Source organism: Zingiber officinale, chromosome 9A, assembly GCF_018446385.1.
Source record: "Zingiber officinale cultivar Zhangliang chromosome 9A, Zo_v1.1, whole genome shotgun sequence".
In the NCBI taxonomy this organism is placed as follows: Eukaryota; Viridiplantae; Streptophyta; class Magnoliopsida; order Zingiberales; family Zingiberaceae; genus Zingiber; species Zingiber officinale.
In genome coordinates, this window is record NC_056002.1 from 96,600,694 (window position 1) to 96,744,872 (window position 144,179).

A 144,179-nucleotide genomic window follows, 5' to 3' on the forward strand; every position below is an offset into this window, starting at 1 on the left:
CGAATAAAGCTCCGACACTACGCTCCTTTCTTGTCTTTATTGTCGGTATTTGCCTTTCATTTTCATTAGCATTCATTGTACTGTTTTTTATTGTCGGTATTTGCCCAACGAAAGTACTCACGGAGTACAGGCCTTCGAGTAGGAGTCGTCACAGGCTCCGAACGAAGTAAAAAACACTGTGTCTACTTTACTTTTCCGCTGCGCTTATACTCGATATTTTCGAATCGATATTCACCCCCCCCCTCTATCGAATCTAACGGTCCTACACTAGAAAGTGATCATTGGCCATTTGAGTATTGCGAACTTTCGACCCCCTTCCATGTCTTCCTCTTCCTCTCTCTCGAGATGTTACAGCTGGTTGAGAAACCCTAGATCCGATCCTGAAGGGGATGCATCTGCAAAAGAAGGTATGTGAAGTTTACTTTGCTCATCTCTACATGTAGATCGACCTCTATGTTCTGTGTTGTACGAAGGAACTCGAATTGTACTTTGAAATGGATGTATCATATCAAAAAAACTTGTCTATCATATGCTCTCGCATATGTGGATACATCCCATCTAATATCTCAACAACGTAGGATGCCCTGTTGGGTCGTGCTCCCTCGTTATTAAACCAATGTATGTGCATAGACAATCTCCTCCAATGAGTGTTAATACTCTGTAGCAGAATTAGAATGGAAAAGCAATAGTAATGTGTAAAATCGTGCTCGTATGACAATTCGTATACAATTTTGATAGAACAGTTGCATCTGCCAGCTAACTGGTGAGATGCTTCCTCAATGTATTTTAGCTGACCAGAAATCAACTCCATTGTCTCTAATAAAATCTGACACCGTATTTGACTGAAAATGTCATCATGTAAATATTGATGGCATGGAATGTTGAGAGATCTCTCGAACAACTTAATATCCCCAAATTGAATTCTTAATATCTTATATATTTTTTTCAAAAGATGTTTGTAGGGATCACATGATATCTCTCAAATATAACTTCAATCTTGCATGTGCAAACTCTGCCCTATATTAAAAAAATGCATTGTGTTTTAATAATAAAAAGAATTGAAATACTACAATAATGAACAAAATTGAAATAATAAAACTATAAAGTTGTTGGTACGATTAACACTAACGGTCTAACTTAGGTTTTGATGAACGACAAAGTAAATTAAGTTAAGTTCATTGTAATCTAACAATTTGATTGAGTGTGCAGGAGAAATCCAGATAGGTCAACGGGCCGACCGGATAGCTGGCACGAAGTCTAGCTAGGTCGACGGGTCGACCGGATAACTGGCACGAAGTCTAGCTAGGTCGACAGGCCGACCGGATAGCTGGCACGAAGTCCAGCTAGGTCGACGGGCTAATCGGATAGCTGGTACGAAGTCTAGCTAGGTCGACAAGCCGATCGGATCGATGACATGAAATCTAGAATGGTCGACGGGCTGACTAGATGTCTGGCAAAAGGTAAGTAAAGGTAAGTCACTGGAGGAGAGTGACTGTGAGGACGCGTCCAGTTGAGGGACAGTAGACGTCAGCCCAGTTTAGGTCCATTTGGAATCCCTAAACTGAGACCTTGACTAGTTCCTGGTCCTGGGAGAATAGGAACTAATTACTTTATTTATTATAATTGTACTAACACTTGTCTTGCAGGATATTTGGACTAACACATTTGTTGTAGGGTAAGAAAGTAAGCAAAGAAGTAAAGCTGCCTTCGGATGAATAGTACCTGAAGGCGCCTTCCATGGTTATAGAAGGTGCCTCAGTACTGTTCATAGAAGCCGCTTTCCAAGGCTCCTCGATACTGTTCATAGAAGGCGCCTTTCATGGCTATGGAAGACGCCCTTACCAGGATGATTTTTGGAATTGGTCGCAGATAAGTGCCAAAATGCTTAGGGTAGATTTTGCCTCATTGGAGGCATCTTCCATACTTGTGGAAGGCGCCCTCTAAGCCCTTTATAAGGTAGTCTCGAGTAGGCACTTACACAACAACTACATACGAGCTACTGCGCGCACATTTGAGCCTCCGACTGCTCTCGGTTCTGACTACGACTCTACTGCGAAGCTGCTGGGTCCGACGACTACTCCGAGGAGTTTCGATCGCGTCCGATAGATAGACATCAACACAAGTGCCTCATTATAATTCCTAAAAGTGTTGGTAATATTTGTATTTTTTTCTTAAATACTAAAAAGGACAAGTGTAGTGTGTTGCACTTGACCTAACTTCTTTTGTACTTGATTCTCTCTTCCGGGGGTACTAGAAGGTTTTTAGTGGATTACCCATCGATAGGTCCGCGGGACCTGGGCCTTGGAGTAGAAGTCGCCGAAGGCTCCGAACCAAGTAAAAAACCACTCGTATTTTTCTGGTGCTTTCTTTCAATTACTTTCCGCTGCGTGCTCGAGTTTTAAAAACCGAAAAAGAAGTATTTTTAAAAACCACGTCATTCACCCCCCCTCTCACATGCGTCATGATCCAACAAGTTGTATTAGAGCCGGTACCGCTCTGATTTGGTACAACCACCAATCAGGCAAAGGGGGTATTTTTTTTTTCATTTTTGAGCTTTTCGACTGAATCCAAATTGGTATAATTACCCCTTTGGAAAATTCTTTTACGTAGCAAATTAATCTGAATTGGTGCAACACCAATTCAGTCATAATGTTTTTTTTCCTTTCTCCCACACTACTAATCCAAGACTAAGTCTTGGGACCCTCTCTCTCTTCTCTCATTGCGTGTAGGATTCATGGCCCAGACCGAGGGTTACAGCACCATCCGACCTCCCCTATTCAATGGTGACGACTTCCCATACTGGAAGAAGCGAATGGAAGTTTATCTGAAAACAGACTTCTATCAGTAGTTCAGCATCATCAGAGGCTACAAGACTCCTATCGAAAACTCCAGAAATCTGATGGACCCTGAACAGTGGAATCCGGAGATGAAGAAGAAAGCCCAGACAGACTTCAAAGACCATAACACACTACAATGTGTGCTAACAAAGGAGGAGCTGAACCAAGTAGGCCCACACGAAAATGCGAAGGAACTGTAGGACAAGCTCATCGAGTTGCATGAAGGAACCAGTGACGCTAAGGTAACTAAAATAGATCTTTATTTAAATAAGTTATTTAATATAAAAATGTAGGAAGGAGAATCGGCGAGTTAACTCCACGCGAGGATAAAAGATATCCTCAACGGGCTTCACACCATTGGCCACCCAATGGAGAACCGCAACCTAATAAGGTATGCTTTAAACACATTTTCTTGGAATGCATTGTGGGCATCCATCATGGTGGATGCTTACAAAATTCCGAAAAATCTTTCAAAATTAAAGTTAGACGAATTATTTTGTGAACTTGAGCTACACGAACAAACTAACGCCAGAATCGAGAAAGGTGTTGCTCTTTTTACAGGTTCCTCCAAGGAAAAGTCAAGAACCAAGTCTGAATCTGAAGGTGAGTCTGACCAAGATTCAGAAGATGAAGAACACCTGGTGAACTTGGTAAGAAAAATGTTCACTAGGAGAAAGAAGAAGTTCAGCAGAAATGACCTGCAGAAGATCAACTCCACTACCGAACCAAAGAATGTAACCTGCTTCGGATGCAACAATAAGGGTCACTACAAGAACAAGTGACCAAAGCTGAAGAATGAAAAATCCAAGACAACCAAAAGGAAGGCACTCAAAGCAACGTGGGACGAATCGTCTTCAGAGGAATTGGAAGCCGAAGAGCAGAAGCACTGAAGCTACCTCGTGCTGATGGCCCGTGAATCAAAATCGGAGGATGAATCGAAAGACGTGTCCAAACCCGAATCGAGCCACGAGTTTGTACTTGTTTTCGAAGGTTCCGTTGAGGTATGCTTTAATTTAAGCAAAAAAGTTTTTTAAAGTTATTTCATACTTAAATAGAAAATTAATTGAACAAGAAAATCAAGATAAGATGCTTTTTGAGGAAAACCAACACCTCAAGGAACAAATTGAAAATCTAATCCAAATCAAGTCGTAAAACTTGAGGAGGAAAATTCAACACTAAAAATTGAAATTAGCAAACTTAAAGGTTGTTAAAAAATTTTACAACTAGATCTAAAAATTTGGATCTAATATTAAATAATCAAAAATCAGTATATAACAAATCTGAACTTGGATACAAGTCTAGCCCAACAAATAAATCATTTATGTCACTTATAACTCAAAACAAAACACAAACTAAAGCTTGAGTTCCAAAAGCGTGTCTAACCATGCAAGTAGGAATTAACCAATATTATATACCTAAAAATAAAATATATGATGTAAAATCAAATAACCCAATTCAAAATCCTAAACATAAAACTAAATCAACTAAACCAAAGATAAATCATAAAAACAACTATAGAACAAGCTCAAACTCAAACTATCATTAAGTATATTATAATTATAAAAGTAATCGACATAAACTCAAAACTAAAATTTAATCTAATCAATAATTTAGGAGGAGGCTCCAAACTATTTGGCACCTCCAAAAGTAACATACCCGGTAGGGTAAATAGGATTAGAGTAAAAAGGGATAAAAGTTTAACTTGACCTATGGTACTGGTGAAATTTGGATGATACTAGGTTAGGGAAGCTCTGTCTATGCATGTTTAGGAAGATATAACTTCAACCTGACGCATTTGACTTAGTGGAACTAACTGCGCACCTCCAAAAGTAACCTACCCGGTAGGGTAATTAGGATTAGAGTAAAAAGGGATAAAAGTTTAACTTGACCTATGGTACTGGTGAAATTTGGATGATACTAGGTTAGGGAAGCTCTGTCTATGCATGTTTAGGAAGATATAGCTTCAACCTGACGCATTTGACTTAGTGGAACTAACTGAATCTACCTCTTACGGATCCTAACTAGTTAGACCAATATTTTGTATTAAGTTTAGTGGATAAGACTATTTGAAAAATCTCGAAGACATGGTTACTCTAATGATATCCAGGTAACTCACCATAGCCTAAAAGTTTATCCAATGAATTTCTGTTTGTTGAGCCAAAAGATAAACCTAAATCTAACACAAAGATAAACCAAATCCTGAAATTGAACTTAACTCAACTCACAAAATTATAGGATTCCATGATAGAAAACATAGATCGGGTGAAATAACTAAGGATATAAATTAAATTAAGTAAAATTAAAATAAAATAAAATAAAATAAATTAACTTAAAATAAAATAAATTAAATTAAAATAAAATAAACTAAAGTAAATAAAATTAAATTAATTAAATTAAGCTAAATTATATTAAAATTAAATAAAATAAAAATAAATTCAAATAAATAAATTAAAATAAATTAAATTAAATTAAATTAAACAAAAATAAATTAAACTAAATTAAACTAATAAATTAAATTAAACTAAAATAAATTCAATTAAATTAAATAAATTAAACTAAATTAAATTAAATAACATAAATTTAATTAATTTAAATATGTAAAATTAAATTAAATTAAATTAAATTAAGTAAATTAAATTAAATTAAATCACAATAAATTAAATTAAATTGAAATAAATTATATTAATTAAATTAAATTAAAACAAATTAAATTAAATTAAATTAAATTAAATTAAATTAAAACAAATTAACATAAGCTAACTTAAATAAATTAATTAATTAAATTAAACAAAATTAAATTAAAATAAATTAAAATAAATTAAATTAAAATATATTAAAATAAATTTAATTAATTAAACTAAACTAAATAAATTAAATTAAACTAAATTAATTAAATTAAATTAATTTAAATTAAATCATATTAATTATATTAAAATAAAAAAATTAAATTAAATTTAAATAAAATAAAATAACTTAAAATTAATTAAATTAACTTACAATTTTCAATTGACCTAAAATTTAAATTAACAAAAAAAATTAAATTAACATAAAAATTAAATTGACTTAAAAGATTACCTTAAATTTTTTTTAAAAAAATTTAACTTAAAATTAAATTAAATTAAATCTTAAATTAACTTAAAAATGAAACTTAAATTAAATTAAGTCTTAAATTAACTTAAAAATAAAAATTAAATTAACTTAAAAGTTAAATTTAAAAAATTAAAATTTAAACTTAAACTAACTTAAAATTAAAATTAAAATTAAAATTAAAATTAAACTTTAAAATTAAAATTTAAAATAACACATGAACTTATAATTAAAATTAAACATAAAACTTTAAACTTAAAATTAAACTTTTAAACTTAAAATTTAAACTTTAAATTAAAATTTAAAATTAAAATTTAAAATAAAACTTAAACTTATAATTAAAATTAAACATAAAACTTAAAACTTAAAACTTAAAATTAAACTTTTAAACTTAAAATTTAAACTTTAAATTAAAATTAAAATTAATTCTAATTTATATTACTTAACTTAAATTTAAACTTAATTTAACAACTTGAAATTAACAACTTATTAAATTTAAATCTACTTAATTCCTAACCTTAATTAAAAAAAATTAACTAACCTAATTATCTTCTAACTTATTTAACAGATTAATTAATCTATTAATTAATCTATTAATACTCTCAATCAAAATCCTATTAAAAATTCTCTTTAAATTTTTTTTTTAAAAAAAATCTTTTAAAAATTATTTTAAAATCCTTTTAAATATTTTAAAATCTTTAAAAATTATTTTAAAAATCTTTTAAAAGTTATTTTAAAAATCCTTTATAAATTATTTTAAAAAGCTTTTTAAATCCTTTTAAAAATTATTTTAAAAAATCTTTTAAAATAAATTATTTTTTTAAATACCCTTTAAAAATCATTTTAAAAACTCTTTTAAAAATTTTCTTAAAAATTATTTTAAAAATCTTAAAAAAAAAATCTTTTAAAAATCATTTTAAAAACTCTTTTAAAAATGATTTAAAATTTATTTTAAATCATTTTAAATTCTTTTAAGATTTTTTTAAAATCCTTTTGGAAATTATTTTAAAAGATTATTTCAAAATCATTTTAAAATTTAGACACTTAACTTAAAACTTAATTAAATTAATTAAAATTCATTTAAATTAAACTTTAAACTTAATAATTAATAAGTAAATAATTAAAAATTAATTGTTTTTTAAGAACTTTGGTTGACTTGATAAGTACCTTAATTTAACATAATTAAAATATTAACTTTACAATAAGTTATTTCTAAATCAAACTTGACTTTACATTAAAATTTTAACTAATTTAATTAAATCATAATTATAGATTGACTTAAACTGAATTACTTAACTTTTTTTAATAACTTTAATAAATTTAATTTTGAATTAATACTAACTTTAAACTTTATTAGTCCTACTTAAAAGGAAGTAAATGAAAAGTTAAATTATAATTAATACTTTCATTAATCAACTTAATTAATTAATACGAAATTTAAATTATTTTAATCAAATAGTATTAAATTATTGTATTAAGTAAAAGTTAATCAATAAACTATTGATAATGATTAACGGTTATTGAATTAGTAACAAATTATTTTATTTTACCTTAAACTAAAGTTTAATACACCTAAATCTAAAGTTAATTATTTTTAGAATAATTGATTAATGATTAATCAAACTTAAATTAACAATTATACCAAGTATATAGAGATAATTATGTAAATAATAAACTTTATAAACATAAGTGTTACTAACCCTAAATCCCCTAAAACACTTAGGTAGAAAAATGTGCTAAGGCTTTGAAATTTAACATACTCAAACCTTAGTGTTAATTTAAGGAGGAGAGATAAATTCAAAGGGAGTAATAAATTCAGGGGAAGTAAAAAATTCAAGGGAGTATCACATTCAGAGGGGGTATCAAATTCAAGAAGAGGATCAATTTTTTTTAAAAAAGATTTACTTAGAAAATTATTTCCTGAAGTTTTTTTATTAATAATTCCTTAGAATTTTTTTTTATCAAATTTCTCTTTAAAATCTCTTTTGAAAATCCTACCTCAATTTAAAAAAAAATACTTTGAAAATCTTACTTTAAATATTTTTTTTGAAAAATATTTTTAAAAGCTTTATTTTAAAATACTGTCGGGTTCAGGAGAAATATTAATATTTTATATTTTGCAAATTGCTTGCATTTTTCTTTAAATATTTTACAAAATTATTTTTGGAAACTGCTTCAAATTTTAAAGGCTTACTAAACTACTATCTTTAAATTTTTTTGTTCACTTTTTTAACCTAAAAAGTTTTAAAGATAAGTTTTAAAAAATCAGTGTGACAAATGTCTAAATTTTTTAAAACGTCTCGACATAGTCTTCAAAAGGTTTTCTTACTTAAAATTTTATCATCTTATGTTTGAAAACCTTAAATTTTTGAAAAGATATTTTTAAAAACATCCCTTAGATCTTTTTCAAAATTCAATTTTCAAAAGTGTTTTTCAAAATGTTTTGAAAGTTATATTAAAATGTTTTTAAAATTTAATTTTCAAAATATTTCCAAACTTTTTGAAAATGTTGCATCTTTAAATTCTAACTCTGGTCTAGCATTTTCAAATTTTATATCTTTTGAAAATCTAATGAAAAATAGTAGATTTTGGAAATTATGCGAAGTTAGTAGACGCTGAAAATCATTTCAACTTTTTTTTTAAAAATTCTGACATGAAGATTTAAGACATATTTAAAAATCCTTTTAAAACTTTTTTGTTGAAAATCTTTATTTTTGAACAACTTATTAACTTATTTTTGTAAGTTTAACTTCTCCCAGTAACCCTGAAATTTTTCTGATGTTAAAATTTTCCTTCCTTTAGCCAATTCTTCCTTTAGCCAATTCTCCCAAACTTGTCTATGCTTATTATTTTTTTATGAATGCCAAAGAGGGAAGGTTAGGTGGATTAAGTTAGAAAAATCAAACTCAGACTAAATCAAAATCATCTCATTGGTCTAGTTATTTTTGTATATTTTTTCACTAACTTAACTCAGGTTGTCATTGCATCAAAAAGAGAGAAATTATTTGTGCGATTAACATCTAACTCAGGTTTTGATGAATGACAAAATAAGTTAAGTTTGGTTCATTGTAATCTAACAATTTGATTAAGTGTGTAGGAGAAATCTAGCTAGGTCAATGGGTCGACCGGATAGCTGGTATGAAGTTCAACTAGGGCGATGAGCCGACTAGATATCTGGTACAAAGTCCAGCTAGGTCGACGGGCCGATCGAATAGCTGGCACGAAGTCCAGCTAGGTCGACGGGCTGACCGAATAGCTGGCATGAAGTCCAGCTAGGTCGACGGACCGACCAGATGGTTGGCACGAAGTCCAGCTATGTTGATGGGCTGACCGGATAGCTGGCACGAAATCTAGACTGGTCAATGGGCTGACCGGATGTCTGGCAAAAGGTAAGTAAAAGTAAATCACTGGAGGAGAGAGACTGTGAGGACGCGTCCCAGTTGAGAGACAATAGGTGTCGGTTCAGTTTAAGTCCATTTGGGATCCCTAAACTGAGACTTTAACTAGTTCCTTGTCCTGGGAGGACAGAAACTAATTACTCTATTTATTATATTTGTGCTGACACTTGTCTTGTAGGGTATTTGGACTAACACATTTGATGCAGAGTAAGAAAGCAAGCAAAGAAACAAAGCTGCCTTCGGGTGAAGAGTACCCGAAGGCACCTTCCATGGCTATAGAAGGCACCTCGGTACTGTTCATAGAATGCGCCTTCCATGGCTATAGAAGGTACCTCGATACTGTTCATAGAAAACATCTTCCATAGCTATAGAAGGCGTCTCGGTACTGTTCATAGAAGACATCTTCCATGGCTATGGAAGACGCCCTCAGCAGGATGATTTTTGGAATCGGTCGCAGATAAGTGCCAGAATGCTCGGGATAGATTTTGCCTAATTAGAGGCGCCCTCCAAGCCCTTTATAAGGTAGTCTCAAGTAGGCACTTACACAACAACTACATACGAGCTACTGCGCGCACATTTAAGCCTCCGATTACTCCCGGTTCCAACTACGACTCTACTGCGAAACTGCTGAGCCCGACGACTACTCTGAGGAGTTCTGATCGCGCCTAGAAGACAGACGTCAACACAAGAAGAGCTCTCATTTCAATCCATAAGAGTGTTGGTAACTTTGTCTTTGTACTTAATTACTATAAAAGGGCAAGTGCAATGTGTTGCACTTGACCTAATCTTTTTGTACTCGATTCTTTCTTTCGGGGGTACCAGAAGAGGTTTTTAGTGGATTTCCCATTGATAGGTCCGCAGGACCTGGGCCTTGGGGTAGGAGTCGCTGAAGGATCCGAACCAAGTAAAAATCGCTTGTGTTTTTCTCGTATTTTTCTACTTTCGAACTTCTTACGTTTCGCTGTGTACTCATGTTTTTTTTAAGAAAATAAGTTTTAAAAACCACGTAATTCACTCCCCCCCCCCCTTTATGTGCGTCACGATCCAACAAAAGTGACCATACCTTTGACTTGAATTGCTCTCGAGGTGTGTACATGTATCAACCCATGCTGAAACAAACCGCTCTTTATAAGGATGTAACCATGTCTCCCAAAGGTAATTTAGAACACCCTCAAATTGTTGATACTCCTCGCGCATAACATCCCACTTTTGCTGGTAAGACCACTGTGTCGATGAATTAATGAGTGAGTATCATGACGCACAAAAATGTTGTCACTTCAAACCAAGCATAAGGGTGCATTTCTTCATTACGCACTGGTTTATGTGCCAAATACATTGGATGTGACGTGCATTGGAAAAACATGTTTCAATGGCATTAATAAGCGTCAAATCCTGATTAAAACAAACATCAATGGCAACGATGCCTTCTTTTCAACCATCCACTTCTTTAAGGTATCGAATGCCCATGTCAATTACCCTGTCCTTTCATTACTAAAATATGCGAACATAAGTGAGTAAGTTCGCATTGTGGATGTGATACCCACAACCTTCAATAGTGGTATCCGATACTCATTGGTCTTGTATGTGACATCAATGATCAATACAAACGAAAAGTTAACAGATAACTCTAGACTTTTTGGACGAACCCAAAGAATATCTATGATTTCGTTGATGTTTGGATTTGTACAGTAATTATGGAGGTATTCTTTCTTGATTAATTGCTCTAAGATATACTGCATTGAATTTAGGCTGCCTCGTTTAGCGGATTTATTTGTGAAAATGGTATTGTAAATGCTTTTGATCCTTGTAGTGTTTGATGAGTCTCTTTCTTTCAAAATATTAAGAATTTCACGAGGTGTGGTATTGTTGGTCATCGTCTCTATTGGTTTTAACCTACACGGTTACTCATAACCATCAATATATTCTGTTAATTGATGATTATGAAAACCACAGACAACCCTTAAACCCCACATCACACCATTTGAAGGTATTGATATACCTTGTAGCTCAAATGAGCATTTACATTTTTTAGTCCCGGTATTTTTTTTAAGGATTGCCCCTCAACTATATATCATGACGATTTATACTTTCTACCTCTTTTACACATAAGATGACACTTTGACAGCTTGTCACCTTTTAAATTAACAGAATTTTTAATAACCACTATAATATCATTCTTCAGACCATCTGTCTTTGTCCAATTTATTATATATTTTCTAATTTCAAATATTAATATAAAAAATATAACAAAGATATATAAGTATATCATTATCAAATCTTAACATAATTTCTCTACTTATAAAATAAATAACGAATATGCATAAAACATCGATAATAATTAACCCGATATGTGATAAATTCGGCTGTATAATCAGGACTGTTGTTGGAGATACTTTCTCCGCTAGGAACATCATTCTCAATTAGCCAACTATCTGAAAATAAATCCAAATAGTCATCCATAATTTTCTTCTATGAATTACGAAAAGTAATGACTAAGAATATAACTATGTTCTAGAAACAGAGGAGAGGCTGAGAGGGAGCTAATAGTGGAGGGAGGTGTGACTGAAAATGAAGTATAAGAGGAGGTTTTAAAGGGGAGGTTCTGACATATGTCAAGAGTTGAAGCGTGAGTAATTTAAGGAGAGAGGAAGTTCTGAAATATGTCAAGGGTTGGAGGAGATAATTTACAGAGAGAGAGGTGTTTTGACATGTGTCAAGGATTGGAGGATGGATAATTTAAATAGAGTGAGAAGTTTTAACATGTGTTAAGGTTTGGAAGGGGGGTAATCTAAAGGAAGGAGAGGTTCTAACATATGTCAAGCGTTGGAGCGGGGTAGTTTAAAGGGAGAGGGGTGTTTTGACATGTGTCAAGGGTTAGAGGGGGTAGTTTAAATGGAGATTGATGTTTTGACATGTGTCAAGAGTTGGAGGGTGAGTAATTTAAAGGGAGAGGAGATTCTGACATATATTAAGGGTTAAAGAGGGGCAGTTTAAAGGGAGGGGGGTGTTTTGACATGTGTCAAGGATTAGAGGATGAATAATTTAAAGAGAGTGAGAAGTTTTTAACATGTGTTAAGGTTTGGAAGGGAGGTAATCTAAAGGAAAGAGAGGTTCTAACATATGTCAGGGGTTGGAGCGGGGTAGTTTAAAGGAAGAGGGGTATTTTGACACGTGTCAAGGGTTGGAGGGGGTAGTTTAAATGAAGATTGATGTTTTGACATGTGTCAAGAGTTGGAGGATGAGTAATTTAAAAGGAGAGGAGGTTCTGACATATGTTAAGGGTTAAAGAATGATAGTTTAAAGAGAGGGGGTGTTTTGACATGTGTTAAGAGTTGGAGGATGGATAATTTAAAGAAAGTGAGAGGTTCTAACATGTGTCATGTGTCAAGGGTTAGATGAGAGAGGTAATTTAAAGGAAAGGGATGTTCTAACATGTATCAAAGGTTGGATGGGGGTAATTTAAAAGGAGGGGAATATTTTGACATGTGTCAAGGGTTGGAGAGAGGGCAATTTAAAGGAAGTAAGAGATTCTGACATGTGTCATATATCAAGAGTTGAAGGGTGGGTAATTTAAAGGAAAGAGAGATTTTGATATGTGTCAAGAGTTGGATGGAGTAATTTAAAAGGAGGGGAAGGTTAGAGGATAATTTAAAGAGAGAAAAATTCTGATATATGTCAAGAGTTGTCAAGAATTTGAGGAGAGATAACTGAGAGGTTTTGACATGTGTCAAAAATTAAAAAAATAATAAAAAAATAATAAAAAAAATAACAAAAAAATTTATTTAAAAAACAAAACTAATAAAAAAATAAAACTAAATAAAAATTTTTAAAAAATAAAAAAAACAGATAAAAATTAAAAAATAAATACACTCAAAATATATATATATATATATATATATATATATATATATATATATATATATATATATATATATATATATATATATATATAAAAGTGAAGGTAATAAAAGAGAGATTCTAACCTATAACGTATGTTAAAAATTATATAAAATAAAAAATAAAAAAAATTAATAAAAAATAATAAATAAAATTGATTAAAATAAATAAAATTAAATAAAATTGAGAAAAAAATATGAGTAAAGAAGTGTAAAGAAGAAAGGATAAGAAGGTCATTTAAAAAAATATATAGAGGTGTGCTGGATGGGGAAGCAATTTGTCACATATAAATATATAATAACAATTTATTTATTTCATTTTCAGGAACCATTCACTCCCACTTCCTTTGTCAGTGTCCAGTCACATGGGAAGAATTTTGAGTGTCGACCTCTGCTTCTACCCTAATCGCTGCAGCCGGAACATTCGAACAATTTACAGTCAACCGTTCACAAGATCTGTTTTTTTTTCCCCTTTGTTTTGATCCCCATTTGCTCAATCTCGGGGAAAGTTTGGATCTTGCGGTGGTTTCTTTAGCGAAGTTGAGAATTTGGGCCACCGTTTGATCCAGTGGGAACAGGCTGCCCCGATTTGGCACGCTACGCGTTCTTCCCCCTCCAAAAAGTAGGATCTTGATGGGTTTGCCCGCTGGAAGTTGATCTTTTTGTTGTACGTGGCGCTGAGGAATCCAGTTCTGCAAATGGCGATGCGATGGGGAGTGTTTTCGGGAGTCTGTGATAGGAACGAGTAGCTTTGGGAGTTTGTGCTGCCGATTTGTTCTTCCCGGGAGCTGTGTAAGTTTGCATCGATTTAGGGTTGAATGATCTGAAATGTGGATGGATCGAGAAAGGAAGTAGCTTCAATGGCAGCTCAGAGGTTTGCCATGGTGATTTGAGGTTTGCAGGTTTGATCATCGACCATTTAAGCTTCATTGTAGTTGCAGAGGATGTCGTCTTCCCCTTCGCCTTCTTCTTCTGCGACTCCGCCGTCTTCTTCTTCTTCTTCTTCTTCTTCTTCTTCTTCTTCTGATTCACCGCCGCCGGCGGATTCGCTTTCGCCTCCTCCGATCACGAACCCAACACCAGCTTCTCCTCCTCCAGCGGTTTCTGGCACGCCTCCTCCTCTTACAGCCTCGCCTCCTCCCTCTTCACCACCGCCGGCCTCTCTGCCTCCTCCAGCTTCTCCGCCGCCGTCACCGCCACCAGCTCCGCCCCCCAGTTCTCCGCCGCCCGTTGCCGATTCGCCTCCATCATCTCCCCCGCCTCCACCATTGTCTCCTCCACCCACTTCTGCGGCCTTTCCTCCGCCGCCTGTGACACCTTCACCTCCACCTCCACCTCCACTACCGGCTGCAATCTCCACTCCCAGGGCCACAGATCCTCCTCCTCCTCCTCCACTGATTCCGGCCTCTCCTCCCCCGCCCAATGCAGCATCCCCTCCTCCTCCCATTCCAGACAACATTCCGCAGACTTCCGCACCTTCACCTCGTCGAACCCCCACTCCATCTCCCCCTTCTCCACGACCTCCAACTTTAGGCGGACCACCAACCAGCACCCCGCCACCATCACCAATCCTTGAGCAACCAAAGTCATCGCCTCCCAGCTCCCCTTCTCTTCCTTCTGCATCACCACCCACTGCCACACCCTCTTCTCTCATTAATTCTTCCAGTGCCATAGCTCCTTCCCCCGGTCAAATTCCTTCTCCCTTGACCCCTCCTCCCAGCATTCTGCCCGGCAATTCGACGAACTCAGTTGGCACAATTTCCGGCAACACTCAAGGGGGTGGTGGCACTAGAACAAGCACAACCATGGTACCCGTTGTTGTTGTAGTGGCACTCTTTCTACTTTCTTCTCTGGGGTTGGCTCTTTGGCTTGTAAGAAGGCGTAGGAAGTCGGCCAACGGATATGCTGCAGGGTTTGTTATGCCTTCTCCATTCACCTCGTCGGCAATGTCAGGTAATGCAGCAATTCATCTCGGTGAATCGAATGACTTTGATTTACAATTCTCGATACAGTTTCAGTATAGTATGCAGCAATTCACTAATGCTGTTCAACTTTGTCTGCTCTGATGATGATATCTTGTTTCCTCACTAGAATCACCCCATTTGACGTCCCCAACAGCTCCCCTTGTGTATCACCATAAGTCTGCTAGTGTTGCATCTGAAGCGGGGATTAGCAACGCTCAGTTAAGTTTCTCTTACCACGAGTTGTACGATATGACAAATGGCTTCTCGACCCAGAATCTCTTAGGCGAAGGAGGCTTTGGCTGTGTGTATAAAGGATGCTTACCTTACGGAAGAGAAATTGCTGTGAAACAATTAAAAGTTGGCAGTGGACAGGGCGAAAGGGAATTCAAAGCCGAAGTTGAGATAATCAGTCGTGTGCACCATCGGCATTTGGTTTCCCTTGTAGGGTACTGCATTTCAGATAGCCAAAGGTTGCTTGTTTACGATTTTGTGCCCAACGGTACACTTGATTCTCATCTTCATGGTATGGCTAACTTACTGGTTAATATGTAAGAAACAAACGTTTATATTGCATTATCAGTTTATCAGTTGTCTTGCGCTATTTCTGCATTAAATATCTCAGGGAAAGAAACCGCTGTCCTTGATTGGCCGACCAGGGTTAAGATTGCAGCTGGGGCAGCTCGTGGCATTGCCTACCTACACGAGGATTGTAATACTTCAACTAGTTACTAGTAATCTGTTTTGAAACTCTTTGGTTGGTAAACTAAGTACCACTGACTGCTCTTGGGGTTTTCACTAGGTTACCCAAGGATAATTCACAGAGATATCAAGTCGTCCAATATACTATTGGATAACAATTTTGAAGCACAGGTTATCCTCGATGTGACATTACTTTCTGAAGTCACCAGTTTACATTTTCTTTTGCCTTTATAGCTAATGTGCATGTATACATGGCATAGGTTTCTGATTTCGGGCTTGCAAGGTTAGCTATGGATGCTAAAACGCATGTAACCACACGAGTAGTAGGAACTTTTGGGTAGGTGAATCAATGAATTGCCTATTTCTTGTCCAATATGTGATATCACTTAACCTTGACAATTATGTTTTTCTTTTCCACTTAGCTATCTGGCTCCAGAATATGCTTCAAGCGGCAAGCTGACTGACCGATCTGATGTTTATTCTTTTGGGGTTGTTCTTTTGGAACTCATCACTGGACGAAAACCTGTAGACAACACTCAACCTATGGGTGAGGAGAGCCTTGTTGAGTGGGTAAGACTTAACATTTCTTTCTTTACATGTTTTTTGGAGAATTGTTGTAGTTGCTTGAACTAGGGGCTATTGTGTTAGTACATATGCATAGTGTTATTATAGTCTGGAGTAGTTTAACTATTTTAGTCTTTGAGGTATCTGCATTTCGACCAATTCACCTAATCCCTAGAAATAGGTTTTGACAAGAAATAGTTGGGATAAGGATGCTAGCTAGTGTTCAGAGCCACATGGATTTAGATGTTTTCATAAAGGTTAATCCACTGAAGCATGATTAAATAGAACAAGCTGAACTTCCTAATTCTCCAATTCATAAGCCACTTGGTTTTTGACTTTATCTTCTTTGTGCCAGTAAACATAAATCAGTTTATATGCAATTTTGTAGGCACGACCACGGCTGATCGATGCACTTGAAACTAGAGAGTTTGGAGAAATACCCGACCCAAGGCTCGGAAATGACTATAATGGAAACGAAATGTTTCGTTTGATTGAAGCAGCAGCAGCTTGCATTCGGCATTCAGCAACTATGAGACCTTCAACGGGAAAGGTATACACTGAATGATTCATCACCTACCCAGTGTTTTACTGCAAGCTGAAATCATCATGTAGTTATCACATTGAATGTTGACATAAACATAATTTGATTCAGGTTGTACGAGTTCTTGATGCCTTAGCTGATGTTGATATAAACAATGGTGTCAAACCAGGCCAAAGCGAAATCTTCAATGCCTTAGAGTCCGGCGATATCCGGCTATTGCAGCGGATAGCATTCGGTACCCAAGTTTTCAGTCCTGACCACAGCCAGTCAAGTTGGAGTAATCAATCAGAATTATGAAGGGTTTTTTAGGGCTTCTTCATTTTGACATCATCTGGCCATTCTTTAGCACAAAATGGATTAATCATATATGATTTATCCTCTCATCCTTTTGATCAGGATATTAGATATTAGTCTTCACTGTCTCTGATATGTTATATTTCTACTACAAACTAAAATCCTAATAAATTCTATGTTAATTGAAGAAATCTAAAGTGATCTCCTATAAGGATTAAATTGCCAATTCCATTATGTGAACACTTGTATACCTTAAGTGTCTATGCTGCCCTTATGGACAGTAAAGATACTCCAACATTCATCCTCCGCCATTAATGTTATAAACATTTAAATTCCAAGCAGCAAAGGCTCAAAGCATGAATAATTCAGATCGAGTACTATTGACTTTTAAGAATTTATGATAATTTTCTTTAGAGAAATAGAACTTACAAAAATCTAATCTTGCGTTTGATTAGCAATCGGCGTCTGCTTGTATCATTCTCTCAAGAACACGCGTGACATCATTAACCCCAATAGCAAATTGTTGCTGCATGTAACAAATTCCACAATAAAATTGATAAATCGATGATCATTAGCACCAAAGCTAAAAATAAAACAAACAAAGAACAAGAAGAAAAGATAACCTTGATCCGTATCTTCTCAGGTAGTTCTCCTTTAGGAAGTTAGCTGGTGAGTTGAAGGAGAAGATGGTTGAGGCGCTCTGCTTCGTAGCAATTTGAGCTCACTCTGGTCATAGATAAAACAAAGAATTGATCGACTGATAAAAATGAAAAGAATAGAAGAAGGAATATATCTACTCTGGCTGTGGAGCTCCTTTGGATTTCTTGGCAGACCTAAGGGGATTTCGCATCTTGGCCACGGGCGTCTCCGAGTTCCAATCACTTGAACAAAGGAGGCCGAAGAGAATTCCTTTCCGCACTCGATTCAAGGAACAGAGAAGAGGAACCTACCAATAACATGGTGTGATTTGTGGGAAGGGGAACAAAACCTCGTTACTGCTTCCGATGATGCAGCAAAGGCAGCGGGGGACGCGGATGTTGCGTGCGGGCGATGCGACAGCTACGGCTTCTGGATCGTCGGGACACGGCAACTGCTTCGGAGTCGCTAGGCGGCGCTGTGTTCGGACCCCACGGCGGTAACATAAAAGAGTAATAGCTACGGACAGAAAAGGTCTTTTTTTCACACTAAGATGGAATTGTCCTTATATTATTATATTAATTTTAAAATTTATTATTTTAAATATTATGTGTCACGATGAAAAATATTTGCACCGTTCAACTAACACCATTCGACGTTTGCACTCGACGTTGATGCCTATACTGATTTTAACATGACACCGACTTCAACCTAGACTTTGATGTTGATTTCGACGTTGACATCAACTCTTACGTCCACATCAATTTCTACGTCGATATCGACATCGATGTCGACTTTGACTTCAATGTCGATGTTAATTTTGATGCCGATTTAATAAATGAACTACAAATATTCGAATGCATAAATTTTAACCAATAAATATATGCAAAATAAATTAGGTTCTTGAACGCATAAATTTTTATATATTTAATCTTCATTATCTTTATTTTTCTCTCAAACACGATAACACATATTATGTTAAAGGAACCTTCCCTCATAAATAAAAAGAATATAAAAACTTAATGAACCTTTGCTCATCTCATCCAAACAAAATATTAATGTATATTTGATAGATAACCAAGTTGGTCTGAAAGGGATGTCATTGAATTGATTGTTTAAGTTATTTATATATATATATTTGTTTAAATATTATCTAATTCTTAATTTAAAATTATTTAATTATTTAAAATTTTTATAATTTTAAATTTATTTAATTGATTATTAACTTATAATATAAATTTATTTATTTTCTTTAAATTTTTATATATCCATAATGAATAATTCATAATTTTACAGTCTTATTTATTTTGTTGCTATTCATTATCTTATAACCTAACTAATCTTTGTAGACGGTCCAACTTTATATTCCTTTCACCAAATAAATTTTGAAAATACAGTGACTCCTCATGTTATGCCTATGTGTCTTATAATTATTAGAAAAATACACCTTACCTCTTACAACCACACTAAGCTTTGACATATAACAATTTCACAATCTTATTCATTGAGAAAAAATAAAACCGTCATCTTAACAGTCCCTCCAAGACAACCCTACACTCTTTAAAATAGTGTAAATCACAAGAATATTTACCTTAATACAATGACCTTTTATATTAGGGAGGTCAAACCCCCAATAAAATATTTAATATCGATTAAAAATCAACCTCAAAAATTATTAAAATAACCACTTATGTATCTACCGTAACAACCAGAGCAAATCACAATCTTATTCATGACTGATCCGGCGGTAAGAACAGGGACCCCCCTCTGAGGGAAGTCAACGTCACGTGGAAGTCAAAGGGCCGAACGGCCGACCGGAGAAGGGGAGACCGGTCGGCCGAACGGGGTTCCATCGGAGTCCAAGGCACCCGGCGAGGAGTCAGAGTTCCGACGCTCGTTGAACGGGATTGTACGGCCGAGCGGGTGGTCCACTCGGCCGAAGGCATAAGATAGCAATGCTGCGAACAGTCTCCACAGAGCACACTGCCGGGAATATCCTAAGTGGACCAGCACGTGTGACCGTCCGGACGCAAGGGGACTGCCGACCGGCCGGACACTCGTCATGGAGTAAGAAGAGAACATGACCAGGAATCATCCTCTAACAGCGGATATGGCCAACCAGCGAACCATACGCAGGATCTTATGACAGGGTTCCGCTGTCCCATCAGAGACGTGCTCGGACTGTAGCAGTAAGGGGTCAGGTAAGCTTCTCTGACAAGCCCATATTGAGGTATGGGCTGAGGACACGTATTCACCTCGATATGTGTGCGTGAGCCCCCTTCCAGCTCTATATAAGAGGCCTCACACATCACCGGAGGTACGCATTCTACGATTTTTGGAGCCACTGCTTTGTTGTTTGCTTGCCTGACTTGAGCGTCGGAGGGTCGTCGCCGGGAACCCCTTCCCGGCCCGACTTCTTTGCAGGTTCGCCGGAGCGTCGTACGACCGGTCGGAGATCTACGTCATCAACAAGCAGAGAGCCACGTGCCCAGCGTCCGTTGATTCAACGATTCGAACAGGATCAATTTGGCGCTGTCTGTGGGAACGCTCCTGCATCCGATCGGAAGCAATGGACGAAGCTGGACGACAGCACTCGGTGATGCTCTCGACAGAAGAACTAGACGCTCTGATTAAAACACGAGCAGCTAAGCTTGTAGAACAAAGGCAGAAGTCGCAGGCCGAGCGGATTGAGCAGCAAGCAACATCAGCATCAGGAGGCCGAGCGGAAGCACCGCAGGCCACAGTTCCATTTCATCGGGCCCTATTTCGCACTCCTCCTGAAGCCGCAACAGTTAATCGTGATTGAGGATCTTCGTCAGATGAAGTACCAAGACGAGACAACAGAAAAGGCAAGGCTCCCCGAGCGGACGCCTCACCCGAACGGATCAACCGTCAATTCTCAGAGGTCATCCTGCGGGACCCTCTGCCAAAGCACTATGTGCCTCCGGCGATCGGTGAATACAATAGAACCACCGACCCGGACGATCATTTGGGTAAGTTCGACAACACAGCTACTCTTCATCAATACACAGATGGAGTGAAGTGTCGAGTTTTTCTTACCACCCTCTCGGGATCGGCTCAACGGTGGTTTCGGAGGTTGCCGGACGGATCCATCACAAGTTTTAAAGACTTCCGAACGGCTTTTCTCCACCACTTCGCAAGCAGTCGGCGCTATCAGAAGACTAGTGTCAGTCTGTTTGCCATCAAACAAGAAGCCCACGAATCGCTCCGAGCCTATATACAATGGTTCAACAGGGTGGCCATGGATATCCCTACGGCCACCTCGGAGACCATGATGAATGCCTTCACACAAGGCCTCATGGATGGAGATTTCTTCCGATCGCTCATTCGGAAGCCGCCCCGAGACTACGACCATATGCTACACCGAGCCAACGAATACATCAACGTGCAGGAAGCCCAAGCGGCCCGAAGAAAGGAAACTCCAACCGAGCGGGCTCCTCCTGCCGAGCGGAAGCCACACACTGCTCATCAGCCGCCTAGAGGACCGAGGGCCGAAGCAATCCACTCCCCCCCATACTAGGTCCCATGTGCAAGAGGTAGCTGCAGAACGGACCAGACTGAAGAAAAAGGTGTGGACCCCTATGTTTTGCTCATTGCACCGGACGGGCAAGCACAACACAAGAGATTGTCGGAGTCTTCCCTTGATCGCTCATCCCGTTCCCCGGAGTGGCGACCGTCGATCGCCATCATCCGACAGGCGACAGAGAACTCATGAAGCCGATTGGACGATACCCGACCGCCGACAAAGACAGACTCCCGAGCAGCATCATACTCCCAGGCGTGAGAATCTCCGGATGTCTAGGGAGCGGCCGCGACCGTCCGCTCGGGAAGAAGAAAATAGAAGTAACACCTCCCGAGGAGAAATCAACATTATAGCTGGCGGGCCGACCGGAGGCGACTCTAACCGAGCAAGGAAGGCGAGTGTCCAGCAACTCCAGATCCATGCGGTCGGTTGTAGCCAGGAACGGGCGAGCGGACCCGAGATCAGTTTCGGGCCCAAGGATTTGGAGGGAGTCGAAGTGCCACACGACGACGCTCTTCTCATCAAAGCGGTAATAGCCAATTACACTATTCACCGCGTTTTTATTGACACAGGAAGCTCGGTCAATATCATATTCAAAAAGGCCTTCGATCAACTACAAATTGATCGAGCCGAGCTACTACCCATGACCACCCCCCTCTACGAGTTTACCGGCAATGAAGTTCAGCCCGTCGGACAGATCCGGCTGGCCATTTCGCTGGGAGAGGAGCCGCTCAGAAGGACGCGGACTGTAAACTTCGTTGTGGTGGACTCTCCGTCGGAGTACAATGTCATATTAGGAGTCTTGGGACGACCGGCTCTCAGTGAATTCCGAGCGGCCGTCTCCACCTTCCACCAGAAAATCAAGTTCCCGGTTGAAGACAAAGTGGGAGAAGTACGAGGAGATCAACTAGCGGCTCGGCGATGCTACGTCGAGATGGTCCGAGCAGAAGCCAATTCCGCTCGGAAGACACCACGGATCGAGGTGAACACTATAACTGAAAAACCTCCCTCTTTGGTTTATGAAGAAAAAGAGGAAGTGCAGATTCACCTGACCCGATTGGAGGCCACAACGTTCATTGCGGCCGATCTGGAGGCAAGCCAGAAGGAGGAAGTGATCAAGTGCCTACAGAGAAACCGTGATGTCTTCGTCTGGTCAACGCATGAGCTGCACGGAATCTCACCGAGTATAGCGCAGCATGAGCTCCACGTCCGACCGGACGCTCGGCCGGTGAAGCAGAGAAAGAGGGACTTCAGCGCCGAACAAAATGCAAACATCCGAGCAAAAGTCGAGAAACTCCTGGAGGCCGGCCACATACGCGAGGTCCAGTTCCCCAACTGGTTGGCAAACGTGGTACTAGTCTCCAAGCCAGGCAACAAATGGAGAGTGTGCATCGATTTCCGAGATCTTAACAAGGCGTGCCCAAAAGATTTTTATTCTCTGCCCCGGATCGATCAACTGGTGGACTCTACGGCCGGCTACGAGTTGATATGCATGCTCGACGCATATCAAGGCTACCATCAAGTGCCGCTCGCCCGAGAAGATCAAGAAAAAGTCAGCTTCGTTACAGCCGACGGCACCTATTGCTATAATGTGATGCCGTTTGGACTGAAGAACGCGGGAGCCACTTATCAGCGCTTGATGAACAAAGTGTTCAAGGAGCAGATCGGTCGAAATCTGGAAGTATACGTGGACGACATTCTCATTAAGTCCGTCCGAGCGGCCGATCTCTTTGAAGACATGGAAGAGACTTTCCGAACACTGCGGAAATATGGAGTTAAGCAGAACCCTCAAAAGTGCCTATTCGGAGCAAAAGGCGGGCGTTTCTTGGGATACATAGTGACCGAGCGGGGCATCGAGGTAAATCCCAGCAAAGTGAAAGCATTACAAGATATGTCGCCCCCAAGAAATCTGAGGGAAGTGCAGGTCAAGTCCATATTCATCTCCAAGACCGTCGACCAGAGCCTACCTTTTTTCAAAATCTTGCGCAAGGCCACTAAGTTTCACTGGGATGAAGAATGCGATCGGGCGTTCGAAGATCTGAAGACGTACTTGAACTCTCTACCTGTGCTAGCCAAGCCGACTGTGGGTGAGCCACTTTGTATCTATTTATCTTCAACTGAGCAAGCAGTCGGCTCGGCACTAGTAATGGCGAGCGGAGAAGAACCTGTATATTTTCTAAGTCATATTTTAAAAGATGCTGAATCTCACTACACTGGGCTCGAGAAACTGGCTTTCGCTCTGGTCCTCGCCGCTCGGCGTCTCCGTCCATATTTCTTGGCGCACACTATCATCGTCCGGACAAATAGCCCATTGGGGAGAGTGCTGTTGAATCCAGAAGCGTCCGGACGGCTCATCAAATGGACAACGGAGTTGAGCGAATTTGATATTCAGTATCAACCCCAATCGGCGATAAAGGTGCAGTCCTTGGCAGATTTTATCACAGAAATGCAAAGGGCAGAGCCCGAAGCTATGTGGAAGATATTTGTGGATGGATCATCTACTCGGCTTGACAGCGGAATTGGGGTATTGTTGCTCTCTCCACAAGAAGAATGCATGCATCTGTCCGTTCGGCTGGATTACAGAGCCACAAACAACGAAGCGGAGTATGAGGCTCTCATAGCCGGGTTGCAGGTCGCCCGGCATGTGGGGGTCGGACGGGTAACGCTGCATTCAGACTCTCAGTTGGCCGCTTAGCAGCTCTCTGGTACTTTTGAGATTAACAACGCTCGGCTCAAACTCTACGCTAAAGCCTTCGAAAAGCTCAAAGCCAATTTCAGAGAAGTCATTATCCATAAGATACCCCGAGCGAAAAATCAAGCGGCAGATGAGTTAGCCAAACTAGCAAGTTCAATAACGTCGGTCGTCATCCAACGGCCAATTGAACAAGTATCTTTGGTGGCACATGTCGATCGGATGGAGGGTCTCGCGTTTCCGAGCGACTGGAGGACAGTCATCATAGAGTTTCTGCGCTCGGGCGCGACACCGTCCAATCGGGAGGCTGCCCACCTATTAAGAAGGAGAGTCGGTCGGTTCACACTCATTGGAGACCAACTCTACAAGAAGGCTTTCTCTCGCCCGCTGTTGAAATGCGTAAGCTCGGAAGACGCGGCGTACATCCTTCAAGAAGTACATCAAGGATCGTGCGGAGGACATCCGGGCGGACGATCGTTGGCTAAGAAGATCCTGCTGGCCGGATACTTCTGGCCAACCTTGCAAGTAGATGCCGCTAGGACTTTCGCAACGTGCCTTTCCTGCCAGAAGTATCATAACTTCTATCACCGACCGGCGGAGGAAATGAAGGCAGCTACCGTATCATGTCCGTTCGACCAGTGGGGAATGGATATCGTGGGTCCATTTCCTATGGCGACCGATCAGCGGAAGTTTTTGCTGGTGGCTGTCGACTATTTTTCCAAATGAGTGGAGGCTGAGCCACTGGCCAGGATCACCGAGCAGATGGTTAAAAAGTTTATATGACACCACATCATCTACCGGTTTGGCATCCCTCGTTGACTTGTTTCCGATAACGGGTGGCAGTTCGCGGGAAAGTTGCTCGAAGATTGGTGCAAAAGCTACGACATCGAGCAACACTTCACGTCTATGGCGTATCCCCAAAGCAATGGTCAAGCCGAAGTAGCCAACCGGGAAATTCTTCGCATTCTGCGCGCTCGGCTCGACCATTTGGGAGGAAGCTGGATGGATGAAGTGTCTGGCGTCTTATGGGCCATCCGCACGACCCCAAAGGAAGGAACGAGCATCACGCCTTTCCATCTGGTGTACGACAGCGAAGTGGTTATTCCTTTCGAAGTCGGCGTCGAGTCCGTCCGGATCCAGAACTATGATGATGGCAACGTCGAGCGGAGGAACATGGAGCTGGATTTGGTCGACGAGGAGCGAGCCAAGGCGTCCGTCCGGCTGATGGTTTACCGGCAACGGATGAAGCAAAACTACAATCGGCGCGTAATCCCCAGAGCATTCCAGGTTGGCGACCTTGTCTGGAAGAAAGTAAAACCGGTCGGCGACGTGGGCAAACTGGAGGCTCCTTGGGCGGGCCCCTTCAAAGTCATCAAAAAGCTCCGCTCGAGTGCTTATTATTTGGAGGATGAAGACGGGCGACAGCTGAATCGACCATGGAGCGCGAATCATCTCCAGTCGTACCGAGCTGGGTAAGAGGTGCGCTGATGTAATTTTGCATATGTTTTGGTCGTCTATGTACTTGTAATGCAGGCTGCAAAAATGATAAAAGGATGACAAATAACTTCGCCGAACGGCAGTGTTAAAGTTAGCCTTAAAGGCCGTCGATCTCCGACGTTAAAAATCGAGAGACGAGCCGGTGTCTATAAATCTTCCGAGCGGAAGACCGTCGAGCTCCGACGTTAAAAATCGAGAGACGAGCCGGCGTCTATAAATCTTCCGAGCGGAAGACCGTCGAGCTCCGACGTTAAAAATCGAGAGACGAGCCGGCGTCTATAAATCTTCCGAGCGGAAGACCGTCGAGCTCCGACGTTAAAAATCGAGAGACGAGCCGGCGTCTATAAATCTTCCGAGCGGAAGACCGTCGAGCTCCGACGTTAAAAATCGAGAGACGAGCCGGCGTCTATAAATCTTCCGAGCGGAAGACCGTCGAGCTCCGACGTTAAAAATCGAGAGACGAGCCGGCGTCTATAAATCTTCCGAGCGGAAGACCGTCGAGCTCCGACGTTAAAAATCGAGAGACGAGCCGGCGTCTATAAATCTTCCGAGCGGAAGACCGTCGAGCTCCGACGTTAAAAATCGAGAGACGAGCCGGCGTCCATAAATCTTCCGAGCGGAAGACTGTCGAGCTCCGACGTTAAAAATCGAGAGACGAGCCGGCGTCTATAAACCCTCCGAGCGGAAAAAGGCGATCAAAAGGACTTGTAATCGCTATTAATATCGTTTGACCAACTATGCGTTCCGCTCGGCCCAGTACCCAACGGTACTTCATCAATATCCAGTGAATAATCTCTTGTCGAATCAGAATATATTCGTCCGAGCGAAAATGGTACGCAAAGTACTTCGTAAAAATACCTTTCGAGCACGAGAGGTGTGATAAGAGGCGAGCGGACAACACACATATTAACTAGCAAAAGGACAACAAGTGAAATGATAGCATATTAAAAAGACTGGCCGAGTGGCCAAACTACAAAAAAAAAAGGAGTGTCTTTGGCCGAGCGGCCAAATTACATGTAAAACTTCTACTCTAGGTAATCATAGAGGTCCTTGGGGATGTTGTTGAGAAGAGTCACTTAATCTGCGGCCGGGATGACGGCGGACTCGGGAAGGTGCCCCTTGGACTTCAAATATGTCATCGTGGCGCTCATAGCAAGGTCAAATGCAGTATACATCTGCTCGCAAACCTTCTCCGAAAATTCAGGCGAGCAGATGTAATTCTGTCTCGGGGCGGCGACCCGGCTCGGCTCGGCCTCCTGATATTCTGTGAAGACCGCTTGGGAGGCAGCGAGGGATTCCTGCAGAGTTTCCAACTCGTCGTTATGCTTGATTGCGTCGGCCGAGCGGCCCACCTTCTTTTTATCAAGCTGCTCCATTAACTCCTTGACTTTCTGCTCTAATCCCGGAGCCTCGACATTCTTTTTCTCCAGATCGGAGATGGCTGTGTTTTTTCGAGTGGTGGCCAGGGTTATTTTCTGGTCGAGCGACTTGACTTGCCGCTCAGACTCGGACAAGGCGTGGGCTTGATCGGCCGTTTTCTTCTGCTCGGTCGCCAGCAAATCCTGAGTCTTTTTGAGCTCCTTCTGAAGCTCGACATACGAAGGGCCTTGGGGGGAGCGCCGCCCGAGCTCCGTAGTCTTTTAAGCTCCTCATCCACCATGGCAAGCCGATTGGAAACGACGATCTCCTCCACCCATCTCTGACAAGAAAATTTATTATAAGCCGATCGGAAAGAATGTGCGAGGGAGTTGTGAGAAAATACACCTACCCCGGTGGCCTATTGCATGTGACTATCGGCCAAGTTGCGGAGCGGAATCAGTGCCACACGCGCCCGAGCGTCGGCCCACATTTCAGCTAAGGGCCCCTTCATCGTGATCATGTGCTCGGGCGCTGTGGGTCAGTCAGCCTCGGGCAATAGTTTTTCGGTCGGGAGGTGGAGGGAGACTTGGATGGTGCGGCGCCGACCGGGGGTCGCCTGGGCGGAAGCCGGAGATGGAGCGGAAGCCGGCGTAGAAAACTGGGACAAAATTGTGGAACGATGGACCTGGCGGGGAGCGGGCGGAAGGACGCTGACTGGAACTGCCTTGAGAGGGTCCGCGGACGTGTCAAGTTGGGAGGGAGTCCGATCGGACGAAATCGCCTCGATCTCTGGAGCTTTACCTCGAGAAGCGGCGGTAACCCGCTCGGATGGATATATAGCTGAAGCAGCCGAGCGGAGTGGCGTTTCCTCCCGGCGTCTTTTTTGTCGGAGGGGGCACTCTTCCTGTTGGGTCGAGCCCTCTTCCTGAGCGGAAGACTCTCGACTAGCAGTTGCGCCAGTCACTTGCTCTGGAAGATAAGCTTGAGCAGCCGACCCCCAGCATGGGTCCCGCTCTCCCCTTCATGCGATCCGACCGGCTGGATGCCGAGCGCTTCCATCTCCTTTGCTGCCGCGGCTTCGAGCGCCGCCGCCCTTTTCTTCAAGATGTCAGCCATCACTGACTCCATGACGGTGTTCGCTGCAAAGGAAAACAGAGAAAATCAGTTAGCAATTAAAATGAATTTACCAAGTTAAATTCTTACCGAAGCCGTTCAGTATTGGGGTTCTGATCGGACTCAAGCCGAAGATGTACATAACCCCTTCTGGAAGGAACTTGTTGATGTCAAGCCGCAGACCGGATAGCATGTTGGCGGCGTGGAGATAATCCGGTCGGGTCTTGAATCTTTTGAGTTCTGGGGAGAGTGGATTTCCGACCTGCCATTGGGTTCGGAAGGGAGCCCGCTCGGGAAGGCGAATATAAAAATAGAATTCTTTCCAATGCTTATTGGAAGAAGGAAGTTTATTGAAGAAAACCAAGCCAGGCCGAGCCTGGAACATGTAAGTGCCCGGCTCGGACTGTTTTGGGTAATAGAAGTAGTAGAAGACCTCCAGTCAGAGGGGAATGTTATGGATTTTAAAGAGGACGACTACACCGCATAAGAGGCGGAAAGTATTGGGGACTAGGCTTCCGAGCGGAATGCCGAAAAAGTTGCAAATTTCTACAAAGAAGGGATGAATGGGGAGTCGCAGACCGGCCGTGAACTGGTCACGGAAAACACAAAATGCTCCGCGCGGCGGTTTGTTTGGCTGAGCGGAATCTGTGGGTAAGATGATTTCAAGGTTGGAGGGGATCTCAAAAGTATTAATTAGAAGGTCGGCGTCACGCCGATCGAAGCGCGACTCCATGGTAGTGTACCATGGGCCGAGAGTTTGGTCTTTGGGTTGAGAAGATTGGGCCATTATCCGAGCGGACGAAACCAAAAAAGACGAAGGCAGAAGATAAAAGTAAGATGGCAACGGAACAGTATCTCGAAGATGGAAACTTGGGAAAGAAATGCAAAGAAAACACCGGAAGCAAAGAGGGAAAGAAAGAGAACCTTGCAACGAAGAGGAGGATCGAAGAAAGAGCACCGGAGATCGCCGAAACCAGAGGAAGGAGATCGCCGGAAAGCTGGAACGCGAGAAGTTGGGAGGCACGCAAGAGCAAGAGTGCGGCGAAGGGAGAAAACGGAGCTTTTTATAGGGTAAAGCCTGAGCGGCCTCCACCGTTGGATCCAGGTCGCGAGAATCGGAGCACTCATCGCGCCGTTCATTTCGAACCGCCTCGATCCCATCAGAACACCACGCTGCCGCCGTACGATGACGGCAGCGGCGCCACGTGGCATTCAACCACTGGAACGCATTTAATGAGTGCGTGCTAGACCTTAATGATGGAGATTGGCAGAAAATTCGAAGAGATGCTGAGTAACGGTGGCGTTGACTGGCGTTTTGGCTGCCCCAGGTTTCCGGGCGGATGGTGGTTTCAGCACGCCGCTCGGCCCAACTGATGGTCCAGTCAGTCGGACTAATCGCCTCCTTCGACTAGACTTGAAGGGGAGGCAAGTGATCCGGCGGTAAGAACAGGGACCCCCCCCCTCTGAGGGAAGTCAACGCCACGTGGAAGTCAAAGGGTCGAACGGCCGACCGGAGAAGGGGAGACCGGTCGGCCGAACGGGGTTCCATCGGAGTCCAAGGCACCCGGCGAGGAGTTAGGGTTCCGACGCTCGTTGAACAGGATTGTACGACCGAGCGGGTGGCCCACTCGGCCGAAGGCATAAGATAGCAATGCTGCGAACAGTCTCCACAGAGCACACTTCCGGGAATATCCTAAGTGGACCAGCACGTGTGACCGTCCGGACACAAGGGGACTGCCGACCGGCCGGACACTCGGCATGGAGTAAGAAGAGAACAGGACCAGGAAACATTCTCTGACGGCGGATATGGCCAACAAGCGAACCATACACAGGATCTTATGACAGGGTTCCGCTGTCCCATCAAAGACGTGCTCGGACTGTAACAGTAAGGGGTCAGGCAAGCTTATCTGACAAGCTCATATTGAGGTATGGGCTGAGGACACGTATTCACCTCGATATGTGTGCGTGAGCCCCTTTCCAGCTCTATATAAGAGGCCTCACACATCACCGGAGGTACGCATTCTACGATTTTTGGAGCCACTGCTTTGTTGTTTGCTTGCCTGACTTGAGCGTCGGAGGATCGTCGCCGGGAACCCCTTCCCGGCCCGACTTCTTTGCAGGTTCGCCGAAGTGCCGTACGACCGGTCGAAGATCTACGTCATCAACAAGGAGAGAGTCACGTGCCCAGCGTCCGTTGATTCAGCGATTCGAACAGGATCAATAACTATTAATCAACTGAACGGAACACATATGTTCATTCGTGAATAATTCATATATATATAAAGTCGACATAAATAAATTCTTATCGAACAGTATTCATTTATGATTAATTCATAAGTTTATTCATAAACAAATATTTTTATATGTAAATAAATTCTATCGAACAGAAAACCAAATTCTCTGTCATGAACGTTCGAAAGCAACGGCTCTGAATTGAGCACGACATAAGCCTGTTTCGAATGAGACAATCCCCCAATTGCAACCCTATTAAAAGAGGCAATTTTTCCCCCCTTTTTTAAACGACGTTGCAACAGATCTAACATTTTGTAAATGCTTCCATTTGTGTACTTTAAAGATCCTTTTGGTGGGAGCTTAAGGATCGTCGATTAAGTTATTTCCAGGACTGCAATGCTCAACATACATTCGACTTGAAGTTCAATTTGCATGGGTCTGGAAGTCACCGTCTAAATATCACACCACAATTGACAATCATTTTAAGAGTTCAATTCGCATGTCCTTAATTTTAAGGATAAGTAAGACATCCCGCCAGAGAAGTCGAAAGCTCACTTGGGGAGTTGAACAGCAGCAATGTTTTGAGGTTCACATTCTGGACTAAAGAGCCGAACAAGCAGAGCAGACGAGGAACTCACCGCTATTGCACCACATGAAGCCCACCGAAGAGTCCGTGGGATGGTTATCCGTGGACCTGCATAGGCACAACAAAGTTCAAGATGTATTACAGTATGATCTTTATTATCTAAATAACACGCAGGAAAAAAAAAGATCAACAGGAAGTCTTATGAGAATCGCTATCGTGAGTTATCAAGCTTATTTGCTTATGCTTATAGGAAAAGCACACAGCAGATGCTTTGTGTTCTACAATATAGAAATAAAGAACAAGCTGAAGTAGTTAATTGCATGCTATGTACTTGAAAGGTAATACTTTGAAGATCATCATGGTTCATGATTAAATTTGTAAGGTGAAGGATATGAGTGGGAAAAAAATCATATACTTTGATATCAATGAAAACATAAAATAAAATGGGCAAAAATAAAAAGGGCGCTCTTTTTTCCGAATGATCAAATGGGCGCTCCACTTTGATTTTTTATCAAAAGGACGCTCCCTACCTCTCTTTAAAATGATACAAATGTTCTCATTATTATCCTGCCTATATCTCCAACTTAAATCCCGAACTGGTCTGACGTGCTGTAGTAACTCTGAAACCATAGCAACTACAGTTTTGTAGCTGCTACAACATGGGGAAAAAAGTTAAGACTAAAATTGTTTGGAGTTTCCTAAAAAGATTTAAACAACGTTTTTTGAGCTTGAAATAGGGTCGTGACATGTTCCACCCTGTAACCAGTTGTAGATCTCTGAACAAGCTTCGATTTGATATATTGTGTGTCCTATAGTTCAACCCGAGTCAAAAGTTATGGTCTTTCAAAGTTTAGGGTTTAACATTCTTGTTGGTAGCTCAGTTGTAGCAGTTATGAAACCGTAGCTGCTACAATTGCGCAGCTCAGATGTAGTACTAGAGGATAGTTATGTCATTATACCGGGATGAGGCGCCCTTTTAATAAAATAACAAAGTGGCATGCCCTTTTGAGGATTTGGAAAAAAAAGGGGCACCCTTTTCACTTTTGCCCAAATAAAAATCTAAGAGAAGCATAGTTAAAGAATGAAACAAGTAAAAATAGGACTGGCTGATAGAAATTTTGGAAAAAAAATTGACGAATCACGTTGCTAAGTGAGGTTTATTAATATGTTTAAAAACAAAAATCTCATTGTCTTGACATTTTAGATTGGGTTCATGTAACATGGTTATCAAAGTCCTCGGTCCTCACTTCTATTGATGTTAGACTTGAAGGGGCACGTTGAAAGTAGAAATATTGAGGGAGAATGAAACTCTTAGACCCATAAATCTATACATAAATACCAGCATAATTCTCACTCCCACCTATAATTACATAATCTAACTTTTTAATTAGGATATGTTTAGGTTATTTTTTAATTTCAGATTTCTAGCTATTCACCACCTTTCTATAGTCGCCACTTTTGATCCTAGAATTATATCATAACGACTACATTATGGTCTAGTTTGGAGAAAATCCTGTTGGTCTAATTTTGTTCTTGGGCTATGACAGAAACATTTCAATTGAGAAAGCATAGTCAAGATTTCACTAAGCCTGATCCTTCAATGATCAGAAAACCTAATTGTTCCATTGAAGGAAAAAAATGTTTTCTGCCATATCACCAATAAACATGGAAGTTAGAAAATAACTGATATTAGTAATTTACCATTTACTTTTGATATTCACTAGGCTGATGAACTAAAGAAGAAAACCACAAGAGGTGTAAGAGGATGAGGGAGAATACCGTAGTGGATACGACAAAGGATCCAAAATGAAAGGGCACCACCAACACTGAAGATGCCAGCTGTGTGTCGCATCAAACGTGTGCAAGGCTTGCAGTCTGATCGCATCAACTCCCCATTTGACAATCCCAATGGACGCCTCAATGCCATTCTCTCTCTTGTCTAGAAAAAAAGACAATAGGAAATAGGAGAATATGATGCTACACGTGGGAGAAGAAACACAGTAGCAATGAACTACGGAGTGAGTGGTTGCCAAGGAGAAGATATGTAATCCCCACAAAAAATAACTAACTATAATAACACTATATATGTAAACTTCAGCTAAATGCACCTTGTTCTAGCTCTCCAAATGCACATATCTTTTCACCAAAATGCTTTACTTGAACAAAACATCTGAGCCATTTTTTAAAATAATTGAACACGATATAATTGGATTAGGATCACAAGGGCACTTTTATTTACTCCCCATACATAATGAGGAATACATTACTTTTCAAAATAGGGCACAATTCATTTTCCTAAGCTAATGACTAGAGCATTAGAGCAGATAACAAACATTTCAAACAAGTTAAAATATAAAAATAATTCCACAAGAGGCCAATTTAACCTTGATTGTTTCAACTCCATAGTTCATATACTAACAAACTTATCTTGCATGTGACTTAAACTATCTCCCTAGAGAAGCATATATCCAAGACAAGTTAGACCTGTCCATACTCAGCACAAATATGAACGGTAAATTCATAATGAAGTAGATGCAAGTCAATAGACTCAATACACAATGTTTGTCAAATAACTGGACTTACATCTTAGATGTCAACTAAAAACTAAGTTTCCCAAGTGCAAATATCAATTGAGTTCATAATAGACAAGAGGCAAGTCAATAGACTAAATACACAATGTCTGCAATCCCAGAATTGGTTTTCAACTCTTATGAAATTAACTTGTAAAGTAGAATGTGGCATTTTAATACAACCATCCCTCAAAATGAACAAAATCAAAAGGCAAAAATACTTTGAAGGATCGCAAGAAGGAAAGTGTGCAGTGATAGCAAGAAACAAAGCATGCGAGTGCAGATAAATGAGTTCATCAACTTAAACAAGAGGCAAAGAATGATAGAAATCATCTGTTAGGCAAAGTATGCAAAGATTTATCTATGATGATCCCGAACTCATAACAGATGAATCTACTATTTTCCCTTGGTTTCGCAAATTTAGGTTTTTAGTCACACTCTTTTGCTTGTGATACTGCTAAAATGGTAAAACACCCTAAGGGGTCATAACCCTCATCCACAATAAAATTATCATACACTATGTAATTTGCATCCACAGGTAAATCATCCAATTATTTGTGTTATGCCCTAGGTCCATGCCCTAGCCTAATGTAAACATATATTATACATCAACCAACATCAAGAATAAAGCTGCATGATAAATCTAAACTACCACATAACATAAAATAATTAATAGCTGATAATAACAACATATAATTAACAAAACAATACACCATAACAATTAATTGAGATGAATAACATGATGCAGATGATGCAGATGATCAGAGAAAATAAATAAGCAACTACAAGTCCTTCCGTACGATAATCCTTCCATACGATCTACTATAACCGTCCCATATGACCCTTCCGATTCAATTAGAAAGAGGAAAAAAAAAAGGTACATCTTATCCTGCGATTTACCAAATTAACAAGGAACAAGCCGCTGTGGATGGGAGGAGATCGCTCCCCTGCTGCTACGATCTTCTTCTACAAGGAGCACGCTCACTGGTATGGCGCGACCTCGCGGCTTCCTGCTAGCTGTTGGGAACGGAGGCGCGGCGGAAACTGAAGAGGTGGTTTGGGAGGAGCAAGGGTGGGTTTTAGAAGGTTCCATTCAATTAAACCCGGCCAGCTAGATCAATCCGGTTCGATCTAATGTAGTTCAAATCGGGTCAGCTAAAAAGGCTTTGGTTTAGGTCCAATAAGAGTCTAAAGAGGCTTAGATTTCATAAATGATATTAATTCTATTTATTTGAAAAGTTAAAATTGAATGAAATGTTAATTGAAGAAAAAATGAGATAGATTGAAATAGGAGTATAATCGAGCTGAGTCGAATTTTTAAATGTTTGAATTTGATTGATTTATAATCGAGCCGAGTTTGAACTTTATTTAACGAATATATTCATGGATCATGAGCTTATTCGAACTTATATCGAGCCTAAATGAACTTAATAAATATAAATTATAAATTTAAATATTCATTAAAAATAAAATTATATATTTAGAGAAAATTATATATTCTTATTAAAATTTATAATTTTATTTTAATAAATAAATTTAATATATTTATTTATATGTTTCATAAGTAGACTACTTGTAAAATGTATAAATTTAATATTAAAATTATTATTTTTTATTTAAAAATTGATTCATAAGCTTAACGAACATGTTCACAAGCTAACGAGCCGAATATTGTGAAGCTTGAGCTTAATTTGTTTAGCTTAATAAGTCTCATTAAACGAGTTCAAATGAATTTTTATCGAATCAAATTTCGAATAGCTCATGAACGACTTGATTTACTTACACCCCTAGATTGAAATATAATATTTATTTATAGATATTTGAAATTAAGAATAAATTGAAATGATATGACGGGGTATAATTAGAGGCGAATAAAATTCCAGTTCAATCAAACGGAAATACCAATTATTTTAGTTAAATCGGTCCGATCTTAATTTTAAAAATATAAATTTAATTAAATGAATAAATTAAATACAGAATAGAGAATTCATTACTCAATGATTATTGAACCCAAAAGCTACCAACTGAGGGACAAGAAAGGAGAGTAGGTCTCTCTCCGATGGAAAAAAAAGATTAATCAGGTTGGGTAACATCGAGTCTGGGTGACTAGTTTAGTCCTATAAAAATTTTCTATCGATCACCTGGGTAAATCGAGAAGCACTCGCAGCGAGTAGCCCAAGAGCCAAGTATCATTTAGTTGCGTGCCTCATTTGGAGGAAAAATTCTTACAAATTCGTCATAGCTAGAGCTCGAACCGCGAGTACTTGGGTGACAATCTGAATACCCTACCTCCAATGGAGTAGCTAGCTGTGGTGAATATCATCTAGGTTATGAGGCGCAATGCTATCGAGAGAGAGACTCACCAGTGAGATATCATCAAGGCTTTATGCAAAATTTATATAGTGTTGCAGCATGTTCCTTAGTGTATGGGCGCGTTCCCTAAATCGTCCCATCAAAGAACATATTAAAAAAGTGTCTCTGACACCATATCTTAATAGGACATATCAATTCCTGACATGACAGTAGAAGCTTCCGTCGTACGATTTGCTTGTTGATCATGCCCTGTTGTCAGCGGCATTACCTCCCAAAATGATATCAAGAGATATGGGAGGAGCCCATTGTGTGGTCGAGCAAAGTAGTTGCTCGGCTAGGACCCCCCGCCCGGTCAACTTCAGCTACCTTCTTCATAGTACATCGATTCGGCAGATTGTTTATTGCCTGACTGGACACAAGCTCCGATCGACTTCAACTATCTTCTTTGTAGTACATCGGTTCTACAAATTGTTTATTACTTGATCGGGCACGAGCTCTAATCGACCTGCACTCGCTCGATCAATTGTGCACCATCTGATGTTCTTTCTATATAATAATGTCTGGACGAATGATCTACTTCAATGAACTTTCTGGCCAATCAGACCCTTCAAAACCGATCGACAGTTGAAGTCGAACTCCGCTCAACCCACTTTCAATAAGCCCGTTGATTCTCTGACGTTGACCACCTAGACTTTGACTTGTACGTCAACTACTATCTCCACCCTTAACCGGCACTTAGTGGATCCCCCTCTTCACCGCATCATTCAGAATTGCCAAAGGAACCATTCAACCAACACCAAAAAAAGAACAAACACAAAGGCCCTTCATGGCATGCTCTTTAATGTGATCTAGTTTCGTCACAAAGATACAAGGAATCATCAGCCGAACCTAAGTCCAGCAGGAGAAAAAAATGGCCTCGGCTCTTCTACTACCGAGACTTGAGACGAAGTAGAAATTCGCGTGCCATTAGGGTTTCATCGAGCATGTTTCATTCTTTACATTTAGTAAATGAAAGTTCAATCACCCAAAATGCACAGGGGTTGCCTCATGCTAAGTTCTGTTAGCAACTTGGGAAAAAGCTGAAGATCATTGCTAGCCCCCAGAACATTCTGCAACCAGAAAAAAAAACGGCTTTCAGAAACTAGCAGTAGGAGCATCAATTAAACTGTGTTTGTTCTAATTATTTGAGCATATCAGATAGACTTGGAAAGAGAAGAGAGATTATTACCAAAGCAGCAAGTTGAGCTTCCTGTAAAATATTTCCATCGATCTCCAGCCTAGCAATTGGAAATTCTGGAATGTGTCCCGATTGCTTCTTACCAAGCAGGTTACCAGGCCCTCGAAGTAGAAGGTCAGCGTTTGCCAGATAAAATCCATCCGATGATCTTTCAAGAACTTTCAAACGATTCAGAGCACCAGAAGTAGAAGACAAGAAGATGCATTTAGATTTCCTTTCTCCTCTCCCAACTCGTCCTCTAAGCTGATGCAACTGAGCGATTCCAAACTTCTCAGCATTCATAACCACCATCAAAGAAGCGTCAGGGATATCAACACCAATCTCAATAACTTGTGTGGCAAGGAGTATACGAGTTTCTCCAGATCTAAATTGTCTCAGTGCATCAGCTTTTTGATCACCCGTCATGCGCCCATGCAGCAAGCCACATTGGTAACCTTTAAACCTTTGTGATATTGACTCAAATTCAGCAGTGGCAGCTCGAAGCATGGGCAATTGCTCAGAACCTGTGATTACTGGATAAACAAGATAAACTTTTCCACTTCCTGTTAACTCATCTCTCATCATCTGTATAGATATGCAATTTGCTTCAACGAAAGCATTTTTTAAAAAAAGTGATAGATCATTTTCCTAGCCACAAAATAGCATGATAAAAATCTGATATCTTAGGAGCACGGTGGAGGAAAATCAAGAAAAACATTTTGAATTTTAAAAAGAAAAAGAAAAAAAACGACTTGACTAGATGGGTGAAAAAAATTTCGAACTAAATGAAACAAAAATAAGTACATATTTCCTTGTCTGTGTGTTTGTTTAAGAATTCAGTGTTAGCACCCAGATTTGTGACTTACAGAGGTGTGTGTCGTTTGTGGAGACACAGATATATGAAATGCATTCCTTCAGAAACAAAGATGAGCTACCTCATGGTCCTATGATTCCAAATACTCAAGGCCATAATAGTGAGTTTTAGCAACAAAAAAACAAAGTAAATAATAATTTATCTCTGTCTGCTTTTAAGAAAATGGAATCCACTTTTGCTGTTTTGCAGACACGTCATATACAGCTATAGCTGATAGACTAAGTTCAGAAGAGTAATATTACCTGAAATAGCTTCTCGAAACCTATCTTGTTCCCTTCAAATGCAAAGGTCTGCACAGGCACACGTCCTGGGGGCATATCAGTGATCTATAAAGGGAAAACATCAGAGGACTGGACAATTAATCAAAACTAAAGTGCACTAGAACTGGAAGATCTAGAATCTGAATTACGATAAATAGTTAAAATATAAATACGCTGTGTACTAAAAACTTGAAACTAGACAATCTTTCTACGACTTCAGCGAGGTGTGATAATGTAACCTTATTTTACAATACTTAATAAGTGCTCCAGGAAAATATATCTTATTTCGTATGTCTTCTCCTAAGATGGCAGTAAGGTAAGTCGGGAGGCAAAATATAGAGTCATGACGTAACCTTAGCAATATGCAAGTCTATGTGTTAAGCATCTGATGACCAAGCTAGGGCATGCCCTTGTAGAATTGATAAAGCTTTACTATGACAATCAAACTGCAATGGATATAGCTCAAACACCATGTTCTTTGAGAAGACAAATCATGCTCACAATCAATTAGCAAATTTGTTAATCAAATTGTTAAGATGATGTAGAGCTAAATATGTTGGTAACTAGTTGAGCTGGAGCGTTAGAAGCTTAAATTCGTAAAGAGTCTATCTATAAATATGTAAGGATAATTGACCTACTAGTAATATTTCTTATTCAATAGCACTTACATATACTTAGAGGAGGATTATCTTGGGATTTTATTTGAAATAATTCCCCTTATTTGTCACGACAATGACACGATGATAATGTTGATAATGTTAGTTGGAAAGTGTTGCTTTTAGTAAGTTAAAATTATGGGAGAAAATAATTGAGCTTCAATCAGCTAAAATAAACATTTTGATTTTTTTTTTCCTTCTTTTCAACTTTTCAATTCTGAGCTTCCAAGATAGTTTTGAACAATCACATAAAGAAAGTAGACATTCTATTGCAGCCGTATTCAAGGATTTGCAAGACAACCAAAATAATGAATCAATTGATATAACAATGTAATCAGGAAGGGATAGGATCATTCATGCGTAAGCAGAAAGAACAAATGGATTTGTGTACTTGAGTTAATGACATATCCCCATATAGAGCCAAAGCCAATGTTCTTGGAATAGGAGTGGCTGACATTGCAAGAACATGTGGAGCCATATAGTCTTTCTCTTCAACAGTATCATCCAAATTTCTCCAATTCAATTTTATTCTTCGGAAAGCAGAATATAACTGTTAAAAAAACACATAGGGTTGTAAGCAGGATTTCATTCGAGTTATAACCATAAGTGTGTATCATAAATTGTGGAAGAGAAATTGTATTCCTTTGAAAAAGTAAATAAATTTATTCATGCATAGTAAGCTTGCTCCACTATATCAAAAACGTTTACACTCTTGACCAACACAATCTGCAGATATCGAAGAGGGTAACACAAAAAGTTGGGACATGTAACTAATAAAACTTCAAGTTACTGCATGAACGTTGGTGCAGCAATAAATAGCAATCCCTATACCAGAAAATAGAAAATGAGAATATCATAAGAATCTGCAAGGGATCATGGCATAATTAATAAGAATGGAAAGGGAGAATAGTAAGAACAAAGAAATGAGACATTAAAAGTACAAGTTCTTTGATGTTTAAAATACAAAGAAGATATTTTACTCATCTTTCATAGAGCTGATTCTGAAATCAAAGCACCAAGGAAAAAAACTCAATGCTAATAAGATATAGTAATGTCTTAGAAATAGCGACAGTACTCACTTGTAGATAAATAAAGAAAAACACAGCTTAGTAACCCAAAATAAAATTTAATCTTGAAGAAATTTTAAATAGGCTAGATATATTACTTGTAGAAAGAGATAGATTGGCATCTAAACAAATGCTGAGTAGGAATTTTTAAAGAAAAACATGATTAATTGTCCTAGCGATCAAGACAACAACAAATTAAGGCTACAGATGTCAAATGTATGCTCTATCAAGTACCGGTCAAGAGACCTTCATCCTGGAGAACCAATGTTAAAATTCTTTTGATCTTCCAAAATGGTCATTTTTCATAACTCTCTTTCCCTCTTAGAGTAATGTCAGGTTTTGTTGAGGTATACTCTCCCAAATTCTTTGCAAATATACAATATGAATAACAGACGAAATATAATGCATTCATCTTTTGCATGTATTTCCTAACTTAAAAAGAAAAAAGGTAAAATATCTTCTTTATGTTCACTTCAACAAGTTCAGTGAGACATTCTCTATATTGTTTCAATTTTAAATAACCTTGCAATATATTATAGCAGAATTTGCCAACCCCACCTAATGGGATAAGACTTGGTTGTTGTTGTAGTATATTATAGCAGAATTTGAGTTAGCCCATATAATGTTGACTTAAATTTACCTTCCAGAAACTGCAAGAGGTCCTGATTGTCTACACCATTCACCTATTAAACCTTTAACAGGCTCCTCGATTTCAGTTCACATTTAAATAAGTCTCATCCTACTGTTAACATTACTGCACTTGAAACAATTGTCCTTTACACTTAGTTTAGAAAAAAAATCTTTTACATTGACAGTATGCTTAGGAAGAGAGTGGTAATGTTTCACAGAAAACCTAGATGATTTACCTATTCTTTCAAAGAGCTGACTGAGGGCATTCTCTACTACCAACAGAGCCTAGGTATAGAAATTTATTCCGTTTTCAGTTTGAAGACATTTTGGGCTGGAAAACTAGTGGTAAGTGATCAGCATATGTAACAAGATTAAATGACTAGGTTGAAATCATCCCCTCCCATCAGAAACACTTCTCTACAAGTTTATAACTGACACTAAGGGAAAGAAAGGACAGCAAAAAAAATGCTCCCAGTAAAAAGATGCTAACATACAAGAATCAACTAGGAAAATGGAAGATGCAAGGGTGTTAAAGACGGAAAGGGGAAGAAAAAAACAGTCAATTTAGAAGTGGACTTGCTAGGGTATATTTCTAAGCCACTATAAAATATTGCAATATAAACACTAAAACATAGACAAATGATCATAAGTAGAGAAGCTGAATGCAGAATGCAGAATGCAGAATGCGGAGAGAAAAGGATGCTCAGTGAGAAGGAAAATAAAATACCTTACTGTTAAACTTTCCTCGTTGAATGACACCAAATCGATGCTGTTCATCAATAACTGTAAGACGTAAAGCATAAAACTTGACCTTCTCAGCTATTAAGCTGTGAGTTCCAATAACCATTGATATTTCTCCTGTGTGGAGACCCTGCTAATCACCAAGAATTAAATATTATGATATTTAACTAAACCAAGAAGCAAATAAGTAAAAAAATAAGCACGTGCCTTAAGGACAGAATGTGACTGTTTTCTGGATGTAGATCCGGTTAGTAAGGCAATAGAAGGTTTACAATCAGGCTGTCCAATATTCTCCAACAAAGAAAGCAAAAGCTCATAATGCTGGATAGCAAGCAACTCAGTGGGAACCATAAAAGCAGCCTAATCAAAATTAGGCTATTAGATTGTGAATATTCTCAATCTTTTTGAAATAGAGGCAGCGGATTTACAAAAACCAATATTCAAATGATCACAATAGCAAGTCACAATGTATCAAACCTGAAACCCAGAGCTGATAACTTCCATACAAGCCAGAAATGCAACTACAGTTTTCCCACAGCCGACATCTCCCTGTAAAAGAACTTCTCTTTTCATTATTACTGTGAAGTTACGAGTAGACAAACCTTGTTGGTATAATCCGGTTCAGGAACTATTAGGTCTGGAGGCAAAATATGAAAAATAGCCAACAGTGTAAGGGAAAACTTGGACAGTACATGTTACTACTGTTGTTCAGTTCCAAATTACTAATGTTTTCATATACTTCAAGCTATTAATGTAATGAAACATTTAATGCTTTATTTTTTATTAAGAATATTTGTCAGTCAGTAATTTGTATGCATCGTCAGCCATGAAACAAACTATTTTGGCACTTCATTGATAGGCCGATAGATTGTTAAAGAATGCAAAAAAAATGGATTATGTATTATCAAATAGAATTTTCCTGCTAATAATATCTACCAAACATCAACAACCGAGATGCAAAAAAACATCTTACTCTAATGCCATTCTGGATAGGCTTTTAATCAAAATTAAGGTTTTTGACCTCCAAACAGGACCAACCTTACTGTTAAAAAAATCCGACCTCAGTTAAGAGACTCAAGTTTCTTTATCTATCAAGTAAGGTTCGTCTAATGTTAGGACCTCATGTTATTTTTGATTTACAAGATTCCTGCATATACTTTCTTTGTTTAATTAAAACTAGCTCGGGTCAGTTTTTTTTTTACAGATTCCTTAATCATAGTTTTTTCAATTGAGACAGATTCTAAAACACAAGATCTGATATTAGATCCCAAATTCTTGACCCTGATAAGTTCCTAAAAAACCTGAATGCTCATAGTGTCTTGCTAGGAACTTTCGTCCACTCCAAAATTTGTGCATGGTAGTTAGTATGAAGACAACAATAATAAACATTAAAGTCAGAGAAAAATATTTATATTTAATATAATAAAAGGTTACCTGTAGAAGTCTATTCATGGGAACTGGCCTCTTGAGATCCCAAATAATCTCTGAAACTGCATTTTGCTGGCTGGGAGTAAGTGAATAGGGAAGAGCTCTTAGCAATTTCTTGGTAAGTTCAGACCAATCCTCAACACAAACAGAGTTCAACTCATGGTTTTTATATTTTTCCAGCAACCTTTCCTTCTCAATTGGTGTTGCAAGTGCGTCAACCATCTGAAATAGTTTTCCTAGCTGCAACATATTCAGCCCAAATGCCAATGTATTTAGAAAAGCAGTGCCCAACTATCATTCAAACCTTTCGAGTAGATAAAATCCAATTCACAAACAGAGAGAACTATTGCAGATGAACCCAAATATAAAGCAACTACAAAAATCAGAATTCAGCACATCAGTAGCAAAGTTAAAAAAAACCCTTGTCTCAGTAAGGATTGTCCAAAAAAAGGGAAATCATTTTAAGAGTTATGTGGTATATGTTTAATATCATATTTGGTCACACACGCACGCACGCACGCACGTGCGCGCGTGCGCAATGGGAGCGAGAGAAAGAAGAGATATTTTACCTCTCAACACACACACACACACACGCACGCACGCACAATGGGAGCGAGAGAAAGAAGAGATATTTTACCTCTCAACACACACACACTCACACACACACACACACACACACACACACTCACGCACAATGGGAGCGAGAGAAAGAAGAGATATTTTACCTCTCAACACGCGCGCGCGTGCGCGCACACACACACACACCAGAATATTTCTTCACTTCACAAACTAGAAAACACAGTACAAGATCACAAATTACAGGACCGCTTGAGTGTAGACACTGATGCACTTGAACTCAAGAAGCAAACACTCAAACTCACACTTGATTCTTAGTAGAGCTCCGAATGTTTTCCGTGTGTTCTGCTAAGAGCTTACTAAGGGTTTTTATAGGCTAAGTGATAAGATAGATGAGTAAGACCGGGTGCTTGAAGGCCCCATCGCATCTTATCTCTTCTTACTTTCACGTGCCCAAGACCCTAATTATTAAAAGTTGTCGGCTAAAACAAGTGACCGCACTTAGTTTTACAATACCGCCTAAGAAAAGGAATGGCTCCCCAAGGCTCAATTCCTTTTCGTACAGGTATCTACAAAAGGTGGTGTCGGTGGGAGTAAGGCCAAGATCGTTTTTCCAAGAATGCTTTTGATCGTGACGGGGGCATCTTTGGTTTCGTCCATTGAGCTGTCTACTTGTCTTATTAATTTGATCTGCTTTTCTGGTAGACATCCTTTTGTAGTGATGTGATGTACGAGTCGTGATAGTGCATCAGCCAGCTCATTGTTGACTCCTTCTATATGCTCAAATTTGATTTCTACCCCTGTTCCAGTAATATAGTCAATAAAGGAGATCCATCGGACCCGAGAAGGCTTATTACTGGCCGTTTTATTGAAAAACTTGATGATTGCGTGACAATCTGTTCTTAATGTTATTTCCTTCTGGTCCAGGTAGTAAATTTTCATGGCTGTTAGGGCTTCCATACATGCATATATTTCTGCATCAATCGTTGCCTTAATTACTGGGAATTTTCACTGGCATAAGCACATATTTTTTCCATGCTTCTGGGATCAAATTTTGTTTTTTTTCCATTTGCATATCCCTCCCCATCCTTCCATACATCCGTCTGTTTCAATTATGATGTAGGCATCTGAGGGTGGTAGCTCTACGTCAGGCAATTTCTGGACTAATGTCTTGACTTCTTTGATTATAGCCCAATCGGAGGATTTGAATCGTCGATCACCATGTGGAGATGTTTTTGAATAAAGGGGTCCCAATAATTTACTTAAATTTGGAATATAAGACTGAGCATAGTTAAGAATACCAAGGAATGACCTTAACCCCTTTAAGGTGGTGAGAGTTTCTTCATTAATATCAATAATTTTTTTGATAATATGCTGCTGGAGCTTAATCTTCCGATTTCCTATAATAACACCCAAGAATTCAATTTCAGGCTGAGCAATTTTCATCTTGGTAGGAGAAAGAATTAATCCCTCCTTCTGACAGATGTCTAACATTTTTCCCAGGTGTTGACAGTGTAATTCTTCATAAGCGGAGAAAATCAAGATGTCACCAATATAGACTACCAAGAAATCCTCGCAACCTTGAAAACAATTGTCCATTTTGCGCTGAAAAATTGTCGACGCATTTTTTAACCCAAAGGGCATAACTAACCATTCATATAGTCCCTGTGGAACTAGAAAAGTCATCCATGTAATGGATTCAGGGTTCAGCATGACCTGATGAAATCCAGATTTCAAGTCAAATTTGGAAAAAACCTTGCTACTTCCAATATTCTTTAAGATAAGATTAATACCCGGTAAGGAATATTGATCCTTATAGGTATTATCATTGAGTGTTTTGTAGTTGAAAACAAGCCTTTCCTTGCCTTTCTTCTCCTGGCCCGTTATAGGATCCATAGTGGTTCCAGATTGAACAATAAAAGTCATGATCCGATGCCGACTTATACTGGGTCTGATGACCTTTAGTTTTAATAGGGCCTCTATATGTATTTTAAAAGAGACCTCCATAGCAGAGGTGATGTGCTTCAAAGGTTTATCCTGTATAGTAATATCAAGATTAATAATATCCAGGGTGCACATTACCTTATTTCTGGACCAATGCTCCAGGGGATTTTCCCCGATAAATCCTGCTTCCTTTAATCGTTGGAGTATTGGTGCAAACTGTATCTTGAAATTTATTGCCGCCAATACGGTTGTTTTGGTAGGAATAATTCTTCGTAAAGGTTAAGATACTCATCCTCATTCATGTCCAGCTCTGGTATTGCTTTTGCTGAAACATATACTTAAGGAGAGGTATTAATAGTAGTAATTTGTTTGTAAAATGTTACCTCTGTTCCTTCTATCCTTAAACCTCCTGTCATAGCTTTGATGAAATTACATCCAATTAGCATTTGGATTCCATCTTTGAGATTCATTTCCAGCTGGTACGTGAAGGGGATCCGAAATTTATGTATACCAATTGTCATGAAGTCATTCTTCACCTTTTTTGTTGATTCTTGTTGAGAATTTATTCCGGAAAATATTACCTTATAATTGATTTCTTCAAATGCATTTCTTGGTAATGCATCCTTGCAAATACAACAAGTAGTAGCTCCTATATCCAGTATTGCTTGCACCTTTGTATCGGCTATTCCAGGAATTTGAATAGTTACTTCCATATTATATAAACGATTTATAAGAGATTTTCCTGTTGCTGCAAAGATCCCGTTGCTCTAGTTGTTTCCACCAGGTTTTCGACCTCCATAATAGGTGGGGTCATAATTTTTTCAAATACCAGTTGTGCAATGCAACTGCCATATTCGAGAGAAAGGGTTAGGTTAGAAATATTATAAATAAGTATTCATACCTCCCCCCGAAAATCAGAATCAATGACTCCAGCATTGATTAGAAAATTAAGTGGGAACGCAGCTCCGGATCGAGGTGTGATTCTAGCATAGTATCCTTCTGAAAATTCTATGCTTAGTCCAGTCTTGATAAGGCACTGTTGGTGTGCTAAAATATGGACTTCTTCATCCGTGAAAATGTCATATCCAACTGCTCCATGTGTTCGCCGAATTGGTAGTATTGTCGTTGGTGTTATCTTCTTGACTTTAATAAAGAGGTTGTCAGCTGTGATAGGAGTTTCTTGAACAATGGTGTTCTAGTGAAGCAGTCTTCAAGAGGTATGAACCATATTTTTAATGAAAATTCTAACCAAGTAAGATCTCTATTTTATTATTGAGTAAATTACTTTAGCGTCTGAACCCTATATGGAGCTGTGAAAGGCTTTAGTAAGGTCACAAGAAGGCAGGAGGCCGTTAGAGACCTGAACCTTGGTTTCATGGTAAGCTTGAAGGGTAAAGAACTAAAAATAATTTACTTTATAATAAATTATGTCAAAAAGGTTTGAACAATCAATTAAACATTGGTATCAGAACTCGCGAACTGTGGATCTAGAATACCTTGATTTAGAAACAACAGTTTCCTTGAAAGGAGTTTCTAATAACATCAGTGTTATTTACGATCGTCTTTTATTACATTCGAAGGTATCCATAGATGAATATAGGACCCTTCTTGAAATTTTAAAACAAAATCATTTGGAGACGCAGGCTTTGCAGGAATCCCTAAAGGTACAAAGAAAAACGCAGCAAGCTGTCTTACAGCTACAGAAAGAGCTGGTGCATAATAAGCCTTTGACTTCCAGTGACATCAAGAGTTTAGTAGTAGAAATTACCAAACAACCAAAGTTAATTGAAGAACAAGCGGTGGTCCTCATTGAAGAACTAAGAAATCAAATTAAGCATATTAAAGAAATTATGCATGAAGTTAAGCGGCAAGTATCATGAGTCTACCTTCCTCTTCAAAATCAAGAGACTCTGAAGAAGCTCTAGCTAGTACTGAAGAGATTAGCTCACCCGCCATTGGTTTTGTTGTTGCAAAAGACGCCACCAATAAAGACATCAACAGACAAAACAACACCATCATCGATTTACTACTAAAGCTTAACGAGAAGCTAGATCAGCTACTTACAAAGCCGGTCTCTAGCAACTCTGAGCAAGTTGCAAGTCTTGCCAAACAACTTGAAGGCCTAACTCTGGGAGCAGTAAAAACAGTGCCACCAAAGAAGGAGTCTTTCTACGTATACCAAGATCCTTTACAAATATTTAAAAAGGAGAAGGAAAAGCTTAATGGCGAGACCAACAATCACGGAAGGAAATATGACAGAGGTATTTGAACCAGTGAAAGCCATGGTCCTACGCCTGCTTGTGCTGGGCCGAATCACCTTTATTTTTAATAAAGACTCTATATGAAACTTAAAGGATGATTCCATTGCAGGAGTTATATGCTTCAATGGCTTGTCCTGTATGGTAATATCAGGGTTAATGATGTCCAATTTACAACGTACCTTATTCTTCGACCAATGTTTTAAAGGATCATCACCAATGTATCCTGCTTCCTTCAATCTTTGGAATGTGGGTGCATATTGCATCTTGAAATCAATTCCTACCAAAGCTTGTTTTGATGATAACAATTCTTCATGCAAATTCAAATATTCATCTTCATTCATTTCAAGCTCAGGAATTGCTTTGGCTGATATAAAAATTTCAAGTGAGGTATTAATTGTAGTAATTTCTTTATAAAAAGTTACCTCAGTTCCTTCTATATGAAGTCCTCCTGCCATAGACTTTATAAAATTACAGCCAATCAGCATCTGTATAGTGGTCCTGACTTAAGATATTATGATTGAAGTTCTCACTTACAAGCACTCAAACTGATTTACAAGCACTCAAATTTACAAGCTTTCTTAGTAGAACTCCGAGTATTTCTCGTATGTCCTTCTAAGATCATTTATGAGGCTTTTATAGGTAAAGAGTAGAGAAAAGGAATAAAATCGGGTACGCTATGGGCCCCATCACATCTTATCCTTTTACTACTTTTTATCCCACTAACCTGCAGTATTGGCCTAAAGTGATAGCCATAGTACAATAATTTTACAAGGAACGGCTCCTCGGGGCTCAGTTCCTAGCATCTTTTACAAGTGTCTCTTTTGTGAATAACGCCATTATAGTTCTGCCAAGAACCCCTTTAATCGTGTCACTCGCATCTTGAGTCTCTTCCACTGAGTCACCTACTTGGCTCAATAATTGAATCTGATCTTCGGATAAAGTTGCTTTATTCGCGATGTGATGTACCAGCCTTGATAATGCATCCGCCAGCTCATTATTCACGCCTTCAATATGCTCGAACTTTATGTCAACTCCTGTGCCAGTAATATAGTCTGTGAAGGCTATCCATCGGACACGGGAAGGTTTATTACTTACAGATTTATTGAAAAATTTGATAATGGCATGACAGTCCGTTCTCAACGTAATATCCTTTTTATCTAAGTAATGAATCTTCATGGCTGACAAAGGTCAACTTGGCTCATATATAAACTAACTGTGTACCTCTAGAAAGGTCAACTTCCATTGTGCCGATGATAGATCTATCATCCCTCCACCGCGTGTCTCAAAGGACAACCAGGGCATTTACTCCAGCATTCCTGCGAATTAGTTTTTCGAGTTTGTGTTTTCTTTATTTTTCGAATTTATGATTCGATTGTTCTTTTTGGTTAACCTAGAATTATTTAAGGAAATTAAATATTAACTTTCCTTAAAAGACTTTATCTAGGCGGTGGTGGTTGCTCACATATCCAAAAAGGTCATGTGCCTCGCCATGCAGTCCTGGAAGCCAATTTTGGAAATTAATATTTAATGGAATTAATAACATAGGTGGATTTGAATCAATAGTGTTAAGTTCCGCTTGCGATTCAAATCTAAACCATTAAGAACAGATAAGTTAAATTTGGAATCAATGATGTTAAGTTTCGTCTGCGATTCCTAATTTAACTTCTAAATAACACAATAGGTTATTTAAGGAAAGGTTCGACACTTGTACAAAATTTTTGTACAGTGAAACCAGTACGATTTTCCTAGGACTAACCAACAAGGAGAACCCAGTGGTAAGTATAATTACTATGTCAATTATGCAGCACCACCTATACAACCCTTTATTCCTCCAACCAGGCCATCATGGGGAGACGAGGATGAGGACGACAATGAAGCCGTTTTTCCAAGTATATGGGAAGACACACCATGGGAAGAAGATCCTGATTTTGATCCCAATGAACTTCCAACAAATATTGAAGACGAAGAAGAAGATCTAAGCTCTTATTTCTTAGGGCTCGGTAATCTGGAAACAGATTACCCTATTAATTCTCCTAGTTCGATCCTACCCGAGGACAATAATCAGCAACAACCACCATATTGGGATGATATGACACAGATTCAGAAGAATATTGGCAGCAAGTCGTAGAACAAGTAGAACAGATTGAAGAACAATTCTATACAACACAGGCAAATAGTTTAGCTGTGAGAATGAACAGACTATCAGTTCATGAAGATACATCCTCAACAGAAGAAGGAGAACCAAATGACTGGTTACCATACATTAATCAGTCCCAAGCTCAGGAAAGCTCCCAATCACTCACAGAAAAGGAAGATACTAGAGCAACAGAAGAAGCAGCGCATGTGGGAACTGATTCCCCATTAACAGAACAACTTGAAAGATTGGACTATCCAATACTACGAAGTATGATGCAACAAGCAACTACTGAGAAAGCATTATCCAGTACAAGCGTCATATCCAGGTATAATCTCCCTCAAGAACCTCTTATGGGTCAAGTAAATTACCTCCCTGCACAGGTAAATATGAGGACCGAACCACGAGAATCAACTACGGTTCTTAATGGCAAGTTTAAACCTCGTGGTTATAATTATCAGCCCTGGACGCTACCATCAGCCCAGACGAATGACGGAGCTATTTTAATTCTACCTAAAGATATCAGGCAATATTCTGAAGTAATTTCTCGCTAGGAATCCATTACCAATAATCTGGTAAATCAGAAGACATGGTTGGACAATGCACAAAAGGTACAATTCATTGAAAATCTCTTAGGAGAAAATGAGAAAAAGATATGGATCCAATGGTGTATGATCTACGCAGCGAAATACGAAGCTCTTATTCAAATGGATGGTGAAGCGCAAAATATTTTATCAGCTATTAGAAGATCATTCCTGTTAGAAGATCCTTACTAAGGCTCCACTGTTGAACAAGATCAAGCCTATATAGATATTGAAAGATTATCTTGCAACAGCATGAAGGATATCTTTAATTATCTGAATAATTACAAAATGTTAGCAGCTAAGTCTGGGCGCATGTTTATAAGTCCTAATCTCTCAGACAAGTTATTTAGAAAGATGCCTCCTATCATCGGCAATGAAATAGAGGCCGCCTACAAAGCCAAATATCCAGCTAATCAGGTAGGCGTGATTCCAAGAATTCATTTTACTTACCAATATTTGACAGAAATCTGCAAGAAGGCAGAAATACAGAAGAGTGTGAAGGACTTGGCATTCTGTAGCAAAATACCCATACCAGGGTATTACAACAAGCAAAAGAAATATGGCCTTAGGAAATCCAAAACTTATAAAGGAAAGCCTCATGATTCTCATGTACGAGTCTTCAAAAGAAAAAAGGTGGATCAACAAAAGAAATGTAAGTGTTTTATTTGTGGTGAACCAGGTCATTTTGCTCGAGACTGTAAAAAACAAACAGGCAACATTGTTCGAGCAGCAGTAATGGATTCATTAGACCTTCCATCCGATTATGATGTCCTCTCAGTAGACCTCAATGAAGAAGACTCTGATGCAATTTGTTCATTCTCAGAAGGAGAAGCAGGATCCAATTATGTTAATCTTGCACTAGATGACACACCATGGGTCCAGGAGACAACTTTTATGCTTGGAGTAGAAAATTGCGGATGGAGAAGCCAAGTTTTTGTGGGAGATAAAATGAAAAATTGTTAGCATCAATGGGAAGAGAATCAGATTATCACCGACAGCAAATACGTATGTTGTACTCTCTGTAAATTAATCACTACTAATACTATGCGCATACATTGCTTACTCTGTTGGATGACAGTATGCCCTGCTTGTGGCCCATTCTACTTAAACAAGACTCTGGTCTTAAAAAAGAATGATGTCATTCCTCCATATGAAAAAGAAGACCGAATGATACAAGACTTACTGGATTATACCCAGTATTTACGAAGTACTCTTGACAAAAGAACAACTGAGCAAAGAACAGAAATAGCAATTAATCAAGAAACTCCTATCACAGCTTACAACCTCTTTATTAAAGTCAAGAAGATAACACCAACGGCAATACTACCAATTCGGCGAACAGATGGAGCAGCTGGATATGACATTTTCACGGATGAAGAAGTCCATATTTCGGCACACCAATAGTGCCTTATCAAGACTGGACTAAGCATAGAATTTTCAGAAGGATACTATGCTAGAATCGCACCTCGATCCGGAGCTGCGTTCCGACTTAATTTTCTAATCAATGCTGGAGTCATTGATTCTGATTTTCGGGGGGAGGTACGACACACACACAAAACAGCTCATTTCAACTCAAGAAGAATTCATATTGATCTCACACTTACAAATCCAATGATACTCTTATTTGTCCAAACCAATAAATTTTCACCTCAAACACAAAAATTAGAAAGATAAATTTATGAAGACTCCATTAGGGTGGTCTAAGTCAAACCACCTTGATAGATATAGGAAAGTAAAATGGTTAAGGTGAGGATTTGGATATGTTTTTGGGAGAATGAGGAACACATTAGTTTGGACCAAAACACCTTGATAGACCTAAGATGGCCAGGTAGTTGAGGTGAGAGTATGGATGGGTTCATGGAAGCACCAAGAGCACATTGGTGGTTTGACCTCAGCCATTTGACCTTTTCAGATCCATCCAAGTGGTTTGACTCAAACTACATTGATGACCCATAAGAACCCATTCAAATTCAAAAACAAACAAAAAAAAAGATCTAATTCTCAAGAATGTAATGGTGCACTCATTTGTCCAAAATAATAAAGTTCTGTCTTTCAAAAACTAAGAGTTGTGTGAACTTGGTGCACCCTTTAGAAATTTCCTAACTTTGGGGTGCACCAATTGCAAAATTTGCCAAAGCACTTTGGTAACCTGCAGAAATGTAAGTTGCCAAACGTCATGCAATGGCATGAGCATCCGAGCCACTATGGAAGCTCTATATGCTATGATCATGTCATCCAAGATTTAGAAGTAACATTAGACAGTCTAATTTGCCTAATGTGTTATGTAGACAAGAGTCAATGAGAGAGAGTACAACTAAAACATTTGTGTGACGTATGATCAAGATGTCATTTTTTTTCCCTTCTTAGAAATAATATGATAGAGACCATAAATTCCGTGTTTTAACTTAATTTCAAAGGTCCTACCAAGGTCATTAAATTACAAAGGGTGTCCCAAAGATATGGAGGTAATTGCTGAAGGGTAAGTCAAGGAGTATGCACTTGGAGCTTCCATAGGATGCAGTTACTATAAAAAAAAGAATATACCTGAAGATAAAAGAATTCGTCAAATATTAATCTTCTCCGAGCTAACTCAGCTTCATCTAAGTTCATTGGCTGATGGATACCCATATAGGCCTGCACTTTGTGATGAAGAAATGTCAGATGATAAGCTTTTAGTCTAGAAATGATAAATTGTGTCAAGAAACATAATGCAAGAAGGAAAGAAAACAACTAACCTAATTGCTCTCTGGTTGGTCTCTTGACCCATGTGTAAGATTGAACAATTATTAGTGAATATTGTATTTTACTTTCTAGCAGACATCATGTGTTAGTATCTCTACATTAGTGTCTACTTGACTGAGCCATATATAAGATTGGAACAACAACAACAACAACTAAGCCATATTCCACTAAGTGGGGTCGGCTATATGGATCCTTTTATGTCATTGGGCTCTATCCCCTCCTATATTATCATGTATATTTAAATAAATTTTATTATTTTATTATTGCTAACTAGGTCTTTTTTTTGTCTTCCTCTTCCTCATTTGATGTGCATATTTGTCATAATTTCATATTGCCTAATTGGAACATTTATTGGTCATCTAAGTAGTAAGTACATGTCTGTACCATCTTAAACGTCTCTCGGAGTTTTTCCTTAATAGATGCAATCCCGACTCTCTATAATGTTTTCATTTCGATAATATGAACCCGAAAAAAAAAAAGAAATGGAAATGCTCTTAGCATGTACTAGTGAAGAAGTAGTGACAGCTGCACATAAGCAGAAAATGGAGAGAGAGAGAGAGATATAGTGGCTATAGGTGGGCAGAAGATCAGAAAGAGAGGAGGGAGGGTGAAAGAAGAAAAAACTTAAAAAAAGATGACATAGGAAGATTTAAAGAAAAACAAATACAAACTGCTTTAAACTTCTATGCATTTGGTAGTAATGGACTAAATACCTAGTAACCAATCCAATCACAGACCAGTAACTGGTCTGACTGGTACAAAAGAAATATAAATTCTGCCAAGTGTAAGCCAGCACAATCCTTTCTCAAAGGTGATTTGAAACAGTGTTTTCTTGTTAATAATTATCTATGGAACTGAAAAGTACCTAATTTTTAAGTTATATAAATTATTAAGACACAAGAAGATTTGACATTATCAATTTTTCTACACTATTTGCTATGCTGGATATCACACCTCAAATTGGTCCCAAATATTGTATTCAGAATACTTGTTTGAACAATTTGTTAGTTGCAGAAACTTCCAGAGTGGGTGATTCAATGTCTTTCCATACCCCAACAACCCAACCACAAAAACCAAGCCTATCCATCCCCTGCTAAGTCCCAACTGGATTTACCTACAACTAACAAAAGAAACATTTAAATAAAAAAATTTCTCGACTATTGACAAAGTCACTTTTAATCATTCCTAAAATCATTCTTTCACAACACATTTTTAAAGTCAGTTAAGATAACATAATGCTAAATTGTAGTCCAATCACATCACCTGCCAGAAGAAACGTTAAGGTACCATAACAAGTACAAGTCAATAATGAAAACTTCAATCTTTATGGTTAAATGGCTAAGTAAGCAAGTTCAGAATAAAAAAGAATATAGAGAGAAGTTGGTTACTTCACGTAAGTTAGGTAAATTGAACTCCTTGAGAATCTCATCGGGAATGGGATCCATGTTGGCAGTCAACATCTTCAAGACTCTGCATATCTAAGATAAATGTATTACATGCTATGGCATAATATTCATCAGACTTTGACAATTACTATAAAAAATGATTTAAAAGAACTGGCCATTGTAGCAGTATAATCTTAGGGGGCGTTTGGTTTTTTCCTAGGAATAGGAATCGGAATGGGAATCATTGTATTGTGGAATGGGTATGAGCATGGATATCACTCTTAAAAGCAATGTTTGGTTAGTTGCATATTTTCTATCGGAATAAATCAAAATTTCCTTTTTTACCCTTAAAGAAAAATAAGAGAAAAAATTAGATGTGAGAGAAAGATGAATGTGAGAGAAAAATATGATGAAAGAGAATGATGAGAGAGAAAGTATGATGAGAGAGAAAGTGTGATGAGAAAGAATGAAGAGAGAGAAAGTGTGATGAGACAAAATGAGAAAAGAGAGTGTGATAGGAGAGTGCATGATGAGAGAAGATGAGAGAGAAAATATGATGTGAGAGAAAGTATGATTGGAGAGGATGAAGAAAAAGAAAATGTAATGAGAAAAAATGAGGAGAGAGACTGTGATGAGAGAGATTGAGGAGAGAGAAAGTATGGTGTGAGAGAAAGAATGATGAGAGAGAAAGTGTGATGAGAAAAAAAGAGAACAGTGAGTGTGATGGGAGAGATTGAGGAGAGAGAAATTATGATGAGGGAGAAAGTATGATGATAGAGAAAGTGTGTTGAGGAAAAAAAGAAGAGAGTGTGACAAGAGAGATTGAGGAGAGAGAAAGTGTGATGAGAGCGAAAATGTGATGAGAAAAAAAAAAGAAAAGAGAGTGTGATGGGAGAGATTGAGGAGAGAGAAAGAATGATGAGAAAAAATGAAGGAAGAGAGTGCGATGGAAGAGATTAAGGAGAGAGAAAATATGATGAGAGAGAAAGTGTAATGAGAAAAGAAGAGGAGAGAGTGTGTGATAGAAGAGATTAAAGAGAGAGAAAGTGTATGATAAAATGATGAGAGAGAAAATATGATGAGAGAGAAGTGATATGAAAGAAAAAATAAATAAATATATTTTGATATTTGATATTAAGGGAGAAAATTTTAATTTTAGGTCAAGGGTATTTTTGGAATAAGGGAATTTTTTTATTGATGAAAATAGGATAATGGCTCATTGAAGGGGAGGTACATGGGAATGAGTTATTACCCAATTTCAATGATTCATTCCCTTATTTGTATTCATATTCCTATAATCCAAACATTAACAATGACAATCAATGATTCTCATTCCCATTCTCCACTCCTATTCCCCTAAACCAAACACCCCCTTATATTAAGTTAAATGGAGGATCAGTTCTATGCAGCATGCTCCAAATAGGACAATTTAGTACTAACAGCCTATTGTACTATTACCATCGAGAAAAATATGTAAGAGCTTAAAATGAGCAATGTCGTCTGCAAGAAATACATAAAGATATAGGCCTGGAATCTGCATTTTGGGAAAGTCAAACTGAAAATTGAACTGTTATTTGAAAGTTTGGTGCTGAAGAAGTTAATCAGGGAATTATTAGGGATTGATACCCTAGGTAGCCTCCTCTACTTTATTTGTATTCATTTGGTAACATTAGGATCTACCCGTTCGAATATATGACATTTACATTGAGATCTCTAACATATTTACAACTAGGTCTATAACACTACCCCAAGTGTATCCAAAGGTATTATTTAACCTCAGCTTGTTACATATATATTTAATTTGAGAATTCATATATAATTAATTTGAAGATCCTGAAAGGATTTGATTAGCAGATCATTTAATTAATCATCTAATTGATTATTAGAGCTAATGAATAAGGTGGCAATTTCATTGGATTTCCCTCAGATGAAGCTATTACTTTTGACCTCCCATGGAACACTGGATTTGAAGGTATGTACTGAGTATATGGACATGGCAACTTGATTGTACCAGTATTAGGAACTATTACATTCCACATATTTATGTCTTGATATAAATATTTGATTATATCTTATGTAATATTAATATTTGGAATCAACACTACATTAATCTTAACTCATGTCTATCCCAACTATTTGAGGTTAGCTACGTAAATATTATCCCTCCATTGAGTTCTATATAAAATTATATAAGAAATAATTTTCAAATAATCTATTGATTGTCTTTAAACATTTTTGCAGTATCTTCACCTATTTTTTCTCATTTAATAGTCTACTAGAGCTATGCCTAATTTCTCTCAAGTATTAATAAGTTCACACATCCACCTTAGTATTTCCATTTCTGCCACATGTTAATTCCTTAGTCCAAGGATGACCATAAAGTAGCACACACTATACCATAATCTTATAAATTTCTCCTTTATACAACAAAAAACAGGACAATCACACAAAACTTTAAAGTTTCCACTCAACAGCCCCTTTTTTATTCTAGTACCTTGATCAACTTTCTTTTCTTATTGAACAAGAAATCAAAGATATCTAGAAGTCTTGATTACAAAAGATTCCATGTTCATCTATTTTAACTATTTCATGAATTATTTTATATCCATGATATTACATTTAAAATATTCAATTATGGGTCTACCTATTTTATGCCTCTTAGTTTCAAAATGTTTTCCTACCAAAATCAAGCTTCGAATTACAATAGTTATACTCCCATCAATTAACACAACATTGCAAATAACAAATACCAAAGAGGTGGTATCTTGAATATGATTCTTAGTTGACCCTTAGTAGGCTTACATTACCATACATATCTTTTATCATATTAATAGAGTTGTTATATATTCCCTTTTCTTGAAAACCTACCACCATAGTAGCTGTATAGGGGCTCTTTGATAAATTTTTTACAAACCAATCAAATCATATAATGTCTATAGAAGATGCACGAGGCATAGAAAATTAATTAATTTTTAAAATCATCATCTCATCTCTTCTTATTCTCCTCCCACTAATAATTTTCCAAAATTTCTTGGTATGTTTCATCAACTTGATACCTATATAATTAGAACGACATTGCATATCAATATTCTCATAGATAGTTACTAGCTAAGAGAATAAAGGTTGTAGAATTATGACCCCCTCACTAAAAATGATAAACTTCTTCAAATGGAAAAAAGGTTTATGTATCAATACAAGGTTGCCATTTTGCAAAGCCATATAATTTGAGATTTTGTTGAGGATCAATGCATTCAACAGTAGAACACACCAATATTTATAGGAACGAAAGCTCTCCTTATGAAAACAAAAGAGGGAAATAGTGCAATATTAGGTGGAAACAGTGATAAGTGAACTAACCTCGACATCATGTCACTGAAAATTTTTTGATCTAAACCAGCTTTTGAAGGATAGAGAGGAAATGGCCTTCTTTGCAGATTTACATTTCCTTCCTCCACAAGAGTATCAACATTGTACTCCCTCATTTCATAATGGTCTTCTGTTCGCTTCTTCGAAACCTAAACATTCATGGTTTCAGATGATAAGATAAGAAGCAAAGACATGTAACTACTCACGAATTATGATAGAATTGCTACAAACAGCTAGCAGGTTCAATCATACATGTTTACTGATTATGTTGTTTGGAGAATCACATTCAGGAATGTGATCCTTGGGCTGTTTATTGTCGTGCAACGCACCATGGCTATCAAGGACCATCACACGGAAGCAGTTATGATGCTATCAATACTGTTTTGCAACTAAACCTTCCACATGATGGCACTCGAGTATATTATTTTTAGCATAGAGAATTTTACTGAGACACTTAAAGGAAACACCAGATTATTTTGAAGCCTTTTTCAGTTTAGTTGAAATACAAGGAAAAACATGGATGAAGATGCTATTTTAAAGCCTTGGTCAGACCACCACATAGAGAGGTACGATCAAGATATCAATGGATAGAATGAAATGGAAGCTAAAGAACATAATTAAAATATTCAATATAAAAGATGAACAAGAATGCTAAAAACTGCTGAAAGTACCATTTGACAAAGATGGAGATCAATTTAACATGAAATAATCAATAACATGAACCTCTGCCCTACTCACCTTACCGCTAACATATACGCAATCTCCCTCTCTATATTTTGATTCAATACTTTTAAGAAAACCATGATATGTAAAGCGTGTTCCACGAAAGAATTTCCTCAAATGCAAGTAAACCATCTTCTTATTTTCGGTGCCACAATCATTCTCAATTTTGGAAGCTTGTCCATTCTTTAGGAGCTCACAACCAACAACAACCTCAAGGAAAGAGAAAGATGAGCTAGCTTTGATTCCCCTGGTAAACAAGAAATAGAATATTCAATAAAAATAAATAAATAAATTGAAATAAAAAAGACAATTAAGCATCATTTTCAGCCACTATTTAAGATTTAGTGTTCCTTAGTTTGCATAGTCAAATATCAATCAAAAGAAGAAACTAAAAACTAAAGAGAACGAGAACTACAGACCACTTAATTGATATTAATATAATATATGGACTTTAAAAAGAAAACAAAAGAACTTAAGTTGATTGTTGCTCCAATTAACACTAAGAATCCATAAAGCATCATCAGCATTCGCCAAAAGAGACCACCACAAAGAGCTTTATGAAGCGGTATATCAAGATTTAATTTGCATGCTTTAGTTCTTGAATATAACTGACCTAGAAGATAAAACAGTTCCAACGAACATAAGATATTGCCCTTCATCTATTGCACCATGGGCATTCTTTAGATCAGCATAACTTCGAGGGAAATGATGCAACAACTTCCGTACCTACATAAAGCATACAAAGATCACACAGGCAAAATTGCTAAAGAAGAGATAAAGGTGATCTGAATGGTCTGACAAAATTTTCACCGTGTAAAAGCCACTATCTTCAAGCTGATGACACTTTCTGCTGGTTATCCCTGGTAAACTTCTAATGGGTTTGTCTAAAACAGATTCACTAGTTGTAGATTCAAGTAACATTTGGCTAGTTTCTTGTGTGTTTCCCTTTGTTTCTGCATTTGACTGTGCTATTTGAGAATCAAATAGAATTACATTTGAATGATCATCTGACTGTGCTATTTGAGAATCAAATAGCATTACATTTGAATTATCTTCCTCGGGAGTCAGAGAATCTACACCAGTAAGTGGATTGAATGGTTGCAAACCATCAATGGCAAATTTATCAAGTTCTTCCCATTTAGGTCTGGTAATAGGAAGATATTCATTGCAGCTATCAGATCCTAGAAGCTTCACTTGTACGGCATGTGGAACCTCCTCATACAGTCCCACTGAAGAGGCATTGCCCACTTTAATACATGGAAACTTTGTGCAGATCAGTGTTGAATCAAATTCTTTAAATGCATCATCCATGGATACAGTGGTCAATTGTCGGTTTTTTTCTTGCTCAATTAGATCTTTGATGTCAGTGTAACCCATAAAAACTGAGATCTACAAGCAGCAAGGTTGCAACAGGAATTAACATAAAATGTGAAAGTCCCAAGAGAAACAAAAGAACAAAACATGGCTCAACAATTAAAATATTAATTTAACATTGTGCACATTTATCAGCAATGCATCATGGTCATCATCTAGGATACGTATATCTTAAATTGGTTGAATACAAAACAACTATAGCACTATGACACTATAGCTCTGAAGATAAAGAACTCCTATCTGTCACTCTTACCCATTAAAGTCATTGTTGTTGAGGATATGAGCAAGTACATAAAAACATAAAAAACTGAATATTTTATTTAGTACATTAGATGCAAGCTTCACATGCTACCTAAGCCTCACTCTTTCAGTTTTTATTTTTCATTTTTTTGGGGCTGCTTCCAAGTCTGAACATTAAGATTGTCTATATAATTATACACGCAAACGAGGAAATTACCAGGAGAAAATTAAACATTCCGGCAAAGACAAAGGTATTGTACAACATAAATTCAACAAAATATTAGCACCAATGAAGTACAAGAAAAGAACATAGAATCGAAGAAATTATCTAAATAACTAATGATATAAAGTCATTTATGTCCAAATGCAGCTTCAGACTCATTGACATATTTGCATCAATCAATTCCAAAAAATCAACTCCGAAAAGAGTATGACAACAGTATGTACTTTATCTAAGAATTTTGACCGTTCAGTTGTGCTTGCTGTGCTATAATTAGAAACTTCATCCAACAGCTTCTTCGCAGACATATGATTGTGGCGGGAAGACCATTTCAGAAGATTAGAGTGGAGAAAATTGCTAAACCTGCCAGAGTAATGGTTAACTAACAAGGGTTATATTTGTTGAAACTTGAATTCAACTACAAGAAACATGTATATTACCTCATACTCCTACTAAGGGTGTTTCTGAACCCACTCTCAGCTTCAAAATATATAGCACTGGTGAGATGGCGTTCATTGAAACCCTAAAAAATTGTCCCAGTTCAGTAACTCGAGCTTATCTCGCATAACTAAGCATATAAAAAACATATACAGTACAATTATAGTCAATATAAAGAAACATAATAGAGAAGACTCAATGGTGATAATCTGGTGTCAAAAATAATAGATATCTCGAACATAGTAGAGCTTGATAAGCTTAAGCAAATACAAAGTCCAACAGGCAAGAAAAGAAATTGTATAGATCTCCTTCAGATCATACCTTGAGACATGCTTGCACAAACGAGGCGGCCAACTGAGTCATCTACAGTAAGCTTATAAAGCTCCTCTAGGGTGTGCCAACGTCAAGCATAAGAGCTGAGGACCAAAAAGAGAAGAAAACAGGGAAAAAAAAATAAGAGCCAAGTTTCAGCAACCCAGTAATATCAAGCATCAAATAGAGCTTGCAGTAGTCATTTTTATTACAAAAATAAATCATAAAAGGTGCGCTATGGCAGGAACTCGCATTCAGAGGCAATGGAGTGGCTCAATCCTCCAACATAAAACGCAAGTTAGGGTTTTTCCCTTCTTCGGGACATTTCCTTGTACAAATACAACAAAAAAAATAACCCAAATCCTACGATGAGACGGGCAACCATACCCAATCACCAGAGCGATCACGTTGAAGTGACAACAGAGCAGGGTTTAAGACTCAAAATGGATTGAGGCAAAGGTACGAGGAGGGAATACTACGGCTACACGCGACGCTGTCAGTTAGAAAGATTGGCGATCACCATGGCTTTTGAAACGATGAGATTGAACGGGTTTTCGCCATATTTTTTTCAGTGGCCCGGTCCAAGGACACATCAAGAGGCCCAAACCAATTGTGGTATTTTAAGAGTTTATTTAATAGCAAAATGAAGAAATAATAATGATAATACATTAATACATCTATTGCAAAAGAACTTTTCATTATTTAATAGTGCAGTGGTTTTTTTAATATTTAGGAGATATATCATTCGTATTTGTGATTGGATCGTGGTCAACAATTAGTTGTGCTTCCTTTTTGGGTTCACCGTCTTCATCAAGTTATAGTTTTTATTCAGAACAAACGGTCGGAGGTCGTCTGAAGACCTCCTGTGGTGGATAAGTGACTAGGTTACTAGGCACCGAGCGAGGGTGTCCTCCGGGCGACCTCCGACCGCCCGTTCCGAATAAAAACTATAACTTAGTGGAGACGATAAATCCAAGAAGGGATCGCAACCATTTGCGGTCGGATCGCGACCGTGATCCGACTACAAATATGAGCGACATATCCCCTAGATCACAAAAAGTGATCCAGGAGATCCTGCCTCGTAGTGGCAGGAGATTGGGCTTCAACTCGAGGATGGATCCTCTGATCCACAAATTGCGGATTAGAGGATGGTCCATTGTTTTAGACTCTTGATTTGGATAGACCCCACATATTTAAAAGTAGAGTCTATCCAAATCAAAAATCCATTACACATCATGTAATGGATCAATCCCCTGATCCACAATTTACGGACAATAGGATATGTACTGCTTCAACTCCAGTTAATTAACAGCTAAAAAATTTATTTAATGAACATTTGACTACGGACTGATTTATCTTGATAGTTTATAAATGTTTTTATAAAATCGGAGTTTAAATCAACCCCAAAATTAATCAGAATAAATAGAATACCTAATATCAACTAATAATAATAATATAATAAATCTACAATAAACCTTCATTTTTATCAAGTATAATAAATACTTTTTATCTCCCTTTAATGAGTACTACAACTTTAGAGCCAAATAACAAGTTAAAATTTATTAAAACAGTTTTTAGTTTATACAACTTCGAACACAATGCATCAAGGCTTTATCAATCAGAAGCTCTTGATTGTGTGAGGCAATGAATCCACAATTATACAACACAATGCAAGCTCAAGACTCAGATTGTTGATCACTCCTAAAAAAAAATTGAGCAAAACACATTTACCATCAAACACAGAAGAACGTTTAAAGAAATCTATCAATTTATGAAAATTTTGCCCGGTCACAAAATTATTGATCATATAAAAAGAATCAAATGCAAATACATAATTCAAACTAATGCACATGTTATCCAAGAAGCTTGGACAACTGATCCTTTAGTCATTGCACCCTCAAGTTTGGTTTTCATTTCCTTGCTCCTTAGTTGCTAGGCTATTTTTCCTTGACGTGCAGCTAGAATGCTGAATTACTGTCGGAGGCAAAGTATGCCGGCCGGTTCTCCAGGGCTCCATATTTACAAGCCGTTAGGGAATTAGGGTCCTTTTCACTTCCAATCCAGGCATGAATCAGACTAAAATTGCTAGTTTACATACTTGGATAATTAAATCTAACTCTTAATGTCTCTCTGATAATGTCATTTTCCAGCAAAATTTGCAAACTGCTCATCTGGTCAATAGTGGATTCAAAAACACCACCATGTTCTTCATCTTCTGCGTATACCTTCAGATTTGCAAGTTTTAAAAAAACCAAGGTCGATCGACAGCAGCTGCGGGTTTATCAGCTTTGGTAATTGAATCATCTTAGCAACCTCCAAGGATGACTATTCTAACAAATTATCAGTAGCAGGTCAAGCAGTGCTTAGTCAGAGCGCAGTGACAATCCATAGACGACAGTAGTGGTGCCACCATCATCATTCTGCACAAGAACTCCACTGCTAGTCCACTAACTTCAAATAAATAAATCTTCTTATCAACTCGAAAGATACCCTTCCTAAAACTCAGACACTGCACGTCAGTTCCAAGTAGCAGATGCAGAAACCCTAGCATGTAGTCTGATTCTTTCTTTTGTTACATTTTTCACCTTCATTTTATAAACCTTTAGATCCCTAAGTATCAACAAACCAACAATGACCATTAAGGATTTAATAAGAAAGAACAGCAAATGAAAAAAGTAGCAAATATTTACCTGCATCGAGGCATATGGCAATCTAAGTCTTGGCAAATACAAGCATGATGCTGAAGTAGCAGCCAAATCTTCTTGCATGATATACAACCACCAGGAACACGCACCTTGCATCTCCTGCTATGGAGGAAGAGCTTTTTGACTTTCAAACAATATGGATATGTGCATCGAGGAGCATAGCACTTTGCAGCATGAAGCAATGCATCAAGGACAATCTGATATTTGACAGATATTACCGTTAAAGCAGTTCAAGTATATTACTGGAAAGTTTACAGAGTGCCATATCAGCAATTAGTTGATTAGCATCTACTATGTACTACTAAAACAATGGATACAGAATACCAGGAATACATCTAAAAGACAGAATAGAATAGATAATTGTTTATGCATAACAAAAATTATCAATAACATAATAATTTGCATATTTGTATAAAAAAAATAGTATTCAAATGAAAAACATGTATTTTTTCATAAACGGTAAGTGGACCAGGATATGCTTGCAGGATTATAGTTCTCCCATCTTAGATATATTATTATACTAGGAAAGGAAAAATAAACAGAGCAACCTAGATAAATTAAACCCCAAAACATGAAAACTGATATGATACTTGATAAACTGTTCTATTTCATTCAGGAACAGATTCTTACTGATCAACAGACATTGACTGAGTTCATAATGTTACAAGAAACTGACAAGATATACAAGGATTTGAATTTTCTAGCAACGGAATTACTGGAACTCAAGGATGTCATGCACCTAAAGACAATAAACTTGCATTTGAGGAGCTAGTCCAAATTGTAGAAGACCAAGTGGTGCATGTAGCAGCAGCTAAGATAGTAAAAGATGAACCAGACATGACTAATTAAACATCAAAAGGTCTTGAAAAAAGTCGAGAGCAAAATATAAGAAAAGGTGGGGGTTCTTGGAGGGCTTTGGTGCATATAGAGATCACTCTGATGAAGGTAAGAACTGAAACAGTTTGTTCAACTCTTAACAGAGAATGTTTCTTAGAAGCAATGTTATCTTCTGATTTCAAGTTTAAATGCATAAAAAAGTTGGACTTACATGAACGTTTAATCTTCCACTTCTTTGTTGCTTTGGCTGCAGATTGATCCCAGGCAACATGGTGTGACTAACCAACTGATGGTGAGAAGTCCCTTTCAAATAGCAAGAATCACAAAGGCGGTAACCCTGACAGTTCATACAGTGCCAATTTTGTCCACCATCAATGCTACCATGACACATGGCGCATGAGGATGTAAACACATATTCCATTGGATTATGAAGATGATAAAGGATCATCAGAGTTGAATGCTTTGCTCTACGGAGGGTGTCAAACTGATATTGTTCATTTTGACAAAAATTTAAAAAACCAGTTCGCACATCAAACAATTTGCTTTCTATAGTTCCATCTTCGTCATGAGTATCTGCAAGAACATCGATCTCCACCTGAAATAGAAAAACAGGAAGATGAGAAAGCATCTTGATAAAATTACAAGTAAACAGAATTTAGACACTCACTAATTGGAAGGAATGTTTTTCCTTAGCAGTAATAGGGTGTCTATCCTTCTTATCAAGATCCTGCATCTTATCATGGCACCTGTTATACCAGAACAAAATCAAGTGGAAAATACACAGAATTAGAAAACAACAGCAATCATCTAAGTAAACCACCTATCAATTACAAAAGGTCCTTTCTGTAAACGTGTCATATCATTTTACTTGCTTGTTCCAGGTTTTGTTTTTCCTATTTTATTTCTTTTTTATTTATTTAAGCATTTCAGTGTTAGAAATAGAATTTAGCATTCTCAAGAAAGAACCTGCCATGCAACAATGAATCCTAAGAAACCCAAACAAAGAAAGTATGGCGTCACAGATTTGCACTTGAGCTATGCAATAAACATTAAGTTGTAAGGTGACAGCTATTTGACCGACTAAAAATGTAGCTAAGCTTGGACAAAATACCAGAGCATATGAATGACAAATATGACAAGGTAGAGCATTTAGAATCTGTAACTGAATGCAGAAACACATCCAGAAGTAGTAAAGTAGATAAATAGAACTACTTAGACAAGCCCAATATGTTACAAGATGTAAGTGTAGCAAGTCCAGTAGACATGAAATATAATGGCTGCATTTTGTAATATGAACGTGTTTGATGGTAATAGCTACATGGCACAGCAATCCAGTGGGGTAAATAAAATAAAATATATGTTTAGCAAATTTCACATTGCTTCATTCATGTGTACATTGAAATTCAAATAAATAGTGGGGTCAGGGATGGGGCCACAATATTGTGAAACTAGCATAATAATTTTTTCTAAATAATAAGAGTATTTTTCATTTATTCAACTTCACTAAACATTGAATGGAATTTTAGTTAGTCATGTGACTGAAAGTAACCTAAAGTTTAAAAAGTGTATTGATACATGATCATTCTACAGATATAGTGAAAGAGAATAGCCACAAGTTTACAGGTATATATCCAGCAAAAAGTCAAATTTAATTATCAAATAAACAATCACATATGCGCCAAAGGGAGGGAAACTGACACAAAAAGAGATAAACTACTTACTGCATACACAGTTGAAAATTTTTGCAGACACTGCAGACCCAAAGTTTTTCAGACATAATAGGCTGATAGCAATATTTGCAGGTGTGCTGCAAGTGGACAATGATAAAGTCTTCCTTCATTGGGCGGATAACTTCTCCAAGCTGTTGATTAATCAAGAAATATGATGAGAAAATGTAATTGCTTCATGCCTTGAAAGATAAAAAAAATCTTTGGAGTCGGAGTCTGATAAGCTTAGGAATCAGCATGCAAAATCTGGTTGCTCGTCAAGGACTAGAAGCGAGATTTGCAAAGCATCTCCACAGGCAAGGCCAAGGATAATTCACACAAGCATTAGAAAAGCATGTGCTACAGAATATGCATGCCATATGAATCTATGTCTAAAACAGATAGGAGACAACCTGATGAAGTGGGAAAAGAGAGGCCAAAGAGAAGTCTAATAGCAAAATTTGAATATGGAAATGTAGCAAATAAAGAATGAAGCAAGTAAAAAGGTGGGGAAAACAGAAAGAGAAGAAGGGACTCACTTGGTGCATAAGTAGAATATCCTTTGGATTTCCAGTTGATGCATCCCGTTTGGCAGCCCTTAGCGCTCTCTCGATCACTGCCTTTGTGCCTTTGGCCTGAGATTTGTTCTTGTCCTCTAGAAGAAAATCTGCTTTTCCAGGCCAGAAATCACTATCAAAGTATGGCAACTGAGCTGCAGTAACCTTAACTTTGCTTTCACTAGTGGGAACAAAGAAATGATCATATAAATTGGTTTGCTCCTGAATTACTTTTTCCTTTATGGCCTTGCGTATCATAACTTGGTACCTGTTATCATCAGATTAAGCTAATGGCATGGTAATCATGCTAGAGCATAACTTTGAGGCACATGGAATGGGATAGTACTTACCATTCTCGAAGCTTCTCAGACTTTGGTGTCTTCTGTGTCTTAGGATGGCAGTATAGAATATAATAGTCTTGCCTTAGAGATGGGCAAGCCCATATATAGCAGCTGGTGAAACCTCTTTTCTTGCAGTAGTCAAGGTACCCTATCTAGATAAACAGGACAGGTAATGTTGGAGCATCATCCGTTAATACTTTTTGGTGGTAATAGAAAAAGGCAATGTGAAGTAAGCTTAATAGTTACAAATTTACTTACCAGGATCTCATGATAAACAAAGGTCCGCAAAGCCTCTCCTGTAACAGCCTTTATTTCAGGCCTGAAGTATTTGACAGAATCTATATATGAAATACAAACGCGCCTTTGATTTGGCAAAGAACACTCTGAACCATATTCTTGAACATACATGCCAAAAAGGCAAACATCTGCACCTTCAATTGTCTGAAATAACAGAATAACCTGAAAGGCAAACAAATTCATCATAAAAATACCATATTATTACACTAATGCAACTAAAAGTGCAGAAAAAAATGTAAGAAAACAAAGTATACATTCAAAGTCACACCTTTGATTTGTAAGGAAAATATGCAGGATACATTTCCTCCTTAAAAACCTCTTGAAAACCTGGATTTACTTCCACTTTCTTGTCAACTGATGAGACCACTCTAATGACAAGATCATTGGCCCCAGGCACCTGATAAGAAGAACGGAAAATATAGTTAAGCAAATATTATTTAACATGAAGGGGAGCCTTGGCACAACGGTAAAGTTGTTGCTTTGTGATCAAAAGATCACGGGTTCGAATCCTAGAAATAGCCTCTTGCAAAAAGCAAGGTAAGGTTGCGTACAATGGATCCTTCCCCGGGACCCCGCATGGCGGGAGCTTTGTGCACCGGGCTGCCCTTAAATATTATTTGACATATAACATATAAGTCTCACTATAGATATAAATAAAATACCTCATCAACAGTTATTTGTAATTTCCTTGCCCTTTCTTCTCTCTCTTGTTGAAGGTGCTCAAATAACCAATTTTCTATATGATCACTCATCATAGTTTTTGGCAAATCAGTTGCCCGAAGAACTGCATTTCGCGGTACTGGTTTATGCATCTCACATTCCAGTTCGCGCAAGCAACACTCTGGGCAAGTGTATTCGGATTGCAATGCATCCTTCCTTTTTCCACTAAAAAGAGCACATATTTGATGCTGCCATGCTTTGCATTTATCACATTGGACCCACTGGAAAACATTCATCAGTAAAGCGACAGTTGATTTAGAATTGAAGAAAAAATATAAAATTGGGATGTTCAGATACTCCTACCCATTCATTTTCAGCATCACTCTCAGCATAGTTCAACCTCCTTTCCAAATTCACCTTTCGTATTTCTTGACGAGCAACCTTGATACTCTCACCAGAGGAACCATAGCACTTGCTACAAAAAGAGATCTTTGCACCGCACTCATAATCCGTGTACTTCAAACTTCTGATAGTATAATAGACTCCCCTAGGGTTGATTAACTTGTAACACGATGAACAATAACGAGGTGGAGCCTCAAAAGTAAGTTTCTCCATCCTGCACAAACTGCATAAGTTCTGATCTACCAGGTGTTCCATATCCTGGGATTTGTCTTTCTTTGCTTTATCCTAAATAACATGGCCAAATTGCAGAATAAAACAACCAAGCAAACAAATTAATTCGCAACAGAAAAAAAAATCAGGAACAATGAGATAAGAAGCACGTTTGCCAATAAAAGACACAAGTTCTCCAGTTCCAGATGATCAAGGAAAATTTAGTTATTGAGACCAAACCCATAATACAACAACATTATGCAAGAATGGAATTTATCAAAGAAGAAGCAACCAATAACCAAATATTCACAAAGCTTCAATAATGCTCATGTCATTAATCAAATTATCTAAAATAATCATAGTTGATATGTACAGAATCAATAAACCTCCATACACAACATTTAATTAGAAAACAGAGGTGCAGCTAAATGTTTTAACAGTGTCTTCAAACGTCAAGCATTGAATAGGCTGTTCTCCCACTGCAATTACATCTAGTTTATTAATTTTTAATAATATATTAAGTTGAACAACATCAATGCTTGAACCTGATGCATTTTTTTTGTACGAGGACAAGTAAATTTTGTATTTCAGATAAAAAGTAGATACATGTACATTTATGGTTGGAACTTTAACAAATACTCTGATCGCTGACAGAGTGTCAAAATATCTAGAGTAAAAAATAATTATATGCATCTAAATTAAATGAGAATTTTTAGCAATGAATAAGAAAAAATAGAGAAAATAATAGGGAACACACTTAAGCAAGAAAAGGAAGAAAAGATGGTCAAAATTGGTACAAACCATTGGCCCTGGGTAATAAGGGGAGGCAAAAGTGCAAGAGATAGAAGGCTCAACGAACATGGCTAAGAGGAGAATTAGGATTAACCAACAAATTTTAAATAAACACATTGCACCCTCTTGAGCCATCTGGGCATGCCATCCGAGCAGTCCACACATGCTGTCTAAGAAGTCCGTCTAGGTCTTTTTTTTTAATACGCTTCCTAACAGTTATCAGCTAGGTGAGGTGGTTGCTTGACAAATATGCCTAGGCAGCAGCCATTTAGAATAATATGCATTGCTGAAAACAACAGCTGTGTTTCTGAATTTTGTACTAGCATTTTGCCTAGTCAAATGAAGAAAATATTCGTGAAGAACTCAGTCAAATGAAGAAATGGAAGACTACCATATGAAGAAGTCAGCCAAACTGGTATCTCAAAAAAGGTATTTCAAACATATTTATGAAATAATGTTAGTGCAATAGTAGAAACAACTATATGCTGTAGGATGGAGACAAAATTCAGAGAAAAAAAAACAATGCAGATTTAAAATAAGAAACATTTCAAGGAAATTGACCCAGAAAACAAAAGCTTCATCAGTAGTTGGAATCCTGATGAGTGCATTAGGATTTGAAATTTATTGAATTTGGGATGTTAAGTTACTGGAACTAAAATCTTGAAAATCATGCATAAAATTATATGAACAGTCAAAATCTAAAACTGCATAGGGCCTTGCCACTTCCATGCACAATAGCTAAGTAAACTGAAGACCCAATTTTCACTAACTTGAAGACTGACCTGGTCTACATGTTGCTCAAGGCTGCTTATGTGAACTCTAAGCATTTCTACAGTGAATGTATCAAGAAGAGAAGTCACTCTTTTGGGGGCTTCTGTCTTTGTCTCAGCCACATTAGCCAAAGAAGATAGTTTCACATTACCAGCATCACCGATTTCATCCATAGGAAACCCAAGTTGATCTACATTCATTTGTTGAGAGCACATAGCTACATTTGCTAACTCATCAGGTTCCACGGCAAGATTTTCTTTCATCTCAATTTGTGTGCCCTCAGTAGCATCATATGTTTCTCCAGAATTTCTGAGGATAGAGTCCGTATTTTGACTTTCCGCTAGTTTTGCACTACTAGTATTTGCATCTCCAAGCGTGCAAGTTTCTATTAGATTCTGATTCCCAGTATTTGTATCTAAAGGCAGTCTCACCAGTTGGCCTGCTTGCAGCACTCCTCCAAAATGATGGTTTGGTTTTGTTGATTCTACTCCGGCCTCAAAAGTTTCATTTTGACCAAAATGATTTGTAGTTTTGCCACGTTGGAAGACAGATTCCTCTTTATCCATGCTTACAATAGTACCTAGAGAAGTCTTAGATTCTGTAAAGCCATTGCTAATATTCCTTTGAGAAACTTCTTTCATTCTTGCTCTCACAGGACCACAAATGCTACAAAAAATATTAGAGCACTCTGCATAATGATCAAATAGGCTCTTGTACTTATTGCAACGCTTGGTACAATTAGCATCTTTACAATATAAAATGTGAGCAAAAGCACTTTTCAAATTGCTGCACTGGAAGAAGTTGCAATCATTTTCTTGATTCTGGCAGTTCCTAGCATGTTCATACAGGAATAGAAGATTCTGAATTGCTTGATATTGTGCTGGTCTTCTTGGGAACATGGAATGATCGCCAAATAAAACATCTGTAAGATTAGAACTATTTGTTGAAACGCATTCTTTCGATCCCAGAGCTAGTTCCTGCTTATTCATATCATGGATTACCAAAGGCCCACCTGGCATTTGCTCTGACAAATTATTATAATTAATTGAATGTGAAACTTTGACAGTGCTTTGCGAATGCAAGGGCTCAAAATCAGGCTGGCCAATTGGATCATATGCTTGATGAGGGCTTAGCAACATTGGCTTAGACTCGTGACTCCTACATACAGACTCTTCTTCCAAGTCATGCAGCTGTGCATGTAAATATAAAGACTGTGGAGTCTTTTTTGATGCATCTGACAGTTGTTGCTGACTGAGCTTGTGAGACAATTTTTGGTTAAATCCTACAGATGACCTATTTGAGATACTAGAATCTTTGGTTGCATCTGACGCATGCATGCTGGAATTTTTAAAATTGGATAGCTTCCATTTGAAATTCAAACTGGTGTCACCTGCCAAATCGATTCAGCAAGGTAAGGTCAGAAAAATTAAGATTCTGGATCTATATTAACTGAAAAGCAATATAAACTCATAAAACATATCAGTATCAGCCCGAGAAAGAGGTATGATATCATTATCAAACTTATTACCATTGCCGTAGAAAGGTATTTGAGACATGCAAGGCATCCATTTACTACTATTTTCATTTGAAAACTGATCATTTTGACTATCAGAATATTGTTCTGCTGACATTTGGCAACCAAAATGGTGTTTACTCAGAGTTTCTTCAGACAAAGGCGCAAGGTTTCCACCAGAACTAAGTGATGCATGGGCAACTACACGATGGTGCTCATTAGGTATATATCCTGCACAGGCCAATATAAAGTAACTAAATGAAATAAATATAACAAAATTGCTGATACTAATAAATCTACACACTTTGGGAAGCAGAACATAGATCACCAATCACAGGGCTCTTAAATGTATTATTACTGAACGAGATACCAGGCAACATGTCGCATAATACTTTCTCTTCATTGGTGCTTGAAGTTGGTGAGGCTGATTTCACCTCTTGTGGTTTTTCTAGCCTCCCCACATGCGGATTGGACATCAGGGAGGAGAAAAGCATGTTCCTTCTATGCTGTATGAAACCATATAAAAGAATTTTTCTAAGATTCCATTCTAGTAGCCATGTATTCAGGTACATAGAACAAGATCATTTATAGCAAATGTGTTGTTGATAATGCAATAAACAGAAGAAGTATTATCTCACATTGAACTTAATACTTCGGTTTCAAGACAAAATACAATATAATAGAGATTAAAATATTCTACAAATCATGTAAAGAAGTTATGTGCACTGCAAATTGCCATGAGATTAAAGAGCTCAGCGTAGCAAATAACGAGAGGATGCAACAAGCCATGACAAATATCAATGAGAACAAATCATGAAAGCAACAGAACACATTACAGAATGAATTCCTACTCAACCTTGAGAAATAAGATTTTTTAAAAGACGATGGAGGGATGGTATACTGACTCAATAGTATACATAGTTAACATTCAATTTGATTAGGATACTGTTGAGTTGTTGGTTTCATTATTCCTCGTGCTCATGTAGTTTTCCAAAATATAGTTGTTTGCTTAGTTTGTCCGTGCTTGTAAACCAATAGTCAGATGGACTGGTCCTTGAAGCAAGATAAAAATTAATAAAAGTGCATCCTTTGCCACAACAATCCTTGTTCAAAACAAAAACAAATTAATTCCTTAAATACCTTAAGCACTGAAAAAAGGGTAAAAATAAAGGGTCAGAAAGTAAACTAATTTCATTAAAATAATAACCAATGATGACAAGACAATCCATACCCGATGAAAGCTACCATCTTGAACAAAACTAAGCATAAATGCTTAAAAACATATGCCTCAATTACCTTCGCAGAGGAAGCGAGAAAAGTCAGCATCACAATAGCTAAATAAATTAAAGACCCAATTTCCACTAAATTGAAGACTAACCTGGTCCACATGTTGCTCGAAACTGCCTATGTGAACCCTATGCATTTCCGAAGTGGATGTATCAAGATTAGAAGTCACTCGTTTTGGCGATCCTGTCTTTGTCTTAGCCATATTAGCAGAAGGAGATAGATTCACATTACCAGCATCACTGATTTCATCCATAGGAAACCCAAGTTGAACTACATTTGTTTGTTGAGAGCATATAGCTACATTTGCTAACTCATCATTATCCACACTAAGTGGGGTTCCAATCCTTGTCTCAACCACATTAGCAGATGCAGATGATTCGGCATTACCATCACTGATTTCAACCATAGGAAACCCAAGCTGAATTTCATTTGCTGGCTCAGAGCATATAGCCACATTTGCTAACTCATCAGGTTCTACGCTAAGATTTTCTTTGATCTCAATTTGGGGGTCCTCCGTAGAACCATAGGTTTCTCCAGAATTTCCAAGGATGGAGTCCGTATTTTGACTTTCCACTATTTTTGCACTAGTAGTATTTGCATCTCCAAGTGTGCAAGTTTTTATTAGTTTCTGATTCCCAGTATTTGTGTCTAAAGGCAGTCTCACCAATTGGTCTGCTTGCAGCTCTCCTCCAAAATGATGGTTTGGTTTTGTTGATTCTACATTGACCCCAAAAATTTGGTTTTGACCAAAATGACTTGTAGTTTTGGCACGTTTGCAGGCAGATTCCTCTTGATCCATGCTTGCAACAGTAGCTAGAGGAGTCTTAAAATCTGCGAAACCATTGCTAATATTCCTTTGAGAAACTTCTTCTATTCTTGCTCTCACAGGACCACAAATACTACAAAAATTATTAGAGCACTCTGCATAATGATCAAAGAGGTTCTTGTACTTGTAGCAACCCTTGGCACAATTAGCATCTTTACAATGTAAAATGTGAGCAAGAGCACTTTTCAAATTCCTGCATTGGAAGAAATTGCAATGATTTTCTTGATTTTGGCAGTTCCTAGCATGTTCATACAGGAATAGAAGATTCTGAATTGCTTGATATTGTGCTGGTTTTCTTGGGAACATGGAATGATCACCAAATAAAACATCTGTAAGAACAGAACTATTTGATGAAATGTATTCTTTCATTCCCAGAGGTAGCTCCTGCTTAATCATGTCATGGGCTATCAAAGGCCCACCCGGCATTTGGTCTGACAAATTATTGCAATTAATTGAATGTGAAACTTTGGTATTGCTTTGCAAATGCAAGGGCTCAAAATCACATTTTTGTACTAATATGTGCCGTCGTTTTAGATATCTACCCTTATGCAACAATTGAGGCTGCCCAATTGGATCATATGTTTGATGAGGCCTTAGCAACATTGACTGAGACTCCTGACTCCAACATACAGATTCTTCTTCTGTGTCATGCAGTTGTGAATGTAAATATAAAGATTCTGGAGTGCTTTTTGATGCATCTGACAGTTGTTGCCGACCGAGCTTGTGAGGCAATCTTTGGTTAGATCCTATAAATGACACATTTGTGACACTAGAATCTTTGGTTGCATCTGACATGTGCATGCTGGAATTTTTAAAATTGGATAGTTTCCATTTGAACTTCAAGCAGGTATCACCTGACAAATCAATTTACCAAGGTAGGTCAAAAAAATTAAGATTCTGGACTGAAAAGAAATAAACTCATAAAAGATATCAATACAAGCCCCAGAAAGAGGTATGCTATCATTTATCAAACTTATTACTATTGCTGTAGAAAGGCATCTGAGACATGCAACACATCCCTTTACCCTTATTTTCAAGGAAAACTGATCAACATTGCTCTGCTGATGTTTGGCAACAAAAATGGAGACTACTCAGAGTTCCTTCAGACAAAGGTGCAAGGTTTCTCCGGAACTAAAAGAGATGCATGGGTAACTACATGATGGTGCCTGTTAGGCATATATCCTGCTCAAGCCAATATTATCAAGATCCAGGATGTAATTCCATTTACCAAGATGTACCCACTTAGTGACGGTATAATAATAACTACGAAGTATACCAGCAATCGATAAAGCAAGATAAGTAAGAGATGTTCGCAAAACATATATACTCATTTCTTTTCCAACAGAATATAGTACCAAAATGTTATACGAATAGAACAAAAAATGCAACAAATAAAGTTAAGCCCGCTATTGGTACATCAAGTATCTCTAAGCAACTTTGCATAATGGCCGACAACTACAAGGAAATCCAGCAAACCGCAGCTCATCTCAGCGCTGCTGAACACAGCTTCTGCATGCAGCGAGCAAAGGTGGAGTATTCCAAACAAGTAGACCGCAATTCCTCCTTTTTTTCATGCTCTAGTTAAAAGGAACAACCAGAGGAAAGAAATCACTGCAGTTGAGACCTCAAATGGAAGCATCACAATGTCATTTGAGGAGGTTGTTCGTGTGTTCACAGTCCACTTGAAAAGTCAGCTTGGCAAAGCACCTGATCGAACAGCTTTCTCACATTCCAGCATGCAGTTTGGCTGGCTTATTTCAGTAGACCAGCATGCTCAGCTGGTTCGGTTACCAACAGTAGACGACATAAATACGGCGCTCTTTGATATCAGAGATCAGTGAGCCCCTGGCTCAGATGGATACGGCTCTAAGTTTTCAAACAAGCTTGGGAGACAGTAGGGGCAGATTTTACTACCGCAATCTTGGAGTTCTTCAACATAGGCAAATTGTTGCAGAGATGGAATCATACTTTGATAGCCCTAGTTCCAACATCAGCACATGCAAGGCTACAAATTACAGACCTATTTCTTGTTGAACAGTGTTCTACAAGGTTATTTCCAAACTTCTGGCAGCTTGGATATCACCAAAATATAGGACTGTATCCTTCACCAGTCTCAGTTTTTGTGCTATTACTGATAACATCCACTTAGCACAAGAGCTCTTTCAGAAATATAACAGGAAACGCATCTAGAGAGATGCATTATGAAGATTGATCTCTAGAAAGTACATTTGGATTTCTTACATGGGGCTCTTCTTGGACTTTATTTTCCTGAGCAGTTTATTGCATGGATTATGGAGTGTGTGACCACCACTTCTTTTTCGGTGGCCATTAACAGCGGGACTTTAGGACTTTTCAGAGGGGCCAGAGGACTGAGGCAGGGGGACCCACTTTCGCCCTACTTATTTGGTATCTGCGTTGAGATTTTTGGGAGGCAGATACAGCAGAGTACAGTCAGATCGGGCTTCAGCTTCCACCCTCAGTGTGCCCACCTCAGACTAGCACACCTGGCTTATGCAGACGATTTACTACTCTTTCTTTAGCAGGGGCTACACAGAGTCAGTTGGCACATTGTCAACCTGTCTACAGGAGTTTGGGGCAACAATGGGACTTCAAGTGAATAAACTGAAGGCAAGCATTTATCCGGCAGGAGTTGATGACACGACACACGGGAGGCTGCATTCCATCACTAGTTTTCAGGAGGGCATGATGCCTTTCAAATATTTGGGGATACCGCTAGCTGCCGAGCGACTTCGGATTTCTGAGTATACCCCTCTACTTGAGTCTTTGGTTCAAAAGATCAATGTTTGGCCACATAAGACATTATCCTACGCTAGCAAGGAACAACTCATCACTTTTGTACTTTAGGGAGTGGGATGCTACTGACTATCCATATTGCTTCTATCGCAGAGCATCATTGACCGCATCTACGTCTTTCATGTGGACCTCTAAGCATCCCCGGTGTTATGGGTAGATATGTGCAGGCCTAAAGAAGGTGGCTTGGGATTTCGAGACTTACGGGCTTGGAACTTAGGCCTCCGGGCTAAAGTTTTGTGGCAAATACACGAAGAAAGATGCCCTTTGGATCAAATGGGCCCATCATACATCCTTGAGGTGTGTTGATTTATGGACATGGGAGGCAACCCACTTGGATTCCTCTCTAATTAAGCGACTGCTACATATACGGGATCTTATATTATTGGTTATAGGGTCCCAGAGGCTCTTGGACAGAGACTAGCAGACTAGTTCGATCAGGATGGAGGGGTAGTAAGGGCATATGATTTTTTTTTGGCATGCTAGTCCTAAGAAACTATGGGCTCGGATAGCATGGAAGACTTACTTACAATTGAGTCATGCAGTCACTTTCTAGATGTTGACACAGAGACGTCTACTGTTACATTTCTGCAACATGAGCACTCATTCTTCGAGTGCCCCCCTATTGCAATAATTATGGAGGAGGATCAGAGATAGGCTCCATACCAATGGACGTTGAGTCTTTGGAAGACATTACGAGCCAGATGCTGACAAAGGCTCATCATTTTGCCTTGTCATTTATGATTCATTTTGTATGGAAGGATTGAAATAGAAGTTTCTTTGGTGAGGGATAACATTGAAAGGATCTCCAAGTGCAAATTCATGTATACTGGTCCTTGAGTATTTTCTCTGATTTGATACTTCATCAGACATGAGGAACTCCTAAAGATTGGTTTTTGTACTTGATTCGTGCTATAAAATTTTACCTATAAAAAAAACAACAACAATGACTTCCAAATTAACATTTCTTTGTACACTGACCGAAACCAATTATGACTTTAAAATCAACCTTTGTCTATAAATCTGGAGACTAAGGCAAAATCAATATTGAGCACAAATTGCTAGATAGATAAATCAAAAAAGATGTGCATAAATTTAAAGTTGGTCTTTAGTTATATATATATAGTCAAAATTTTATTTTTGTTTCCACTTATTTATCACAATTTAATATATTTTTAATTGTAACCTTTTAATCATCACCAATAAACCTACTAAGTTAATCACAAAAGTCAAATTCTCAATGTATAGTGGCGTCATCTAACATATGGGACTAAAGCACTCACTAGTTAAATACAATGATCTAGCGTCATCGTGTAAATAAATAGTGGTGTGCAAGTGACATCATGATGCCACAACTTCATCATGTAGGCAATCAAGTACTCTTATAAAAGGTTATGCTCAATGTTTTCACTCTATAGTATTTATATTCTCCTCCATTTATAATCATTGTTGTTTCACTTTAAATCCTTATACACAAGCATTTTATTTTGGATTTACATTGTATCAGTTAGTCTAAGGAACTGACCTAATTTAATCTTTTTATAATGATTATGTAAATTCAATTGTATATTAGCATATGATCTTTAGTTAAAGGTGCACAAAAGTTAACAAGTAGCATGAAGGGTAATCCAGTCTAAAGATAGGTTTTAGCCAAGAAGTAGCACAGTATCAATTTTTACCTAATGAAATCAAACTCTTCTTATGTTAATCCCCATATAATCACCCACATATATATATAACATGAAAAAATATGAGTTATTTAACCCCTCAAGGTTTACTTTCAAATAAAACTCATTTCATTATTTTAATGTTCTATGCTTTTTTACAAATAAGTTATAGCTACATATGTAGAATCTATTTTTACATATATTTATATGTATGCACAAAGAAGATGCAAATGAGTTCAATTATAGATTTATCCATGTCAAATATATAAGTAGCAAGTAGGATTGAGGATCTAAAAGTTAATGTGCTCCCATCAATGATATTTAGAAATATAAAAATAAAAATATTGTAGGAAAAAAAATTAAGATAAATTTCTAATTACCATAGTAACACAAAATAAAAAATAATTAAACTTCAGAGTTGATAGATCCAATCTTGAGGTACCTATCTCTACACAACCCTAGTTATAAAACTTAATTCACACTGCTAACAAACAACCTTTTATTCCCTTGCTAATCCAAAATACACTCCTAGGTACTAAAACGAGCAAACAACATGAATATACTAAGACCATGTATTTATTTTCCAATTTTCCCTCAATTGAACAGAAATGGATAGGTGTTTCAATGCTACAAAATGCTTGAGGCTATCAAACATAAATAGCATTTAACTATTAATGAAAACTAAACAATCTTACAAAATGTCCATAAAAATATTACTGAATTCTGACCTTTAATTTGACCAACGCGCAAGGCAAGATCTGTTCATCGCGGTGATATGTTGGATGCAAAGCAACAAGAGCGGTGGCTTCATGCAAGGGCACATGGACCAGACGGTGGCTAAGAGAGACAACAAGGAGAGGCCGACTGCTTGCCCTAGCTCCTGACTGTGCCCTGGCTCTGAGAAGCACCAGATGGTGGTCCGGGCTCGGTCCCTCTAGGCTCCCGGCAGCCAGGGGTGCACAGGGAGAGGGAGAAGTAGACAAATAGGAAGGAAAGGGAGGGAAGAGATGGCCTGAAGCGGCCTCTCTCGGCTCCGGCGGCAGTGGGTGCTCAGGCGACGACGGAGACAACCGCACGCCGGGCACACGCAGAGCAGAGCGAGAGAGTGAAACGAGAGAGAAATAGATAGCGATAGTGAGGGAGAGACTGCCGGCGGAAGGAGGCCGGCGACGTCGTGAGAGGGAAAAAAGATCGGGAAAGGAAAGGAGAGGCGGCGGGTAGGGTTCGTGTGAGTACGCGTGGGAAGAGTGATAACAGATATTATATAATGCCGACTCGTTAAAAAACATTAACGATCTACGAAATCGAATCTACGTATATAAAATTCGGTTCGATTTTAAATTTATTAAAGGAAATAAATTGATCCTCAATTAAATTCATTTAACTTTCTTAACATGTCTACCAAATGAATTCATTTTAATTTTATTTGAAATTCAGATTCTAATTTATTAATTCGGTTATTATTTTATTGTATTAAAATTTTAAAATAATACAAAATTTAAATATGATAAAATAATATTTAATAAATATTAAAAATAAAATTAGAAAAAATTAGCATGATAAAAATGGTAATAAACTTAATGATAAATTACTAGCTCCAAATTACTGGATCGTGAAAACGCTAAAGGAGGGTGAGTAGTGTTCATTGAAAATCGTTATCGAGTAAGCAGCGGAAAGTAAATACGAAAGTAACATCAGAAAAACCTGAGCGGTTTTTATTTGGTTCAGAGTGTTCGACGACTCCTACTCCAAGGTTCAGGTCATGTGGACTTATCGATGGCAATCCACTAAAAATATTTTCCGATACACCCGGAAGAGAGAATCGAGTACAATAGAAATAAAGCCAAGTGCAACACTTGCATTTTATAATAGTTAAGTACAATAGAAAAAATATTACCAACACTTTTAGGGATCAAAGAATAAAGCCTTTTGAGTTGATGTCTGTTTGTCGGACGCGATCGGAACTCCTTGGAGCAGTCGTCGAGTTCAGCAGCTTCGCAACAGAGTCACAGCAAGAACCGGAAGCAATCGTGAGCTCAAATGTACGCGTAGTAGCTTGAATTACTTGATGATCCAATGTCTCCTCAAAACTGCCTTATAAAATGTTTGGAAGGTGCATTCCATAAGCATGGAAGGCGCCTCCAATGAGGCAAAATCCATCCTGAAGTGATCGGTGCTTATCCTTAACTTCGGTCAAATTTCAGCCAGTGGAAGGCGCCTTCCATGAACACTACTGAGGCGCCTTCCATAACCATGAAAGGCGCCTTCGGGTCTTATTCACCTGAAGGCAGCTTCGCTTGTGTTCCTTGTTTTCTTGCCTTGCAACAAATGTGCTAGTCCAAAATACCTTGCAAGACAAGTGTTAGCACAATATAAAAATGGAGTAATTAGTTTCTGTCCTCCCAGGACCATGAACTAGTTAATGTCTTAGTTTAGAGATCAAAAATAGACCTAAACTGGATCGACGCCCACTGCCCCTCAATTGGGGTACGTCCTCACAGTCACTCTCCTCCAGTGACTTACCTTTACTTACCTTTTGCCAGACATCCGGTCAGCCTGTCGACCAGTCTGGAGTTCGTGCTAGCTATCTGATCGACCCGTCGACCTAGTTGGGCTTTATGCCAACTATCCGGTCGGCCTGTCGACCTAGTTGGATTTCTCTTACACACTCAGTCAAAGTGTTAAATCACAACAAACTAACTTAACCTACATTGTCATTCATCAAAACTTGAATTAGACCGTTAGTGCAAACCGCACCAACAATCTCCTCCTTCTTGATGCAATGACAACCTGGGTTAAGTTAGTGAAAAATATGCAAAAATAAATAAATAAACATATAACATGGTTTAAGTTAGTCTGATTTTGAAGTATCATTTGGTTTTTATTAACTTAATCCACCTAACCCTCCCGTTTGACAATAATCAAAAATAATAAGCATTGACAAGTGTAAAAAAAATCAACTAAGGAAAGAAATTTTGGACAACAGAAAATTTTTACGTATAATGGGGGAGTTTAAACTTATAAAAATAAGTTAATAACTTGTTCAAAATACAGATTTTCAAAGAAGTTAGAAATAATTTTCAAAGTCTACTTATTGTTGGGATCCATTGGCCAAACCCTTCTCGGACTTAAAAAGAACACTTGCATAAACGATAAATAAAAGAAACTGAAAGATAGAGACTTAGAGAGTTTTACTTGATTACATCCACGGAGGTTATTAATCTAAGGAAATGATGCGCATTAATTTCTCCTTAAGGCGGAGAAGCCTCTTTATAGCAATGAAAGCTCAGAAAGGAAGAAGCTAAACAAAATAAAAAAACTCACAAGTGTTGTGTCAAGAATTGCTTGCTATATATAATTTCTTGGACCAAGATTGTATTTATAGCCTTGGTCGGGGCACCTGAAAGGGGATAAAATGTTATCCCATTCGTAATGGATCGTGATCAAACGTGATCTGGATAATATCGCATTCTGGACGCCTGGACTGATTCCGAGCCCCCGGACTGATTCTGGGCGCCCGGACCCTTAAAGTTAACAATGTTGACATTTTTCGGTCCGGACCCTCTGCTTCGATGTTGCTCACTCGGTCTGGGTTTTCCGCTTCGACTCCGCTTGCTTGGGTGATTTCGGTCATCCGGAATAGGGCTCACTCGAACCCAACTTTCGGTCTTCTCGAGCAACCTTCCGCTCCAGCTTCTCGCCCCTCGAAAACGTCGCATGCCTCTTTCTCGTCCAGCCACGTACTCTTCTGCAGCACCTCGTCCCTTAGACGCACCGAGCTAGTCGGCTCTCTCCCATGTCGTCCTTCTCGCTAGCTGCGTCTTTTGCTCGATTTCCTGCGCTCATAAGCTTCTGCACACTTAGACACAGGGTTAAACACAACAGGACATAACTTGTTTGATCACATCAATATAACTTTGAGGTACCAACACTTATTTCACATAATTTTCACAATTACTATCTTTTATTATATTTCCAAAAGATATAAAATTTAACAAAAAATGCTAAAAAATATTTTTCAAAATGAAAACAAAAATTGGAAAACATTTTGAACATTTTAACAATTTGAACAACATTTTAAAATTTGAAAAAGATATACAGGATGTTTTCAAAAAATATCTTTTCAAAAATAATTTTTAAGTCAAGTTGTTTTCAAAAATTTTGACAAATTGATTTTTAAAACTTATCTTTAAAGCTTTTAAAGATTAAGGAAGTAAATAAAAAATTTAAAAATATTTTTTTAAAAAATATAAGTAGTTTGCAAAATATTAATACTCTCCTTAAATCTGATAGTATTTTTTTATATTTTAAAAGTAAAAAGAAAATTTAAGTTAACATAAATTTTAAGTTAAAATAGCTTTGAACTAATTTTTAAGTTAAAATAATATTTAAATAAATTTTAAAATATTTTTAAGTTAAAATAATTTTTAAATTAGAATAATTTTTAAATTAAAATAATTTTTAAGTCAAAATAATTTTTAAGTTAAAATAATTTGTTTTGAGTTAAAATATTTTTTTTAAGTTAAAATAATTTTTTAAGTTAAAATTAATTTAAAATAATTTTTAAGTTTAAAATAATTTTTAATATAATTTTTTAAGTTTAAAATAATTTTTAAGTTAAAATAGTTTTTAAGTCAAAATAATTTTTTTTAAATAATTTTTTGAGTTCAAATAATTTTAAAATAAATTTTTAAGTTAATTTAATTTTTTAAAATAATTTTTTAAGTTAAATTAATTTTTCAAATAATTTTTTAAGTTAAACTGATTTTTAAAATATTTTTTAATTAATTTTTAAGTTAAACTAATTTTAAAAATAATTTTGTAATTTAAACTAATTTTTGAAATAATTTTTTTAAGTTAAGTTCATTTTTAAAATAATTTTTAAGTTAAGTTAATTTTCAAAATACTTTTTAAGTTAAGTGTATTTTTAAAATAAGTTTTAAGTTAAGTGTATTTTAAAAATAATTTTTAAGTTAATTTTTTAAATATTTTTTTTGAAATTATAATAATTTTTTAAATAATTTTTATTTTAAGTTAATTTTTAAAATAATTTTTTAAGTTAAATTAATTTTTAAAAATTTAATTTAATTTAATTTAATTTAATTTAATTTGATTTGATTTTATTTCATTTGATTTAATTTAATTTGATTTGATTTAATTTAATTTAATTTAATTTAATTTTGGTCCTTAGTTATCTCACCTGATCTAAGTTTTCAATGAGATAATTCTATAATTTTTGTAAGATGAGTCAAGTTAAATTTCAAGGTTTGGTTTAACTTTGGGTTAAATTCAGGTTTAGCTTTGGGTGAACATACATTCTTTGGATAAAATTCTAGGCTATGGTGAGTCACCTGGACATCATTAGAGTAACCATGTCTTCGATGTTTTTCTAAATAGTTCTATCCACTAAACTTAATACAAAACCTTGGTCTAACGGCTAAGATCCGTAAGGATAGCTTCAGTTAGTTCTACTCAGCCAAATGCACCAGGTTGAAGTCATATCTTCCTAGACATGCATAGACTGAACTTCCCTAACCTACTACCATCCAAAACTTCACCAGTATCGTAGGTCAAGTTAAACTTAGTCCCTTTTTAAGCTAATTCTAATTATCCTGTCGGGTAGGTTATTTTTGGAGGTGCCAACTAATTTGGAGTCTTCCCTTGAATTATTGATCTAGATTAAATTTTAGTTCTGGGTTTATGTCGATTACTTTTATAATTGTAATGCACTTGATGATAATTTGGATTTAATTTGGTTTTGTAGTTATTTATATTATTTGATTTTGGTTTAGTTGATTTAGTTTTATAGTTAGAATTCTGAATTGAGTTTTTGGATTTTACATAATATATTTTATTTTTAGGTATATAGTATTGATTAATTCCTATTTGCATGGTTAGACACGCTTTCGAAACCCAAGCTTTGGTTTGTTTTTTATTTTGAGATACAAGTGAAATAAACGATTTATTTATTAAGCTAGACTTGTATCTAAGTCCAGATTTGTTGTATACTCCTTTTTGATTATTTAATATTATGTCCAAATTTTTAGATCTAGTTGTGAACTTTTCTAATAACGCTTTAAGTTTGTTAATTTCAATTTTTAGTATTGAATTTTCCTCCTCCAGTTTTACAACTTGATTTAGATTTGATTTTTCAATTTGTTCCTTGAGTTGTTGGTTTTTCTCAAGGAGCAATTTATTTTGATTTTCGTGTTCAGTTAATTTTTTATTTAAGCATGAAATAATTTTTTTTAAAAATTACTTAAATTAAAATTTACCTCATCGGAACCTTCAGAAACGAGTATGGACTCGTGGCTTGATTCCGGTTCGGACCCATCTTCCAATTTGTCCTCCGATTCTGATTCGTGGGCTATCAGCGCGAGGTAGCTTCGGTTCTTCTGCTCTTCGGCTTCCGATTCCTCTGAAGACGATTCCTCCCACGTTGCTTTGAGTGCATTCTTTTTTGTTGTCTTGGTTTGTCGTTATTCAGCTTTGGGCACTCGTTCTTGTAATGATCCTTCTTGTTGCATTCGAAGTAGGTCACATTCTTTGATTCGGTAGTGGAGTTTGTTGGAGCAATCCCGATGGTCCGCGGGACCATATGTTTTGGTATTTGGGCAAAGAGTTTAAGTTAGGTTCACCCTTGTATTTGATATGTGTATTTGAGTTGTGCAGGTTTGCAGGATACACATGTGACTTAGGTTGATGGAAAAGGCAGCGAGGACAAGGGCCGAGGGAAGCGATTTCGAGGCATACACGAAGGATGACATTGGGGACGAGCCGCGGGCTTGAATGCATCCGAGAGACGAGAGCCAAAGGAAGTAGGCTTGAAGGCAAGATGTCAAAGCGTCAAATGAGTCATAAGGGTGAGGGTACGAGTGCATGAGAGATTGTACTCGGAGTAAAATCCTAGGTTTAGATGGATAGGGATCGTCCACCTTACGGATAGCCGTGAAGTAGGAGCTTTATCTCCGAATCACGTAAATCGGCGTGTGTTGGTTTGCTTGCTCTTTCTTGTTCTTTGTATTTGTATTTAGCTTTCGTATTTGTGTTTGTATTATTTGTATTCCGCTACGCAACTAACAAATACGTAGAAAGTGATCGATTTGAGGGTGCCGTCTATCCAACCCCCCCTTCTAGCCGGCCACCGATCCCCAACAGAGTTGATCTTCTGCAGGTCTTTTCTGCTGAAGTTCTTCTTTCTCCTGGTGAACATTTTTCTTACCAAGTTCACCAGGTGTTCTTCGTCTTTTGAGTCTTGGTCTGACTCACCTTCGAATCAAAGAACGATTCTTGACTTTTCCTTGGAGGAACTTGCAAAAAGAGCAACACCTTTCTCGGTTCTGGCGTTAGTTTGCTCCTGTAGCTCAAGTTCACAAAACAATTTGTCTAATTTTAACTTTGAAAGATTCTTTGAAATCCTGTAGACATCCACGATGGATGCCCATAATGCATTTTGAGGAAACGCGTTTAGGGCGTACATTATTAAATCGTGATTCTCCATTTGATGGTCGATGGTATGAAACCCGTTGAGAATGTCTTTGATCCTCGCGTGGAGTTGACTCGTGGATTCTCCTTCCTACATCTTAATGTTAAACAATTTATTTAAATACAGATCTTGTTTGGTTACCTTTGCGTCGCTAGTTCCTTCGTGCAGTTCGATGAGCTTGTCCCATAGTTCCTTCACATTTTTGTGTGGGCCCACTTAGTTTAGCTCCTCCTTTGTTAGCCCGCATTGTAGTGTGTTGAGCGTCTTGAAGTCGATCTGGACTTTCTTCTTCATTTCCGGATTCCAATGTTTCGGGTCCATTAGATTTCCAGAGTTGTCGATAGGTGCCTTGTAGCCTCTGGTGACGCTAAACCACTGGTCGAAGTTGGTCTTCAAGTAAACTTCCATTTATTTCTTCCGGTATGGGAAGTCGCTGTCACTAAATAGGGGAGGGTGGACGGTGATGTAACTCTCGGTCTGGGCCATGAATTATGCACACAAAGAGAGAAAAAGAGAGAGGGTCCAAGACTTGGTCTTGAATTAGTAGTGTGAGAGAAAGAAAAATATTACGACTAAAATAGTGTTGTACCAGTTCAGTTTAATTTGCTACGAAGAAAATGTTTCCAAAAAGGTAATAATACCACTTTGGATTATATCGAAAAAACTTAAAATCGAAAAAGAACCAAAAACTTTCACCCCCTTGCCTGATTGATGGTTACACCAAATCAGAGTGGTACTGGTACCTGCTCTGATACCACTTGTTGGATCGTGAAAACGATAGAGGGGGAGGGGTGAATAGCGTTCGTTGAAAATCGTTTTCAAGTAAACAACGGAAAGTAAATATGAAAGCAACACTAGAAAAACAAGAGCGGTTTTTACTTGGTTCGGAGCCTTCGGCGACTCCTACTCCAAGGTCCAGGTCCTACGGACCTATCGATGGACAATCCACTGAAATTTTTTCCGGTACCCCCGGAAGAGAGAATTGAGTACAATAAAAATAAAGCCAAGTGCAACACACTGCACTTGCCTTTTATAATAGTTAAGTACAATAGAAAAATATTACCAACACTTTTAGGGATCAAAGAATAAAGCACTTTGAGTTCATGTCTGTCTGTCGAGCGCGATCGGAACTCCTTAGAGCAGTCGTCGGGTTCAGCAGCTTCGCAATAGAGTCAAAGAAAGAACCAGAAGCAATCGTAAGCTCAAATGTACGCGTAGTAGCTCGAATGTACTTGATGATTCAATGCCTCTTCGAAATTGCCTTATAAAAAGCTTGGAAGGCGCCTTCCATAAGCATGGAAGGCGCCTCTAATGAGGCAAAATCCATCTCGAAGTGATCGGTGCTTATCCTTAACTTCGACCAAATTTCATCCAGTGGAAGGCGCCTTCCATAGCCATGGAAGGCGCCTTCTAAGAACAGTACCAAGGCGCCTTCCATAGCCATGGAAGGCGCCTTCGGGTACTGTTCACCCGAAGGCAGCTTTGTTTCTTTACTTATTTTCTTGCCCTGCAACAAATGTGTTAGTCGAAAATACCCTACAAGACAAGTGTTAACATAATATAAAAATGGAGTAATTAGTTCCTATCCTCCCAGGATCAGGAACTAATAAAGGTCTCAATTTAGAGATCCACCTAAACTGAATCGATGCTTACTGTCCCTCAACTAGGACGCGTCCTCACAGTCACTCTCCTCCAGTGATTTACCTTTACTTACCTTTTGCCAAACATTCAGTCAGCCCGTCGACCAGTCTGGACTTCGTGCCAACTATCCGATCGGTCCGTCAACTTAACTAGGCTTCTCGCCAGCTATCCGATCGGTCCGTGTACCTAGCTAGGCCTCACACCAGTTATCCGGTCGATCCGTTGACCTAGTTAGATTTCTCTTGCACACTCAGTCAAAATATTATATCACAACAAACTAACTTAATGTACTTTATCATTTATCAAAACTAAATTAGACCATCAGTACTAAGCACACCAACCCAAATACGATGAATTTAACTCTTAAATACGATGAATTTAACTCTTGATGCGTCACTCATACATACCAAACATTCAATAGTGCTCTTGCTGGATTCTAACCCTCGCCTCTTGGAAAAAAAAAATACCCTATCATTTGCTAGAAAGCCACGCCTTGGGGGGATGTAATATCATATTTTTTTTCTACAATAGATGACCTCGGACGCCCCATATGATTGACCCCATGATCATCATTAAAAAAATCAAACAAACCACCACATGAGAAAATTTCCATCAACCTTATCGAGAATAAACCCTTAATTTTACAAATATGGTGACCCATTGTAACATATCTTAGCCATTGTGATTGTGAATTCAATTTTATATCAAGAATCAAATGAAAGAGTTAAGTTTGATGGTTCTCATAATTATTATTTATTTATCAAGTTTTTTAAGTTTTTTTTTTTGAAAAAAGCTAATAAAGTCTGAATTTTTATTTTGCTTTAGACTAATCATTAGTCCAATAAATAAATCTTTAACATTTTTTAATAATATATAATAAACTAAAGTATGTAAGAAGTCTAGTAAAAATGCACATCTAAATATGCAAATATATTATTGATCATAAAAAAATTTAAAGAAATGAAACTTATCTAATTCAAAAATACTTATGTTTGTAAGCTATTTGCATGTTTTATATGAAATGTTAAACACTAGCATCATAACTTTCCTAAACAAAATGATAATGTAGAGCTATTATCAAGTCCTTATTCTGAGTAATGAAAGCCAAACCATTTATTAAAATGTTAAATAATAAGAGAAAAAAATTACAGGCCAATTTCACAAATTCAAAGCCTCGGAAGGGATTTAAAAAACAATTGAAAAATAAAAACAGATCATTCAATGAGTTATAAGACGTGATTAGGACAAGAATCAAGAACCTAATTGAACATTACAACAAAATGAGAATAGATTACACACAAAAGAGATAATAATAATTAAAAAAAAAAACTAAGCCTATGATAATGAAGAAAATGGGGGGATTACAAAACTGCAGCTGCAGCACAATCCGCTTGAAACAGTTGCAGTTGCATCCTTTCTGTTAACACTGTCCATATTTTAGCTATTTTCCACTTCCTGTTTCCTATTTTTCTATACATCATGGATGATACCTACACCTATCAGGCGCTGTTTCTTCAAACCAGACCGCCACTGTTATATACAGACTCGAATCTAAAATAGGTCAAGGGGTGCCAATGCAAGCTTCAGGAAGCAACAATCTTACCAGGAAGTGTTGCGATCAAAACGAGCAATTTTTATGCCTCCGCATTATGTAACCTGAATTCAGATACAGATATGTAATTCTTAGAATAAAGGTTTGACGTGTTGGTTTACAGGGCTTTGCTAATGCAATGTAAATAGCAATCAGCTCCAACCTGTTGAAATAGGAGCCGAAATAAGAATGAAACCAAACTTCACAAAAACAACTGAACTAAAGAACTAAGCAACAAAAAGATAAGTAACGAAAAAATTCTGATCCTAAATTATAGATCAAATATCTAAAACTGAAATGTATTAATTACTGATATCATCAAATGAGCAATGGCATTTTTAAGCTTAAAAGATTATCAAAATTTCAAGATAATAACTTCAAAGTATCGAGAAGGCAGGCAGGTGGGACTTATGGCTCATTGACCGCAACATTCTGAACTAAGTTTACAATTTTAACAAGCCAAAGGGATTGGGGGTGGCCACATCACGTATTGAGTCGGGATAAGGAACCAGATCCGATCCAATCCAAATTGGTTTGGGGTATGAAAAACGCAAATACATACCTTAAACTCAATTTTGTTTTTATAGAGGGAAAAAACTACTTTTGGGGATCAGAACAAGCTGGGTTTCAAAAAATTTAGGTTTATGGGCACTTCACTTTTGGGAAGTTTTTGAAATTTTACCAATTTCAAGTTTGTTGCATTTCCAGATTCTTTAGGGGTTTTGGGTGATTATAATGTTTTCATATATTTGATATATATGGGTGTATAATTAATAATAAGCATCAAAACCAATTCAGGTCAGTTCTGTTGGGTCTTTAACATAAACCCAAAACCCTCTTATCTCATTCCCCAAATCTGACCTGACATGAAAGCCTGAAATTTTTGGTCGGCTGAGTTCTGTTTTTAGGGTTGGGTCAGGTGTTTTATTTACTAAGCATTCCAACTACAAGACTCAACGTTCCAACTACAAGACTCAAAGTTGCCATTTTTGAAAAAGCAAACTAAATAAGAAGCAAAAAAGCATGGAACGAGTGGATAAAAGAAACTCTACCATCGATCCACATCCGAGCTACTTTGTGGCATACTCGACCTACTGGTAGGCCGGAGTCTGAATGGCACCGAAGCTAGTTAAGCAATACTGAATCCCTCACCCCTTGTCCGCAAAAGTAGCTGCCAGAAAGTGTTAAAACTATGCATCATAGAACCTCTAGAGTTATTGCTGCTTTTGTAAAGACAGACAGAATAAATGGTGCTTCTTCTCCAGGTTGTATAGTTGTGGGCACAATGGTGTATCCTTTTGAATAAGGTTCCAAGACCAATTCACATGAAACTTCTCTCGAGTTGACATAATCAGTACCACCGACTGACTCATGTAAGTAGATATTGTATGCAGCACGATGCCCACGAGTCTTGAGAATCCTCAGTCCAATATAAAACAATGAAGAATCATGACTAGACTGAAAGTTCCTGAAAGCATTACTCTTTCTAGCGAAGCTGACACCCTAACATAAATGTGATCATAACTATAAGAACAAGACTAATTCAGAATGAGGCTCGTGTACAAATGAGTAAAATGAATACCTGGGTGAGAGTGATAAACACATGAATTGGGAAAGATGCCTCTGGGCCAGTTGCTTTAAGCCTAAATTGAGGATTCTGATGCCATGACTCGTAATCCTGGCAACCTCCTGCACTATAACCACGCCACTGCCCATGTACAGAGTAGTGCATCTCTGGTGGATATATTCGGCAAACATATATAGACCGAAAATGAATCTGAAAATCTTGCCAAGACATCCAAAATATCCCATCCTTTGACTGTCAGACAAGGAAAAAGTTAGAAATTATTTTTTTGTACCATATGTTTATACTCATCAAGCAAAAGGGTTAAAAGGAAAGCATATCGGAAAGCAACCCGTGATAGAATTAGATAGAGGGGCACCTGAGGCACATGCTTAAGCTTGTGCTTCATCCGCTCTGTCCACTCAGGTGATGCGTCGGACCAAGGGCCATTCCATTCAACTTCATTAGCCCATGGATTTCGAACCTGAACAAGCTTATGGCCATCCACTTCTTTTACCTGGATGACCAATGTAGGAAATCAGTATAATTACAGCAAGTCTAATGCAGAAAAAGGAGTGTTGATCAACCAGTGTACCTGCAATATCGAGTAAGCATGACCTTGCACAATTCCACTAGGCGAAACATGTACGTCCGACCCTGATGGACTGCCAGCACCCAGTAGAAATCCTTCCCTTTTAAAATGCAACAGCTGAGACCATAACCGTCCACTTGCAAGATCAATCTGCACCTGAGCACTTCTTATGTCTATCTCTTCACCAGCCCCTCCTGTCAGATCAACCAGTGCATCTTGGACAAGCCCACCTTCCAAAGCCTCATAAGAACCATGAAGCTTGGCATACGCTTTCTCCAAAACAGAAACCCAGAGTTCATTCCGTTTCTTGCTAGTTGCAAATGCAGGCTTCCCAGGAGACTCACAAGGAACCCAATCATCCACTACAACAGGGACCCATTCACCCTACAACAAGTTCAGTTTTAGAAGTTAACAATGATCAAACAAAAATTATTGTAAAACACGCAGTCAAAACATATTCTACTCCAAACAATGATACAGAAAATAGTAACCCTTAAGCTCCAAACAAATTCTACTCTATCCTCCAATAAAAATAGTAAAACATGCAGTTAAAACATACAATTATTGTAATTCTTTAAACTTTGAGGCAAACTCTAGAATGATTTAGCAGTCCCTAATTATCTAAAGAGAAACTTCTTTCAGAATTAACTTAGATTTGCTCAAGGGACCTTAATTGATCAGACATAAGACAGACATTGGGAGACAATGCTTGAAAAACAAAGGTAATAGGATGATTATTTATGGAAATCAATTTGGCATTAGCCATGGAAGAACAAGAATAGAGTAAAAATATCCTTGATAAAATTTTCACTAGTTTTTACATACAGGGAATCTATAAGTTAACATAAAAAATGGGAAAAAAAAATAATGGATTATCTTACTAAATTCTGAAAAAAAAAACGAAATTCAAATTGTCAGTGGAGTGAGATAATGTAGATTGATGTGACTTCAGTTGTGACAAATATCATCTTGAATTATAAAAAATGATAGTTAAAAATCAAAATTTAAAATCCTACTTGAGCAAATAAAAAAGAGAGCTGGAGTATAATTAAAGTATAAGTTGGTTCTATATGAACAATAATTTCTCATAAACTAACATTTATACACAAATATTGATAGGAAATTGAGTGACTAGTATTGACTGAAAAGGTTTATCATCACAGCCACATTTTTAATCAAACAGAATTTAGCGAATGTATCATTGTTACTGCTCATAAGAGTACAGCCTCAGAAAATGCTACTGCATTCTGCACTATAATTGATGAAAGTTTGAAGGTGTGCACCTGAATACAAAACCGAACTGTATAAATCCCCACTTCATTATACTCAGGTGTTATTATTACTTCCGATAAACGAGACGTCTCTGTCAGAACAGCAACAGCACTTAAAAACCAGCAGTCACCTAATCTACCCTGCAAAATTATTTTTCAATTTTTTTAAAAGTAATTTCTCAAGTAAATTACTTTCTAAATTAGGTCACATGAGGTATTCTATTTGCAATTTATGATGAAAACTATAGCCTAATAGTTAAAACAAAAATCTCTTGATAATAACAGCTGATGGCCAATACCTGACAAACATCTGAAGAATTTACAGAACCAGAAAATAAGCAGGGCCGAGAACTAACACAGCTTAATTCCACTATATCAGTTGGTCTCATCCATTCAGAAACAACCTGAGACCAAGAGTATATATTACTCACGAAAGACACATAATGAAATGAAATTGTAAGTTGTTCAAACATACTGAATTGGTACAAAAAATAAATCAACATGGCTACTTGCCTGCAATTTTGGAGGAGGATTTACTGGATCCACATACAAAGAACGATCATCAGGTGGGAAATCCTGGTCAGTGAAATGCTTCTCCCCTTTAGCCAGAAGAGCTTCCTTCACAGCCATTTCAACAGATAGCATACGCTGATTTATTTCCTCTTGAGTTTCAAACCGAGGTTTCCTCAGTTTTCTCATAAGGATGTCCACATCTATTGTCACAGTTTCATATCCTAACCTCCTTTTCCTACCACTTGAATATTGACCATCCCAATCTACATCTTCCCTGTCATATAGATCTACTTCTGCTTCTTCACTTTCCCAGTCATCTACCTAATAATTATGTAAAGGCATGGGCAAAAGTATAAGTTCATATTGTAGATCCTATCTAAATTCTATAAATTGCATTTAAATAAGCATTAATGGACACTATAAAGTTGAGCCAACTCTTAGATGATTTAAAATTACCCTGGCTCCAAATGAGATAAACATGCATTATTTCCAACTAATATTTTACTTATATATGTAGAAAATTTTTCTCAAAATGCATTTCTTAAGTTCAAAAAACCATTTAACACAAATCCTTAGAAACTAGCTGCCACCTAAGAAAGTCACAGAATGCATAGCTTAAGTTTAAAATACCATTTAACATAGACCCTACTGCAGTATCCACCAATTGGACAATACAAAGTTGAATCAACCCTTTCATGATCTACAATTATCCTGTGGCTCCAGATGAGATAAACAAGCATTAATTCCAATTAATTGGTCACATACGTAGCAAACTTTTCACAGAACTGCATCTCTTAAAGTTTAAAATACCATTTAACATAAATCCTTAGAAAGTAACCTTTACCTGAGACAATATAAATATCAAGACATTTAAGATAAATGAATGAAAAGAATAACAAAGTGTAGTATGTACTAAAAAGCAATAAACAGTGACTAATTCTGTTAGGCTAAGATGTGTTGCGAAGGAAGCAACACTGCATAAAAGAGATATACATGCAATCAAGCCAGTCACTCTGTAAGAATAAAAGCATCGCTGGAGATCTGAAGAACAGCAAAGGCCTAACACAAAGACTATGATACAAGATGTAAAAGAGTTATCGATCCTTCTTGAAACGAAGTATTGTTTCAGTAGGTTACAAAAGTTTATTAGTGGTAATGAACAGATAAGCTTGCCAACCACTTTCCATGCAAGTAGGAAAGAGATTAGATCGTCCCCTCGGGGCGGTGCAATGGTTAAGGCATGGGGTGTTACCACATGAGGTCTTGGAGTCAAAACTTGGCGTGCATTCCCCCCGCCCCTCCCCGGACTAATGGCTAGTAGCTACCCGTGATTTACCTCCTCCGTATTGGCCTAGGGATGTGTTGGCGGGGGCGCTGGAGGCGAGCGAATTGCCTTTTTGCCACACAAGAAAGAGATTAGATCCTTTCATCAAAAAAAAAAAAGGAATGAGATTGGATCCAGTTCTGAAAATAGATATGGAAATGATACTCTGAAGTTATGAGGCTCTTCACTGATCAAAAGTAATCAGAAAACTTGAGGGAATTACACCAATGAACTTCTATTTACACCCCACTGAAGAAGGGGTTGGAATGGATGCAAAATTGCAATACGCAAGTGGGGCAGGAATGAAGAAAGATTATTATGTCTACTCCATTTTCTCCAGTATGGAATTTAATATAATTTATGTATATTTATGAGTTATCTCATGTATACTGTTACCCACGACCAATCCGCCCCTAACAAGAAGCAGGATAGAGCAGGGAAGGGAAAGAAAAGATCATCCCATAACTCTTCTCGTCCCACTGCATTGTCATCCTTAAATGCATTGATAGAATTGAATATTTAAAGAAATTTTTGAAAAACTAAAGATGTGTATAGAAAAGGCTCAAAAAACAAAAGGAATCAAGGTCAATCATGAAAGCACAATGGATAAGAAGCCAATGGTAAAGTTTATAAGATACATAATACTATTTTAACATGACTAAAGAACGTGAATTTAAAATCAGTAGAATATTTAGTTATATACCCTTGAAGGTGAATCACCCAAGTTCCAACCATCCTCAGGAAGCTTGATCAAATCATATGCAGCAGCACTTGTGGCAGCATGGAGTGCTGCAATCTCATCTTCAGTCAAGCACCTTCCCCATAAGAAAGCATCCATTATTTGCATCTTAAAATCTCCACCTTCACTGTCAGACCTTCCAAAAGCATCCAAATCTACAGGTGGCCAAATGCCAGCCCAAACACCAGTTCCTTCCTCCCATATGCAATTAGTCCCATGGAGTGGTAAGCCACTTTGACATCCATCATAACCTCCATCAACATAGGATGTAGCCTCACCTAACTCAGCATCTAAAGTCACTGTCACAATATGCCACCTATAGAAAATTATAAGCTTGCATCATGACCATTTGACTGTATGCTAGTACAAATAACCAAGAACTAAAATTACAACAGTATCGAAGGTTATTTTATCATAATATTAAATTTGAGATTCCAAAAAATGACTGTGTTGCTTTATTGGTAGTGTATACCTTCCATCCGTGATGCAGGCAGAACCTATACTCCATTCTCTAGCAACAGTTGTCAACCTATCACCCTTGTTAACCAATCTGAGACCAACCTGTCCAGCCTCAATACCTTGCTCAGAACCAGCAACAAGAATTTCCCAACAGAAATTCTTCTCAAATTCTGTCCCCAATAGACAGACTGGACCAGACTCAGGCTGAATCATCACTGTGATAGAGAAGGTAATTTTTTGACTATTACAAAGGCTTGGATTGATCTGTCCACAATGTCTACCTGAACTTCTAGGCTCATCATCGAGAATGCATACAGCACCAAGGATGCCAGTCTGAGAAAATAGCACAAATTCCACAGAATTGTAATTGCAGAGTTAAAAGATATTTAAACAAAATTTTAGAAGATTTTCAAATCCCACCAAATGCACTTAGCATATAAAAACATGCCTATATAGCATCAAACAGGTCTGCCCCATTACGATCATAGTCAGAAACAGATACGCCTGGTCAAGATTAGAGGCACCAAAGAGATGCCAGGTTACTAAGATACGCCTGGTCAAGATTAGAGGCACCAAAGAGATGCCAGGTTACTAAGCATGCTTATTAACGCCTCAATAAGATTTTGTACCCACAACTTCCTCATACTGCCGCCAAGTTTTGAAGAATAAGAACTACAGTAGTTTAAGCCTTGAACACTTGAGTTAATACAAAGAGGAGAATCTGCCGACTGAATTTCCTCATTAACATTGCTTGTGAATTGGTAGCTTGTATCCACTAAACAATCCGTTGAATTAAAACTATTAACTACTTTTATGTAAGAGGGTTTGCCAAAAAGTTAACATGGTTGGCAAAAAATCCAAAATATGATTCATATGATACTACCTTTTATATGCTTTGTAAGACATTTGCTAGTTATGTGCAGAAAATTTCACATCAGAAGTAAAAGCTGAAAAATGGAAAAGAAACCTGCTCTGCTCGGCGAGCCAACTCTGCTGTGCGAATGTGACAAGCGACACTCGAGATTCGCTCCCTAGCAAAGGAGTCTTCCAGAACAGAATCTCCTCCAACAGCACGTATTGCAGCTGCCATAGCTGCAGCCTCCCTGTTTCCTACATTAGGCATTGAAGCCAAAAGAGAGGCTTCAATTTCTTTCCACTTTCGCTCTTCCTTCTCCAACAATGCTTTTCTCCTTTCTTTTCCTTTCCCCTCTTCTTCCCTTCTCTGCATCAAGATTTCCTCTTCCATCTCTTTTTCCCTTATGTAGCTGTAAAATTAACCATTTTTAAAACATGACAGTTGCTGCTAGTAAATTGAAACTTGAAATAACAATTAAAGAATTAGAGTCTTACCTCTCCTGAAGGTTTTCAAACTGCCTCCTGTCTTCAGGCATCCATTTCTTGATCTCTTTGGCACTTAAATCCGATAAGCCTATACTATCAAGGAAAAGCCTAAGACGGACTTCATCCTGGCACAAGATTTAAAATATCAAAGATAAACCTTAAATGATGTCACTAGAACACTACGCTGATGCATTTGCTTACTTGTACTTGTTCAGCCTTAGCGGTCAAACCCATCAAGAGAAGCAAATAACCACCAAATTTGTCCCACATATACACCCACTCAGTATCAATTGCTTCTTCCAGTGCTAAAATCCGTGCATGTGCACACATTTTTCTCTTATAGTTGGCATTATTCAGAGACTCACGACAATATGTTAGGCCATTTTTGGTTCCACAAAGGAATAAACCAGCAGCAACTTCTTCATTTCGGAGACGATCTCTCAGCTTCATGACATCAGCTCGCGGAAGCACAAAGTTTCCAGCTCTGTCCCGCATAACTGTAGGATCTCCAATTAAAAGAGCAGCTGAACTGGCAGATCTCTGAGGTGCTGAATAAGTGCTAGCTAATGCATTTCGTGTCTGCATACCAACCAAATTAAATGAAGACATGTAGCATTTTTAGATATACTATCAAAAACATTAAATTTACATAAACTAATGTATACTATAATAATTATTTCCCAAAACTTTAAATAATCTCTCATATTACAAGTCTTTAAAAAAAATTCCCCTCATCCCTAAAATCATTAGGGCTCGAATAAGGTAAAATTAGTAGGATTAGTAACTCAGAAAAAAAAGAACTACATGTACAATGAGTAGAATATGAATATAAAGAGTATGCCAATTATATTGATACTCCAGAAAAAAATTACTAAAAGCCTTTAAAAAGTGCAAAATAAGATTTTCTCTATGAATAATGTACGTTTTAATATTGAAAACAATTGACTTATTTGTAACAAATTCAAAATGAAGTCAAAAAGTAACTATATGTGCAATTAAATCACAATAACAATACACAAAGCATGGATAACTATGATCATTAAAAAAATAATAGGATAGAGCCCCATAAATAAATGAAGGTGAGAATAAAAGAATTGCTAGAAGTTACCATAGTTGGTAATCATCTTGGCCCATGGCATGGGTTAATAGAATGATAGCCACATGGCCAATTAAATAGATAATAACAACACATGGATGCCTTCAGTTGGCGATATTTTGAAGCATAAAAGCATACTAGCAACAAAGTAGGGAGTCGAGCTATGCGCAGAGATTTTACTATATATTATAATTAGCATTTAGCAAGTAGAAATAATATAACAAGTGCTTAGCATTTCCAATGCTAAAATGCTAAGAGATCATCAATCAAGCTGCATATATCAAGGGGAAAAGAGAGCATAGAATATGAGACCAATATTTTAAACAACTTCAGTAGCCGTGGTTAGATGTGGATATTTGTGTCAAAATATATTAACATTATAACATGTTCCACATACTAATGTAAAATCCTCAAGGCACAAAAGAAATCCATAGAAAGTTACTAAATCACAGATGAAACGCAGCAAACGGGAAAAAACATGATCAAGCAAGTGCCTAGCGATGCATAATTCTGCAAAGATCTTAGTGCGTATTTGCAATGCACAGGACAAATAAAGTGGAACCTGGGGAGATTTAACAGCACAGCATTTGATATAATATAGAGAGTGTGTGTATAGAGAGAAATTATAATGAAAAATAGGAAAAGAAAAAAAAAGTATTAGTTCTATCCCAATAAATACACAAAAATGCTTCCATACAGTTAAGACATAAAAAAACAAATCCCAAAGACAAAAACTTCTAACAAACACTCTAATACATGTCATATTATGGTGGTAAAAGGCGATTTGCTCGCCCTCAATGCCTCCGTGCCCGTCCCGCTAACACGGAAGAGGTAAATTACGAATGACTACTAACCTTGGGTAGCTGAATAGTACATGGGGAGGGTAGGCACCCGGCTACTAGCTAGGATTAGACCCCCAGACCTCATGGTGGCAACACCACCATATGCTAGCCAGCTATCCATCCCGAGGAGACTAATACATACCATATCACAAATTTATAGATAATCATTCATGTTGAAAATATGTTCTGATAGAAAATTCCCACTAATTCATAGATTTATATTTGACATAGCTTAAATCCCAAAATTCCTAAAAAATTAAAAGTAGAATTTCTATGAACTAAGGTTTTCCTTTTTTTATTAGCTGAGAGATTCTCAACGTCTAATATGTGGTATGCTACGCAAATGGAAAAGCTATAATCATCAGTTTTAATAGCTACCTAGGAGGACCTCTGGAACTTGACTATTTAAATTTTGAATGTCATGGATAATTCGGGCTTAAATTTCCACACACCAAATGGAGCTTACAAACTCAGAACACATAGAAGTTTGATGATCTGAATTAAATGAAAAGATAATCAGTGTGGAAATCACTGGTTGAGATCTCAACGGGCAAAAGTTGAAGCTGAAGTACTACATTTCTATGAATAAGGTGGATAAGGGCTTGAAAGAAATCCATAAACACAAGTAAAAACAAATAAAAGCTGTGTGAAACCAAACAAAAAAAAGAGAGAGAAACTTCGTAGTCCAAGAAACTACAATGTTCTGCGTAACAGTTAATTAAGATTATAGGCTTACCTTGGTGGAAGCACGTGCTATTGCTTGCACAATGGTGTCCTTGCTAAGACAATGCACAGCATCCTCCATCATCTGTGCATGAATGTTTTCATTAGCAAGACAAACTAAAGACCTTCAAATTAAGCCAAACAGAAAAATTCTTGGGCAGATATTCATGTTAGTGTTGATTAGGAATGTACCAACCTTACATGTCAAGTCAGAGCAAGATACAGCGAAACCAAAGGCAACAACAAGAGTAATAGCTGATGTGGCCGCACCAGCAAAAGGAGGATACACTTTCAGGCTAGCAATCACGCCCCATCCCTCAATTGCCAAAACAACACCAAACAGAACAAGAATGGCATGACTGAAGCATAATGAATTTCAAAAGCAACACAAAAATTAATCAGCCAACCATGAACAATATAAACTAATCCCACAGGAGCAGAAAGGAGAAAACCCTAAAAAAAACAAAGCCCAGTTTCCATAGAATGAAAATAATTAACATTAAAAAGAAGGTTCAAAACCAACCTAACATTTTTAGCACAATCAGCATGAGCATCATAAACATAAACAGGCAAAACCCTAGGTGAATATACGACAATTGGAGGTGAAAGAAGTACCTGAGAAAATTTAAAGCAATAACAATCAGAAAGAAATAAACCTAAAGAAAAATAAATCAGGAACACAACATAAGATATTTGACAAAACAACTTTCAACAAATAAAAAATGCAGTTTTAGAAGGACACACTTACAGTCAATGCCCTCCCTGCAAGCAGGAAGAGAAAAGAGAAGTATCCAACAGATGCACCAACAAAAGGTTTTCCTGTATGAAGTTAAAATAAGTTGTAATCCAAAATGAGAAATTGAACCCAATACAAAAAAAAAAATAAAGAACAGTAATACTGGTGATACACACCTTCAAAAAGACCCAAAAAGAATGCAGACAGTGCCAGAAGAAATGCAAGAAAGCAAACAAACAACATTTGAGTCCTTGTAAGATAGAAATTATTTGATGCCCAATAGTGAATCACACCAATTGCAAGAAGGATAAGAAGTACAACTAAAAGGAAAGCTACTCCAACCTGTCAAGTGAAACAAAGAAATCCATAAGAATATTCAATGGTAATGGTATTGCAAAGTAAAACAAAATCTCAATACAGGAAACAATAGAACAACACTCACCGTCCAGGGTGTTACCATAACTGTCAGAGCTGAAACAGCACCAAGTAATAACATAAAGCCAATGCAAATGAAGGCATAAACTCCTCGAGAGAGTTTCCAATCATCATCTTTCCTGCAAACAAAATGTCTGAAGTTTCAGTCTCCAGTACGTCTGAAGACTCAGCTATGAAATTGTAGTCAATATTTTCCTTACCATTTATACAAACCAGTGAATAGACATAAAAAGGCAGGGATGCAAAACAATGGAAGTAGGGCAGCAAGAAAATCAGCCTTCATTGGAATTCTATCATCTCGAGAACTCAACACCCCCCAATACGATGTGCCGCAACAAGCAACAAGAACAACTAGAAAAAGAAAAAGAAAAATGGCAACTTTTATTACAATGTAACTAAAATGATATCATCATCTAAAGTATCCTAGATATGCCACAGCAGTGTAGAAGCATTATGCAATTCAAAAGTTACCAGTGAAAAAACCAAGACATATAGCAGAAGAGAATGAGAAACGATATGTTGCAAACCATGCCACAATGGGCATCCCAGCAGTAAATACTAGTGCGATTGCTGAAGCTAGAGCCCAACCCAAGTACATAGAAGTTGTGTAAGGAGAGTATGTGCCGTATTGGTTCGTGTTCCAACCCTTGTAGCCTATATCATCTAAGGGCTTGGCAGATATGATTGCACCAAGGGCTACAACTGATCCCATAAATATGAATAGACTGCCTGCAAGTATAATGGCCTAAACAAACAAAACAGACATAAGATAAGAACCAAGTAGATGATAAAATTTTGATCCCAAAAAATCATGACAAAATAGAATATGTCTACGTTCAATTAAAATTTTAAACTTGATATCTACTATAGCAAATATTTTCATTTTTCATGTCATTGCATTTAAGAAATTTTTCAATTTATATAATGTTTTTTAAGTAGACGAATTCTTATAATTATTATCATTCTACCTATCTTATAATTACATTCATATCAGAAAAGATGTTACTTACTATATTAAATATGTAGTACTAAGAATTTTACTATATTTTTCTTATGTTTACTATTGCAACAATTTTATGTATCCTTCTTGATATTGGAATGATAGCATTTAAAATGCTTACGAGAATGCTAAATATTGAAATTAATGGATATGATAAATTATAAAATCAACAATTTTATTTGTCCTTGTGATATTAGAATCATAATATTTAAAATGTTTGAAAGAATGCTATATATTGAAATTAATGGATATGATAAATTACAAAGTCAAATATAGTTCTAAAAGGGTTTCAATTACACATGCAAGATTTTTCGATCCTATGTTCTGATCATGCGATTTGAACCTATGAATCTCTTTGTATTCCTAGGTACTATGAACCTCTTTGTATTCCCAAGTAGGATCGCAATATCTGATGGCTATCCTCTATAATTTCTAAAAAAGGGTATCCTTTGAAAAAAAAAATTTAACTCAAGGCTCTTTTCGCCAAATAATACTATAGATATTAGTAAAACCCTAACCAACCTTTTGCACACCTTTTGACTCCCAACTCAGAAAGCTTCACAATGTCGTTGCAGTCATCCTCTCTTGCTGAGCTCTCCTCCCCTGTTGAACCTCCTAAAAACCTCTCCACCTCTCCAATGTTATATTTGCTTGCAGCTTCCTCCCCTTAAGGTACTTTGTCATTCCTTTCTTCTATTTTCATCTTGATATTGCCAGATTCCAATTGCAAAATTCTAGTTTTTGCGGATTTTTACCCAATCTGCAATTTCATGGAGTTTTCTATGACAATTCCTAGGGTTCTTCTTGATTGCACAAGATCTCAAGACAAACTCATCTCATCCAAATCTAACTTGGCCAATTGGGATCCACTAATTTTTCCAACTATGGATCTAAATCTACAAAATCTTAGTATTTAATAGCGTCATGCATGGTTCATCAAGATGCTAATCTAATAAGTATCACACCTAAATTTGATTCAAGTAAATCAAAACATTTTTCCTTGGCCTTGAACCTAAGGTACCTCCACACTATTCCCTGTCCGGTGCAGGAGCAAGTGCAGGAGCAACAATGGTAAACCCTTGATGGAGACAAGTAAATCAATTAATTGTGGATAAAAGGGAATTTTAAGGAGAGCGTCGTACTCAAGCACCATTAGAAATACTGATGAAGCATAAAGTTCCATACGACAGATTCGAAGTACAAAGAACAATTCTGACCTCCTTCCTAGAGGATTGATGCCTGTTTCCACGACTTTCAAATCCTCCTGATATCCAGAAACAATAACCATTACGCATCCAAATTGGGAGGGCAACAGAAAGACTCGCCACCATGAGTGGGAGCGTCAGAGCTAAGCCCAGAATAAGAGATGATTTGCTACAATTTTATACAATAATTAGGAATAGTGGATATAAATTTAGCAATAAACAAGACAATAATAGCATTCCTTTTAGAAAAGTAACACACACATATAGATCATGTCTGAAAGCGATAGAGATGGCGCACTGGCAGGTGTTGACTGGGAGATGACTTTGTTAGGGAGAAACGATGACGCCCGGCACTCCTTACGGTTCCTCTTTGTGCACACTCGAAAGAGCAGACAGAATGTTAGGACGAAAACCAAGGAGGGGGTCCCTGACGTAGGTTCTCCGACGCTCAAGTCAGGACGATGGCCAAGCGAAAAGTGGAGAAGATGAGCAATAAAATGCGAGTGTATAATGTTGAGTATTCAAGCGTAAAGCACAAAGTATCAAGCATACAACATACCTCACCAACGGAGAGACCCCCTTTTTATATCGTCTCTCATAACCTCCACAATAATGAGGCGACGAGGAATATTCAGTGCCAGAAGATGCCGGATAATGGAAGGCATACAGTCTTCCTCCGAGGAATCTTTCGTTACACGTGTATGAACAGTTTTTTTTAACCCCCGCAGTAATGATAGAAGCCGAGTAGCCACTCTCATAAGAAAGTTTCGTTGCATGTATGTGTCAGATATTAGAATATTCCCTAGTGAATAGTAGTTATTTAATGAGTTGTTATGATTTCCTGACAATGTTGTCCCTATGTAATAGGCGATTGTAATAAGAATGAAGAACTAAGCCAGTCCGACCGATGTCCGACCGACTATTAAGTTGACCGGGCTATATACTTTGTATTGTAATAGCGAGAAATGAACTGTCTTCTATGTCCGAACGGCACTACGTCCGATCGGCTATATACTGAGAGTGTTTTTGCTGGGAAGTGGGGAGCCCAGCCTTAGATCCGTCCGACACTTTAGACCGAGCAGCCATATGTAATAAGATTTGCCAATTGTTATGCTGAGATTTGGAAGTCCAACCGGATCTCATTCGGGCCAATTGTATGTTAAGAGATATTGCCCTTGGGGCGAGATTGGAACAAAAAAAACCCTGCTTCCAATTTCTTAGGGTATGAGAAATAGTGGAAGCTATAGGGAGATAGAGGAATGTCATAAGGCGAAATAGAATATACATTCCGCATATGGTGTGAAAGGCGTTTGGTGCAAGTGGTTGGAGTGGAATGTTGAAGTAACAACTTATTTCAGAAAGAAAAGAGGGGTTTGGAAACCGCAAACCCGCTAGAAGTTGATCTTTAAAGAAGATGACGAAACCCGGAGGAGGAGGAGGATGATAAGGATGGTCTTGGGAGGTAAGAATGTGGATGCGATAGTTTTTGGGGATTTTCAGGAATAGACGAAGCGTTTCTAAGTCACAACTATGAAAGTCCGATCAAGTAAAGGTATACCAAGGAGCGAACATCTCTTGGGCCATGGATGGATGAAGGAAGATGAAAGAAGAACAAAGGAAGATTGGAGGCGGAATTTACTACTGTAAGTCACAAGAAGGGGAAGTTTGCCGACAAAAATCACCGAAAGAAATGGTTGGAGAAGACGAAGCCCAGATAATTGACGCTTAGGATTTTTTAAATTAAAGTCTTAAGCAATTTTCAATCTCAACCGTCTAACCAAAACAACTTGATCATCAGGGGCTGTCAGATTGAAAAGAAGCAAACGTCGGTCCATACGAAAAGATGTGTGTCAACTGTCGTTTCAGAGAATAAGATAGTAGGGCACGTGGCACTTGCCCATAAATGGGTATTTATGATGGACGAGACAACCCAAATCATTTCACTAAAAGCATTTCCCCGCATATCATCGGCCCATTGCCTAGCATGTCAAGCGTCTGACACGCATTTTTCCAAGGAAAATAATGTTGACTGTAATAGAAATGGACAAGCAAAAGCATGGCCAACCGGTCAGACTAGTAAATTGGACGATCGGATGGAAATAAGACTTGGGTCTAGTCAGTCAGACATTAGCCTCCTTCGACTAGACTTGAGGGGAAGGTTAGTGATACGGTGTGTTGTAAGTGAACCCAGAAATGATGTGTAAGTCAAAGTTGAGGTAGTGGTCAAAGTTAAGGTGAGGTGGTTGTTAGAGTCAGAATAGATGCATCTGAACGGGTTATTCTCACCAAAACTCAACTCCTCACTCAGCGCTATGGCTCGCAGGATAAAGCTGGTCAGACTTAAGGTACTCAATTCCTCATTCTTTGGATACAAGTCTCTCTGTATATGGTCGGACGACCCTAGGGACCGGCCTGGGAGGACTTATCGCTCCACTTGATGCTACGACCATATTTTCGACTGGGCAAATGGGTCCTAGCCCCCCATCCTCCAGAAGTATTCTCTCAACATACAACAAAAGCAATATCTCCTAACATACAGCCGACCAAGATGAGATCCGGTCGGACTTCTAAATTCCAACATAACAGTTTAGGGGCAAATCTTGTTACATATGGTTGCTCGGTCTAAAGTGTCTAAGTCCGTCCTCCCCACTTCCCAACAAAAGCACTCTCAATATGCAGCCAGTCGGACACAGTGTCATTCGGACTTAAAAGATAGCTCATTTCTCACTATTACAATGCAGCTCAGCATACAGCCTGGTCGGCCTAATAGCTGGTCGGACTAGAGGGACTTACTTCCCCATTCTTATTACAGTCGCCTATTACATATAGTCAGCCAGATATGGGTCATATCGGATTACCTCAAGGGACAACATTATTAGGGAATCGTAACAATCCGTCAAAGAATAATAGCTATTCACCAGGGAATATTCTGATATCTGACATATAAATGCAACGGAACTTTCTTATGAGAATGGCTACTCAGCTTCTATCATTACTGCAGGGATTACAAAAGATTGTTCATACACCTGTAACTGAAGTTTCCTTGGAGGAAGATCATACGCCTTCCATTACCCGACATCTTCTGACACCGAATATTACTTGTCATCTCAATATTACGGAGGTTATGAGAGATGATATAAAAAAGAGTTCTCTCCATTGGCAAGGTATGTTGTATGCTTGATACTTTATGCTTTATGCTTGAATACGCAACATTATGCACTCGCATTTTATTGCTTATCTTCTCCACTTTTCGCTTGGCCACCATACACTTGAGTGTCGGAGGGTCTACGCCAGGGACTCCCTCCTTGGTTTTCACCCTAACGTTCTATTTACTCTTTCAAGTGTGCACAGAGAGGAACCTGAAGAAGTGCCAGGCGTCATTGTTTCTCCCTAGCAGAGTCATCTCCCGGTTAATAGCAACACCACCTATCCAACGCGCCATCTCCACCACTTTCAAACAAGATCACATACATTTAAAAGCAATAAGTTAAAGAAACAAGCATGAAAATGGATTTTTTAAATGAAAAGTAGATATGAAAAACATAATAAGCAACTTAGAATAGTAGACCAAATTACAAGACTAGAACAAACAAAAAATGATGATTATTGTTCTATATTAAAGTAGATTATCCACCAAAGAACCATTAATAAAAATCAGGGGAACTGTTTCTTCATGCAAAGACATCGGTGGACAAAAAAGTAAGTGTTGAAAGTAGAATTTCATGTGGCACGCATTCAACCACAATGCTTCTTTTTTTTAAAAAAAAAAAAAGTGAAGTTTGGATTGTTTGTCTAGTTAAGCATTATTCCTTTCTATATTTTATATGCTAACACTTTGATTTATGTATCTGGAAGAATTTGGAAATTGTTTATCCTAAACCTAGCTAGTTATGTCAACACGTATTAGTTGGCGATTGGAATGATCATAAGAATGTCTGTATGAATAACCCTTTTATTACACAAATAATCTAGCCATTTCTTATCACCAACTTCACCATAAATATTTTATATATCTGGAAGAATTTGGAAATTGTTTATCCTAAACCTAGCTATTTATGTCAGCACAGTATTAGTTGGCAATTGGCATGATCATAAGAGTGTCTATATTAACCCTTAATCACAAGTTATCAGCCACTTCAAAATAAACAGCTCAGGCGTTATCTATTAAACAAATAGTAAAGATTGTCATAAGAGTGGCTATATGAACAATCCTTTTATTACACAAGTAATGTTGCATTCTAGCCTTTTCTCATCACTACCTTGACTATAAATTTACTTTCCAACTATAATCCACAGAAGACTAGCACAGATAATAGTTAGAAACCAACCACCAAATATAATTGCATATATAATTCAAATGACTCACATATAAAGGACATCGGATTAATAAGATAATAAATGTAAGAAGGCATTGCAAAAATGAAGTTGGATACCTTAGAAAAGAGAGAAGCAACCCTACACACGTACTCAAGAGCCATGCAACGAAACCACCATACTGAAGAAGCGAAAGGATATGCTAGCAAGATAACAAATGAGAAAATACACTTGATTAACAAGTATTTCAACTTCATAATTATGGAAAACAAAATTGTATACATTCTATAGAATGAATAACAGAATATAAATTTGCACATTAAGTGAAGAGGAGACGTAAAGGATCAATTGCAAATAAAAAATTAAAGTAACAACAGAATGAATGAATAAACACGCCATACTAAGTAAAATTATAAAAACTTAAGAACCAAGATCAATGTAGGGAAAAGCTAATAAGAGAGAAAAACATATGATGCCTTCAGAAATATTCCAGTCCACAATGTAATAGTATTGTTATTTGTAATACTAATAGCACAGACCCAAAATATTGATCCAGTTAAATAAATATAATCATTAACTGCTAAATAAACTGCACGGAAAAAAAGGTACACGACGTATTCTCCCAAAACAATATGTGCAAAACAAAGAAACCACTTTTTCCCTGTATACCTTGCGAGGCCTAGATGTCATGGCCATCCCTTCTGCATGTAGAGACCACAGGAATGCCATGATTGCACAGACAGCAGGTGACAGAAGCAGAACAGAGAAACCAAACTCAAACTGTAGATAAAAGAAAACAAATAATTTAAAAACAATAAAGTATGGAACTGGTGAGTTTACAATCACATTTAAGCTGTTATTTTAGGCTTGGCATATACAAAATCACCTGTTCATGTGTGGCATTAATTACTTTAACAGGCTTGGGACGGAAAACTGACACAAGCACTGTCTCTGCAATGAAAACCAAAGTAAGAAAGATCCAGGCACGTTCAGCAGTACCAGCCATTTGATGCAGCATGAACCTAGAAAACCTAAGCCACTTTTCTAATCCCTTCTGCCTAAGTTCTTCTGACAAGGATATTTGAATTGGGACAGTACTGTCCAGTCTACCAGAATCTGGGACAGCAACATCTGTAGCATCTTGATGCTCTCTCCCTGCATCTAAACTACTTCTCTGCAACAAGGATAGAAGCCTAGGATCAAGCCCTCTCTCCTTCAACATGAAGGTGAAATTTGGATCAAGACCCTTATCTTGAAGAAGACTAGCCAATTCATGGTCTGAAAGCCCAGTTTTTCTTTTCAAAATAGATGTAATCCTTGGATCATTCAGCCTGTCCTGCAAAAGTAGTGCAATATTCACATCCAAACCAGAGTGATTTCCTGATGGAGCACCTGATCCACTTGATCCACAGCCATGGCTTTCTAGACCACTGCTAGAACAAGCAACAAGGGAACTATTGTGATCAAGATGTCTATCAGTAGTTCTGACCACTTCAGAATCATGTACAACAGAGCGGCATGAATTGCTACGAAATCCTATGCTTGCACTCCCATTATCTACATTCTTTTCACAATTAACATCTTCTTGGCAACTGCGAGAACGACCAAAAAGCATATTTTTCCTGTGGTAGCCACTCATAGAAAGATGGTTATTTCCATAAATATCCTCCACAGAATTAGCTTGATTACCTGCTTCAACACTACTACTACTACGTTTCATACTTGATCCACAACCTTCAGAAGAACTCGAGGAACTATTTTGTCCACTGTGCCTGAATCCTTCTCTAAGCCGTAATACAGTACTTCTTAAAGCAACTCTCCTTTCAAACAATGGGTTGGAGACAAACAATCGATGAGAAACAGCTGCACCCAAAAGGAGTGATGCTACAAAAGCATAACTTATGCAATGACCCAGGTACCTGCAGGATGGATGGCTTATAAACAGGATGGAATAAATCCCAATATATCAGGAAAAGAGACAAAGGAAACAAAGGTACCAGTAATGCACTCCAAAGCAGATGAGGAATATTCTGGAAATTCCAGCAACAACCAATGCTACTATGCGACTTCTAACTATCTCAAATGCAAACAAGCAAACACCCATATTCCAATCTACCACAGAAAGAGATAATTAACAAGGCTCGATGATTGTGTCTGTAAGACAACAAGCAAAGGGGACAAAACTATGAAGACAGACAAACACTAACAAACATTTACCAAGAACAAGAACAGCCACTGAAGTTACTGCCCCCAGCCAACGAGCTTCCTTTGCTGTCAACCCATACAAAACAGTATATACTACAAGAACAGCCAGTGAACCAAGATACAGAAGTCCTAAATGTAAAGCCCTGCACAAAAGCATTCAATGGGAAGAATGAAAATGTGAAATCAATGAACTTCATATCCAACAGAATTGAAGAAATAGCAATATTGACATCATATATAAGCTAAGTAGCTAACAAATGAATTTCATCAACAAGTGAACACAACTTACCTGCTAGATTTACGCATGTACAACTCATTTGGATCTGGTGGTTCAGTCAAACAAGCAACAGCTCCGACTTCAATACAATCAGAATATGCAAATTTGTATGATCTCCGTACATATTCATCAACATCAAACCCATTTCCTTAACAGAATAAGTGATCGTTAGAGTGCATAAGATCAATTATGAAAACCGGTTTACAGCACATAAAGAAGCTAGATGAATATTGAAAAATAGCAATTCTATGGTTTCCAAGTTTATATTACTCATCCATATGAGAAGTAAGAAAGTATAACTATGACAGACCAAACTAGAAGGAAACAGCAAGCATTACCATTAAAGACAATTCTGCAAATAAAGAGGATATTGATTGCTAGTGCAATTACAGAAACACCAAAGAAGAAGCCAGATGGTGAATATTGCTCAGAGGCACTCGCACCAGCAGTTACATAGACAGCACAGAGCTCATAGGCACAAAGTAATGTCACAGCCAGAAGAAGAAGATAAGCAGCTCCCCCTGCAAGGAAGAATTCAGGGCTAGTGAACCAAACAGAGATGATATATCAATCCTCATTTATTGAGTGAAATGAGGGTTATCTTAAAATTGTTAACATAAATGGGACCCAAAATCCCAAGTTACACCAATGTTAAACATTGGTCACCATTCACACTGGAACCCCATATAGTCAAGTGCATCCATCCCTTTTCAATCAAGTAAAATCATTAATGCCACATTGAGCATCAATATTAGTTTAGGCAGCATATAGCAGATAATACTGATTAACTAGATGAGGAATTTAATCTAAAATAAGATGAACATTTTATTCACATCTTCTCCTCATCATCCTCTTCAAGTCATGTTCGTCCCAACTATTCAAGGCCGGCTACATGAATCTTAAACTTGTATTGAGCATTATGTAATGCTATATCATTAGTAACATCTGAATAAATTATATCATAATTCATTACACTATTAATGTTTTCCTTTGTCACTCTACACTTTATATCTTCCAATCTAATTGATCCAACTCTTCTAACTATAGAATTTGTCTTTGAACATATCCATCCTATTTCAACCTATTTTCTCTTGTTTTACAATCTACTGAAGCTATAAATAATTTTCTCAGATATTAATATTTTTTCGTGCATCCATCACTCTCTGCTACAGTACATGTATGATATATATGATATGATTATAATCAATTCGTGTCTATATTGATTAGTAAAAAACAAACAACTAGATGAATTAAATAATTAAAGTAAACTAATTCAAACAAAAGTAGTAAAAAATAATATGAATCATCATATGAACTAAAAGGAAAAGAAAACAACATAAAGCAGGCAAGATACAATTGAGCTTTATGTAAGCTATATAAGGATATCCAATCTAAAAAATCATCAATCCAATGAGAAATATCAAAATTTGAATTTCACACATTCAGGCAATGTTTGTGATAAAGTTAGCATATATGGGTGCTGGAGAATAACAAATCATAATATGCTAACACAAGAGAATACATACTTAAACTTTGTGATTGTGTCCGCCACCAAAGCATTATAGAATAGAATGCCAATAAAAGAGCCGTGCCAGCCATTATTACAGCCAAACCAATTATATTGCGTCTCAGAAGTTCAATAATTATGCCTCCCCATGTTATTAGCAGAACAATGGGCGAAAGAACGATAGCCCATGCAATTAGTGATAGAAGAGTAGAAATCATGCCTAGTTGAGGTCCTTGTATAATATCAGGCCATTTTCTTGCATATATCCAACTGACAATTATAGTTCAGAGGGAGAAAAGTATTCAACAATAAGCAATGAATATTAAATAAAGCAGTATAACGCAGAAGTGTAAGAAACTACATGCTGTGAGGTAAGAAAACTGTGATAAAACAATGACTATGGTAAACACATTATCATCAAAGAAATTTTCCAAAAAAAATATTACAGAAGCCACATATTTTTAACTTGAGCAATATTAAGTAAACTAATCAACAAGGAAAAAAAAAAGTATTATTCATTCAAGGAGATTAAAAAAATAAATCAATAATAGATTTGAAAAGAGAAAAAATAGCAGCCATATGCTAGCAATTCATATTCATCCCCAAAACTTATTGTTTCTCAAGGTTTGGTGGCCCATAATTGACTTGCCAGGCCAGAAAACCACATCTCCAAACTAGGCTTACAGGCAGTTTCTCTTGCCTTAGGAAATCTCATTTACAAATACCCAAAACAAGATGGCCAGCCTACTTAAATAATTCATCGTATCTATCCATACTTCACAAAGAGTTAAGGCTTACAGATATCCTATCCTGGAGACAAGAAGTATGTACTTAGAAAATACTGCAGCATAGTTGACAAAATCAGTCTTTTGCTTGACACAATAATGTGTAACTTCAATATGAATTCTAATCACAAAACAAAAGATTATGGTGAAGAGCAATAATGAATGGCATGTACCCCATGTTCATTTTAAAATGCCTACCAGGGTGAATGGAAATAAGCTGAACTGACAACAAATTTAAATAATTATAGATACACAAATTAAAATAATTGAACAACTATGCTTGCATGTACAAGGGAAATAGTCTAAGTTTAAAAGGATTCAGAGTAACACCTAATGAGTCCAAGGCATCGCATTAATCTATTTTTAGAAATCTATCTTTTTTCAAGTAAGCAAAATGATAAGAAGCTTTCTAGAGTATAACAGAGATGCATTGCCATTCCAATGCTCCATTATCTTTGTTGCACCCAAGCTTAAAAATGTGCTGGGCACATCATAATCATTCATTAACCAATTAAAAATAGGACATCAGATGATCACTACAACTGTTGAATGGGCAAGTTATAAATGAATTGAGTAAGTGTATAAATATTATTTCAGATTTAGTTATAATTATCCACAATTCTAATGAAACCAATACAAATTCTAAGTGATAATAAATACATATACATACTATCAATTTTATGACAAATTTAGCACATGAAAGCTAAGACCATACTAAATGTATCATTTGGATGTCGTTGCATTTGAGAAGTCAAACAATGCACTTAAAGACACAGAAGAGAGCACCGCAGATGGCACATGCCAGAGCAACCTGATGCTCGTCATCTCCCTCCATGCGTTCTTCTCCCACCACCCAGTTTCCAGTCAAACCATGGAAACAGGAATAGATGCCTAGAGCAAAAGAAACTAACAGTTGAATTTCCGCACCGAACCACCCAAATGCAAGAAAAACACTAATCCGACCGAGCAACACAAAATGCACAAATACCATACTTTCCACATTCCAATCCCACGATCCGAAATCAGTTCTTGAACAATGGCTCCGCGAATGACCGAAAGTGCAAAATTCAAAAGGAATAAAAAAAAGCTGCAGATAAAAAAAGGACACGCGGAAGCCGACCGAGTAAAAAGGATCCTACATCGAAATCTCGGGACAAAGAACAACGAGACGAACCTTGATCTGCAGACTGAACCCTAAATGAGGCAGCGGCGTTTGGTGGGCAAAGATGAGAAGCGGAAGCGAGGGGAGAGGCCGTACCTTTGGCTCCTGCAAGCGAGATTTTCCTCGACGGAGGCGCCGGAGTCCGAATCCGAGCGAGGCGCACGGCGAGAAGCGAGAGATTGTTTCCTCCGCGCGAGAAAACCCTCGAAATCGAGCTGACGACGCGTGCGTGCGTATGTTAGAGAGAGAGAGAGAGAGAGAGAGAGAGAGCAAGCGGCGGTGGTTCGCCCCAGTGAGAAGACAAGGTGACCTCCGTCAGGCGTCAACTCGTGTGCTACAAAGTGACCGAGGGAAGTGCGCTTTACTCGTTTCGCGGCAGGATCACCCATGAAATGATTCTGGGTGACGTGCCAAATTTCGATTAGTTGTCATCAGTGGGCCCCGCAATTGACATAGGATAATCTTGCTCGGAAATTTCTCAACGGTGATTCAGCAGTGTCGCCGAAATGAGCGGGTGGATTTTAAAGACACTAGTGTAGTACGACAATGGTTCAGGAATCAGGAATTGCTTTTGGTTGGTGTGATTCTGAAAATAAAAATATTTTTAAGGAATTAAAAAAAGGAAAACAAAATATATAAAAGATAATGATATATTTATTAAGAAATCTTTTTATGAGTGTGAGATTAATTTACCTTTTTTAAAACAACTACACTATTTATCAAATAATGCATACATTTTCCCCCATGGACGGTGATGTGATGTAGTAGTAAAATACAAAAAAAATAAATAAAGAAGTAGATCAAAATTTTGAGTCTCAAGAAAGATTAATATTTTAAAAACTATGCTGCCAATTGACTTATTAGAACGAATGTCTGTCTACATTAGTGAGTCCAAGCTCACAATCTAAAAAAAACTTAATAAATAAATAAATAAATAAATATATATATATATATTATAATCTTGATTAGTTTTAAGGATGATCGATTTAATATTATAAAAAAATTTCATCGACTATCAAATAATTCAAGAAAGTACTAACTAACATTGAATCCTACTTCACTCGCAAAGACAATCTCATAGATTTTTAGAAAAATATCAATCAACGTTGAATCATACTTTGCTCGCAAACAGAAATTTAGTGTCAGCACATGATCAAACAGATGAGCATGAATATGTATTTTAAATTTATGGGGATAGGTGAACATATTATTTATTTTTAGAATTAATCAAATCAAACATCTAAATTATCAAATAAAATAATAATACATGATCCGACGATAAGAACAGGGACCCTCCTCTGAGTAAAGTCAACGTCACGTGAAATCAAAGAGTCAAATGGCCGACCGGAAAAGGAGAGACCGGTCGGCCGAACGGGGTCACAGCGGAATCAAAAACAACCCGACGGGGAGTCGGGTCTCCGACGCTCATGGGGAACAGGGTCGCCGGGCCGATCGGGGAGCTCACTCGGCCGAAGGCCTAAAGTAGCATTACTGTGAACAGTCAGCAGAGCACACGACCGGGAATCTCCCGAGCGGACCAGCATCTACGGTCGGCCGGACGTGAGGGGACTGCCGACCGGCCGGACGCTCGGCATGGGGTAAGAAGAGACAAAAGGACAAGGGAACAGCTTCTGATAGCGGATATGCTCAACAACTAGGTCATACGCAGGATCTTACGACAGAGGGTTCCGCTGTCCCATCAGAGCTGTGCTCGGACTGTAGCAGTATGGTGTCAGGTATGTTAGGATCCTTCGTACGGAGGCTAGAGAGGGGGGTGTGAATAGCCGACCCCAAATCGTCGTTTCTTTCTACAAAACGTGTTAGCGCAGCTGAAAATAAACACAGAAACGAAAGGGAAAGAAGGCAAACCTCAAACAAACCGATGTAACGAGGTTCGGAGATAAACTCCTACTCCTCGGCGTGTCCGTAAGGTGGACGAAGCCTATCAATCCGTCGGTGGATGAGTCCCCGGAGAATCGGCTAATAAATGCTCCTTGTGGGTGGAGAAACCTCGCCACAATACTTGTAACAACAAGAAAGGAGTACAAGGAAAGCAAGAAGCAAATACAAACAACAATATGAATGCAACACTCGCTTGCCTTCTCTGTCGACCGGAGGCGATGAAGCAGCAACTTCACAACCCAACTGCAGCAGCTGATCGACGACTGGAAGCTCACGCGAAGCTTCGGAAGCGAGCTCAACAAAGCTCAGAACCTCAGAGTATAGGAGCAGAAGCTTCAATCCAAGGAAGAATTAGCAGCTCAAGAAGAAAGAAGAAGAAGTAAACAGTAGCTCCTCAACCCCTTTTATAACCTGCGAAGAAGACATAACAGAAACTAGCCGTTGCTACGCAACGGCTAGGATGTGGACCGATCAGGCTTCATCCTGATCGGTCCACAAGGGTCCTGATCGGTCACAGGACCGATCAGGACCTTCCCTGATCGGTCATGGTGACCGATCAGGTCCTTCCCTGATCGGTCATGGTGACCGATCAGGTCCTTCCCTGATCGGTCCCATGACCGATCAGGGCCTTTCCCTCCTTCTGATCGTCTCCTTCTGATCGTCTCCTGATCGGTCTGCAGACCGATCAGGAACTTCACTGTATGCTACTGATCGATCACTGATCGGTCTCCAGTCCGATCAGATAACATACAGAAGCTCACTGTGTGGTTACTGATCGGTCACCAGACCAATCCGGATACCTATCACTGGATCGATCCACTGATCGATCCAGAGCTTGGTTTTCGCCCAAACCAAGTCTCAAGCCTTCCAAACCAACATCCGGTCAACCTTGACCTGTTGGTACATCATGCTTAGCCTCCGGTCACTCCCTTGACCTGCTAAGACTCCCCACCAAGTGTCCGGTCAATCCCTTTGACCCACTTGGACTTTTCTCTTCGTGTCAAGTATCCGGTCACTCCCTTGACCTACTTGACCTTCTCAACACCAGATGTCCGATCACCCTTGATCCATCTGGATTTTCCCTTGCCCGGCTTCACTCACCAGGACTTTCACCTAGCTTCACTCACTAGGGTTTTTCACCTGGCTTCACTCACCAGGATTTCCAATCTGCCCGGCTTCACTCACTAGGATTTTTCACCTGGCTTCACTCACCAGGATTTCCAATCTGCCCGGCTTCACTCACCAGGACTTCCCAACTGCCTAGCTTCACTCACTAGAACTTTCCGACTGCCTGGCTTCACTCACCAGGACTTCCACCTAGCTTCACTCACTAGGATTTTCACCTGGCTTCACTCACCAGGATTTCCCAACTGCCTGGCCTCACTCACCAGGACTTTCCCGTCTACCTGGCTTCACTCACTAGGACTTTTCCACATCCGGTCCAGAGAACGAGCTACCGAGCCCTCTCCGACTTCCATCCGGTCCAGAGAACGAGCTACCGAGCCCTCTCTGACCACAGTTCGGAGAACGAGCTACCGAGCCCTCTCCGACTTCCATACGGTCCAGAGAACGAGCTCCCAAGCCCTCTCTGACCACAGTCCGGAGAACGAGCTACCGAGCCCTCTCCGACTTCCCATGTGCCAAGCTTCCATACTTGGACTTTTCCCGTGCCAAGCTCCCTGCTTGGACTTTTCCGAGTCAGGTCAACTCACCTCGGGTCAACCAGGTCAACCTTGACCACAGGTTACACCCACAATCTTCCAAGCTTGTATCCTTGTCAAACATCAAGATATAACCATTGTCAAACATAACTCGTCAAACATCAAAACACAACTCGAGTCCAGTCAACTCGAGTCTAGTCAACTAGGTCAACCTTGACCTAAGGTTGCACCAACAATCTCCCCCTTTTTGATGTTTGACAAAACCCATTGACATAACCCATAATCAAACCCATAATCAAGTTAGGTTAACTCGATAACCTAACTTAGGTTTTCCAATGTTCTTCCCTGAACATTCTCTAGACATTCTCCATTCTCCTTTCTACTCTCCCCCTTTTTGACACACATCAAAAAGAGTGAATCAAGGTCAAGAGTTTCTTCCTAATGAAAGTCTCATACCTTTCATTGAAACTCTTAATTTCCCCCTTGACACTAGAGTCAATAATTAACTTAGTGATAATCCCATATCACTTATCCTCAAAAATTTCGACGAGTAAAAACTCCCCCTAAAAGTCAACTCCTCCTTGACTAATAGGTAAAACTCCCCCTAAAGGTCAACTCCCCCTTGACCATTGCACCAACAATGTCTTGGAGAGTTTCAAACATTTAGAAACCTAAAACACCACTTCCTGAGCTGCAATTTCAGACAAACAGTCGAAATTCAGGCAGGTTGGCACGCCCTGATCGGTCACCAGACCGATCAGGGATTCCCTGGATCGGTCACGGTGACCGATCCAGGCAACCCTGGACCGATCAGAATCCCCTCTGATCGGTCCACAATTCTGATTTCTTGATTTCTGATTTCTTCTCCCGAAATTCAGAAACCTCTAAAAAATTACAGAAAATTCCAAAAATTATGAAATTTTGAGAATACATTCCTCATAACACATACTATCAAGGAAAAATAGTTTTCTATGAAAATAACTTCCATTTTCAAATCTTGATACAAAGTTCAAAAACTTTGAAATAGTTCAAGTTTACCTCAACTTTGTATCAATTTGCTCAATGATGAATGCTATCACTAGAAAAGCTTCATCAAGGTTTTTCAAATCAATTTTGAAATGATTTTAAACCCTTTAATTTGGGACCACAATCTTTGGGCTATATGTACATGACTTGTACATAAGTTTTCCCTATGATCCCCAATCTCTTGAATTAGGCTCATCTAGGTACAAGAACTATGTACCTTGATCCTAACTCATGATCCTAAAATCTCACACACATCTAAAGTGTATCAAACACATCCAAGTCAATTTTGATGTGAGATATGGGTTTAGGTTATCTTAGGCTAAGTTCTCATGCATTTTCTAAACACCAATTTGATCTCAATATCAAATTGTGTTTTTATCCTTAAATCAATTTCATTGATTATCAATGCAAGAGATGATGACATGGCATAAAATGATGTCATAAATAGAAGCATGTTCCAATTTCATGATGTCATGGCATAAAGTATAAAACTTAAAATAAGCATGACATATAATTAGCCTAAGCATTATCATGACAATTCGAATGATAATAAGTTAAACATGATGTCATGACATGGCATATGACAAACAACCATGGTAAGTTAGCACAAATAAAATACCTAGATTACCTATCTAAGTATCCTTAACACCTTAGCTAACTTAAAATCTAAACCTAGATTGCTCAAAGTGCTTCAAGAAAATGCCCAAACCTAAGTTGGCATTCCTATTTTTCTTGATTAATTTATGCCACTTAACATTAAGTATATCCTCAAATATTGGCATATTTCATATTTCCTCAAGAATAGCACCTTTTTAATTAAGGCCTAGATTGTCTTAAATTCCTAAGAGAGTACCAAGACCCCAACTTGGTATTTCTCTAGGTTTTCCTAACTTGTGCCAATAAAGATTAAAGTCGATATAATTTTTTTTCCAAATATGGCACAATTTACTCTTCAAGGAGTAAATGATAAATCCATTTCATTTTCAAAGATTCACAAAACCTTGAAAATGTTCCTTGAGTGTCAATTTCCTCAAAGTTGGGTTAACTACCCTTCTAATCGGAGTTGACACTCTCTAACCCATCTATAGGGTAGAGAAGATGCTCCTAGGAACCCAATACCTATTAGAGCTCATTGGGTTCACTAAATATTCACTAGGGATAACTTCCCTAGCAACCCTCCTAATGACCCTCTTAGACTTTAAAGCCTTGGCCATTTGGGACTCATCAAGATCAACTCTAGGGGTGACTCCCCTTGTGACCTTGGTGTTGGTCTTCCTAGCCCTAGGTTTTGTTCCATAATCGAATGGAACATTATGATAGGTGGGCTTGACCATTTGGGACTTAGGTTTGTGACCCAAACCTTTCTTGTCCTTGGACATTGGTTTTTGACCCTTAAACCCTAGAGATGACTTCTCCAAGTTCTTAAGAGCCTTTTCCAAAGTATCAAGTCTTGACCTCAAGACTTGATTCTCCTTCTCTAATACCTCAATTTTTAATTTTTCATTTTTCTTGGAGGTATTCCTAGGCATGTGTCTAGTTGATTTGGGATTTCTACCTAGGTTTTCCTTAGCCTTAGATGAGTTAGTCCTAGGGTTGGCTTTCCTAGTGTTATCCTCATCTAGGCTCACATGTTTGGCACCTAAGCATGTATATTGATTCCTATAATTAACATGCTTATCATTCTTGACAATAGCAATAAGGCTACTAGCATGCATCCTACTAGAATTGCAAGAATGTGCCTTAGAGATTACCTTAGGGTTTGCCCTAGCTCCCCCTATACGTGTGCTCGATCTCTTGTCCTTGTGAGATTGCCTCCCCCTCGGACATTGGCTCCTACAGTGTCCCCTTCGCTTGCATTAGAAGCACACCACGTGCTCCTTGCCCTTGCGTGTTGGGACTCCGGCTTCCTTGACCTTTGGCGCCGGTGGAGTCTTCCTAACCCTCCTTGGACACTTACTCTTGTAATGTCCATACTCCCTACACTCAAAGCACATTATATGTAATTTACAAGAAATTAAATTGCTTGAGTTACCTAAGGTTGAGGATGGTTGAATGCTCTCTCCTTCATCCCTTCCGGAGGTAGAAGCTTCTACTTCTTGCTCCGAACTTGAAGAAGAACTCTCCTCCTCTTCATCCTTAGATGTTGAGTGACCCTCAACCTCTAAATCCATGCCTCCATGATGTGAGCGACTTGGCTCACTTGCCTCCTCTTCATGGCTTGAAGTGGAGTTCCCCTCATGAAACTTGGCCAAGTTATTCCACAACTCCTTGGCGTTGTTGTAACCACCTATTCTACACAAAATGTCATTAGGTAAAGAAAATTCAATGATTTTCGTTACCTCATCATTGATGGTTGATTGGTGGATTTGCTCCTTGGTCCACTCCTTCTTCTCTAGGGGTTCTCCTTTCTTGTCCATCGGAGACTTGAAACCTAATTGAACACAACTCCAATTTTCAAGGTTAGTCATAAGAAAATACCTCATTCTTACCTTCCAATACGCGAAGTCGCAGCACTCGTAGAATGGTGGAAACGTGATGTCTTCTCCGAGTCGATCCATTCTCTAGCTTGTGCTCCCCCGGGTGTTAATCCGACGAAGAGCAACCTTGCTCTGATACCACTTGTTAGGATCCTTCGTACGGAGGCTAGAGAGGGGGGTATGAATAGCCGACCCCAAATCGTTGTTTCTTTCTACAAAACGTGTTAGCGCAGCTGAAAATAAACACAGAAACGAAAGGGAAAGAAGACAAACCTCAAACAAACCGATGTAACGAGGTTCGGAGATAAACTCCTACTCCTCGGCGTGTCCGTAAGGTGGACGAAGCTTATCAATCCGTCGGTGGATGAGTCCCCGGAGAACCGGCTAATAGATGCTCCTTGTGGGTGGAGAAACCTCGCCACAATACTTGTAACAACAAGAAAGGAGTACAAGGAAAGCAAGAAGTAAATACAAACAATAATATGAATGCAACACTCGCTTGCCTTCTCTGTCGACCGGAGGCGATGAAGCAGCAACTTCACAACCCAACTGCAGCAGCTGATCGACGACTGGAAGCTCACGCGAAGCTTCGGAAGCGGGCTCAACAAAGCTCAGAACCTCAGAGTATAGGAGCAGAAGCTTCAATCCAAGGAAGAATTAGCAGCTCAAGAAGAAAGAAGAAGAAGTAAACAGTAGCTCCTCAACCCCTTTTATAACCTGCGAAGAAGACACAACAGAAACTAGCCGTTGCTACGCAACGGCTAGGATGTGGACCGATCAGGCTTCATCCTGATCAGTCCACAAGGGTCCTGATCGGTCACAGGACCGATCAGGACCTTCCCTGATCGGTCATGGTGACCGATTAGGTCCTTCCCTGATCGGTCCCATGACCGATCAGAGCCTTTCCCTCCTTCTGATCGTCTCCTTCTGATCGTCTCCTGATCGGTCTGCAGACCGATCAGGAACTTCACTGTATGCTACTGATCGATCACTGATCGGTCTCCAGTCCGATCAGATAACATACAGAAGCTCACTGTGTGGTTACTGATCGGTCACCAGACCGATCCGGATACCTATCACTGGATCGATCCACTGATCGATCCAGAGCTTGGTTTTCGCCCAAACCAAGTCTCAAGCCTTCCAAACCAACATCCGGTCAACCTTGACCTGTTGGTACATCATGCTTAGCCTCCGGTCACTCCCTTGACCTGCTAAGACTCCCCACCAAGTGTCCGGTCAATCCCTTTGACCCACTTGGACTTTTCTCTTCGTGTCAAGTATCCGGTCACTCCCTTGACCTACTTGACCTTCTCAACACCAGATGTCCGATCACCCTTGATCCATCTGGATTTTCCCTTGCCCGGCTTCACTCACCAGGACTTTCACCTAGCTTCACTCACTAGGGTTTTTCACCTGGCTTCACTCACCAGGATTTCCAATCTGCCCGGCTTCACTCACCAGGACTTCCAATCTGCCCGGCTTCACTCACCAGGACTTTCCAACTGCCTGGCTTCACTCACCAGGACTTCCCAACTGCCTAGCTTCACTCACTAGGACTTTCCGACTGCCTGGCTTCACTCACCAGGACTTCCACCTAGCTTCACTCACTAGGATTTTCACCTGGCTTCACTCACCAGGATTTCCCAACTGCCTGGCTTCACTCACCAGGACTTTCCCGTCTGCCTGGCTTCACTCACTAGGACTTTTCCACATCCGGTCCAGAGAACGAGCTACCGAGCCCTCTCCGACTTCCATCCGGTCCAGAGAACGAGCTACCGAGCCCTCTCTGACCACAGTTCGGAGAATGAGCTACCGAGCCCTCTCCGACTTCCATACGGTCCAGAGAACGAGCTCCCAAGCCCTCTCTGACCACAGTCCGGAGAACGAGCTACCGAGCCCTCTCCGACTTCCCATGTGCCAAGCTTCCATACTTGGACTTTTCCCGTGCCAAGCTCCCTGCTTGGACTTTTCCGAGTCAGGTCAACTCACCTCGGGTCAACCAGGTCAACCTTGACCACAGGTTGCACCCACAATCTCCCAAGCTTGTATCCTTGTCAAACATCAAGATATAACCATTGTCAAACATAACTCGTCAAACATCAAAACACAACTCGAGTCCAGTCAACTCGAGTCTAGTCAACCAGGTCAACCTTGACCTAAGGTTGCACCAACAAGGTAAGCTCTTCTGACAAGCCCATACTGAGGTATGGTGAGGAGACAGGTATTTGCCTCGGTACGTGTGCATAAGCCTCTTCCTGACTCTATATAAGGGTCCTCATTCTTCACCAGAGGTACGCATTCTCTGATATTGAGAGCCACTTCTTTGTTGTCCACTTGCCTGACTTAAGCGTCGGAGGGTCGTCGTCGAGAATCCCTTCCCGGCCCGACTTCCTTGTAGGTTCACCGGAGGTCCGTACCATCGGTCGGAGATCCACGTCAGCAGTTCGGAGAGCGCCACGTGCCCAGCGTCCGTTGATTCAGCGTTCGGACAGGATCAATTTGGCGCCGTCTGTGGGAACGCTCCTGCATCCGATCGGAAGCAATGGACAAGGCTGGACGACCGCACTCGATGATGCTCTCCACAGAGGAGCTCAACGCTTTGATCGAGACAAGAGCAGCTAAGCTTGTGGAACAGAGATAGAAGTCGCAAGCTGAGCGGACTGAGCAGCAAGCGACATCAGCATCAGGGGGCCGAGCGGAAGCACCCCCGGCCACGGTTCCATTTCATTGGGCCCTATTCCGCACGCCTCCTGAAGCCGCAGCAGTTAATCATGATCGAGGATCTTCATAAGATGAAGTACCAATACGAGACAACAGAAAAGGCAAGGCCCCCGAACGGACGCCTCCCCCAAGCGGATCAACCGTCAATTCTCAGAGGTCATCCTGCGGGACTCTCTGCCAAAGCACTATGTGCCCCCCGCGATCGGTGAATACAACGGAACCACCGACCCGGACGATCATTTGGGTAAGTTCGACAACACGGTTACCCTTCATCAATACACAGATGGAGTGAAGTGTCGGGTTTTTCTAACCACCCTCTCAGGATCGGCTCAACGGTGGTTTCGGAGACTGCCGGACGGATCCATCGCAAGTTTCAAAAACTTCCGCACGGCCTTCCTCCATCACTTTGCAAGCAGTCGACGTTATCAGAAGACAAGTGTCAACCTGTTCGCCATCAAGCAAGAGCCCAGAGAGCCGCTCAGAGCTTATATACGACGATTCAACCAGGTGGCCATGGACATTCCAACGGCCACCTCAGAAACGATGATGAATGCGTTCACGCAAGGCCTCGTGGACGGGGACTTCTTCCACTCGCTCATTCGGAAGCCGCCCCGAGATTACGATCATATGTTACACCGGGCCAATGAATACATCAATGTGGAGAAAGCCCAAGCGGCCCGAAGGAAGGAAGCTCCAACCGAGCGGGCGCCCACTGCCGAGCGGAAGCCGCACACTGCTCATCAGCCGCCCAAAGGACCGCGAGCTGAAGCAGCTCACCCCCAGCAACATGCAAGATCCCACGCCATTCAAGAAGTATCTGCCGAGCGGCCCAAACCTAAAAAGAAGGTATGGACCCCAATGTTTTGCTCTTGTCACCAGACAGACACTCATAATGTTAGCTAGAGCCCTAGAGCCAATCATTTGATGATTATATTTTGGACTTGTTGTATCATATTCTATATAAATAAAGACATTTGGTTTTTGGTTATTATACTTACTTGTATTGGTGCCAAATAAATTAAGTATAATAACGTCCTTGAGTAGACGGTTCTCACCTATATCAATCGGTTAGTTGAACCGATAGTGAGATGATATAGGGAACACTACTCTTAATCATTCCTAGTCGAGTATTAACATTCAGGGACAATGTTAATGCAATAAGACTAGCATGTAGGTCAACTCGATGACTTGATCTCACAAGTCATGGATATAGAGATACCAAGTTGACACATGGGTATGCATTGGAGAATGTATATTGAATGACCCGCCATGAGAAAGTATCATGGATCGTTATATGAGTGTCATATACTTTCTCATGTGGCTATTAGTATGACTACTAGTCCTTAGACCTGAAGTCACCATGGATCCCTACATAAGGAGTTATGTACTTTGGTTTCGTCAAACGTCACCCGTAACTGGGTGGACTATAAAGGCGATTACTGGGTATGTAACGAATTATGCAGAGGGATGTGAGTGATGTAGATGGGATCTATCCCTCCTATATAACGGGAGCGACATCGATATTCTTGATAGAGTGAGACCACGAAGTGCATGGCCATGCCCAAATGAGTCAACATGAGATGTTGAGCTCATTTGATCGAGTGAGTCTACTTGGAGTTCAAGATTTAGATTGATTAGAGAATGACACGGTCTATGACTCACATTGATCAATCTAGATGTCTAGGATAGAAGGACAAAGTCACATATTGTGAGAAGTCACAATTAGTAGTCACAAGGTGATGTTGGATCTCAACATTCTTGTAACTTGGGTAGTAATGATGTATTGCTAGATACCGCTCATTACTTATGCTTCTAAATGAGTTTAGGGGCATTGCCAACGTTACAAGAACCTATTGGGTCACACACAAAGAACAAGTGGATGAAGATTAGGTTCATATGATGAACCAATTGGATTAGGTTCATGTGATGCACCAAAGATTGGATTCGGATTAATTCAAATTAGACTTATTGAGTTAGACTCAATTAGATTCAATTGTTGAATGAGTCTAATTTAAATTTGATTCATTGAGTCAATTTATATTAATGAATTGAGATTCATTAAATTAAAATTGACTTGAACAAAATGTTGGTTTTAACTCACAAAGGAAGAAAATTGGTCAATTTTGACTTGACCAAATGGAAGTTGAAACATCAAGTTTGACTTGATGTATTGCCACATCATGAAGGTTGACTCATCCTACATGGCATGACTAACCTTGCCACATCATCTCCACATCATCAAGGGAGATCAAGAGGTTACACTCCTCCATTTAATGTGGCCAGCCACATTAAATAAGGAGTTACTCATGTGTGGCCGACCACATAATGAAAATGGGTTTCATTTTTGGGTGGTATTGATTTGTGTTGAATGCTTCTTCTTCCTTGCTTCCTCCTCCTCTTTGCTTGCTGTTGCCGTGGGTTTCAAAGGAGGAGAAGGTGGTTGAGTGAATTCCAAGAGCATAAGGAAGAGTGAAGGTCACAAAGGAGGATACTACTTCTTGAGTGTATGAGATTCTTTTTGCATCCTCTCTTTTTCTTCCTTTCAAATCCTACCCGAGAGCCCTAGAAAGTGCTAGCACACTTGGGGTGCTCTCTTCTCCATCCTTAAGTGTTAGAGAATACTTCTTGTTCGTGTGGATATCACTAGAGAGTTGTCTACGTTGACAACTTCGAGATCCGGCGTACCTTGGACTTGCGGGATTGCGAAGGGCCCGCATCGAAGGTATAAAATGTTTTTCCTTTGTAGATCTACTGTAGATCAAAGTTTGAAACTTGTACTCATATTTTCGAAAGTTTTCTTTGCACGGATCCAATGGCTAGGGGGTTTCGGGGTTTCCGCGACGCGAAAAAGCGATTTTCACGGCCCGAAAAACCCAACAGTGGTATCAAAGCCACGTGCGAAGCGAGTACTAGTTTCAATTAGTATTTTTGTGAAAAATATGCATACTATAACATTCTGTGAATTTCCTAATTTTTATGATTTTATGGGTATTTTTCTCGTAGAAGCAAAGCACAAGTGTTTCGGCACTTGTAGGCTTCGACTACCGAGAAGAATTTTCCAAAACGGTAATGTTTTGACCCAAAATCTTTTGGGACAGCGGGCTAATGCGCTCTTGGATCGCTTAGGAGCAACTCGCGATGGTTAGATCGCGGGTAGGGGTACTGCCCCTAACCCCGCAAGGGGATTTGCTCCGCGATTGCGCCCGAAATCGCTAATCGGGACCACTGGGAAAAATTTACTCATAAAATCTGTAAAATTATGAAAAAAATTACAGAAAAATTATGAAAAATATATAATTTTGAATTATATATTATTTTTGTGATAGTCATGGCCCAAAGACCCAATTCAATTGGACAATTGTGTTGTAATTCATAATACGGCCTGCGTGTCGTTATGTGATGTGCGTGCTGTATTTATCTTATTTTTATTTATTTTATTTTTCGCAACCTGCGCGTCGTGCCTTCCTTTTATTCTGGTTGTAAATTAGATTTAGACTCGAATGTAACTCGAGTTTCAAAAATTGTAATGTAATTTTGAAGCGGTGGAAGGTCCACACGAGACGGAGTTACGAGGAGGACGTGAGCAACACAAGGTGGTCAAAGGAAGAAGCTTGAGAAGCTGTTGACCTTAGGTTGACCATCCGATCTTCTCATTGACTTGAGAAGATCGTAGTAGGGCCATGACACAATCACAAAATAATTTAATTAATTGCTTATATGTATGTGATGCATGTTTAATTAAGTAGTTAATTAGTGCCTAGCGATTAGATAAGATCTAAATCGTGCACATGATGCACCCCACGATTAGATTAGATCTAAATCAAGTATTTGATACGCATCATCATTTATATTAGATCTAAATCACGTCAACTCTAATGCTTACCGTGCCGTGATACCTACTACTACCTCGATCGCATGTAGTTGTTGAATCTGCCAAAGCAGAGCAACACATACTATCTTGGTAGGGTACGGAGGGACAATCTTGGTCCTGCCTATCAACGCATGAATGAGTACAACTCAATTAGATTGAGTATTCCTAGTTAACTCGGTTGGATCGAGTATAACTATAGGCATTCTTCCAATGGTTGGAAAGTTAGGTCAAAATCACATGTATATTAACTCTCGGGCGTATTAGCCAAAGCTAACTCGAGTTTTAATATAAATGCGGATTTTGATTCTATAAACAAGAGTTGCATAGAGATGTAACTGGTAATCGTTACCTACCGATCATACTAAGTCTTGGGCGTATTAGCCAAAGCTAACTCAAGGGTTAGTATGATGTGGATCTTGTCCTACATGAATTATAGAATTCAGTGGGAGCATCATTTAGTTAAAGACCTAATTAAATGATTAAGAATATGATACTTATTTCTGCATTTATTTCTGTTGTAGAATTGCCATGACGTCAAACACGAACATCTTCTCTCTGCGTTCTGTCCTTAAGAAGGACAAGCTCAACGGAGCAAATTTCCTGGACTGGTACAGGAATCTGAGAATAGTTCTCATCCAAGAATGTAAACTGTACGTTCTGGAGCAGCCCATTCCGGAGGCTCCTCCTGCCACTGCCACGCGAGCAGACCGAGATGCTTACAAGAAGCATCAAGATGACACATTAGATGTGTCCTGTCTTATGCTCGCGACCATGAACTCTGAGCTTCAGAAGCAACATGAGTTGATGGGCGCTTACGATATGGTTGAACATCTTTGTCACCTATATCAAGGACAAGCAAGGCACTGGAAGAGGAACTCCAAAGAATACCTGGAAGATCTTAAGAAGAAGAGAAATAAGATTTCTACTTCAGGTATACATGTTATAGAAGTCAACCTCTCTATTTCTTCATCGTGGGTATTAGATACCGGATGTGCTTCGCACATTTGTACTAATGTACAAGCGCTGAGAAATAGCAGGGCATTGACGAAGGGTGAGATAGACCTACGAGTAGGCAATGGAGCACGGGTTGCTGCTATTGCTGTAGGAACTTACCATCTATCTCTGCCCTCTGGGCTTGTACTAGAATTAGATGATTGTTGTTATGTGTCTGCCTTGACTAAGAACATAATTTCAGTTTCTTGTTTGGACAAGAAAGGATTTTCGTTTATAATAAAGAACAAATATTGTTCCGTCTATTTAAACGATATGTTCTATTGTAGTGCACCTCTGATGAACGGACTCTATATTCTAGACCTTGAGAGCCCTATCTATAACATAAATACCAAGAGGTTCAAGTCAAATGACCTGAACCAAACCTATCTCTGGCACTGTCGCTTAGGTCATATAAATGACAAGCGCTTATCCCAGCTCCATAAGGATGGTTTACTGGACTCATTTGATTTAGAATCGTATGAGATATGCGAGTCATGCCTACGAGGCAAGATGACCAAAACTCCCTTTAGTGGGCACAGCGAAAGAGCAACTGATTTGTTAGGATTCATACATAGTGATGTATGTGGCCCTTTCAATGTCGCTGCTAGAGGCGGTTATAGGTACTTCATCACGTTTACTGATGACTTCAGTAGATATGGTTATGTGTACTTGATGACACATAAGTCAGAATCCTTTGAAAAGTTCAAAGAATTCAAGAATGAAGTACAGAACCAGCTTTGCAAGAGTATTAAGATACTTCGATCAGATCGAGGTGGAGAATACCTTAGCCATGAGTTCCGTGACTACCTAGCTGAGTGTGGGATTCTATCCCAACTCACTCCTCCTGAAACACCACAGTGGAATGGTGTATCCGAAAGGAGGAATCGTACCCTATTAGATATGGTGCGATCTATAATGAGTCACACAGATCTTCCGACATACCTTTGGGGTTATGCTCTAGACACGGCAGCTTTTATACTCAACCGAGTTCCATCCAAGGCTGTGATAAAGACACCATATAGGATATGGACTGGGAGAAATGCCCAGGTGTCTTTCATGAGGATTTGGGGTTGTGAGGCTTACGTTAGACGTCAAGTCTCAGACAAGTTAGGACCCAAATCCGACAAGTGCTATTTTATTGGATATCCCAAGGAAACTAAGGGATATTACTTCTACATTCCCAGTTGTGGCAAAGACTGGGGTCTTTCTAGAAAGAGATTTGTTTCTAGAAAGACTAGTGGGAGCGCGCTCGATCTTGAAGAAGTTCAAGATGCGAACAATAGCACTGATGCCTCGATGGAAATTGAACTGGAACCACAAAGTGTTGTGGATGATGATGTTCCACAAAGAGTTGAGGAACAACAACCAGTTCAAGTAGACATACCTCTTCGTAGGTCTGATAGGGTACGTCGTCAGCCTGAGAGATACTCATTTCTCTTGTCTGACCATGATGACGTTATGCTCATAGAGGATGAGCCTACCACCTATCAGGAAGCTGTGATGAGACCAGATTCCGAGAAATGGCTAGAGGCCATGAGATCCGAAATGGAATCCATGTACACCAACCAAGTATGAACTTTGGTTGATCCACCTGAAGGGGTAAAACCCATTGGGTGTAAGTGGGTCTTTAAGAGAAAGACTGACATGGATGGACTTATCTATAAGGGTCGCTTTGTAGCTAAAGGTTTTAAGCAGATTCATGGTATTGACTATGATGAAATCTTTTCTCCAGTAGCGATGTTTAAGTCCATTCGGATCATGCTTGCTATTGTAGCTTACCATGATTACGAGATCTAGCAGATGGATGTCAAAACCGCGTTTCTGAATGGAAACCTACTCGAGGATGTGTACATGACACAACCTGAGAGTTTTGTAGATCCACAGCATACTAGCAGAGTATGCAAGCTGCATAGGTCCATTTATGGACTAAAGCAAGCTTCTCGGAGCTGGAATCTTCGATTCGATGATGCAATCAAACAGTTTGGTTTCATCAAGAATGAAGATGAACCTTGTGTCTATAAGAAAGTTGTAGGGGATATAGTTGTCTTCCTCATATTGTATGTGGATGATATACTACTCATTGGGAAGGACATCCCTATGCTTCAGTCTGTCAAGACCTAGCTAGGGAGTTGCTTCTCAATGAAGGACTTAGGTGAGGCATCCCGCATTCTAGGGATACAGATCTATAGAGATAGATCTAAGAGGTTGTTTGGCCTAAGTCAGAGTACATATATTGACAAGGTACTCCTTCGGTTTGCCATGCAGAACTCCAAGAAGGGATTTCTGCCGATGTCACATGGCGTGAGTCTTTCGAAGACTCAAGGTCCCTCTTCTAGAGAGGAGAGAGACCGCATGGATCAGATCCCTTATGCCTCAGTCATAGGATCGATCATGTACGCCATGCTATGTACTCGACCTGATGTCTCGTATGCTTTGAGCATGACGAGCGGATACCAGTCAGATCCAGGTGAAAGTCACTGGATAGCGGTCAAGAATATTCTTAAGTACTTAAGAAGGACTAAAGAATATTTCTTGATATATGCAGGCGATGATCAGCTAGCTGTAAAGGGTTATAGTGATGCTATCTTCCAGACCGACCAGGACTATAGATCGCAATCGGGGTTCGTATTTTGAATTAATGGTGGTGTCATCGGAAGAGTTCAAGCGGGATACGATGGTGATTCTACAATGTGAGTACATTCTTGCATCGAGGCGAAAGGAGACGATTTGGATCCATGAGTTCATCACTGAACTTGGGGTGGTTCCTAGCATTGCTGACTTCATTGAGCTCTATTGTGACAACAATGGAGCTATAGCACAAGCGAAGGAACCTCGCTCACACCAGTGGACCAAACACATACTACGACGCTTCCATCTCATTCGAGAGATCATAGAGAGAGGAGATGTGAAGATTTGCAGAGTACCTACAGAGGCTAACATCGCAGATCCCTTGACCAAGGTTTTGGCACAGAGGAAGCATGATGGTCACACTAGGTCATTGGGGCTTAGAGCCTACACTGATTGACACTAGTGCTAGTGGGAGATTGTTAGCTAGAGCCCTAGAGCCAATCATTTGATGATTGTATTTTGGACTTGTTGTATCATATTCTATATAAATAAAGGCATTTGGTTTTTAGTTATTATACTTACTTGTATTGGTGCCAAATAAACTAAGTATAATAACGTCCTTGAGTAGACGGTTCTCACCTATATCAATCGGTTAGTTGAACCGATAGTGAGATGATATAAGGAACACTACTCTTAATCATTCCTAGTCGAGTATTAACATTCAGGGACAATGTTAATGCAATAAGACTAGCATGTAGGTCAACTCGATGACTTGATCTCACAAGTTATGGATATAGAGATATCAAATTGACACATGGGTATGCATTGGAGAATGTATACTGAATGACCCACCATGAGAAAGTATCATGAATCGTTATATGAGTGTCATATGCTTTCTCATGTGGCTATTAGTATGACTACTAGTCCTTAGACCTGAAGTCACCATGGATCCCTACATAAGGAGTTATGTACTTTGGTTTCGTCAAACGTCACCCGTAACTGGGTGGACTATAAAGGCGATTACTGGGTATGTAACGAATTATGTAGAGGGATGTGAGTGATATAGATGGGATCTATCCCTCCTATATGATGGGAGCAACATCGATATTCTTGATAGAGTGAGACCACGAAGTGCATGACCATTCCCAAATGAGTCAACATGAGATGTTGAGCTCATTTGATCGAGTGAGTCTACTTGGAGTTCAAGATTTAGATTGATTAGAGAATGACACGGTTTATGTCTCACATTGATCAATTTAGATGTCTAGGATAGAAGGACAAAGTCACATATTGTGAGAAGTCACAATTAGTAGTCACAAGGTGATGTTGGATCTCAACATTCTTGTAACTTGGGTAGTAATGATGTATTGCTAGATACCGCTCATTACTTATACTTCTAAATGAGTTTAGGGGCATTGCCAACGTTACAAGAACCTATTGGGTCACACACAAAGAACAAGTGGATGGAGATTAGGTTCATATGATGAACCAATTGGATTAGGTTCATGTGATGCACCAAAGATTGGATTCGGATTAATTCAAATTAGACTTATTGAGTTAGACTCAATTAGATTCAATTGTTGAATGAGTCTAATTTAAATTTGATTCATTGAGTCAATTTATATTAATGAATTAAGATTCATTAAATTAAAATTGACTTGAACCAAATGTTGGTTTTAACTCACAAAGGAAGAAAATTGGTCAATTTTGACTTGACCAAATGGAAGTTGAAACATCAAGTTTGACTTGATGTATTGCCACATCATGAAGGTTGACTCATCCTACATGGCATGACTAACCTTGCCACATCATCTCCACATCATCAAGGGAGATCAAGAGGTTACACTCCTCCATTTAATGTGGCCGGCCACATTAAATGAGGAGTTACTCATGTGTGGCCGGCCACATAATGAAAATGGGTTTCATTTTTTGGTGGTATTGATTTGTGTTGAATGCTTCTTCTTCCTTGCTTCCTCCTCCTCTTTGCTTGCTGTTGCCGTGGGTTTCAAAGGAGGAGAAGGTGGTTGAGTGAATTCCAAGAGCATAAGGAAGAGTGAAGGTCACAAAGGAGGATACTACTTCTTGAGTGTATGAGATTCTTTTTGCATCCTCTCTTTTTCTTCCTTTCAAATCCTACCCGAGAGCCCTAGAAAGTGATAGCACACTTGGGGTGCTCTCTTCTCCATCCTTGAGTGTTAGAGAACACTTCTTGTTCGTGTGGATATCACTAGAGAGTTGTCTACGTTGACAACTTCGAGATCCGGTGTACCTTGGACTTGCGGGATTGCGAAGGGCACGCATCGAAGGTATAAAATGTTTTTCCTTTGTAGATCTACTGTAGATCAAAGTTTGAAACTTGTACTCATATTTTCGAAAGTTTTCTTCGCACGGATCCAATGGCTAGGGGGTTTCGGGGTTTCCGTGACGCGAAAAAGCGGTTTTCACGGCCCGAAAAACCCAACACATAATACAAGAGATTGTCGGAGCCTTCCCCTGATTGCCCACCCCGTGCCCAGGGGTGGCCACCGTCGATCGCCATCATCCGACAGGCGACATCACCCTCGTGAAGCTGATCAGATGACATCCGACAGGCGACAAAGACAGACTCCCGAGCGGCACCATACTCCGAGGCGTGAGGACAATCCCCGGAGGTCTAGGGAGCAGCCTAGGCCATCCGCTCGGGAAGAAGAAAATAGAAGTCACACTTCCTGAGGCGAAATCAACATCATTGCTGGGGGGCCGATCGGAGGCGACTCCAACAGAGCAAGGAAGGCGAGCGTCAGACAGCTTCAGATCCATGCGGTCGGATGTAGCCAAGAACGGACGAGCGGTCCTGAAATCAGCTTCGGGCCCAGGGACTTGGAGGGAGTCGAAGTGCTGCATGACGACGCTCTCCTCATCAAAGCGGTAATAGCCAACTACACTATTCACCGCGTTTTCATTGATACAGGAAGCTCGGTCAATATTATATTCAAAAAGGCCTTTGACCAACTACAAATTGATCGAGCCGAGCTGCTGCCCATGACAACCCCCCTCTACGGGTTTACGGGCAATGAAGTTCTTCCGGTAGGATAGGTCCGACTGGCTATCTCGCTGGGAGAAGAACCGCTCAGAAGGACGAGGACTGCAAACTTCGTCGTGGTTGACTCTCCTTCAGCATACAACGTCATTTTGGGGCGACCGACGCTCAACGAGTTCCGAGCGGCCGTCTCCACCTTCCACCAGAAAATCAAGTTCCCGGTGGAAGATAAAGTGGGAGAAGTACGAGGAGACCAGCTGGCGGCTCGGCGATGTTACGTCGAGATGGTCCGAGCTGAAGCTAATTCTGCTCGGAAGACGCCGTGGATCGAGGTGAACGCTATAACCGAAAAACCACCCACTTTGGTTTATGAAGAAAAATAGGAAGTGCATATTCACCCGATCCGATCGGAGGCCACCACATTCATTGCGGCCGATCTGGAGGCAAGCTAGAAAGAGGAAGTGATCAAATGCCTCCAAAGAAACTGTGATGTCTTCGTTTGGTCGACGCATGAATTGCCCGGAATTTCACCGAGTATAGCACAGCATGAGCTCCACGTCCGACCAGACGCTCGGGCGATGAAGCAAAGGAAGAGGGACTTCAGCGCTGAACAAAATGCCATCATCCGAGCGGAGGTCGAGAGGCTCCTGGAGGCCGACCACGTACGCGAGGTCCAATTCCCGAGCTGGCTGGCGAACGTGGTACTAGTCTCCAAGCCGGGCTACAAGTGGAGAGTGTGCATCGATTTCCGGGATCTCAACAAAGCGTGCCCGAAGGATTTTTATCCTCTGCCCCGGATCGATCAACTGGTGGACTCCACAGTCGGCTGCGAGTTGATATGCATGCTCGACGCTTATCAGGGCTACCATCAAGTGCCGCTCGCCCGAGAAGATTAAGAGAAGGTTAGCTTCGTTACAGCCGACGACACATACTGCTATAATGTGATGCCGTTCGGACTGAAGAACGCGGGGGCAACCTACCAATGCTTGATGAACAAAGTGTTCAAGGAGCAGATCGGACGAAATTTGGAAGTGTACGTGGATGATATCCTCATCAAGTCCGTCCGAGCGGCCGATCTCTTGAAAGACATGGAAGAGACTTTCCGAACGCTGAGGCAGTATGGAGTTAAGCTGAACCCTCAAAAGTGTCTGTTCGGAGCAAATGACGGGCGTTTCTTGGGCTACATAGTGACCGAGCGGGGCATCGAGGCAAATCCCAGCAAGGTGAAAGTATTACAAGATATGCCGCCTCCCAGAAATCTGAGGGAAGTACAGCGCCTAACCGGTCGGATAACAGCATTGTCCAGATTCATCTCGAAGACGGCCGATCGGAGCCTCCCATTTTTCAAAATCTTGCGCAAGGCTACCAAGTTCCATTGGGATGAAGAATGCGATCGGGCGTTCGAAGAACTGAAGACGTACTTAAACTCTCTGCCTGTGCTAGCCAAGCCAGCTGTGGGTGAGCCGCTCTGTATTTACTTATCTTCGACCGAGCAAGCAGTAGGCTCGGCATTAGTAAGGGCGAGCGGAGATGAACCCGTGTATTTCTTAAGCCATATTTTAAAAGACGCTGAATCTCGCTACACTGGGCTCGAGAAACTAGCTTTTGCCTTGGTCCTCGCCGCTCGGAGACTTCGCCCCTATTTCTTGGCACATACTATCATCGTCCGGACGAATAGCCCTTTGGGAAGAGTGCTGTTGAACCCAGAAGCGCCCGGACGACTCATCAAATGGACCACGGAGTTGAGCGAATTTGATATTCAGTATCAACCCCGCTCGGCGATAAAGGCGCAGTCCTTGGCAGATTTTATCACCGAAGTGCAAAGGCTAGAGCCCGAAGCTATGTGGAAAATATTTGTGGACGGATCGTCCACTCGGCTCGAAAGCGGGATTGACATACTATTACTCTCTCTTCAAGAAGAAAAGATGCACTTAGCCGTCCGGCTGGATTACAGAGCTACAAACAATGAAGCGGAGTATGAGGCCCTTATAGCCGGCTTACAGGCCACCCGACATGTAGGGGCTGGTCGGGTAACCCTCCATTCAGACTCTCAGCTTGCCGCCCAGTAGCTCTCAGGCACTTTTGAGATTAACAACGCTCGGCTCAAACTCTACGCTGAAGCCTTCGAAAAGCTCAAGGCCAATTTCAGAGAAGTCATTATCCAGAAGATACCCCGAGCGGAAAACCAGGCGACAGATGAATTAGCCAAACTCGCAAGTTCAATAACACCGGTCGTCATCCAGTAGCCAATTGAACAAGTATCTTTGGTGGCACACGTCGACTGGATGGAGGGCGTCGCGTTTCCGAGCGATTGGAGGACAACCATCATAGAATTTCTTCGGTCGGGGGCAACACCATCCGATCGGGAAGCAACCCAGCAATTAAGGAGGAGAGCCGGTCGGTTCACGCTCATTGGAGACCAACTCTACAAGAAGGCTTTCTCCCGTCCGCTTTTGAAATGTGTAAGCTCGGAAGACGCGACATACATCCTCCAAGAAGTGCATTAAGGATCGTGTGGAGGGCATCCGGCGGACGATCGTTGGCTAAGAAGATCCTGTTGGTCGGATACTTCTGGCCAATCTTGCAAGCAGACGCCGCTCGGACCTTCGCAACGTGCCTTTCCTGCCAGAAGTATCACAACTTCTCCCACCGACCGGCGGAGGAAATAAAAGCAGCTACCGTATCCTGTCCGTTCGACCAGTGGGGAATGGATATTGTGGGTCCATTTCCTATGGCGACCGGTCAGCAGAAGTTTCTACTAGTGGCTGTCGACTATTTTTCCAAATGGGTGGAGGCCGAGCTACTAGCCAAGATCACCGAGCAGATGGGCAAGAAGTTTATCTGGCAGCATATAATTTGTCGTTTCGGCATCCCTCGTCGGCTCGTATTTGACAACGAACGACAGTTTGCGTGGAAGCAGCTCGAAGACTGGTGCAAAAGTTATGGCATTGAACAACACTTGACTTCCGTGGCGTATCCACAAAGCAACGACCAAGCGGAAGTAACCAACAGAGAAATCCTTAGAATTCTTCGAGCCCGACTGGACCACATGGGAGGAAGCTGGGTGGACGAGCTGCCAGGCGTCTTATGGGCTATTCGCACGACCCCAAAGGAAGGAACGGGCGTCACGCCATTCCATTTGGTGTATGGCGGCGAAGCGGTGATCCCGGTTGAAGTCGGCGTCGAGTCCGTCCGGATCCAGAATTATGATGATGATAATGCCGAGCGGAGGAACATGGAGCTGGATTTGGTCGACGAGGAGCGAGCCAAGGCGTCCGTCCGGCTGATGGCGTACCGGCAAAGAATGAAGCAGAACTACAACCGGCGCGTGATCCCTAGAGCATTCCAAGTTGGCGACCTTGTCTGGAAGAAAGTAAAGCTGGTCGGCGACGTCGGCAAGCTGGAGGCTCCTTGGGCTGACCCCTTCAAAGTCATCGAAAAACTCCGCTCGGGTGCTTATTATTTGAAGGATGAAGACGGACGGCGGCTAGATCGACCATGGAGCGCGAATCATCTCCAGCAGTACCGAGCTGGGTGAGAGGTGCGCTGATGTAATTTTACATATGTTTTGATCGCCTATGTCCTTGTAATGCAGGAAGCAAAATGATAAAAGATGGCAAATAGCTTCGTCGAACGGCAGTGTTAAAATTAGCCTTAAAGGCCGTCGAGCTCCGACGTTAAAAATCGAGAGTCGCGCTGGTGACTATAAACCTTCCGAGCGGAAGACCGTCGAGCTCCGACGTTAAAAATCGTGAGTCGCGCCGGCGACTATAAACCTTCCAAGCGGAAGACCGTCGAGCTCCGACATTAAAAATCGAGAGTCGAGCCGGCGACTATAAACCCTCCGAGCGGAAGACCGTCGAGCTCCGACGTTAAAAATCGAGAGTCGAGCCGGCGACTATAAACCTTCCGAGCGGAAGACCGTCGAGCTTCGACGTTAAAAATCGGGAGTCGCGCCGGCGACTATAAACCTTCCGAGCGGAAGACCGTCGAGCTCCGACGTTAAAAATCGAGAGTCACGCCGACGACTATAAACCTTCCGAGCGAAAGACCGTCGAGCTCCGACGTTAAAAATCGAGAGTCGAGCCGGCGACTATAAACCTTCCGAGCGGAAGACCGTCGAGCTCCGACGTTAAAAATCGAGAGTCGCGTCGGCGACTATAAACCTTCCAAGCGGATGACCGTCGACCTCCGACGTTAAAAATCGAGAGTTGAGCCGGCGACTATAAACCTTCCGAGCGGAAGACCGTCGAGCTCCGACGTTAAAAATTGAGAGTCGAGCCGGCGACTATAAACCCTCCGAGCGGAAGACCGTCGAGCTCCGACGTTAAAAATCGAGAGTCGAGCCGACGACTATAAACCCTCCGAGCGGAAGACCGTCGAGCTTCGACATTAAAAATCGAGAGTCGAGCCGGCGACTATAAACCCTCCGAGCGGAAGACCATCGAGCTCCGACGTTAAAAATCGAGAGTCGAGCCGGCGACTATAAACCCTCCGGCCGGAGAAGACATAAAGAGGGACTTTGTAAGTCAATTTGGCCGATCGGTCAACTAAGCAAAAGCACTTTATTCAGCCGAGCGGACTAGCTATCCAAAATACTTCGTGAAAATCCCTTTCGAACACGAGAAAGGTGGGAGGAAAGGCGAAGGACAAGGAGAATTAAGGGAATACGACCAGTAGTTGGTAATCCGAGCGGCTAGCACACATACTGATTAATAAATGAAAAAGCAAGCAAAAGGGTAACATTTAAAACCTTAAGGCCGAGCGCCTGAATTACAAAAAAGTGACCGTTTTTAGCCGAGCGGCCGAATTACATATAAACTTCTATTCTAGATAATCGTAAAGATCCTTCGGGATGTTGTCAAGGAGCGCCACTTGATCTACGGCCGGGATGAGAGCAGAGTCGGGAAGAAGACCCTTGGACTTCAAATATGTTGTGGTGGCGGTCATAGCAAGGTCAAAGGCAGTGTACATCCGTTCGCAGACTTTCTCTGAAAATGCGGCCGAACGGATGTAGTTTAACCTTAGGGCTGCGACTCGGCCAGGCTCAGCCTCTTGATATTCTTTGAAGGTCGCTTGGGAGGAGGCGAGGGACTCCTGCAGAGTTTTCAGTTCGTCCTTATGCTTAATTGCATCGGCCGAGCGGCCCGCCTTCTCCTCATCGAGCTACTCCATCAGTTCTTTAACTTTTTGCTCCAGCCCCTGAGCCTCCACATTCTTCTTCTCCAGATCGGAGATAGCCGTGTTTTTCCGCTCGGTCGCCAGGCTTATCTTGCGATCCAGTGATTTATTCACGCGATCAAGTTCGGCCAGATTGTGAGCCTGGTCGGCCGTCTTCTTCCGTTCGGCCTCCAACAGATCTTGGGTCTTTTTGAGCTCCTTCTGAAGCTCACCATATGAAGGGCCTTGGGAAGGAGCGTCGCCCGAACTCCGTAGCCTTTTGAGCTCCTCGTCCACCATGACAAGCCGATTGGAGACAACAATCTCCTCCACCCATCTCTGACAAAAGAAAAATTGTTAGTAGCCGATCGGAAAGAATGTGTAAAGGACTTGAGAAAAGGCACTTACCCCGGTGGCCTGTTGCATGTTGTTATTGGCCAAGTTGCTGAGTGGAATCATCGCCACACGTGCCCGAGCGTCGGCCCACATTTCGGCTAAGGGCCCCTTCATTGTGATCATGTGCTCGGGCGCGGTGGGTCGATCGGCCTCGGGCAGCAATTCTTCAGTCGGGAGGTGAAGTGAGATTCGGACGGTGCGACGCCGACCGGGGGTCGTCTGGGCGGAAGCCGGAGAAGGAGCGGAAGCCGGCGCAGAAAACTGGGACAAAATTGTAGAACGATGGACTTGGCGGGGAGCGGGCGGAAGGACGCTGACTGGAACGACCTCTAGAGGGTCCGCAGACGCGTCAAGTTGGGAGGGAGTCCGATCGGACGAAATCGCCTTGATCTCTGGAGCTTTGCCTCGAGAAGCGGCGGTGACCCGCTCGGATGGATGGATCGCAGAAGTAGCCGAGCGAAGTGGCGTTTCCGCCCGGTGTCTTTTCTATCGGAGGGGGCGCTCTTCCTCTTGCGCCGAGCCCTCCTCCCGAGCGGAAGGCTCTCGACTTGCAGTTGCGCCAGCCGCTGGCTCTGGGAGAGAAGCCTGAGCGGCCGACTCCCCAGCATTTGTCCCGCTCTCCCCCTTATTAGAGCTGACCGGCTGGATGCCGAGCACCTCCATTTCTTTGGCCGCCGCGGCTTCGAGCGCCGCCGCCTTCCTCTTCAAAATACCAGCCATCACCGACTCCATGACAACGTTTGCTGCAAAGGAAAACAGAGAAAATCAGTTAGCAATTAAAATGAATTCACGAAGTAAAATTCTTACCGAAGTCGCTCGGAAGGGGGGTCCTGATCGGACTCAGACCGAATATATACATCACCCCTTCAGGTAGGAACTTGTTGATGTCAAATCTCAGACCGGCCAGCATGTTGGCGGCATGAAGATAGTCCGGTCGGGTTTTGAACCTTTTGAGCTCTGGTGAGGTGGGCGGTCCGATCTGCCACTTCGTTAGGAAGGGGGCCCGCTCGGGAAGGCGAATATAAAAATAAAATTATTTCCAATGCTTATTGGAAGAGGGTAGTTTATTGAAGAAAACTAAACCGGGCTGAGCCTGGAACATGTAAGTGCCCGACTCAGATTGTTTAGGGTAGTAGAAATAGTAGAAAACCTCCAGTCGGAGGGGAATGTTATGGATTTTGAATAGGACAACAACACCGCATAGAAGGCGGAAAGTGTTGGGAACTAGGCTTCCGAGCGGAACGCCGAAAAAATTACAGACGTCAATGATAAAGGGATGAATTGGAAGTCGCAGACCGGCAGTGAACTGGTCGTGGAAAACACAAAAGGCTCCACGCGACGGTTTGTGTGGGCGAGCGGAGGGAGTGGGTAAGATAATTTCGAGGTCAGAAGGGATGTCAAAACTATCTATCAGAATGTCGGCGTCGCGCCGATCGAAGCATGAGTCCATGGTGGTATACTATGGGCCGAGGGCTTGGTCTTGTGGCTGGGAAGAGCTAGCCATTGTCCGAGTGGACGAAATCAAAAAAGACGAAGAAAGGTAGAGGATAGGAGAAAGAAGACAACAAACGAAACGATGCCTCGAGGATCGAAACTCGGGAAAGAAATGCAGAGAAGACGCAAGAAACAAAGAGAGAAAGAAGGAAAACCTTACAGAAAAGAAGGAGGATCGACGAAGAACGCGGGATCACCGGAAAAGGAGAATCGGAGTCGCCGGAGCACTGAAAACGCCGAAGCTTCTGGGCACGCGAGAGCAAAAATGCGGCAAAGGCTGAGAAAGCGAAGGCTTTATAGGGATGAGCTCGAGCGGCCTCCACCGTCGGATTCAGGTCGCGAGAACCGAAGCACGCATCGGCCCGTCCATTTCAAATCGCCTCGATCTCGTCACCTGCGACGCCGCCTCCGTACGATGACGGCAGCAATACCACGTGGCATTCCACCACGGGAGAGCATTTAATAAGCGCCTTATCGAGGCACAGAGCGCGTGCTTGGTCTTAATGATGGAGATTAGTGCGAATTCCGAGGAGATCCGAGGGATGGTGGCGTTGACTGAGGCCGTAGTTAGCACCACATCGGCCGAGCGGAGTATGGTTTCTTGGATGAGCCGCTCGGCGGAACAATCGTCCAGTCAGTCGGACTAATCGCCTCCTTCGACTAGACTTGAAGGGGAGGCAAGTGATCCGGCGGTAAGAACAGGGACCCCCCTCTGAGAGAAGTCAACGCCACGTGAAGTCAAAGAGTTAAATGGCCGACCGGAAAAGGGGAAACCGGTCGGCCGAACGGGGTCACAGTGGAATCAAAAACAACCCGACGGGGAGTCGGGTATCCGACGCTCATGGGGAACAGGGTCGCCGGGCCGATTGGGGAGCCCACTCGGCCGAAGGCCTAAAGTAGCATTACTGTGAACAGTCAGCAGAGCACACGACCGGGAATCTCCCGAGCGGACTAGCATCTACGGCCGGCCGGACGTGAGGGGACTGCCGACCGGCCGGACGCTCGGCATGGGGTAAGAAGAGACAAAAGGACAAGGGAACAGCTTCTGACAACGGATATGCTCAACAACTAGGCCATACGCAGGATCTTACGACAGAGGGTTCCGCTGTCCCATCAGAGATGTGCTCGGACTGTAGCAGTATAGTGTCAGGTAAGCTCTTCTAACAAGCCCATACTGAGGTATGGTGAGGAGACACGTATTTGTCTCGGTACGTGTGCATAAGCCTCTTCCTGACTCTATATAAGGGTCCTCATTCTTCACCAGAGGTACGCATTCTCTGATATTGAGAGCCACTTCTTTGTTGTCCACTTGCCTGACTTGAGCGTCGGAGGGTCGTCGCCGGGAACTCCTTCCCGGCCCGACTTCCTTGCTGGTTCACCGGAGGTCCGTACGATCGGTCGGAGATCCACGTCAGCAGTTCAGAGAGCGCCACGTACCTAGCGTCCGTTAATTCAGCGTTCGGACAAGATCAATACATATGCTAGAAACTTAGATCAAATCTAAATTAAATTTTTATCAAACACATGAATAATGATATGATTAAACTTGATTTATTTTCTTTCCACGCTTGATAGGTTGTGTTCTATTAAAAAGGTAAACTTTAAATATTTCAATTGTTAATATGTATTTTACTATTCATATTGTTTTTTTTTCATTTAGTTTGTTCACATTTAAGTGTTATTGCGTTGTGATTTTTTAATATAAAATAATTATCATATTCATGGTTTAGTCACTTTAAATGGCTGATCTACGTGCTTGTTTTAGTATCAGTCGCAATGGCCTAACAATATTTTAAACCGAGGTTTCAAAAGCTAAATAGGTACTGAAATAAACCAAACTCTAATGGTGTCGATCCGGGAAGATCGAGCAAAAGAATATTGATGTAGCCCGGATAAACCCAGTTGGACCATCGCACCATGTACGTTGGGCTGATGCCGTCTACAGCGATAGAATCCTATATCAGCGCGTAGCTACCGATTTTTATTGGAGTTATACGTGTTATATAAACGGTGATAAAAAAAAATGAATACCTTCATTTATAGAGAGTCCTCCCAATTTATTTTAGGGTCAACATGGAAGAGATAAATCATGGACAATTATTAATCTTTCGAATAGTGACTAGCACATAAAGGAAGTATTTATCTCGACTTTATCGAGATTCGAACCCTAGACCTCATGATGACACCATCTCATGTGCTATATATATAACTTAGCCCTGTTGCTTAGCTCAAAATTTATGTTTAAGGGGGGCATATCACAGTTAATTAATAGTATCTCTCTTATCTTGCACCTGTGCGTGTGACAAACTCATGCAGCAGCGGCCACACGATGCTTTGGCCGCTGCCGTAGGCCAACGGCAGCACTGGCAGCCACACTAATTATTTGATTTTGATTTTATCTTGGTCTATTATTATTTATTTATTTATTTATTTATTTGATTATTATTTCATTATTTATTTAGGGAATGAAAGATCAATCTTGAAAGGAATGTTGATATCCTTTCACTTTAAGAAAAGAGGTCATCCCATCGCGAAAGTACTTCAATTCTGATCGTACTTACATTATAATATCAATCTAGTAAAAACCTTCCAATTTGTAGTATCTAAATTCTTTAAATATCCTCTTATAGCGACGACTATTGGTTATCCTTTACTTGTATTGAATGAGTATATATATATATATATATATATATATATATATATATATATATATATGTTGATACACAAAACATTAGATAATTAAATCTGATTTTGATCTATATTAACAAAGGATCAAAATTAAGTTGTATTGTGATCTAATGAGATTGATCAAGTATGTAGGTAGTTCAACCTGAAAGCCCTAATAATACTAGGTAAGGAAAAAAATCCTAGTAGATACTAGGTAAAAGGAAAGCCTAGTAGATCAGCTGAACTAGATGTTGGACGTGTGCATTGACTTCACACATTGATGGAAGAATGAGTATTGATTGATTGTCCATTCCTCTTCCTCTCCCATCCATTATGTGAAATTAGAGCTTACATTATGGAGGAAGGTGAAAAGCTTGGAAGGTGAAAAGTTCACCTTCTTCTCCTATATAAGTCTGTCCAAGGAATTCATCATAAGAGTGAAGGAAGAACATAAGAGAAGACTTGAGATTTGGTTCCTGGAATCTTGAAGAGCTTTTCGATTCGTTTGTGATCGTTCTTCCGACGATAAGCAAAGATCAAAATCTACTATGGGAGATCACTATAAATTTTATAAATTTCATGTTTTTATATTTGATGTATTTAGATCAACAATGGTATCAGAGCAAACGTTGAATGCATGATAGAACTTTCTGTTGGATCGCGGTGGTCGGCTAGAAGGGGGGTTGAATAGCCTGTAAATAAAAAAAACGTTCTCGAACTTTCTTAAACTAACACTTGCATAAATTAAGAAAGCAATAAATTAAAACTGAAAAGACGAGGCACAGAGAGATTTACTTGGTTACAACCGGGGAGGTTGTTAATCCAAGGAAGATGTCGCACTAGAATATCTCCTTCAGGCGGAGAAGCCTCTTACAACAATGAAAGCACAAAACGAAAGAAGCTAAACTCTAAAAGAAGCACACAAGTGTTGGAATTATAATTTCTGAGTTAATTAAAAGCTTCTGGACCAAGACTATATTTATAGTCTTGGTCGGGGTGCCCTGGGGGGATAAAACTTTATCCCCAACGTTTAGATCGCGA

At 39.3% G+C, this 144,179-nt stretch overlaps 4 protein-coding genes and 2 long non-coding RNA genes across 7 annotated transcripts; 1 reads left to right on the plus strand and 5 right to left on the minus strand.

Annotated features, from left to right (window-relative positions):
* The first annotated feature begins 13,511 nt into the window (after positions 1-13,511).
* On the plus strand, positions 13,512-17,471 carry LOC122020206 (proline-rich receptor-like protein kinase PERK9). The gene is made up of 8 exons (XM_042578023.1): positions 13,512-15,171; positions 15,310-15,705; positions 15,805-15,891; positions 15,982-16,052; positions 16,142-16,218; positions 16,304-16,451; positions 16,834-16,995; positions 17,098-17,471. The coding sequence occupies exons 1-8, from the start codon at positions 14,163-14,165 to the stop codon at positions 17,281-17,283; spliced, it is 2,136 nt and encodes a 711-aa protein (XP_042433957.1). The 5' UTR covers positions 13,512-14,162; the 3' UTR covers positions 17,284-17,471.
* Positions 17,472-17,582: 111 nt separating this feature from the next.
* On the minus strand, positions 17,583-18,433 carry LOC122020207. Its single transcript, XR_006122156.1, has 3 exons — positions 18,078-18,433; positions 17,904-18,006; positions 17,583-17,806 (listed from the first exon to the last, which is right to left on the minus strand). It is a non-coding gene; the product is annotated as an uncharacterized LOC122020207 (long non-coding RNA).
* Positions 18,434-30,735: 12,302 nt separating this feature from the next.
* On the minus strand, positions 30,736-34,574 carry LOC122021673. The gene is made up of 3 exons (XR_006122606.1): positions 34,410-34,574; positions 32,719-32,878; positions 30,736-31,047 (listed from the first exon to the last, which is right to left on the minus strand). It is a non-coding gene; the product is annotated as an uncharacterized LOC122021673 (long non-coding RNA).
* Positions 34,575-36,632: 2,058 nt separating this feature from the next.
* LOC122021260 (ATP-dependent DNA helicase homolog RECG, chloroplastic-like) lies at positions 36,633-61,547 on the minus strand. The gene is made up of 18 exons (XM_042579363.1): positions 61,381-61,547; positions 61,003-61,097; positions 60,684-60,766; positions 60,471-60,606; positions 59,220-59,798; positions 59,023-59,135; positions 58,425-58,656; positions 57,678-57,835; positions 54,324-54,405; positions 52,738-52,827; positions 42,701-42,934; positions 41,744-41,815; positions 41,474-41,626; positions 41,253-41,396; positions 39,220-39,378; positions 38,155-38,238; positions 37,051-37,623; positions 36,633-36,931 (listed from the first exon to the last, which is right to left on the minus strand). Exons 2-18 carry the CDS (start codon positions 61,042-61,044, stop codon positions 36,839-36,841), a joined length of 3,027 nt encoding a protein of 1,008 aa, XP_042435297.1. The 5' UTR covers positions 61,045-61,097; positions 61,381-61,547; the 3' UTR covers positions 36,633-36,838.
* A 1,172-nt stretch (positions 61,548-62,719) lies between these two features.
* Positions 62,720-79,631, minus strand: LOC122020457 (histone acetyltransferase HAC1-like). Of its 2 annotated transcripts, none has more exons than XM_042578394.1 (16): positions 79,104-79,631; positions 73,163-74,751; positions 72,155-72,290; positions 71,800-72,015; positions 70,283-71,661; positions 68,460-68,783; positions 68,099-68,377; positions 67,705-67,833; positions 67,398-67,598; positions 67,149-67,291; positions 66,781-67,066; positions 66,257-66,396; positions 65,203-65,281; positions 64,747-65,130; positions 63,684-63,895; positions 62,720-63,603 (listed from the first exon to the last, which is right to left on the minus strand). In XM_042578394.1, the coding sequence occupies exons 2-16, from the start codon at positions 74,696-74,698 to the stop codon at positions 63,510-63,512; spliced, it is 5,538 nt and encodes a 1,845-aa protein (XP_042434328.1). In that variant the 5' UTR covers positions 74,699-74,751; positions 79,104-79,631; the 3' UTR covers positions 62,720-63,509. The 2 variants fall into 2 exon arrangements, with proteins under 2 accessions (XP_042434328.1, XP_042434327.1); XM_042578393.1 differs by having other exon boundaries at positions 72,089-72,290.
* Positions 79,632-88,741: 9,110 nt separating this feature from the next.
* Positions 88,742-113,513, minus strand: LOC122019354 (calpain-type cysteine protease ADL1-like). Its single transcript, XM_042576828.1, has 32 exons — positions 113,280-113,513; positions 112,779-112,912; positions 111,256-111,520; positions 110,068-110,250; positions 109,742-109,877; positions 109,465-109,595; positions 109,245-109,359; positions 108,134-109,166; positions 107,917-108,027; positions 107,367-107,428; positions 102,946-103,102; positions 101,200-101,473; positions 100,929-101,079; positions 100,736-100,847; positions 100,470-100,635; positions 100,306-100,376; positions 100,081-100,172; positions 99,754-99,916; positions 99,571-99,642; positions 97,098-97,475; positions 96,906-97,021; positions 96,523-96,820; positions 95,569-95,888; positions 95,061-95,412; positions 93,034-93,354; positions 92,820-92,924; positions 92,533-92,661; positions 91,253-91,633; positions 91,037-91,174; positions 90,676-90,912; positions 90,146-90,596; positions 88,742-89,256 (listed from the first exon to the last, which is right to left on the minus strand). Exons 2-31 carry the CDS (start codon positions 112,854-112,856, stop codon positions 90,291-90,293), a joined length of 6,453 nt encoding a protein of 2,150 aa, XP_042432762.1. The 5' UTR covers positions 112,857-112,912; positions 113,280-113,513; the 3' UTR covers positions 88,742-89,256; positions 90,146-90,290.
* Between the last annotated feature and the right edge of the window lie 30,666 nt (positions 113,514-144,179).

Excerpts from the sequence above, each read along its gene's own strand:
- LOC122020206 (XM_042578023.1), top strand. The coding sequence starts at position 14,163 with ATGTCGTCTTCCCCTTCGCCTTCTTCTTCTGCGACTCCGCCGTCTTCT. Across the intron at positions 16,219-16,303 it reads CGAGTAGTAGGAACTTTTGG|CTATCTGGCTCCAGAATATG; the intron begins GTAGGTGAATCA and ends TTTTCCACTTAG. Across the intron at positions 16,452-16,833 it reads AGGAGAGCCTTGTTGAGTGG|GCACGACCACGGCTGATCGA; the intron begins GTAAGACTTAAC and ends GCAATTTTGTAG.
- LOC122021260 (XM_042579363.1), bottom strand. The coding sequence starts at position 61,044 with ATGACTCAGTTGGCCGCCTCGTTTGTGCAAGCATGTCTCAAG. Across the intron at positions 38,239-39,219 it reads GGGATATGTCATTAACTCAA|ATCACTGATATGCCCCCAGG; the intron begins GTACACAAATCC and ends TTCCCTTTATAG. Across the intron at positions 36,932-37,050 it reads AAGCTCAACTTGCTGCTTTG|AATGTTCTGGGGGCTAGCAA; the intron begins GTAATAATCTCT and ends TTCTGGTTGCAG.
- LOC122020457 (XM_042578393.1), bottom strand. The coding sequence starts at position 74,698 with ATGCACATGTCAGATGCAACCAAAGATTCTAGTGTCACAAATGTGTCA. Across the intron at positions 67,292-67,397 it reads TTGTTTATCATGAGATCCTG|ATAGGGTACCTTGACTACTG; the intron begins GTAAGTAAATTT and ends CTGTTTATCTAG. Across the intron at positions 63,896-64,746 it reads GTGGAAGATTAAACGTTCAT|ATTGTCCTTGATGCATTGCT; the intron begins GTAAGTCCAACT and ends GTCAAATATCAG.
- LOC122019354 (XM_042576828.1), bottom strand. The coding sequence starts at position 112,856 with ATGGAGGGAGATGACGAGCATCAGGTTGCTCTGGCATGTGCCATCTGC. Across the intron at positions 107,429-107,916 it reads TGACATCTAGGCCTCGCAAG|TATGGTGGTTTCGTTGCATG; the intron begins GTATACAGGGAA and ends TCGCTTCTTCAG. Across the intron at positions 97,476-99,570 it reads TAGCACGTGCTTCCACCAAG|ACACGAAATGCATTAGCTAG; the intron begins GTAAGCCTATAA and ends GTTGGTATGCAG.